The 144,179-nt window shown below is 44.0% G+C and overlaps 7 protein-coding genes and 2 pseudogenes across 8 annotated transcripts; 5 read left to right on the top strand and 4 right to left on the bottom strand.

The window, feature by feature from the left end:
- The first annotated feature begins 24,603 nt into the window (after positions 1–24,603).
- Positions 24,604–75,631, top strand: LOC139233789 (ras-related protein Rab-5C). 2 transcript variants are annotated; one of them, XM_070864316.1, is made up of 7 exons: positions 24,604–24,807; positions 25,664–25,776; positions 59,700–59,970; positions 67,085–67,236; positions 68,988–69,110; positions 69,273–69,366; positions 74,654–75,631. In XM_070864316.1, the coding sequence occupies exons 3-7, from the start codon at positions 59,805–59,807 to the stop codon at positions 74,767–74,769; spliced, it is 651 nt and encodes a 216-aa protein (XP_070720417.1). In that variant the 5' UTR covers positions 24,604–24,807; positions 25,664–25,776; positions 59,700–59,804; the 3' UTR covers positions 74,770–75,631. The 2 variants fall into 2 exon arrangements, with proteins under 2 accessions (XP_070720417.1, XP_070720416.1); XM_070864315.1 differs by lacking the exon at positions 25,664–25,776.
- Positions 48,970–49,306, bottom strand: LOC139233594 (mitochondrial import inner membrane translocase subunit TIM14 pseudogene; annotated as a pseudogene).
- A 6,256-nt stretch (positions 75,632–81,887) lies between the features above and the next one.
- On the top strand, positions 81,888–82,100 carry LOC139234220 (U2 spliceosomal RNA; annotated as a pseudogene).
- Positions 82,101–104,472: 22,372 nt separating this feature from the next.
- On the top strand, positions 104,473–105,350 carry LOC139233788 (heat shock protein 30C-like). The gene has a single exon (XM_070864314.1). It carries the CDS (start codon positions 104,552–104,554, stop codon positions 105,143–105,145), a length of 594 nt encoding a protein of 197 aa, XP_070720415.1. The 5' UTR covers positions 104,473–104,551; the 3' UTR covers positions 105,146–105,350.
- A 2,834-nt stretch (positions 105,351–108,184) lies between these two features.
- On the bottom strand, positions 108,185–109,242 carry LOC139233787 (heat shock protein 30C-like). The gene has a single exon (XM_070864313.1). It carries the CDS (start codon positions 109,157–109,159, stop codon positions 108,497–108,499), a length of 663 nt encoding a protein of 220 aa, XP_070720414.1. The 5' UTR covers positions 109,160–109,242; the 3' UTR covers positions 108,185–108,496.
- Positions 109,243–116,484: 7,242 nt separating this feature from the next.
- Positions 116,485–118,802, bottom strand: LOC139234041 (heat shock protein 30C-like). The gene is made up of 2 exons (XM_070864896.1): positions 118,590–118,802; positions 116,485–116,937 (listed from the first exon to the last, which is right to left on the bottom strand). Exons 1-2 carry the CDS (start codon positions 118,800–118,802, stop codon positions 116,491–116,493), a joined length of 660 nt encoding a protein of 219 aa, XP_070720997.1. The 3' UTR covers positions 116,485–116,490.
- A 6,995-nt stretch (positions 118,803–125,797) lies between these two features.
- On the top strand, positions 125,798–126,854 carry LOC139233593 (heat shock protein 30C-like). Its single transcript, XM_070863996.1, has one exon. It carries the CDS (start codon positions 125,879–125,881, stop codon positions 126,539–126,541), a length of 663 nt encoding a protein of 220 aa, XP_070720097.1. The 5' UTR covers positions 125,798–125,878; the 3' UTR covers positions 126,542–126,854.
- A 5,177-nt stretch (positions 126,855–132,031) lies between these two features.
- Positions 132,032–134,354, bottom strand: LOC139234039 (heat shock protein 30C-like). Its single transcript, XM_070864895.1, has 2 exons — positions 134,142–134,354; positions 132,032–132,484 (listed from the first exon to the last, which is right to left on the bottom strand). Exons 1-2 carry the CDS (start codon positions 134,352–134,354, stop codon positions 132,038–132,040), a joined length of 660 nt encoding a protein of 219 aa, XP_070720996.1. The 3' UTR covers positions 132,032–132,037.
- Positions 134,355–141,344: 6,990 nt separating this feature from the next.
- On the top strand, positions 141,345–142,404 carry LOC139233592 (heat shock protein 30C-like). The gene has a single exon (XM_070863994.1). It carries the CDS (start codon positions 141,429–141,431, stop codon positions 142,089–142,091), a length of 663 nt encoding a protein of 220 aa, XP_070720095.1. The 5' UTR covers positions 141,345–141,428; the 3' UTR covers positions 142,092–142,404.
- The last annotated feature ends 1,775 nt before the right edge of the window (positions 142,405–144,179 follow it).

The raw sequence follows: 144,179 nt of genomic DNA, 5'->3' as shown, positions 1-144,179 counted from the left end.
TAGTGCAAACAATGACAAATGTATTTGAAACAGTGATCAGTGAGTAGTGCAAACCTGTCACAGAGCCTGGGTCCGCTGGGGCTGTGCATTCGCTGTATCGCTATTGAAGACTTCTCAACAGCTACACGCACGGTCGTGCTTTGGAGAGGCCGGTGGTCGTCCAAAATCGCTCCGTGTGCGTCAATGTGGCGTTGCAGGCACATTGACGTCGCGCTCTTGATCATTAAAATATTTGAGGCGAGCGCAGGCAACAGCAGCGCTGCCGACCTGCCCAATATGGCGTCCGCCGCAGGTTCCGCGTGGGCGGAAGCGAGGCGGCCGTCATTTTATTTCTAAACCGGCCGTAACAGCCGGCGCTATGGTTTCCAATTTCTGGGCCTCAGTGTTTGGAAGGTGCAGTGTCACAATTGTGTTTGTACATGGGTCCAGATAGATGAGGGTTGGAATTGAAAGGACAGTGTTCTTATAAGGACTGCATTTTAATTATTGTTTTCATTTTCTACATTCTTGTTTCTGAAGTTTTTTTTTGCTTAATTGCGAAGCCTTGTTTCAATAAAACATTTCAAATAGTTCACTTTTTATATTTTTGTGCTTTCTCTGGTCCTTGGGTACTATCAAGTGCTGATCTTGAAGTCTGCAATTTTCACTCTCATGTCTTTTAAATGTCAATTAAGACGGGTAGATGTTCCATGGCGTGAATCGTGGGCAGCCCAATACCTGGAGCATAGACTATATTTACCGTGCTCCTGCTGCAGGCGAAACACACCATTAATTCATCCATCACTTTAATACAACACATTTAGTGAAGCAATACATTGCAGGATAGAGTTTTATTTCCATTAAATAGTATTCATTGATGCATTTAAGAATGCAATCTGTTGCAATTTTATTAATGCAGCTGAAATTGAGCTTATCACTAAAAATATGCAGTTTGAATAAGGCTGTCAGTCCTCCACTTGTGAGCAACCTGATTTAAAATCACTGAAAATGACTTTAAAAGACTTAATGGAACCATTTAATAGATTCATTGAACACAAGTAAATTAAATATTTTGTGACATGAAAAAACTTTTAAAACATGCCTGTGCAGCTAAGAAAATGAACGCAATTTGAAGAGCCTCCCCTAGCCAGAGGAGTCTCGCAATGTCTACCTGGGGGTGCGACCAGTTTTGTGGCTGGGTAAACTGAATCTTGAACCAATGTAAAAGATTGCGGGAAACAGGAGCACAATATGCTTTCGGTGTAACTTGCGTTTAAAATCCCTCCGGTCTTTTGTGCTGGTTGGGCCAATTCCAACCGGAACTAGCGGAAACATGACTGATTTAAGGGAAATGTTTTACATATACTGAAAAGTCCAAGCTACACAGATACAATATCTGTGATAATGGGAACCTACCACGTTATCAAGATTTGGTTCTGAAAGAAAAAATACTTGCATTTATATAGCGCCTTTCACGACCTCAGGACGTCCTAAAACGTCTACAACAGCTGGAGATTTCCAACCTTCGAATACAGGTGATATTTTCAACTCGAAGTCTAAGGTCCAGAAAGAAAGGCAGGGCTGATGCTGAGGCAAAAGTCTTGCGGGCATTTTCTAACTTATTTTATTATTAAGTTTAGTGACTGTTTTCAGAATTGTGGATTTTTTCATGCGTTTATTTGTGGCTGTGTGGAATCAATTGAGTGAAGAAGAGAACTGGAGGGGGAAAACAGTGTAAAATAAATCGTTTCAGCAATTTGCACTGCAGTTTTTATTGTACTGTGTCAGCTTAGCTCAGTGTGAGCACCTCTCGCATCTGTGTTCGAAGGTTGTGGGTTCGAGCTGCAGTCCATAAATTGAGCACATCATCTAGGCTGGCATCTCAGTGTGTTACCAAGGCAGTGCTGCATCATCAGATTTGCCATCTTTCAGATGAGATGTTAAGCAGATGTCTGCCCTCTCAGGTGGACATAAATGATCCCATGACACGATTGCAAAAAGAGTAGAGACGTTCTCTCGGTGGTCCGACCAGCATGTGTCCCTCAATCACCATCACCAAAAACAGATTCTCTGCTCATTTATCTCAGTGCTCGAACTTTGCTGTGTGCTAATTGGCAGCTGCGTTTGCAGACATAACAACAATGATTGCGCTTCAAAAGCAATTCATGGGCTGTGAAGCACTTTGGAGTGTCCTGAGGTTGTTGTATAAATACAAGTTATTTTTTCTTTATCTGCTAGTTGAAAAAAATGAGCGATTTGAACGCTTTATTTTCTGCTGGCTAGTTGTACCTTATTGATACAGTTTGCTATTTGCTTTCTTCATGTTTAGTCAATCAGATATTTAATTGCTAACTTAAATAAGTGTTTTCAGCCAATTACCAGCTTTTGTCAGTGTGACATGTAAAGTGCATCTGACAAGTTTGTTATACGAGACACCACACACATACACACACTAACAGATCTCCCATGACATTGTACATGGTGAGTCAGAGAATACACTAACAATCACCATCATCATCATAGGCAGTCCCTCGAAATCAAGGAAGACTTGCTTCCACTCAAAGTGAGTTCTTAGGTGACTGAACAGTCTAATTTGGGAATTACAGTCTCTGTCACAGGTGGGACAGACAGTCGTTGAAGGAAAGGGTGGGTGGGATAGGTTTGCCGCACGCTCTTTCGGCTGCCTGCGCTTGTTTTCTGCATGCTCTCAGCGATGAGATTCGAGGTGCTCAGCACCCTCCCGGATGCTCTTCCTCCACTTCCTCCAGCGGTCTTTGGCCAGGGACTCCCAGGTGTTGGCGGGGATGTTGCATTTTATCAAGGAGGCTTTGAGGGTGTCCTTGAAATGTTTCCTCTGCCCACCTGGGACTCGCTTGCCGTGTAGGAGTTCCAAGTAAAGCGCTTGCTTTGGGAGTCTTGTGTCAGGCATGCAAACAATGTGGCCCGCTCAACAGAGCTGGTCGAGTGTGGTCAGTGCATCGATGCTGGGAATGTTGGCCTGATCGAGGACACTAACGTTGGTGCGTCTGTCCTCCCAGGGGATTTACAGGATCTTGCGGAGACATCATTGGTGATATTTCTCCAGTGATTTGAGGTGTCTATTGTATATGGTCCATGTCTCTGAGCCATACAGGAGTCTGGGTATCACTGCAGTCCTGTAGACCATGAGCTTGAGGGCCTGTTCTTTGAAAATTCACTTCCTCAGACAGCCGAAGGCTGCGCTGGCGCACTGGAGGCGGTGTTGAACCTTGTCGTCAATGTCTGCCCTTACTGATAATAGGCTCATGAGGTATGGAAAGTGGTCCACGTTTTCCAGGGCCGTGTCGTGGCTCTTGATGACTGGGGGGGCAGTGCTGTGTGGCGGGGACAGGTTGGTGGAGGACCTTTGTCTTACGGATGTTTAGTGTAAGGCCCATGCTTTCGTCTCTTTGACCTTCGTTGTCTCCAGGCCAGATCCAAGACCGTCCCATCCTCTGTTATCGAGCTACAGTACATGGATGACGCTTGCGTCTGCGCACATTCAGAGACTGAACTCCAAGTCACAGTCAACATCTTCACTGAGGTGTACGAAAGCATGGGCCTTACAGTAAACTAACAGTAGGGGTATTATCAACAGAGTGTGACAAGGACAGTAAAAGATCACACACTGGAATGTAAAATAACAGTCAATATCTAGTCATGGCCATTGGTCTCAGGCTTCCCAGGAAAAATGGGTGGAATCATAGAATGCGATCCCCATGCACTCACGGAATCCCATTTAATTAAAACAAATGCACTTTTTCGGCCATCGTAAACCAGTGACCCTGCTTACAATCCATTTGTTCACACCTGCAATTTAGAATCATAGAATGGTTACAGCACAGAAGGAGGCCATTCGGCCCATCGAGCCTGTGCCGGCTCTCTGCAAGAGCACTTCAGCTATTTCCACTCCCCCACCCTTTCCCCATAGCCCTGCAAATGATTATTCCTTCAGGCACTCGTCCAATTCCCTTTTGAAAGCCACAATTGAATTTGCCTCCACCACCCTTTCATCAAAATAATGATCACTTAGAAATAGCAGCCCCAGGACATATTTTCATATCAAATATAAGAGAGTGGATAAAAAGGCTGTAACCTAATCTTGGAGATCAATGATAAACTGCTTGAACTTTGCTTTTATTATTTTTCAAAAGGTCTGAGTCCATCACTCAGATTACAGCCTTGTGACTTGCACCTAGGTGTCTGAAGATATGGTTGTTATTGCGCTTTCCGAGAAACTATTGAGTGTACATCCTTTACAGCTATAGCTGGTATTTATCTACATTTATTAAATCTGAAACATGAGCAATCAATGGCCTGATGTACAAAGAGAGCCTGTTGATTTGGATTCAATCTGCACTAATTACCAATTCAATTAAACCCGGTACCATTCCACTGCTGCGTGTACTGTAGTGCAATTTACATTTAAATCTTCAGTACACATTCCAGCTATTAGATTGAAAGTGAGTTAAACCAGTTTCATTATCCACGGGAGATGATGTTCCCTCACCGCATTTCAAGGAATGTGCATTAAAAGAAAATCTTTTTTGCCCATTTGAATACAAGAAAAACCAAACATTTTGGACAGAAAAATACATAAATTGGCACGGATCGAACCGAAATCTCCTTGGAGCTGCTCCTACTTCGCTGCCGGAACTTTTGAAATATATTCATATTGATGAAAATTGAGTGCTCGGGCAGTAAATATAGGGCATCAAGAGAATGTTTATTTCCTATGTTCTCTATCTCTCTGCCACCCCCCTCCCCCACATAAAGGTGCTCTCGACTCAGCATCCCAACCGAGAGCCCTGAGACCAGCCCAAAATTGGGCTTCAGGCCTCATTCACTTTTTACGCCCGAGCTGCTAGTGCCTGTTGTGCTTCCACAAGCACCTCGCACATTGAAGGTGCCGAATGCTGAGCTGCTTGCCTCCTGGCAATGGGCTGAAGAGAAGTTCTAGGAGGGGTTTTGGTGTAGGTAATGGTAGAGGGAAGGGGAGGTGGGGATAGGGGGGCGGGGGGGAGGGATCATGATGACTGTGGACTACTGCTCCTGTTGGCTCCACAGGAAGGTTTCTGCAAAGAATTAGAATCGAGGAAATTTAAAGAAAGAAAGACTTGTATTTATATAGCGCCTTTCACGACCACCAGACATCTCAAAGCACTTTACATCCAATGAAGCACTTTTGGAGTGTAATCACTGTTGTAATGAACATAAGAACATAAGAATTAGGAATAGGAGTAGGCCATCTAGCCCCTCGAGCCTGCTCCGCCATTCAACAAGATCATGGCTGATCTGGCCGTGGACTCAGCTCCACTTACCCGCCCGCTCCCTGTAACCCTTAATTCCCTTGAGGGAATGGAGGAAACACGGCAGCCAACTTGCGCAGAGTAACCTTCCACAAGCAGCAATGTGATAATGACCAGATAATCTCTTTTTGTTATGTTGATTGAGGGATAAATATTGGCCAGGACACTGGGGATAACTCCCTTGCTCTTCTTTGAAATAGCGCCATGGGATCTTTTATGTACATCTGAGAGAGCAGACAGGGTCTCGGTTTAATATCGCATCCAAAAGACGGCACCTCCGCCAGTGCAGCACTCCCTCAGCATTGCACTCGAGCGTCCGCCTAGATTTTCTTATGTGTTTGAGTTCCTGGAGTGGGACTTGAACCCACAACCTTCAGATTCGGAGGTGAGTGTGCTACCCACTGAGCCACAGCTGACACTTTTACTTTTAGTTGGTGGCCACAGTAGCCACCAAAGACTCCTGAGTGGAGTAGGCCTGATGCCTGCCTTGCTCGTCATTGCCCAATTTCACAGAGGGGGCCTAAAACAGGCCTTAGGCCCCTCATTTACATACTCAAGGGACCTAATGCCAGTTTTCTGGCCCCAACCATCTCTTTTTCACTATGGACGTCCAATCCCTCTACACCTACATCCCCAACCAGGATGGCCTGAGGGCGCTCTGGTTCTTCCTTGAACAGAGGCCCAACCTGTCCCCATCCCCCCTCCTCTGCTTGGCTGAACTTGTTCTCACATTGAATAACTTCTCCTTTGACTCTACTCACTTCCTCCAAATGAAAGGTGTTGCTCGGGGAATCTGCATGGTCCCGAGCTATGCCTGCCTTTTGGTGGGATATGTGGAACATTCTTTGATCCAGTCCTACTCAGGTCCCCTCCGTCTCCTCCTTTTCCGGTACTTTGACTATCAGTGCCATTTCCTGCTCTCGCCCTGAACTTGAAAATTTCATTCACTTTGCTTCCAATTTCCACCTTTCCCTCACCTTCACATGATCCCTCTCCGATTCTTCCCTTCATTTCCTCAACTTCACTGTCTCTATTTCTGGGGATAGGCTATGGACTAACATCCACAATAAGCTCACTGACTCCCAAATCTACCTGAACTACACTTCCTTCCATCCCGCTTCCTGTAAGGACTCTATTCCATTCTCCCAGTTTCTCCGTCTTCATCTCCATCTCCGTCGCATCTGTTCTGACAATGCCACCTTCCATACCAGTGCCTCCGATGTGTCTTCCTTTCCCTCAATTGAGGTTTCTCCTCTAGCTTGGTTGTCTGACCCTCGACCGTGTTCGATCCATTTCCCGTACTTCTGCTCTCACCCCTTCCCCTCCCTCCCAGAACCACGACAGGGTTCCCCTGTCCTCACCTTTCACCTCACCAGCCTCCACATTCAACGGATCATCCTCCGCCATTTCCGCCACCTCCAGTGTAATACCACCCCCACCCAACACATCTTCCCTCCCCTCCCCTTTCACCATTCCGAAGAGACCGCTCCCTGGTCCACTCTTCAATCACCCCAACACCCCCTCCCCTTCCCAAGGTACTTTCCCGTGCAAGTGCAGGAGATACAACACCTGCCCTTTTACCCCCTCCCTTTCTACTGTCCAGAGCCCTAAATACTCCTTCCAGGTGAAACAGTGATTTACTTGTACTTCTCGCAATTTAGTATACTGTATTCGCTGCACACAATGCGGTCTGCTCTACATTGGGGAGACCAAAGAAATATTGGGTGACCGCTTTGCGGTACATGTCCATTCAGTCCATAAGCGTGATCCCAAACTTCCGGTCGCCTGTCACTTTAATTCTCCACTCCACTCCCACCCTGATCTCTCCATCCTCAGCCTCTTACACTGTTCCAACGAAGCTCAACGTAAGCTCGAGGAACAGCAACTCATCTTTCGATTAGGCACTTTACAGCCTTCTGGACTCAACGTCGAGTTCAACAATTTCAGACCAGAACATCTGCTCCTATTTTTTCAGATGGCAGCTGTTAATAATTCTGCCATTGCCACTTACACTTCTTCTTGACTCATCTTTTAGTCCTTTACTTGTCCCATCTGCTTTTGCTTTGTACTAACATACCTTTTGTCATTTAATCACTCCTGCCTTCAATCCTACCACAGATCTTCCCTTTGGTTCTTTCCTCTCCTGCCCCCTTTCCCTGCCCTTGCACTTGCTTAAAATCTGTCACAGCTCTAACTTTTTCCAGTTCTGACGAAAGGTCATCAACCTGAAACATTAACTCTGGTTCTCTTTCCAAAGATGCTGCCTGACCTGTTGAGTATTTCCAGCATTTTCTGTTTTCAGATCAGATATTTTGCTTTTGTTCAATTCAATTTCAGGCTGGACATTTTTCAGGCGTCCTTAGGGCATTGGTGGTAGGTGGAGCTCATTTCACATGTGATTCACAGTCCAGATACCTTTATTTTGTACATTAAACTCTGGCACAGTCATCCCTCAGCATAATAATAAGTAAAACAGTGAAAGAGGAGCAGAATGTGCTCCTGAATGTTCACACCAGTTATGTATCTGTTGGTAAACAGCACCAAGGCAACCAAATCTCTCAGGCACATGCAGTGAACTGTTGCTTCAAATTTATTCCGTTTCCCTTTGCACTTCAGTGTGGAGAAAAGGTACTGATGAAATTAGGGCTTATTTGGAAATCTGCTTTTTTTTTAGCAAAAATTTACATCAAATCCAGACCATTTTATTCCATTATTATAAATCTTTGGGCAGCTGGAGTACTGCATTCATTAAACTGATCTGCTACTTTATTAATGATAATAGAGGTAAGTGTTGCAATTTGGGCTGCAATTACAATATTCCATGTGTACAATATTGAGAAAGGGATACATTAGCACCCAGAGATGACAACAACATAATAATAAGATAATAAAGGATGAAGGCCATCAGTAAGTGCCTTGATACCAGTTGATTTGTTTAGACTGTGATGGCTCCTGTGAAGAAGTTGAACAGAATTCTATTCAGAAGAGGCACTGAGGAAGATTGTCCAACAGGACCATTTCCCTAACGCGCTCCTCTCTCTCCTTCCAAAAACATTGACGAGTTTTCTACGCCTGCATTTAGCAGCCCATGCGTTTCTGCCCATTGTGACCCATTGCCTCCATTTGCCCATTGTGACCCATTGCCTCCAAATGGTTCCATTTGGCACCGGTCACCCTCTGCTCTCCTGCCCTTGTGGCTATTCTTTATGTTGAAAAGGTGAGCTTTAATGGTGAGTGCTGTTGTGCTATTCAAGTGTGATAAATATAAGAACATATGAAATAGGAACAGGAGTAGGCCATACAGCCCCTCGAGCCTGCTCCGCCATTCAATAAGATCATGGCTGATCTGGTCATGGAATCAGCTCCACTTCCCTGCCCGCTCCGCATAACCCCTTATCCCCTTATCATTTAAGAAACTGTCTATTTCTGTCTTAAATTTATTCAATGTCCCAGCTTCCACAGCTCTCTGAGGCAGCGAATTCCACAGATTTACAACCCTCAGAGAAGAAATTTCAACTCTGTTTTAAATGGGCGGCCCCTTATTCTAAGATCGTGCCCTCTAGTTCTAGTCTCCCCCATCAGTGGAAACATCCTCTTTGCATCCACCTTGTCAAGCCCCCTCATAATCTTATATGTTTCGATAAGATCACCTCTCATTCTTCTGAATTCCAATGAGTAGAGGCCCAACCTACTCAACCTTTCCTCATAAGTCAACCTCCACATCCCCAGAATCAACCTAGTGAACCTTCTCTGAACTGCCTCCAAAGCAAGTATATCCTTTCGTAAATATGGAAACCAAAACTGCACACAGTATTTCAGGTGTGGACTCACCAATACCTTATATAGCTGTAGCAAGACTTCCCTGCTTTTATACTCCATCCCCTTTGCAATAAAGGCCAAGATACCATTGGTCTTCCTGATCGCTTGCTGTACCTGCATACTACCCTTTTGCGTTTCATGCACAAGTATCCCGAGTTCCCGCTGTACTGCAGCACTTTGCAATCTTTCATTTCAATAATAACTTGCTCTTTGATTTTTTTTCTGCTAAAGTGCATGACCTCACACTTTCCAACATTCTACTCCATCTGCCAAATTTTTGCCCACTCATTTAGCCTGTCCATGTCCTTTTGCAGATTTTTTGTGTCCTCCTCACACATTGCTTTTCCTCCCATCTTTGTGTCATCAGCAAACATGGCTACGTTACACTCAGTCCCTTCTTCCAAGTCATTAATATAGATTGTAAATAGTTGGGGTCCCAGCACTGATCCCTGTGGCACCCCACTAGTTACTGGTTGCCAACCAGAGAATGAACCATTTATCCCGACTCTCTGTTTTCTGTTAGTTAGCCAATCCTCTATCCAGGCTAATATATTACCCCCAACCCCGTGAACTTTTATCTTGTATAGTAATCTACTGCCTCCTCGAGCCTGCTCTGCCTTTCAATGACATCATGGATGATCTTCAACCTCAACTCCACCTTCCCGCCTGATCCCCATATCCCTTGATTCATCTAGAGTCCAAAAATCTATCTATCTCAGCCTTGAATATACTCAACGATTCAGCATCCACAGCTCTTTGGTGTAGAAAATTCTGAAGATTCACAACTCTCTGTGTGAGGAAAATCTTCCTGATCTCAGTATTAAATGACTGAGCTTTTGGGAGGGTGGGGGGGATGCTGAGCACATCCTGTCACTACAGCTGAGATCGGTAGCTCAGCACAGAATCAGAAATAAATCTGTCCCAGTTGCACACTGCATTGATCAACGGAGCCATTGGAGGAACTAACAGATATTTCAGAGTAGCTTTGTTGGAGCTTGGGAGTAAGTTACCCCACCCTCCTCTGCCCCTGCCTGTCATACTCTGGATGCAAAGTCCTCCCATTCTCCCTCTCTCCTCCGGCCCTGCCCATCATACGCTGGGAACAGCTTCACCCCATCCCCCCTCCCTCCTCCGCATCTGTCCTCATACTGTGAGAGCAACCTCCTCCAACACTGTCCTCATACTGTGAGAGCAAGTTCCTCCACCTCTGCCTTGATATACAGGCTAACTGGGATAAATGCAAAAAAACGGGAATGGGGCGAAAGGACATTTAAAAATGTGGGAATCTCAGGGTCAAAAATTAAAATAGTTTTATCTAAGTTTGGAATAAAAACAGAAAATGCTGGAAACACACAGCAGGTCAATCAAGATCTATGAAGAGAAAAGACAGATTATGACATTTTGGGCGTGTACCCATCATCAGAATTGAGGGATAATTATTTCAGATTTCAAGTATCTGCAGGTTTTGTTTCTTGTTATTTATCTGCTTTTTCTGCAAAAAATATGTTTGGATCACAGTTTGTGATGTGACTGTATTTTTGGTACAAAAAAATTGATATATTCTTCCCTGCCACCATTTCCATTGACACGGGCGAATGGAAAGAGAGAGGTGAGTACATCACTCACACAGTGTTCAGAGCTGCTGACTGAACTCTGTTATTTAAGGTTCTTAAAGTGACAAACTCACGACAACGCAGCAATTGAATGCAGCAAATATGCTTTTAAACAAATGGTTTTTTTAATGACATATGAGTGGGTTGATTATTCAGCTGTAATCGCATTATTGTTGTTTCCTCCTGTTTAAATTCTTGCAGCCCTTGGTTTACCAGTATGGATACCTCGAGACATCCTGCTCCCTCTCACCATTGCACAGGTCAAAAGTTCACAGGCTGTGGATACTTTTTTTTTTAAAGAGCGTTTAGGGCTAGAAATTGCATAGCGCCCCGTTTGGGGCCATCATTTTTGCAGGTGATTGTGGCATTAGGGTTTACCCTAGGCCACTAACCTGCAAGACAAATTCGCGGGTGTTGGTACTCTCGCCACGCCCGGTCGCAGAGCCGATAGCGCCCCGTTAGCACCTCCCGGAGGTGTAAAGGAGGCCAATTTCTCCCCCTAACACTTCATTGCTGCACCTGATGGAACAGTAGGAAGAGTTGTAGTGAGACATCGTAAGGCACAATACATTGTCATCCCAACTAAATAGAAACTGCTTCAGTTAAGGCCCAGTTTCGCTGCTACTTTTTGCAACAGTGTAAAGTATCCAAAGTGTATAAAGTGACAACTGAGCCCATTTCCTGCAGCCCCATTATGGGCTCAAACACATGAGCGGGCAGCTAGGTTTTGTTAAAATATTTTTTTGTGCAATGCTGTTTTAAGTTGTCAGTACAAGTGTTTCAAGTATAAGTTGCAGCTGCATTTTGCGTCCTGTCACTGTATGAGCATGTAAGGAATTAAAGGTATTCTAAGTATTACTTGGGACAGCAGTCACATTGCAATAGAGTGAGAGGAAGCATTTTGTGGCATATATACTTTATCTATTTGGTATAAATTACTGATGGTAGCCTTATCTTGGCTGATATTTTCAAGTCCACACACTTCCTCCATACTTAGTGTAAGGTCCTCTGGGTGTTGCACACATCTCCCCGGGCACCCTGGATTGCTATCCTGTGGATAGGATGCCCTGCAGAGCCAAACGGAACAACCTTCCTTTCCCCTGCTGCTTGTAGGAATGCTCCAACTGCGGCACCTGCAAACCTGGGACTGTTATTATTTCCTCATGTTACAATATGACAGTAGAAAATGCAGAAGAACTTTTGCAAACTATTTTGACTGCAAAAATGCCCCTCACTTCATACGACTGCTGCTGCAGCCCTTCAAATGCCCACAGCAGTACCAGATAGTCTGCCCATAAATCTTTAAGCACCATGACTGCAGCTGGCAGCTCAATGAGAATTGGTAATTAGGGCTAACCCAGGAATATTGGCCTGGTTTTGTAGAAAGTGCATTCTACAGACAAAGTTCGTACTGCAATGTTCCTGACACATCTGTGCTCATTACCGGCATTTCTATGCCATAATCTTCAAACTCCCCAAAGCCCTCACTGCCCGATTGCCGCCTAGAAAAGACCGCTAAGCTTCATCAATTAACGCCAGCAAAACTTTCCATTAATGGGGTACGTAAAACCGCCCGGCGAGAAAATGGTTCTTACACCAAGATTCTCGGTGGGTTTTGGGTGGTTACAGCTGAAACTAGAGAGAACGGGCAGTTCTTAAAACATTTTTAAAAATTTAGTCCGAGGCTGCGGTTGGACCTCGGGAGGGGAGAAAACTTTAAAAGTATTTTTTCACTTAAAAAATAAGTTAAAAAACATTCCCAAGACAGTTTTAAAGCTAATCACCATTTTACAATTTAATAAAAGTATAAAGAACCTTTAACTTACCTTTCATTGCAGAACACTCACCTACCCGCCCTGTTTCAGGCTGCTTCCTGTGGGCGGTTCCCTCGGCGATCTGGACAGGCTTCCATTGAGACCAAACTTACGCCCTGGCACTTCTCTCGGCGGTGCGCGTCGGCGGTTTTGCTCCTAGCGGTCATTTCGCGATGTGGGCGGTCCCATTCAAAAGGCAAACGGGTATCTTTCGTCGGGCAGTTGCTCTCAGAAAAACAGCTGTACTGCTGAGAAAACCGCCGAAAATGAAAGTAAAAGTCTCCCCCAATGTGTTCTAAACTTAGAATATTCCTTACTTCTGAAAAACAATCATCAGATTGTGGAAGGGGATAGTTCTTTTTGTTAGGACGTTTTATTATATTAAAGGCGTTATATAAGTTGTTGTTGTTCTGTTTTCCATGGGTTGCATTACAATGGCTAACAGCACCCTCTACAGGAAGTGAGGGTGATTCTGCTGTTGATGAATTACTATTAACCAGAAGTAAACTGGGTATCATTTAATTGTGTGTCAGAGCAGGCTGCTCTCAAATCCTTATTCACCATATCCAAGTGAATGTTATTTTATCTACAATCTCATTTTGCCTGGCCAAATAAATGCAGAACTCATAAATTATTTGAATGAGATGAGATTGCATCTGATACCCAGGAATGAAATCTCAGTCCTTACACAATTCAGCAAGGTGTGTCTGTTTTGTTTTTAGTTGTGTTTCAAGAGTTGGAAAGTCTTATCAAAAGTGTCCACTGGTATAAATATATAGACACCAAAGATTTTCCAAGTCCCTTATTTTCTTCCCCAATTATCTCTCCCAAAGGTGCTGGTGCTCACTGGTGTATAATTCTAGAGATGCAACCAACTCCCTGGTGCCTCAGCCAAGCACCCATTCTTTATGTGTGAGCCTAGACAGTGAGTGTTGGCAGACCATTCAATCATAGACACCATTAGAATCGATCCTGATCCCGTCTTCACTCGATGGCCACACACCTGCACTTTTAAGCATGGGTCAACAGTGGGAAACCTGGCTGATTTTCTCCCCACCCTAGCTCAAGGGGCACTGAGGTTGATATAAGCCCTGCCGGAGATCAACTAATTGGATAGAACACGAACAGAATGGGGATAGAAGCAGACCTTCTCCGGCTTGTACTCCACATGGATGGTATAATGCCATTAGGGGAGCTCCTTTAGCCATTTTCAAGAAGTGTCTTTATGTTGGGCTAAGGCCTGTGTTTACCAGGTTTTTATGCCCACCGACCTGAGAAAATTCACAGCAAGTTTACTTTTGGGTTGTAACTGGTTGCATGGGACCTGCTTGTTTGGCACTGATTCCACTAACATGGGTTTTGCACAACTACAAAAACAATTTTAAAAACATAAATGATATTATGATGCCAAACGTCCACTATTCACATTTGAATAATGCATGCAGGGTTCCCAGATATCACAAAATTAAATCTTGTTTAATATTTGCTCTGTACCATCGCTGGTCCCATTCAGTACTCCTTCAACAGATCCCAAACCACCAACTTATTAGAACTGGCCTCAATAAGAAGCGTGCTATACCTTCCAATTTAAATTAATTGTGAATAATAATTTGCTGCAAAAGATGCAGCAATTCCTTGTTACATAGTTACCATGGGGAAACACATTTGTCCCCTTACTGCCTTCCATTAGCACCAGTTGATGGCACTAATGGGGCACTGGACCAATATCGCCAGGGTGTGGCGAATCCAGCGAATCCAATGAGTGTGCAACACTCACTGACTGCCCGGTTTGCAAACCTGATTCCCGCCACCTGCCTCACCACCTGGGGTAAATACTGACAGGGACAGCTGGCGTGCAGCACCAGGAAGCTGGCTTCAGGGACGTTAATGAGATCATGAGTAACCACTTGCAGCTGTCAGGTTAGTCATCATCATCATAGGCAGTCCCTTGAAATTGAGGAAGACTTGCTTCCACTCTAAAAGTGAGTTATTAGGTGGCTGAACAGTCCAATATGGGAATTACAGTCTCTGTCACAGGTGGGACAGACAGTGGTTGAAGAAAAGGGTGGGTGGGACTGGTTTGCCGCACGCTCCTTCCGCTGCCTGCGCTTGATTTCTGCATGCTCTCAGCGATGAGACTCGAGGTGCTCAGCACTCTCCCGGATGCACTTCCTCCATTTAGGGGGGTCTTTGGCCAGGGACTCCCAGGAGTTGGTGGGGATGTTGCACTTTTATCAAGGAGGCCTTAAGGGTGTCCTTGAAACGTTTCCTCTGCCCACCTGGGGCTCGTTTGCTGTGAAGGAGTTCCAAGTAGAACGCTTGCTTTGGGAGTTTTGTGTCAGGCATGCGAACCATGTGGCCCACCCAACGGAGCAGGTCGAGTGTGGTCAGTGCTTCGATGCTGGGGATCTTGGCCTGATTGAGGATGTTAACTGTTATGTCTTGAATAAAGAGTCAGACTAGATACTGCAAGCTTAAAGTAAAGTGTGACCGCAGTCCTTTATTACAGAGCTCAGAGTGCCTCTCCAGCCTGTGAGGCCTCCTTATATACTGGTGCTCCCAAGGGATTGTGGGATCCCTTGGGACTCCAGGGGATAAGCCCTCTGGTGGTTAGACATGGTATTTACAGGTTTACATACACAACACTAACGTTGGTGCGTCTGTCCTCCCAGGGGATTTGCAGGATCTTGTGGAGATATCGTTGGTGGTATTTCTCCAGCGATTTGAGGTGTCTACTGTATACGGCCAATGTCTCTGAGCCATACCGGAGGGCGGGTATCACTACAGCCCTGTAGACCATGAGCTTGGTGGCAGATTTGAGGGTCCGGTCTTCAAACACTCTTTTCCTCAGGCGGCCGAATCTCGTCGTCGATGACTGCCCTTTCTGATAATAGGTTCCCGAGGTACGGAAAGTGGTCCTCGTTGTACAGGGCTGCGTCAACTTTGTCATCATTCGAGCCAGGGAACGCAAGGATGTGCACATCATCCACGCCATAACAGGAGCTGACAACTGCTGGAGGGACCACCGCCTTCTGTTCCATTATCAATATCAACATAGTCCCAAAGCAGCAATGGCAACAGAAGCAGTGCTGCAAAAAAGTCAATGCCAGGGCACTTAAAGACCCAGCTGAGAGAGTCCTATACAGCCAGCGCCTCACTACTAACCTGGCGACCCTTGATGACCCCGAGACGCAGAATGCCCACAGCGCACGATCTGCGCTCTAGGGAAGCATAACCAATGCCGGCAATGAGAAGCTTGGTCACTCAACCAGGAAACACCAGTTTGATGAGAATGACCAGGAAATCCAAGAGCTAATAAATCAGAAGCGCAGGACATTCCTGAACCTAAAACAACCCAATTCGGGAGCAGCAAAGTAGTATTACAGATGGCTTAAAGCCGGGGTCCAACAAAAAACCCGCGACCTAAAGAATAGATGGTGGGTGGAGTAAGCACAGGAGAGTCAGGTTAGTGCAGTTTCAGTGGTTTCTTGTTAGTTTCACCCACTGCAACAGTTTCATTCAGTAATTTCAAGGTTCTTTTGTATCAGGAGTCTTCTGACAACTAAAAAGTAGCTACATTTATTCTTCAAAGATTCAGTCTGCTACAGTTGGTAACATTAATTGCATCACTGGCATGCTACCTCACCCTCTAGGATCTACAGCAGAGGGAACGTAGGCAGCGAGAAAGATAGGCATATGTGCGCAGAGGGAGGAGGAGGGCCATCAGGACTCTCAACAGGAGGCCTTACCCTCCAAGAGCACTTCTCCTACCTCCAATTAAGCGAGGAGCAGTGTGTTAGAAGATTTTGCTTCACCAAGGAGTTGGTCACAGAACTCTGCCACCTCCTGCGACTAGACCTCCAGCCTCAGACCAGGGTGACCACAGCTCTCTCCCAGTGGCAGTCAAGGTCACTGTGGCCCTCAATTTCTTTGCCAGCTGATCCTTCCAGTCTGCAACAGGAGACATAGCTAACATCTCACAGTTCGCCATCCATCGCTGCGTGCAAGAGGTGACTGAGGCAATCTACAGCAGGAGAAGGGACTACATTGGCTTCCCAATCACTAGAGAGAAGCAGCAAGAGCATGCATGTGGCTTTGCCAGAATAGCGGGCTTCTGCATGGTGCAGGGCATCATCAACTGCACCCATGTGGCTTTGCAGGCACCACTTAACAATCCTGAGATCTTCCATAACCACAAAGGCTACCACTCACTTAATGGGCAGTTGTTGTATGACCACAGACAGTGAATCCTTAATGTCAGTGTCTGCTATCCTGGCAGCAACCATGGTGTCTTCATCCTGTGCCAGTACTCTTCCAGCCACCACATTAAGCTCGAGGGTGGCTGCTCGGAGCTAAGGGCTCTCCACCTGGCTCGTGACTCCCCTCTGCAACACCACCACTCGTGCCCAGCACACATATAATGAGAGGCATGCTGCCACCAGTAACATTATCAAGAAGACTGTCAGCTTATTGAAGCAATGGTTCCGCTGCCTTGACCGCTTGGGAGGAGCCCTCCAGTACTCGCCAGAGCGGGTGTTCCATTTTGTGGTGGTCTGCTGGATGCTCCACAACTTGGCCATCATGAGGGTGCAGCCCTTGCCAGAAGAGATTGTGGGACCACCTCAGGAGGAGGACAAGGCAGATGAGGATGAGGAAGTGGATGAGGAGAAGGAGCAAGAGGAGGGAGGAGGCAGCAAGACAATTAACTTTGTGGATGGGCTGTCTGTGACCAGTTCATCAGACTCCAATTCACATGAATTAAAACCCAGATCCTTGTAGCTTTCCATATGCCCATCATACAATCCCAGTCTCATAGCATATCACAGTGTCTTCTTGGGTGTAAAGATGAAATGAGAGAGACCACAAAATATTTCAAATGCCATTAATAAATGTATCTACAAACATATCACATGAACTTTAATAACTAATAACCCTTGTGCCTGCTATAGTTGAACAGCTTGTGTGAACAGTGTGAGGGTTGCGAGGTAGAGATTGTTGGTGGGTGAGTGCTGAGGATGTGGTGCTTTGGGCAGTGTGTGAAGATCACAGTACAGATGCTGGTATGCAGCATTTGTTGAAGCATCATTCACTCTGATTACCCAAGTGAGGTCATTAAATTTCTTCCTGCACTGTGTGTGGGTTCGGAGCACCACAGTGCTGTCCGAGACGTGAGGTGCTACCTCCCTCCACATGGTGTGGAAGACTTGTGGCAAGGACCTCCAATGCTTCATTAGAGAATCTCAAGGCTCCCTCCCTGGGGCGTGAACCTGCCATGAACACACCTGATTCAGTCCTACAGCTCTTTCTCATTGTTCTGCCTCTGTTTGCTGAGGCACCTGCACAGCCAGCAATGCTTAGAACAAGGTGTTTCAGCATCAGTGAACCTCCCCTTTAAGTAGTGAAAAAGGCCTGTGGCAATGATGAGTTGTGATTAGATTGCACTCAATATTGGTCCACCCTTTAAGTCTAACGCCAATGAGCTTGGGTTTTAAGACTTGATTTAGGATTCCAATCATTTTATTGTGCAGTGAGGATGAATTTTTTGTGCAATGTAAAGCATTTGCGCCTTGTGCTAATTCTCCAATTTTTCTACTGACACCGGCCATTCCTTGGCTATAACGGATTTCTAGACAATAGTATTTACAGCACAGAAACAGGCCATTCGGACCAACAGAGCCATGCCAGTGTTTATGCTCCACATTTACTTGATAAAATAGCACTGTGGTTGAAACATTTCTAGACTCTTTTAGACTATGTTTCATTATGACTGTACACAGGAAAGCGGGCAGGAAGATTTTTAAAGCTACACAGGAAAACTCAATTGAAAGATGAATGAGGAACTGGGAGGCCCAATCATGGGACCCGATCCCACTGCCCCTTCACACCCAGCCTGTAAGCTCTGGAAAGCAAAAGCAAATATAACCATTAACTCAAAAAGCAGTCAAAAAGAATAAGTATTTTTTTCTTCTTTTCACGTGAATATTGCTCTCTTTTGTTTCTGCTAACAACCTGGTCATTGAAGGCCATTACTGCTGAGATTGTCAGCTTTAACATTCTCCCATACCCCTCCCCCCTCAGCACAAACACACACTGTCTGTCCTGCACATCAGATTATATCGTCATGTGCCCAGCCTCACTGGATGGGCCCACATTTCTGAGGATCACTCAAACACCAAAACTTGTATTTTCCTATTTTAGTCCTTTTTGCTATATGTTTGGAAAGATGCCAGAAAGCTCCTTCCTGCTCCCGTATGCACACTAATGAGACATGTCAGTTTGAATCACAGCAGAAACATGTAAAGATAAGTTAATCAGACAATTACATTAAATAAAGACTTGTATTTATATAGCACCTTTCACGATGTTCCAAGACGCTTTACAGCTATGAAGTATTTTTGAGGTGTAGTCACTGTTGTAATGTAGGAAATGCAGCAGCCAATTTGTGCACAGCAAGCTCCCATAAACAATAATTAAATAAATGACCAGATAATCTGTTTTTGATGTTATTCGTTGAGGGAATAATGTTGGCCAGGACATTGGGAAGTCCTTTGCTCTTCTTCAAAAAGTGCCGTGGGATCTTTTACACCAACTTGAGAGTGCAGACAGGGACTCTGCATCTGAAAGATGACACTTCTGGCAGTGCAGCACTCCTTCAGTACTGCACTGAAATGAAAAAGTAAAAGAGTTATACAATTACATATTTGTGCAACCAACTTTCTTCAGCTGTGAAAACATGTTAGTCTGACACTAGGCTTCTCCTCGGAAAACAGGATTGTAAAGCAATAAAACTATTCAAAACATATTGGAGCTCCATGTGAACAAGGAGACCTGCTGAAGTTTTTAAATGATTGCCTGCACATAGGATCTGTGCCGCATGTCTAGTCCTCGCCACTTTGTAGTCCCAGAACTATTGTCAGGATCTAATGGATCCATTCATCCTTCATAATTGCAAAAGCTTGGCAGACAAGCAGAAAGTGGGCCTCGCTTTAATCATGCTCAGGGCGTCTTGGGCAGAGTTTCATTTAAAAAAAGACTTGGATTTCTATAGCGCCATTCACGACCTCAGGACGCCCCAAAGCACTTTACAGCCAATTTTCTTTTATGTGTAGTCACTGTAGGAAACGCGGCAGCCAATTTGCGTGCAGCAAGCTCCCACAAACAGCAATGTGATAATGATCAAATAATCTTTTGGTGATGTTGATTGATGGATAAATACTGGCCAATACACTGGGGAAAACTCCCCTGCTCTTCTTCGAAATAATGCCATGGGATCTTTTACGCCACCTGAGAGAGCAGTCGGGGCCTCGGTTTAACGTCTCCCTCAGTACTGCACTAGAGTGTCAGCCTAGATTTTTGTGTTCAAGTCTTTGGAGTTACCAACTGAGCCACGGTTGACACGGTCTACATGTACAAATTGATACAGTCTGTGTGCTTAAACTCTATCAATCGTACACTGAGTATTGTAAACAAAGGAAACAAAAAGCTTAAAAACGTATCTGTCATGACTTCCAGGATAAGCGAGCAGATAGCAAGGAAAGCACTCAGAGCAAGTAGGTGTGGGAGCATGTCCTTACACAGGAACATGACATGTTGAAAGGATTTGACAAAAATACATGAAGCAGAAAATGAGAGATGTTTCTTTTCCAACTCAGACAAGGAAAACATCGCAATCCTGTTTAAAATTGCTGCTTAGGACCAATTAGTGCTGATTTGTGCGGGACATTCGTAGCCATATGTTAGTGAAATTTTCATTGAAACGTTTCCATGAAAAACACACCTTTACAGCCAAATTTTATCACAAAACCTGTGGCACAGTTACATGCCCTGCTTGATACTCCTGAGCTTGTTGTGTTGTGCACATATGAATGTCTAGTTTCAAAGCACGAAATCCACTTGAACTCATAATTACTTTAATAATAGCATTTATTAAAAAAAATATGTAAAGCTTTGCAACACTTTCTGGCAGTGGCATGTACTGAGTTTATTTATTCCAACACTAAGGTTCCAATAGACCCATTGCATTACAACAAAGGATGTAATGTAGAAAATCCAATTCTAAATGGCATGGAGTCTAATTATTCTAAGGAGAAACATTACTGTAATGTAGAGGTAGTGCTTTCAATAAACTATTGTTTCCAACTCCTGCCTGGGATGCTTCCCAATAAGAATCAGGACCAGTTGAAATGCCAGTCAGTGGGATTCACTGTGGAAATGCTTACTGATGTGCCTTGTCAATGATGACTGTAGAATTACTCTGCGTTGTAGAGATACAACATTAAGTGTGGTAAAAGCACTGTGAAAATAGGAATATCGCCTAGAAGGAGGACTTTTTGCACAGCTTGAGCATCTAAATTGGTGCCAGAAGCTCTTAGGTTCCAATCCCAGCAGTGTTTCACTCAACAGGTACTCATTTTATCCTTCCTAGGTGGATAAACCGAGTACTACATCTTAACATCTGGGGAGAAAATAGGAGACTATTGAGTTGAACTTGCCGAACTGTTGCAGCATTTCCTGGCTGTTTCTATTTGGAAACCGGGATTAGAACCCAATAGATGCAATGTTAATGGGGATTGACCCCTGGAACAGCCTCTCTCTCCTTAGTGATTAATATTGAAAATACTTCCCACTAAAATAATAGTCTCCTTTTAAAATTTGTGTAAAATTCCAAAATAGCTTACAATATAGTCTTCCGTGTAGCAGTGTGTTGATAATTTTTCAAAGGGTGCATTTTAGTGGAGGGGCTATTCAAGAATGACTCATAGTTGGAGGAGACAATATGGCAGAATGCAAGTAAGCCAATAAAGGCACAGTAACACTGTGTATCTATTTTACCCCAGAATCAGGCCAAGGGAATTTCTGTGAGAAATGCCACGTTTAGAGAGTGAATTAGACACAGGAAGCACTGATTGACCAGAGAGGGTTTACTAAACTTTGTATACAGTAACAGCAACTGGTACGCAAGAGTATAATGCCACCAAAACACTTAATTTTAGTCCCCACAACAACAGTACCAACTTCAAATCCATAGTCACTTTTACACAGACTTACTACAATATATAGAGGCATGGAAATGATATTTTAAGTCTTTGGGATGTATCCATGCAATCCTCCAGCAAGCACCATATACAAAGTATACAATGGCTTCATAAAATTTAGATGAAAATGTATATAGATGTTTGAATAAAATAGATGTATGAATATACAGTACATCTAAATCTATAATGCCTTCATAAAATATATGTAAATATATACACCTATTTGTACCATGACTTCATAAAATATATGTGAATATACTTCCTTGAGAATCCAAATAAAAAAAATGAAAAAGGAAAAAATATTTATAAAGGATGTTTTGGCACAGAAGTTAATCACAGCAGTTTGTTCAACACGGAGAGGACACGACTCCTGGCTAAAGCCTTTCTGAAATCTTTGCACAGGTCAACGATTGACTATATTAAGACAAATCCTATAGCTCTAATTAGAATATGAATAGGGCTTCAGGATGCCCAGAATAATCAGTTTTCTCCTCTTGACAGCAGACTCATGAGGTCCTTCTGTCATACAGTGATTATGGCATTTTATACTCCAGAGTATTGTTGATGATTGACTAGACATACTGGCTCACTGGTGGAAACTGAGGGTTGGATCCCACTCAGCTCCAGGAGTTCACAAATATTATAGGTCTTCCAAAAGTCAAAATCGACCCCACTGGGTTTTATCTCAAGAGGTGTAGAATATAAAAGTTGAAATGTAAGGATGAATCTCAATAAAATCTTAGTAAGACCATAGTTGAAGAACTGTGCAGTTTTGGACTCTACACTATAGGATGTTGATGCAACAAAGAGGGTATAGTGCAGATTCATTAGGATGCTGCTCATATGGGGGAGAACAAATACGAAGAAAGACTTGAAAAATTGGGGCTGTTTTCATTAGAACAGAGGTGACTTGTTTAAAATTATAAAGGGATGGGACAGGGCAATAGAAACAGCTGTTTCAAGTGGTTGAGGGTCGAGAACAAGGGGGCATAGATATAAGACGAAATGTGAGAGAATTAGTTGATTGTGAGACTGTGGGGTATCACTACTTGTGAGGAGGAAATACAGCACTATTGACTGGTTGGGAAGAACAGCGTGTTTCTGTGTTATAAATTCTATGTAATTCTATATATTTTACTTGGCTTGCTTTAGCTATATCAAAGCTCTCTACACTTAAGTAAATGGGGTGTCCCGATGGGGAAATAGCATGCACCAACATCGGTCAAACAGAAATGTTACCTGTGTGGATCAGTTTGGAGACTATTAAGCATAGTGAGGAGTTTCTGTACATGTCAGACACTCAGATGATCACAAAACATTTCCCAATTTTACCATCTTTATGTGAGCTGTTGCATGAATATTAGGAGCAAATAGATTGCAAGCGCAGGGCATTTCTGAGCCTTAATTAATTCACCAGACTGATTCCTGGGATGGTTGGACTGACATATGAGGAGAGACTGCATCAACTGGGCCTTTATATATAGGATAAGGGGTAGGCCATTTAGGACTGAGATGAGGAGAAACTTCTTCATTCAGAGAGTTGTTAGCCTGTGGAATTCCCTGCCGCAGAGAGTTGTTGATACCAGATCATTGGATATATTCAAGAGGGAGTTAGATATGACCTTTACGGCTAAGGGGATCAAGGGGTATGGAGAGAAAGCAGGAAAGGGGTACTGAAGGAATGATCAGCCATGATCTTATTGAATGGTGGTGCAAGCTCGAAGGAGTGAATGGCCTACTCCTCCAACTATTTTCTATGTTTCTATTAAACAACAACCCAACTCGGGAGCAGCAAAGCAGCATTACAGATGGCTCAAGGCTAAAGTTCAACAAAAAACCCAGGACCTAAAGAACAGTTGGTGGATGGAGAAAGCACAGGAGGTACAGCAGCTGGCCAACAGCCATGATGTGCGAGGATTCTTCATCGCAGTCAAGGCCACCTACAGTTCAAACAACCAAGAACCCACCCCACTGCTGGCCCTGAACGGGGAAACGCTCTTCAAGGACACCGAGGCAGTCAGGGCCCGCTGGAAGGAGCACTTCGAAGATCTCCTCAATCGAGACACTGCCTTTGACTCGAGTGTTCCATTCCGCAGCATGCTACCCGCCACCACCTCAGTGAGACCCCAACGTTGCACGAGGTAGAAAAAGCCGTAAGACAGCTTAAAAACTACAAGGCCACGGGAGCGGATGGAATCCCCGCTGAGGCACTGAAATATGGCGGAGAGGCTCTGCTGGCGTGAATACATGACCTCATCTCTCTCATCTGGAGGGAGGGACAGCATGCCGGGAGATCTCAGCGATGCAGTGATCGTGACCATCTTTTAAAAAAGTGGACAAGTCCGACTGCGGCAACGACAGAGGAATCTCCCTGCTATCAGCCACTGGCAAAGTCTAGGAGTAAAATTTATCCAAACCTGTGGGGCAGACCAGAATCATTTGAACACTTGAGGCTGTATTCTTTTTTTAACAGTGTGATGCAACAAAATAGACTTTATTCTTAAAGGGGAATGAGATCAGACCCAGTGAATGAGCTTTGACAGGTCTTCAAAAGACCCAATTGAAATATGTTGCCACAAAGCACAACTGCCTGGAATTCCAGTGTATATACTTCAGTGATACAAATGCAATTCTATAAAATCAGCCCACGACTCTGCATTCTTGGCACAGAGTGCCCCAGCCCACAGGGGATGCCTCTGTCAATCAATCCTCACTCCCCCAAGGAGCTTCAGGGGCCCCGTTCCGCTGTGACCTCTGGGTAATGTAGTGTTTGCACCGCCGGGGACCCGTCCGCACAAAGTCACCTTGGCGGGACTACAACTCCCGACATGCTCGGGCGCCGCTGCCATTGGGCCCGTCTCCAAATCGTGCGGCCACGCAATTGGCTGCCGAGCGTCACCCTACCGCTCGCGCTGGGCGGCCGCCCGGCCTGCCGATTGGCGGGCGGCGATGTCAATCAGCCCAGGAAGCAGCGCCGCCCCCTCCTCCCCTCACTCCCGCCCCCCCCCCGCCCCCCCGCGCAGTTCCGGACGGGAATGGGAGGGGCGGGGCGCTGCGAAAGCGGAAAGGCGGAAGTGGAGGCCGAGGCTTGGGCCTGGAGTTTTTTTTAAAAAAAGATCTGAAGTGGAAGCGGAGAGGAGAGGGGAAGTGGTTCCAGAGTTGGAGGGAAGAGCGGCCTCGCCCCATTGCCGCCGCCGCGTGAGGAGCTGCGCCTGTTGAGGTAAAGGCCCGCCGTTTGGTTCGGGCCTGTCCGCTGCCCAGAGCAGGGCCAAGTTCAGCTGGCAGCCAGGGGGAGGGGGTCGGGCATTCCCCACCCCTGTTAAACCCGGTGCACTCCCAGCCCCCTCCCCCTTCCCCCACCTCCCTCCCCCTTCCCCCACCCCCCTCCCCCCCTCTCCCTTCCCCCCTCTCCCTCTCCCCCCTGCTCTCTCCCCTCCTCCCGCTCCCCCCTCTCCCTCCTCCCGCTCCCCCCCCCGCTCCCCCCTCTCCCCCCCCCTGCTCCCTCCCCACCCCCCCGCTCCCTCCCGCTCCCCCCCCTCTCTCCCCCCCTCTCTCCCCCCCTCTCTCCCCCCCTCCTCCCCCCCTCCTCCCCCCCTCTCCCACCCTCTCCCCCCCCCTCTCCCACCCTCTCCCCCCCCCCCCCCCTCCTCTTCCCCCCCCCCTCCCCTCCTCTTCCCCCCCCCCCTCCCCTCCTCTTCCCCCCCCCCCCCCTCCTCTCCCCCCACTCCCCTCCTCTCCCCCCCCCCTCCCCTCCTCTCCCCCCCCCCTCCCTCCTCTCCCCCCCCCCCCTCCCCTCCTCTCCCCCCCCCCTCCCCTCCTCTCCCTCCCCCCCCCCCCTCCCCTCCTCTCTCCCGCTCCCCTCCCGCCCCGCTCCCCCTCCCCTCGCTGATGTTGCTCAGAACTTTAAATAGTGCAAATAAAACCCTTGTTGGTGGAGGAGAACTTTCACAACATTCCAGGGAGGGATTGGGTGCAACTTGGTGCCCAATATAAAATGGTACATTGTTCCTGATTTTTTTTTTTCAAAAACATTGACGTTGGATGTGTTTTTTAAACTATATTTTTTTTTAAAAAAGATTGTATACAAAAGCTTCGAATGAGTCCCAGTGAATCATAGTTTCTGCACCGAGTCAGCTGCTTTACAAGAGTTTATTGCGAAACAAATCCGGGGCACAGTACAAAGCTTCAGGTGAATGTTAACTTTTTTTGTTGTTGTTGCAGTCAGAAATAATAAACTCCCATTGAATCCAGTTGCTAGTTAGCCTCCCATCCGGCTTTCCTTTTTTTTTTCCCCCCCTGTTATCTTTTTTTAATATATTAATTAGTATGCTTTAATCACAGGTCACTTTTTTTTGGATTTGACTTTTTTAATGTTGTGAACTTTGTGTTTTTGTAATGCGTATCCCTTTAAAGACACATTCGTCGCTCGTATTGTTGTCACTTGGCTCAGAGCAAATAACAATTTTAGCAACTTTTATAAAAGGGGTAACTGCTCCAGTACAGTGTGTATGTATATAGCTCACTTTTGGTGGATGAAGCAGGATACAAGTGCAGAATTGAAGCTTTTCACATTGAAGGATCGAATATCTGGATGTAGGATGGGGCAATGTGCTTTTTTAAGTAAAACTGCACAGATGTATCTCCACACATTTGGTATAATAGTTTAAAATGTAGAGTGAAGCTCTTGCAGGGAGATTTGAGTTTGTAGATGTAGAGATCCTTTTTGAACCTTGTTTTGTAATTCTGTATTGGTGGGTCTATTGGTCTGTAATTCCAGCTAAAACGTTCCCCTTCTGTTGTAGAATTACACATTTCTCCATTTCCAGGGTATTTGCACTTGTGTAGTCCATTTTGAGTGAGCAAAGAACCACTATTCTGCAATTCCCTTTCCAGCCTGCAAAATGAAACACAAACAAGGAAGTACAGCAGTGCATTCTATAAGTATGTTCATGAGTAGATTGAGTCTAAGGTTCTGTTGCAAATACTGCAGTCTGATCTAGTTGTCAGAGTTGTTCATTGAATAGTCCTAGGCATATTGGAAGAGACCACAGCTACTATCGATTGTTAAACATCCCATTTGTTGCTGTGTATCATGCAATTAAGTACATAGGCCTGCAAAGATCTCAAAAGTACCAGTGGATTCTTTCAAATCCTAAAAATAGTAGTGTACCAATCTCAAATGATTTTGAAAGACTCTATTTTTAGCAGTTTTTAATCCTTCCAGTGTAGAATGTTTTTGTGTTGGAGCTAAACCCCTAAGATTAGGTTCTGCAGCGCTAGAGTGTGCAGATATGAGCTGGTAATTTTGTTACTTACTGTACAGTGTGAATATTTGTAAACTTGTTAAATGGTAGTTGACGGGCTAAAATCAGAAGCAGTGGGATGGTATTGGTCAAATTCTGCATATAAGAGGGATGTATGGCAAATGTATTCCCTTCAGATTGGTCTGAGGCTACATCAGTGCCTCATCTATACACCATTGTATTTCTTCCTGCTTAGTTAATAGAAATATATATGTCCTATATATCTGAATTTCTGTGCTTCTGCATCCCTAGTGCCTCTCTTTTATTTACAAAGTGTTTGAGACACAATTGTTGTAAAAAAGGTATGTCACTAGTTTGGAATTGGACAAATAATAATGTGAGGGTTCAAAAAAGTGAAGTCTGCCCACAGGTGTGACTGCTAATCTATAGCAGAGATACATGACCATGCTAATTTTGCACGTTTTTTAAAAAAAAAATTACAAACTGGATCTAATAGACATTTGCAAGGATGAGGAGCTTGTCCATATAGTAAGTTTTTGTTTTGTAGGTTGCAGGAAGTAATCTTCAGACCAGCAAATATAAATATTTTTGTCCACTAGCCTTAAAAGTAAGGCAGGTTGATTAACATAAGAAATGGGAGCAGGAGTAGGCCATTTGTCTCAAAGCCTGCTCCACCATTCAGTGAGATCATGGTTGATCATCTACTTCAACTCCACTTGCCGGCACTATCCCCACATCTCTTGATTCCCTTAATATCCTAAAATTTATCAATCTGTCTTGAATATGCTCAATGGCTCAGTTTCCACAGCCCTCTGGGGTAGGATAATGCCAAAGATTCACAACCCTCTGAGTGAAGAAATATTTCCTCGCCTCGGTCCTAAAATGGCTGACCCCTTATTCTGAGACTGTGACCCCTGGTTCTAGATTCCCCTTCCTGCATCTACTCTGTTAAGCCCTGTAAGAAATTGGTATGTTTCAATGAGAACCCCCCTCATTCTTCTAAACTCGAATATAGACCGAGTCTACTCACTCTTTCCTCCGAGGACAATTTCTTCCCTCCCCCCATCCCAGCAATCAGTCTGGTGAACCTTTGTTGCACTTCCTCTAGGGCAAGTACAGGTATATCCTTCCTTGGGTAAGGAGACCAAAACTTTGCACAATATTCCAGGTGTGGTCTCTCAAAAGCCCTGTATAATTGCAGTAAGACGTCTTTACTCTTGTGCTCGATCCTCTTGTAATAAAGGCCAACATACCATTTGCTCTCAATTGCTTGCTGTGCCTGCATGTTAACTTTGTGATTTTGTGTACAAGGACACTGAGGTCCCTCTGAACACCAACATTTCCCAATCTCACCATTTAAAAAAAAATACTCTGCTTTTCTATTTTCCCTACCAAAGTGGATAACTTCACATTTCTCCACATTATATTCTGTTTGCCACATTCTTGCCCACTCAGCCTGTGTATATCCCCTTGAAGCCTCTTTGCATACACCTCACAATTTACATTCCCACCCAGATTTGTATCAGCAAACTTGGATATATTACATTTGGTCCCCTCATCCAAATCATTGATATAGATTGTGGATAGCTGAGGCCCAAGCACTGATCCTTGCGGTATCCCACTAGTTACACCCTGCCAACCTCAAAATGACCCGTTTATTCCTACTCTGTTTTCTGTCTGTTAACTAATCCTCAATCCATGCTAGTATTTTACCCCCAATCCTATGAGCCCTAATTTTCTTTAATAACCTCTTGTGTGGCACCTTATCGAATGCCTTCTGAAAATCCAAAAACACATCATTCACTGGTTCCCCCTTATCTATTCTGCTAGTTACAGCCTGAAAAAACTTTTAGATTTGTCAAACATGATTTCCCTTTTATAAATCTGTTTTGGCTCTGTCCGATCGTATTCGTATTTTCTAAGTGCCCTAAGTGTCCTTAATAGATTCTAGTATTTTCGCTACTACTGATGTCCAGCTACCTGTTCTGTAGTTCCCTGTTTTCTCTCTCCCTTCTTTAAATAGTGGGGTTATATTTGCTATCTTCCAATCCATGGGAACCTTTTTCAGAATCAATGTAATTTTGGAAGATGACAACCAATGCATCCACTATCTCTATAACCACTCAGTTCTTCACTCTGCTCTGGGTATAGTGCACCTGTTATTTTCTTACCTTTTCAGTTTAAGGGTATATGCTGTGCAAGGAGAAATGAGTTGAACAGGGAACCCTGTCTTCAGGCTGCATTTCAGAATGGTACCAGGAATGAGGGTCCTCATTTATATGGAGAGACTGAGGAAGTGGGGATTGTTCTGGTTGGAGCAGAGAAGGTTAAAGGGAGATTTGATAGAGGTGTTCAAAATGATGAGGGGTTTTGATGAAGTAAATGAGGAGAAACTGTTCCCACTGACAGGAGGGTCAGAGACCGCAGTGGGGGGGAGACAGGACCGGTGGGGAGACACTTTTTTTTCAAGTGTGTTATGATGATCTGGAACCTGCCTGAAAGGTTGGTGGAAGCAGATTCAATTCTAACTTTCAAAAGAGAATTGGATATATACTTTAAAAGGAAAAAAAAAAATGCAGGCTTATGGGGAAAGAGCAGGGGAGTCATTGGATGACTTTTTCAAAGAGCTGGCACAGGCATGATAGGCCAAAAGGCCACCTCCTGTGCTGTATGAGTATAATTCCCAATGTTGCTTTGTCAGTAGCTGCTGAAGTCATACTGGAGATTGAGGGTTGATGTTTTTCCTGCCCTAACCCTGGGTATAATGTCCCTTTCACCCAGCTTTGTCCGATAGAGAACAGAGAATGAATCTAAAGTGCTTCCCTTTTATTTTAACTTGGTGTCTGGATATTTGCAACTACTGCATGAATATAAAGTGGTAATGATTGCGCATGTATAGGTGTGCATAGCTCGGGTGCTGCTTTTTAGAAATATGCACGTGTTGTGAATGTGGCAGGATGGGGAGAGGGGGAATTCCCAAAACCAAGAGCAGAAGAAAAAGCACATCTCTTTTTATTTTTTAAATTTAAGCAGTACTTCAATTTCATTCTTGAATGGAAATGTGAACCACTCAATGTTCAACAGAAAATCTGACCCGTTTTATATTTGTAGTAACTCAAGATTTTCATTCTTGTTACTACTGCATTAGTCCTAAGCACATGACTAATTTTTGCATTAACTATATCTTTGATACTTGCAGTGCAGTATTTTTGTGAAGTATCTTTGACACAATTTCCCTTCTTTGGAAGCAATGTTACTGGGGCACAAGTACAAATTTATTGGTGTTGAAAGTGGTGAGGAAGGGTGAGTGAAAATTCTGCTGTCTTTAGACTACCATTGGAGTACAACTTTTGAAAGGCCTACAGTTAACTTGAGGTTTATTGGATCTTGGGGTTTTCCAGTGGCACATGCCATGCTCCTTTTTTTTTTAAAGAGTCAATTTATCAACATTTTTAGATTTTACTTCCATCAATAGTTCACACAATCTGTGATCTTACAAATTTGATCTTTTTATCACGGCGTATTTTGAAGTAAAATTGAGCAATAAGACGCAAGGTTTCAAGTGGGTTGGAAGGGACAGTCTTTGCAAGGTTTTGGCTTTTCAGTTTTAATATCACATACTTGGTCTCAGCGCCCCTTCGAGTTTGCATCTAGCATCCTTGCTTTCATCATGGATTTTCTTTCAAGTTTGATCTGTGGATAAACTAGGTCTTAATTTCTCCACTTTGTATCTGGGATGTAGAAGGTATCCCTGGCTATTTCACAGGATTCATCCAGATACTAGTGCAGTTCAGTTCCTTTGCCGTTCTTCTACATCTGTTTGGGTGTTGTCTTTCTTGCTGAAATTAAGTTGACTGATAAATGAGACTTTTTCAAAATATAACTCTTACCAGGAGGTGTCAATAGTGAGCATGTACTAGGTATGGCTTGAGGGTAGGGAGGAATGTGATTCTCATTTAACTGATCTGCCTAATTTCTTTATGCATTCCTTGACCTGATCAAACTTGATTTTGAAGATGCAGGGATCGGTTTATGGCTCTTGTTTGAAGTATATATAGATTGATTTTGCATGACAAAATTTGCTTAGTCAGAAGTAATGTTATTCATTGAGTGAACAGACTTCATGTATGCATGACTTGGGATGAACATTTCCAGGATTCTTAACTTGTCCCTCCATGCCTTTTACACAGCTTCCATTTTAATAGTGATCGACATCGTTTCTATTCTGTAACAAATGCTGTGTAGTAAGCTTAGTTTTTTTTAACCTCTTGCAAACCCCCACCCCCCACCCAATCTTTTTATAAGCTTAGAGGTGAGAGATGTTAGTACAGGGGTATATAACATTTGCCCTTTCAGACACGGTGTCACCATTAAGCACTCCCAGGCACAATATTGGCAGATAGACTAAAGCTCCCTTTGCTCTGACACAATCTGAGCAGAGGTCCCTACTGTGTATAGATTTTATTTCCCACATCAGTCTCCCATGGCATGAGTGGAATTGCCATTTGGGACCAATTCTGTGCTGTTGACTCAAGTGTATTAAAAATTAAAAAAGGGCCTAAACCAACTTCAGAGGGTATTTACAGCCAGAAAACTGGAGACATTTCCCATCAGTGGGCTAGATTTGAATCCAAATCCAAGAGATGCAAGGCCCTTGTGTTACAAAAATTCCACAACATGTTTAAATGTCTGAAGGTACTGAATCATAGTGGTATAGATTCATGGATCCTGGCAATCCTCCAGCGCCTTGCATAAGTGGTCAGTCTTCGTGTTTGTCAGTCCTGTGCTCGCTGACCTACATTAGGTCCAGATTGCCTCGATTTTAAAATTGTCACCCTTGTTTTCAAATTCCTCCATGGCCTCACCCCTCCCTACCTCAGCCCCATAATCCTCCGATATCTGCACTCCTCTAATTCTGACCTCTGAAATCGGGAATGCCCAAATCACTCCACCGTTGGTGGCCGTGCCCCCAGCTGCCAGGGCCCTTAAGCTCTGGAATTTCCTTCCTAAACCGCTCCGCCTCTCCCTTTCTTTCCTCCTTTTTAAGATGTTCCTTAAAACCTACCTTTTTTATCTGCCCTAATATCTCATGTGGCTTGGTGTCAAATTATGTTTGATAAAGCCCCTGTGAAGTGCCTTTGCATGCTTTATGTTCAACACGCTGTGGGAGTTAGCAGTAGTCGCCAATGCCCATCATAATCCAGGTGTATCCTGTTCGTGTGCACTTTACAACAGGAGTAACTGGATAACAGTGGGACATGGCACCCCAGTTCTCCTACCTCTCCCCTTTTCCAGAGGTCCTGAGGCAAACCTGTAGTATGATCTGCTAATAACATGGATTGAAAATTTAGATTTTTAGTAGAAATGATTTTTTTTCTCTTCAGCCTGCCTAACTTTCCATATTTAACTGCTAATATTGCCTTTTAAGTGTTCACATGAATCTATGTTCTATGGATCTGCAATACTTCTGGAAAAAAATGCCCCTTTCATCCATTCACAAGTTAGCTTGAGCCCAATCACCATTTTGCTTGCAGTTTCTATTGTGAGCAAGGAACTGAAAGTTCTGTAACTTAAAGTTGTTGTACCGAGTGATTATAGAACCATCTTTGACATTGTCCATTTCCTTTTTTGTATTTTGCTAAAAGCTGGGAGACTCTGGCAAAGGCTGATACCAGAACCATTTGCATTCTACACTACCCACCCACCTCTAACTATCTGATTTCAGTCTGTATGAGCTTTGATAAATGGGTGGTGTTCTGTATGGGATATTTTAAATGAAATCTATGGCTTCCATCAGCTGCTGTTACAAATATTCTTCCCTGCCCCCAGCCAAAAAAGCTTTGGGTTCTGAATTTAAAAAAATTAGAACTTGCAGTTCTAACAAAATGAAATCAGTGGTGGACCCTGCAGTATACATATAGAAAATGTCCCAAATTTAGTGGACTGGGTTTGACAGAATTGGATTGCTGTGCTGTTTGGTAGAGAGGAGCATGTGATTGTATAGTTCGGGTGGCCAGTTGTTTTGAAAATTGGATTTAACAGTGAATGTGACTTGCAATGTAATCTTCATGTGGACACTTGCAGCAGCCAGGAAATGCAGTGTAAAAGGTAGTTGAGCAGAGCAGTTTTTGTGCAGCCACATACAAATTACCTCCAGACCGTTGAATCTCATCAAATGTGTACAGAAAGACTTGCAGCATAGTTGACCTCATATGAAGCAAGCTTAACTGCAGATATTGCTGTGGTTAAATGGATGCATCTCCTGCACAAATCATTTCTTGAATTTGAGCCAAATGGGCTAGCAGTTTTAGTTCTTGGACTGTTAACAGCAGGTGGAGCTATTTTTTGACATCTTGGGTCAGAAGAGAGACAAACTGATTTAGGCTATTGTTTGGACCTCTGGATAAGGGCACTGCTGGCAAGGCCACATTTATTGTCCATCCCTAGTTGTCCTAAGATGATGGTGATAGAAAGCAATGGTTTACACACTTAAGAAGCATCAAGAGTTAACCATGTAATATGAACTAGTGTAAGTCAGACTAGGTAGCATTGGCAGGTTCCCTTTCCTGAGGACATTAGTAAACCAGTTGAGTTTTATGTCAGTCTGGCCACTTTTGGGTTTTATTTCTTACAGATTACCAGATTTGTTATCAAATCTGTATTTGTGGCCTCTGGTTGCTAGACTGGCACCATGATCACTGCACTACTCCAGTTGTAGCTACGTGTGGAATAGAATTGCTGCCAGAAACTGTGGAGGACTCTGACTCATTTTGTTTTATTTTCACCCAAAAGGGAAATGGGAGATTGAAGAAGTGGTTTAAAGATATTAATGGTGGTTTCGTGGTTAGCTCACTGGAGTGCGAGGATGCTGTGCCATGGAGGAGGAAGTGGTATTGCATCTTCAAACATTCAGTTGCCAGTCTATAGTTAGCATAACAATGGTACTGGTGCTAACTTCCTTGTGTATGGAAGACTTGAGTGTGCTTCTACCTACCATGTTTCTGCATCTCCCAACATTTGGGGTTTGAGGGCAGCATTGGTTTAGAGAGGGTGTCTTGACCTCTTGGGCTGTAGATGGTGTAGGTGCAGATTTGTACAAAATCAGAGCAAATTACTGAGCAGTTAATGCAGAAATTCTTGATTTGAAGGTGTTCAGTGTAGGATAATTGACACGTGCAGCTTCTCACTGCTGGTTACAAAGCATCAGGAAGGATAGAATAAAAGGAAAAGGAGGTGGGGTAGCATTGCTGGTTAAAGAGGAGATTAATGCAATAGTTAGGAAGGACATTAGCTTGGATGATGTGGAATCTATGGGCCCAAGTTTCCACATAATTTGCGCCTGATTTTTTAGGAGCAACTGGTGGAGAACGGACTATCTTAGAAATCGCAATTCTCCACTTTTTTTTCTGCAGTTCTAGTCAGTTAGAACAGTTCTGCTTTGGAACAGAATTTTTTTCTTCAAAAGGGGGCGTGTCTGGCCACTGACGCCTGATTTCAAAGTTTCCACAGTGAAAACGTACTCCAAACTAAGTTAGAATGGAGCAAGTGAAGATTTTTGTAGAACTGAAAAAACCTGTTCTACACATTAAAAAATCAGGCGCAGGTTACAAATTAGGCGTCCAGAACGAGGTGGGGGGGGGGGGGAGGGAAGTTATTAAATTCTACAATAAATCCTTATTTATACTTGTACAAATATTATACAAATAAATCCAACCTGAATAAACATTTATAAGCAAAGAAAAAATTAAATAAACCATCTTCCTACCTGTGTGTGTGAGTGCTTCAGCCAGCCTCACAAGTTCGTTCGTTCGTTCCCGACGGCAGGGAGAGGAAGTCGTTCCCGAGGGAGGGAGTGCGGGCCCGCCCGCTCGAACGCAGCGGGGGGTGGGTGGGAGGAAGCCGTTCCCGACGGCGGGAGGGAGGGAGTGCGGGCCTGCCCGCCCGAACGCAGCGGGGGGGGGGAAAGAAGACGTTCCAGATGGCGGGAGGGAGTGCAGGCCCGCCTGCCCAAATGCAGCGGGGAGGAGAGGAGAAGCTGTTCCAGACGGCGGGCGGGAAGGAGACAGTGAGAAGGCTGCAGGAAGCCTCAGTGCTGATGGCAATGTGCTTTTATTAAAAAATGTTCAAAAAGTAAACAGCTACAAAGAACTACAAAAATGGCCGAGTGCCAATGTTTCCTTCACACTGCGCATGCGCGAACGCTCAACGCGCACGCGCAGGGTTGCCGGCAGGAAAAAACTAATTTAAATAGTACCCGCCCCCTCACACGTACAAAATCAGCGCAAGTGTAGGCTCCGCCCCCCTGGACGCCGCGCCAAACAGACAAGGAGCTGCAGGACTCTCCAGAATCGAGTTTTTTTTCCGGTGCCGTTTTAGGCACCGAAAAACGGGCGCCCAGCTCGGTGGGGCGCCCGTTTTTTATCGTGTGGAAACTTGGGCCCGATATGGGTAGAGCTGCAGAATACCAAAGGGCAAAAAACGTTAGTGGCAATTGTGTACAGACCTCCAAACAGTAGTAATGATGTTGGGGAGGGCATCAATCAGGAAATTAGGGGTGCATGCAATAAAGGTGCAGCAGTTATCATGGGTGACTTTAATATGCATATAGATTGGGCTAACCAAACTGGAAACAATACGGTGGAGGAGGATTTCATGGAGTACATAAGGGATGGTTTTCTAGACCAATATGTCAAGGAACCAACTAGGGGGGAAGCCATCTTAGACTGGGTGTTATGTAATGAGAGAGGATTAATTAGCAATCTCGTTGTGCGAGGCCCCTTGGGAAAGAGTGACCATAATATAGCGGAATTCTACATTAGGATGGAGAATGAAACAGTTACTTCAGAGACCATGGTCCAGAACTTAAAGAAGGGTAACTTTGAAGGTATGAGGTGTGAATTGGCTGGGATAGATTGGCGAATGATACTTAAGGGGTTGACTGTGGATGGGCAATGGCAGACATTTAGAAACCGCATGGATGAACTACAACAATTGTACATCCCTGTCTGGCGTAAAAATAAAAAAGGGAAGGTGGCTCAACCGTGGCTATCAAGGGAAATCAGGGATAGTATTAAAGCCAAGGAAGTGGCATACAAATTGGCCAGAAATAGCAGTGAACCCGGGGACTGGGAGAAATTTAGAACTCAGCAGAGGAGGACAAAGGGTTTGATTTAGGGCAGGGAAAATAGAGTACGAGAGGAAGCTTGCAGGGAACATTAAAATAGACTGCAAAAGTTTGTATAGCTATGTAAAGAGAAAAAGGTTAGTAAATAACAAACGTAGGTCCTCTGCAGTCAGAATCAGGGGAAGTCATAACAGAGAACAAAGAAATGGCAGACCAATTGAACAAGTACTTTGGTTCTGTATTCACTAAAGAGGACACAAACAACCTTCCGGATATAAAAGGGGTCAGAGGGTCTAGTATGAAGGAGGAACTGAGGGAAATCCTTATTAGTCGGGAAATTGTGTTGGGGAAATTGATGGGATTGAAGGCAGATAAAACCCCAGGGCCTGATGGACTGCATCCCAGAGTAGGTGGCCTTGGAAATAGCGGATGCATTGACAGTCATTTTCCAACATTCCATAGACTCTGGATCAGTTCCTATCGAGTGGAGGGTAGCCAATGTAACCCCACTTTTTTAAAAAAGGAGGGAAAGAGAAAACGGAATTATAGAACGGTCAGCCTGACATCAGTAGTGGGTAAAATGATGGAATCAATTATTAAGGATGTCATAGCAGCGCATTTGGAAAGAGGTGACATGATAGGTCCAAGTCAGCATGGATTTGTGAAGGGGAAATCATGCTTGACAAATCTTCTGGAATTTTTTGAGGATGTTTCCAGTAGAGTGGATAAGGGCGAACCAGTTGATGTGGTCAGCTGGTCACAGTTTCATGTCACGTGATTCCATGGATTGAAATTTTATAATGAGTCCTTCTTCTCCTCCAAAGTAAAACCCAATAACCCAAGGTAATTGAACACCATCATCATCATCATAGATTGTCCCTCAGACTTTCAGAAGGCTTTCGACAAGATCCCACACAAGAGATTAATATGCAAAGTTAAAGCACATGGGATTGTGGTAGTATGTTGACGTGGATTGAGAACTGGTTGGCAGACAGAAAGCAAAGAGTAGGAGTAAATGAGTACTTTTCAGAATGGCAGGCAGTGACTAGTGGGGTACCGCAAGGTTCTGTGCTGGGCCCCAGCTGTTTACATTGTACATTAATGACTTAGATGAGGGGATTAAATATAGTATCTCCAAATTTGCGGATGACACTAAGTTGGGTGGCAGTGTGAGCTGCGAGGAGGATGCTATGAGGCTGCAGAGTGACTTGGATAGGTTAGGTGAGTGGGCAAATGCATGTCAGATGAAGTATAATGTGGATAAATGTGAGGTTATCCACTTTGGTGGCAAAAACAGACAGACTATTATCTGAATGGTGACAGATTAGGAAAAGGGGAGGTGCAACGAGACCTGGGTGTCATGGTACATCAGTCATTGAAGGTTGGCATGCAGGTACAGCAGGCGGTTAAGAAAGCAAATGGCATGTTGGCCTTCATAGCGAGGGGATTTGAGTACAGGGGCAGGGAGGTGTTACTACAGTTGTACAGTGCCTTGGTGAGGTCACACCTGGAGTATTGTGTACAGTTTTGGTCTCCTAACTTGAGGAAGGACATTCTTGCTATTGAGGGAGTGCAGCGAAGGTTCACCAGACTGATTCCTGGGATGTCAGGACTGACATATCAAAGACTGGGTCAACTGGGCTTGTATTCACTGGAGTTCAGACAAATGAGAGGGGACCTCATAGAAACGTTTAAAATTCTGACGGGTTTGGACAGGTTAGATGCTGGAAGAATGTTCCCAATGTTGGGGAAATCCAGAACCAGGGGTCACATTGTTACGATAAGGGGTAAGCCATTTAGGACTGAGATGAGGAGAAACTTCTTCACCCAGAGAGTGGTGAACCTGTGGAATTCTCTACCACAGAAAGTTGTGGAGGCCAATTCACTAAATATATTCAAAAAGGAGTTAGATGTCGTCCTTGCTATTGGGGGATCAAGGGGTGTGGCGAGAAAGCAGGAATGGGGTACTGAAGTTGAGTGTTCAGCCATGAACTCATTGAATGGCGGTGCAGACTCGAAGGGCTGAATGGCCTACTCCTGCACCTATTTTCTATGTTTCTATCATTGGAAGTGTAGGATTAATCCCCTTTAGTTGTGCAATGGTATATATTACAGCTAGCCAAACACACACAATTGAAAGCTTTTGAGAAAATGTCACTGTAAACTCCTTTCTTTCTCCTGCTGTGCCCCAGGCCACACATTGCGTGAACGTCCTGAGGGCAACTTGTTTTCTAATGTCACAGGAATGGCATTGGGGAGGCCAGAACTTCACTGCCCAGAGCCTGAGGCTGGATCAAACTACAGGTTGTATCTCTCTAGTCCGGGACTCTTTCATGTGGAAACATCCGTAGTTCGGCATTAGTTGGGCCTGCGGAAGAGGAAGGGTTTTTTTTTAAGTTTCGATTGGCTGATTAGCCAGTGTGTTCGGCGATCAGCTGGGAGCGTCTGTCTGTCAGTCAGTGTGTGTGCACGAGTACTGAGGGAGCTGTGCACAGGCTGCCACGGCAGGCACTCTCATACAGGAGCCCGGGTGCTGTCCACCGGTCAGCAAGATCTCCTGTGGTTTGGGAAATTCTCTGTTCAGGCACCGACCGGTCAGGTCCTGAGGTGGCCGGACTGGAGAGGTACAACTGTATTGCTGTGCTGCAAACTGACACTACATATACATTAAAACAGATGAACACCAAGGACAGGAAAAGACCAGCATGTCCCAGTATAACTCCTGTACACTATGCCCCACCCCCCACCCACCGGAGGAGCAAAACAAAATTGAAAGGACCATGGACCAATTTGGGTAATTAACCGCTGGGAAATTCTTCTCTGGTCTCTAAAGGCAATCAAACAAGTTCCCGATACCTTGTACGCATTCAGAAACTCTCCCAACTCCCTTTTGAATGCTTGCAGCAAACCCACACGCTCTTGTACCAGCAACTTGTCTGAGGTCACTGTGCAGAGACATTCCTCCAGATAGCTAACCTAGTTCTATGCTTAAGTAATGTATCCTCATGCCCTCTGGTCCTTCCTAACCAATTTAGCTTGACTCCCCTGTCCACATAGACCAACATTACAGACTAAACTAAAACTGCATCCCCCAGCATGCATTTAATGATTTAGGGCTAAATAAATAACTAGCTTCGGGGATGGGAGAGAAGCTGAAAATAGTTTTGTTCCGTTAGTTGCCCTGGCTGCATATCTGAAATCCTCTTGCTTGTTATTCCAGCTGATTGGAGAAAGTAAATTGTCTATGTGCAGGTTTGTCTTCCTGCCTTTCTCTTCCCTTCTCATTTTGATTTATTCAGCTTGCTCTGATTTTTCTTCAAAGCAGAAAAATTGTCTTTTTTCAAAAAAAAAATCTTTTTTCTTTACCCCAAACAGCAAAAAGATTTTATATATATTCTATATAAATAGCAAGCTGCAAAATTTGTTTTTCTTTTTCACCCACCTGTAAAACACTCATGTTTAGGCTAATAATTTATGAAAGATTAAGCCCGTGTCCAGAATGGATTTTTTTTTAAATGAAATGTTATGGGGATGGTGTTTGATGAGTTGTGGGTTCAAGTCCCACTCCAGAGACTTGAGCGCACAAATCTGGGCTGACTCTCCAGTGCGGTGCTGCACTGTCAGAGGTGCTGTCTTTCGGATGTAACGTTAAACTGAGACCATGTCTGCTCTGAGGTGGGTGTAAAAAATCCTATGGTGCTATTTTGAAGCAGTGCAGGGAAGTTATTCCTGATGTCCTGGGGCCAATATTTATCCCTCAATCAGCATCACAAAAAATAGATTCTGGTCATTATCACATTGCTGTTTGCAGGAGCTTGCTGTGTGCAAATTGGCTGCTGTGTTTACTACTTTACAAGAGTGACTACACTTCAGAAGTACTTCACTAAAGCACTTTGGGACATCCTGAGGTCATGAAAGGCACTATATAAATGCAAGTCTCTTTAGTACCAAAATATGAGCTCGCCATCACTTGGGGAAGCTGGGCCAAACATTAGCTTCTTTGCTTTCCCTTGGTTTTTAGTTTTTTTTTCTAACGATGCTGGGGTTTGTACTTTAGCAGGAATTCAGTAACTATAACATGAAAAGTCAGTTCAGTGGTGCCAGGAAGAGATGGCATGGTTAATTAGTCTTCACACTGAGGGCACTCTTCTTCCTGTTGTGTAGTACTACCACTGTGTTAAATGGGATAGATTCAGAATAGATCTAGCAGCTCAAAACTGCGCATCCATGAGGCATTATGGGTCAGTAGCAGAATTGTATGCCACCACAATCTGTAATTGCTCATTCTACCATTACCATCAAGCCAGAGGACCAACCCTGGTTCAATGAAGCATGCAGAAGAGCATACCAGAAGCAGCAGCAGGCATAGCTAAAAATGAGGTGCAGCTACAGTACAGGACTACATGCATACTAAACAGCAGAAGCAACATGCTATAGACAGAGTTAAGTGAGTCCACAACCAAAGCTCTGCAGTTCTGCCACATCCAGCTGTGAATGGTGGTGGACAATTAAAGAACTAACAGGAGAAGAACTAACATGAACATCCCCATCCTCAATGATGGTGGAGCTGAGCACGTGAGTGCAAAAGATGAGGCTAAAACATTTCCAGCCATCTTCAGCCAGAAGTGCTGAGTGGATGATCCATCTCTACCTCCTCCTGAGGTTCCCATCATCACACAAGCCAGTCTTTAGCCAATTCGATTCACTCCACGTGATATCAAGAAACGACGGGACACACTGGATACAGCAAAGGCTATGGGCCCCTGCTGCAGTGCTCCAGGGATATTCAACATTCAGGAAGGATAGACAGAAAGGAAAAGGAGGTGGGGTAGCATTGCTGGTTAAAGAGGAAATTAATGCAATAGTAAGAAAGGACATTAGCTTGGATGATGTGGAATCTGTATGGTTAGAGCTGCAGAATACCAAAGGGCAGAAAACGCTAGTGGGAGTTGTGTACAGCCCTCCAAACAGTAGTAATGAGGTTGGAGACAGCATCAAACAAGAAATAAGGGATGTGTGCAATAAGGGTACAGCAGTTATCATGGGTAACTTTAATCTACATATATAGATTGGGCTAACCAAACTGGTAGCAATACAGTGGAAGAGGATTTCCTGGAGTGTATTAGGAATGGTTTTCTAGACCAATGTCGAGGAACCAACTAGAGGGCTGGCCATCCTAGACTGGGTGATGTGTAATGAGAAAAGACTAATTAGCAATCTTGTTGTGAGGCCCCTTAGGGAAGAGTGACCATAATATGGTAGAATTCTTTATTAAGATGGAGAGTGACAGTTAATTCAGAGACTAGGGTCCTGAACTTAGGGAAAGGTAACTTTGATGGTATGAGATGTGAATTGGTTTGAATAAATTGGCGAATGATACTTAAAGGGTTGATGGTGGATAGACAATGGCAAACATTTAAAGATCACATGGATGGACTTCAACAATTGTACATCCTGTCTGAAGTAAAAATAAAACGGGGAAGGTGGCTCAACCGTGGCTAACAAGGGAAATTAAGGATAGTGTTAAATCCAAGGAAGAGGCATATAAATTGGCCAGAAAAAGCAGCAAACCTGATGACTAGGAGAAATTTATAATTCAGCAGTGGAGAACAAAGAGTTTAATTAGGAAGAGAACAATAGAGTATGAGAGGAAGCTTGCTGGGAACATAAAAACTGACTGCAAAAGCTTCTATGGATATGTGAAGAGGAAAAGATTAGTGAAGACAAACGTAGGTCCCTTGCAGTCAGATTCAGGTGAATTTATAATGGGGACAAAGAAATGGCAGACCAGTTGAACAAATACTTTGGTTCTGTCTTCACGAAGGAAGACACAAATAACCTTCTGGAAATACTAGGGGACCGAGGGTCTAATGAGAAGGAGGAACTGAAGGAAATCCTTATTAGGTGGAGAATTGTGTTAGGGAAATTGATGGGATTGAAGGCCAATAAATCCCCAGGGCCTGATGGTCTGTATCCCAGATTAGTTAAGGAAGTGGCCCTAGAAATAGTGGATGCATTCCAACAGTCTATCGACTCTGGATCAGTTCCTATGGACTAGAGGGTAGCTAATGTAACACCACTTTTATAAGAGGCAGAGAGAAAACGGGTAATTTATAGACCAGTTAGCCTGACATCAGTAGTGGGGAAAATGTTGTAATCAATTGTTAAAGATGAAATAGCGCATTTGGAAAGCAGTGACCGGATCGGTCCAAGTCAGCAAGGGTTTATGAAGGGGAAATCATGCTCAACAAATCTTCTGGAATTTTTTGAGGATGTAACTGGTAGAGTGGACAAGGGAGAACCAGTGGATGTGGTGCATTTGGACTTTCAAAAGGCCTTTGACAAGGTCCCGCACAAGAGATTGGTGTGCAAAATCAAAGCACATTGGGGATAATGTACTGACGTGGATAGAGAACTGGTTGACAGGAAGCAGAGAGTCGAGATAAACGGATTCTTTTCAGAATGGCAGACTGTGACTAGTGGGGTGCCGCAGGGCTCAGTGCTGGGACCCCAGCTATTTACAATATACATCAATGATTTAGATGAGGGAATTGAATGTAATATCTTCAAGTTTGCAGATGACACTAAGCTGAGTGGTGGTGTGAGCTGTGAGGAGGATGCTAAGAGGCTGCAGAGTGACTTGGACAGGTTAGGTGAGTGGGCAACTGCATGGCAGATGCAGTATAATTGGATAAATGTGAGGTTATCCACTTTGGTGGCAAAAACACGAAGGCAGAATATTATCTGAATGGCGGCAGATTAGGAAAAGGGGAGATGCAACGAGACCTGGGTGTCATGGTACATCAGTCATTGAAAGTTGGCATGCAGATACAGCAGGTGGTGAAGAAGGCAAATGGTATGTTGGCCTTCATAGCTAGGGAATTTGAGTATAGGAGCAGGGAGGTCTTACTGCAGTTGTACAGGGCCTTGGTGAGGCCTCACCTGGAATATTGTGTTCAGTTTTGGTCTCCTAATCTGAGGAAGGGCGTTCTTGCTATTGAGGGAGTGCAGCGAAGGTTCACCAGACTGATTCCTGGGATGGCAGGACTGAAATGTGAGGGGAGACTGGTTCGATTGGGCCTGTATTCACTGGAGTTTTGAAGGATGAGAGGGGTTCTCATAGAAACGTATAAAATTCTGATGGGACTGGACAAGTTAGATGCAGGAAGAATGTTCCCAATGTTGGGGGATGTCCAGAACCAGGGGACAGTCTGAGGACAAAGGGTAAGCCATTTAGGACTATGGTGAGGAGAAACTTCTTCACTCAGTGGTTAAGCTATGGAATTCTCTACCGCAGACAGTTGTTGATGCCAGTTCATTGGATATATTCAAGAGGGAGTTCGATATGGCTCTTACGGCTAAATGGATCAAGGGGTATGGAGAGAAAGCAGGAAAGGGGTACTGAGGTGAATGATCAGCCATGATCTTATTGAATGGTGGTGCAGGCTCGAAAGCCTACTCCTGCAGCTATTTTCTATGTTTCCAGAACTAGCCACGCCTCTAATCCAGCTTGTTCCAGTACAGCTACAACACTGGTATCTACCCAACAATGTGGAATAGATATGTCCTGTTCACAAAAATTCAAAAGGATATTTGGAATGCTGAGAGCATGAGAAATTCTTGGCAAGTAAAATTAAGGAAAACCCAAAGATGTTCTATAAATATATTAAGAGCAAGAGGATCATTAAAGAAAGGGTAGGGCCTATTGGAGACCATGAGGGTAGTCTCTGTGGAGGTAGATGATGTTGGTATGGTTCTTAAATACTTTGCGTCAGTTTTCACAAAGGAAAGGGGCAATGTGGATATTGCTATCGAGGAGGAGAGTGTATTTCATCCAGAATTTCATAGTGCGAGGGGAGTTATTAAGGGATTTAACAGCTTTGAAAGTAGATCCCCAGGTCCAGATGAAATGCATCCCAGGCTGTTAAGTGAAGTAAAAGAGGAAATAACCGAGGCGACCATCATTTTTCAGTCCTCTCTGGATTTGGCCATGGTACTAGAGGACTGCTAATGTGGTACCCTTTTTTAAGAAGGGATAGACGGAGTAATTACAGACCTGTCAGCCTAACCGCTGGTGGGAAAATTATTGGAAAAAATCCTGAAAGACAGGATAAATCTACATTTAGAAAGACCAGGATTAATTAGGGACAGTCGGCATGGATTTGTTAAGGGAAGATTAACCTGATTGAATTTTTCGAGGAGGTAACCAGGAGGGTCAGTGAGGGTAGTGTGTACAATGTAGTGTATATGGACTTTAGCAAAGCTTTTGATGTCCCACATGGCAGGCTGGACACTAAGGTTAAAGCCCACGGGATTCAGGGAAAGTGGCAAGTTGGATCCAAAATTGGCTTAGCGGTAAGAAGCAAAGGGTAATGGTTGATGGATGTTTTTGTGACTGGAAGGATGTTTCCAGTGAGGTTCCGCAGGGCTCAGTACTGGGTCCCTTGCTTTTTGTGGCATACATCAATGATCTAGATTTGAATATAAGGGATATGATTAAGAAGTTTGCAGATGACACTAAAGTTGGCTGTGTGGTTGATAATGAAGAGGAAAGTCATGAACTGCAGGAGGATATCAATCTACTCGTCAGGTGGGCAGAGCAGCGGCAAATGGAATTTAATTTGGAGAAGTGTGAGGTAATGCACTTGGGGCAGGCTAATAAGGAAAGGCATTAAACGGTAGGCCACTTAATAGTGTAGATGAACAAAGGGACCTTGGAGTGCTTGTCCACAGATCCCTGAAAGTAGCAGGCCAGGTGGATAAGATGGCTAAGAAGGCATATGGAATGCTTGCCTTTATTGGCTGAGGCATAGAATACAAGAGCAGGGAGATTATGCTTAAATTGTACAATACTCTGGTTAGGCCACAGTTCTGGTCGCCTTATTCTAGGAAGGATATGATTGCATGAGAGAGGGTGCAGAGGAGATTTACTAGAATGCTGCCTGGAATGGAGAATCTTAGCTATGAGGACAGATTGGATAGGCTGGGTTTGTTCTCCTTGGAGGCTGAGGAGAGACCTCAATAAGGTGTTTAAAATTTTGAGGGGCCTGGATATAGTGGATAGCAAGGGTGTATTTCCCTTGGTGGAGTGGTCAATTACGAGGGGGCATGGTTTTCGGGTGGTTGGCGGAAGGTTCAGAGGGGATTTGAGGGGAAGCTTCACGCAGAGGTTGGGGAGGTCTGAAACTCACTGCCTGGAAGGGTGGTGTATGCAGAAACCTTCACATTTAAAAGCTGCTTGGATGGGCACTTGAAGTGCCGTAACCTGCAGGGTTACGGACCTAGAGCTGGTAAGTGGGATTAGACTGGATAATTCTTGTTGGCTGGCGCAGATACGATGGTAAGTACTGCAGGGAATTGAATATAGCCAAGGTGATTGATCTGGACTAGTTTCGATCGCCTGGATGGGTCAGAGGAATTTTTCCAGATTTTTTTTTTTCCCAAATTGGCCTGGGTTTTTATCTTTTTTTTTTTCCCGCCTCCATGGAGATCACATGGCTCCGGTTGGGGTGGAGTGTAGAATGTTGTGGTGCAAGGAGTGTCGTAGTTGTGTGGGGCGGACTGGTTGGGCTGGGTGCTCTTTACCTTTCCACCATTGTTCATTGGTTTATATGTAACCTTCAGGGCTACTGACCGAGGACCGAGTGGCTTTATCGGCCGCCGTGGACACGATGGGCAGAAATGGCGGCCTCCTGCGCTGTAGATTTTAAAATTCAATCCGGCCAATTACTGCCCCATCAGTCTACTCAATCAGCAGCAATGTGATGGAAGGTGCCATCGACAATGCTATCAAGTGGCTCTTGCTCACTAATAACCTGCTCACCAATGCGCAGTTTGGGTTCTGCCAGGACCACTCTGCTCCAGACCTCGGAGCACAATGACAAACTGCAACTTCAGGATTTCCACATTGGGCTATACGCATGCGCTAAACTCAAGTTGTAGACAGTTTTAAAGGCAAAATGATGGTGAACGCTGCTGGATGGTCATCAGGGCTGCAAATTCTAGGCCAGTGAAGCAGTCCGTGCCCACAGGCAGCAAGATCTGGATGACTTTCAGGCTTGGGCTGATGAGCAGCAAGTAACATTTGCACCACACGTGCCTATCTCCAATAAGAGGGAGTCTAACCACCGCACCATGACATTCAATGGTCTTACTATTGCTGAATCTGGGCTATCCACATAAATATTGTGGCTACAAGAGCAGGTCAGAAGCTGGGTATTCTGCGGTGTGTCTCACCTCCTGACTCCCCAAAGCGTTTCCACCATCTACAAAGCACAAGTCTGGAGTGTGATGGAATACTCTCCACTTGCCTGGATGAGTGCAGCAGCTCCAACAACACTCAAAGCTTGACACCATCCAGAACAAAACAGCCTGCTTGATTGCCACCCCGTCCACCACCTTATACATTTATTCCCTCCACCACTGGTGCACGGTGGCCTCGCATTGTACCATTTACAAGATGCACTGCAGCAACCCACCAAGGCTGCTTCGACAAACAAAAGGCAGGTAACTATAGGCCGGTTAGTTTAACATCTGTAGTGAGGAAAATGCTTGAAGCAATCATTAAGGAAGAAATAGCGGGACATCTAGATAGGAATAGTGCAATCAAGCAGACGCAACATGGATTCATGAAAGGGAAATCATGTGTAACTAATTTACTGGAATTCTTTGAGGATATAACGAGCATGGTGGATAGAGGTATATCGATGGATGTGGTGTATTTAGATTTCCAAAAGGCATTCGATAAGGTGCCACACAAAAGGTTATTGCAGAAGATAAAGGTACGCGGAGTCAGAGGAAATGTATTCGCACGAATAGAGAATTGGCTGGCTAACAGAAAGCAGAGAGTCGGGATAAATGGGTCCATTTTCGGGTTGGAAATCGGTGGTTATTGGTGTGCCACAGGGATTGGTGCTGGGACCACAACTGTTTACAATATACATGGATGACCTGGAAGAGGGGACAGAGTGTAGTGTAACAAAATTTGCAGATGACACTAAGATTAGTGGGAAAGCGGGTTGTGTAGAGGACACCGAGAGGCTGCAAAGAGATTTAGATAGGTTAGGTGAATGGGCTAAGGTTTGGCAGATGGAATACAATGTTGGAAAATGTGAGGTCATCCACCTTGGGGGGTGGGGGGGGAGAAACAGTAAAAGGAAATATTATTTGAATGGGGAGAAATTACAACATGCTGTGGTGTAGAGGGACCTGGGGGTCCTTGTGCATGAATCCAAAAAATGAGTTTGCAGGTGCAGCAGGTAATCAGGAAGGCGAATGGAATGTTGGCCTTCATTGCGAGAGGGATGGAGTACAAAAGCAGGGAGGTCCTGCTGCAACTGTACAGGGTGTTGGTGAGGCCGCACCTGGAGTACTGCGTGCAGTTTTGGTCACCTTACTTAAGGAAGGATATACTAGCTTTGGAGGGGGTACAGAGACGATTCACTAGACTGATTCTGGAGATGAGGGGGTTACCTTATGATGATAGATTGAGTAGACTGGGTCTTTACGCGTTGGAGTTCAGAAGGATGAGGGGTGATTTTATAGAAACATTTAAAATAATGAAAGGGATAGACAGGATAGAGGCAGAGAGGTTGTTTCCACTGGTCGGGGAGACTAGAACTAGGGGGCACAGCCTCAAAATACGAGAGAACCAATTTAAAACCGAGTTGAGAAGGAATTTCTTCTCCCAGAGGGTTGTGAATCTGTGGAATTCTCTGCCCAAGGAAGCAGTTGAGGCTAGCTCATTGAGTGTATTCAAATCACAGATAGATAGATTTTTAACCAATAAGGGAATTGAGGGTTATGGAGAGCGGGCGGGTAAGTGGAGCTGAGTCCACGGCCAGATCAGCCACGATCTTGTTGAATGGCGGAGCAGGCTCGAGGGGCTAGATGGCCTACTCCTGTTCCTAATTCTTATATTCTTATGACGGCACCTCCCAAACTCACGACCTCTACCACCTAGAAGGACAAAGGCAGCAGCCGCATGGGAACACCGTCCCCTCCAAGTTACGCACCATCCTGACTTGGAAATATCTCGCCATTCCTTTGTCACCGGGTCAAAATCCTGGAACTCCCTAGCTAACAGCTCTGGGAGTATCGTCAGAGACTGCAGCGGCTCAAGAAAGTGGTTCACCGCTGCCTTCAAGGGCAATTACAGTTGGGCAATAAATGTTGGCCTTGCCAGCGATGCCCACATCCCATGAATAAAGTGTCATGCAGTGTCGGTAACTGACCTCTGTACTGTGGCATATGGTATCCTTCTGTACAGTATTAATCCAGGTGGTGGTTGGAATGTGTAAAATTACAGAATTGTACAACATCTGGTTTTGGTGGATGATTAATAGATTCAATAATATGTTCATGACTGTTGGCCAAAATATTTTGCTGTTTCTTTGGGCAGGAACCTGCCCAGTCATTGGATGAAGTATTGATATCTCTGGGAGATTGTAGTAGAAACTGTTCCAATATTCTGGTCAGTTTCTTAAGTACTCTGCTGAAGGTTTCTAGATTTGCCAGCTGGTGCTATTGATGCTGCAGTGTTAACATCAATGAAATGAGTATCATTGATCAGTTAAACTGTGCTTTTAGCTGTTTGTTAAGCCTCTCTTAAAACCTGTATTTTATTCTTGCCATTTATTTAACTTGCATTACTATTTGGCCAGTATATTTTCTTTTAAAATTATAATTCTGCATCACATGATTGATTTTGAATTTATAATAGGCCTGGAGTTGCAGAAAAGTGTACTTATTTAGAGAAAATGGTTTGAAAATACTGTTTGGTGTCTGACTTGTATTTCTTTGCTTTTGACCTGCATGTCTTGATGCATCATTAGCACCATTGTGAGCAGTCTATTTTTTTTGAACATCAGATGATTTATTTAAAGTACACTTACTTGATTACATGATTAAATAAACCTATTAGCATAACATAAACCATAATATATTCTCATATACAAGTGGTTATGGTTCACCCGCCTACCTCCAAGCTTACTTTTTATTGAGAATCCAGTAAATCTTTAGCTTCGTTGATTTTGGATGCAAGGTAAGGAGATCCACCTTTGGGTGGTTAAGCACCATGATCCATCCTCCTGTGTGCCTCCCAGATCTTAACCTTATTAGCTGTAGGGCTCACTCCCAAAATAAGAGCTGCCTCTCTCTTGGTCATTTTAGCCTCAAATCCACCCCTGTAGTATCCACTGAAAGCTGACTTGGGCAGGTTTTGAATGGTTTGTTTCAAAGCTGGTTCCATATGCTTCATAGCTTGGAACAACATACCGGCCTGCAAATGCAGCAGCAACTGTCAGGCCAACCACTGCCATCGTGCTAGCCATTTTTAATGAAAGGCGGATTATCTTTAAAAATATATCTACAAACTGTGCCTTAATATCCCATCACCCCCACATCTTGACCACCTCTTCGCAGTCGTGTTGTCACAGATGTAACCAATACTAAATTTAGATATTTTGATACAAGTTAGAAGTGATCAGAGGTGGCTTGACACTCCAGAGCTGAGTGCTAGATATCTGTTGTGGCCTTCACCGAATGGAGATTGGTGGTTTTTCCTCCACGGGATGGTTGAGGGTCTGAAATTGGGACATGTATAACTGGACCACTTCTGTCCATCCACTTGCTGGCTGACAGTTGCCAGAGAGGCAAACGGGCGATTCTATTTTCACAATGGACAAACGTGCATGGCACAGGAGAACATACGTCCCCGGAAGGTGGGAAAGTGGACATCAGAATAGGCGCTAGATTTTTGGATTTTGGCAAACGGTAGTTTTTTGCCAAAATTACCATTTTGCTGCACTACCCTTTTTAGGTATTTACAGCGCATCGGTGTAAAGTCGAGGATTCACGGCGCAAACCACGTGAGTTTTGGCAACTTTAGTCCGGGACCAGTAGCGCTGCGAGAGAGTCCTTGGGAGGGGGAAAATACATAAAAACATTCACAAAACCCTTATCTACTAAATCGCTGAAAGAATTAAAAAATACAAACTTTAACTTGCCTTTATTTGCAGGTCTTCATACTTACTGCTGCTGGCAGGGTTGCACTGACAGGTTTGACCCTGTCGGTATTCTGGGTGCAGAGTACAGATCCGGAGAGAGACAAAAGCACGACGGTAATGCAATCCGTGGCGTTGCACATAGTTTCATGTCGGCGGCGCTCTCCCTGGCGGGACATGAAAGCGCCGCCACAAAAAGGTGCCCGAAGATCCCGCCAACCGAGTTTTCACCGCAGAGGATCAAATTGTGGCAAAAAATCCGGTCGCAAAGTCAGACACAATCCAGCCCCAAATGTCTCATCTGAGAAATGCAAAAGAAATTTCAACAAGGACCACTTGAGCATTTCTTTTAGACACTATGTACAAATGAGTTCTGTTTTGAATGCTGTCAGACTGTTAAAGCACTCCTGCAATTGTTTGTCAATTTATACAGCATTGGAGAATTTGTACTGAGCTGAAGCTCAGATTTACATTTTAACATTTTAATTGTAAGCTTCTGTACCCAGAGAAAAATCTACGACCAGGGTTACATTCCTGATGAGAGCAGTTTTGGCTGCAATGTTACTTAAAATGTATTTTTCTTCAAGATGAAGTTTGAATATTTTTCCCCTGTTTAAGCCCATGTTTCAGTAATGTGTTTTGATTCCCTCTCTGGCTCTCCTCTTGAAGGTGCCGATTTTTGCTAGGCTATCTTGCCATAAGCATTGGCAACTCTGGTACCTTACTCTTTTTTTTTTTTCCCCATGTGGTTTGAGGTGGTGTGCGCCTTTTTCAAATACGGGGAAGTACCATCACTACCGATCCTGGAGCATTGACTACTCTGATCAGGGTCACAGGATAGTGACGAGCAAGAACCCTGGCTGTTTCTCTCTCCTACTTTCTTTGCTTTACTCTTCTTGACCCTTTCTTCCTCGCCCCCAGCCACCTGTAGCATTCCACTGTTATGTGGATTAATCTAATTCAGCACAGTCCTGGGATTAACTTGGGGACTTTTTCTGATCTGTTTAGCTCAGTATTTTGCAAAATAATTGCAGGTAAATTTTAAACTTTTCAGTTTACATTTCTAAGTGGATTAAGGTTGAAATTGATGGTGACTTAGTGGCACAATGCTGCTCTCCAAGGTTATGCACTAGAATTTGATGGCGAGCTTTTCTACTGGAATAGATCATAGTTGTCATTTATCTGAGCAAGTTTTTCAAATGCAGATGCATTTCTAAAACAACTAATATACAATGGATATTGTTACATGTTACATTGTTACATAAATGGTAACTTCCTCGATTAGTTATAAACAGCAGTTGCCTGCGAACTCCTTTCAAAAAGCAGGTTTCTTTTTTTTTAAACTATGCGAGCTGATTCCTTGTGGCATTGCTTAATTGATGTGGTGTTTTACAATGGCTACGGTGATGTATTGTCAGGTACAATATTACCTGGAAGTCATGACATTGGTGACTTAATGGCGTAAGTTAAATCATTGTGCTCACTGACCCTCCAGTGGTGATTTGCACCACAAATTGCTGGAAAATTAATTGGAATTTGCCGCAGCAAGCATAATGATTGATCGGGAGCAGTGTCACCAATGGCAAAAGCACATTGTGATGTGATGCTACTCTGGTCCAGAAGTGTTTAAAATAGATGTTTTGACAGTTGAACTGATGGGCAGAAACAAGCACTAATTCAAATGATAGAGCTGATTTGCCTTAAGGAATTGTATCTGTCTGATTCGCTCATTGGCTGGGACAATGACCCCCCCCACCCCTTTCCCATTCAGGTTGTTCAAACAACATAAAAACTAGGGACTTCAGTTACTCAAGCAGTCTGTAATCCCTATGCTATTTCTGATTTGCAGCGTGGATTTTAATATGGTATAAGTCTATTTGCAACACCCGATTTCTGATTGGACCCCTTGGAGGATAAGACCAGATTTTTGATGGGTATGTCTTGTCCTCCAAAGGGACCAAACCATTTGGAATGTGTACTTTGATTCTGCCTGGTGTAGACTGGGTCTTTACTCGTTGGAGTTTAGAAGGATGAGGGGTGATCTTATAGAAACATTTAAAATCATGAAAGGGATAGAGGCAGAGAGGTTGTTTCCACTGGTAGGGGAGACTAGAACTAGGGGGCACAGCCTCAAAATACGGGGGAGCCAATTTAAAACCAAGTTGAGAAGGAATTTCTTCCAGAGGGTTGTGAATCTGGAATTCTCTGCCCAAAGAAGCAGTTGAGGCTAGCTCATTGAATGTATTCAAGTCACAGATAGATTTTTAACCATTAAGGGTTACTGGGAGAGGGCGGGTAAGTGGAGCTGAGTCCACGGCCAGATCAGCCATGATCTTATTGAATGGCGGAGCAGGCTCGGGGCTAGATGGCCTACTCCTGTTTCTAATTCTTATGTTCTTATGACAACCCTGCAAAGTGTAATTTAATCCAGTCTTGCCAGACTACAGAATGTAGAAGTATAATTAGTTTTGTGACGATCTTCCAATCCAAACAAATGAGATTTGTTTAAAATCTCTGGATAACCTCCCTTTTTGGCTCATTTGCAGTCCCCACATGTCTGATCAATGGGCAACCATGGTGTGTGGCAGAGTGCACTGAAACACTTTGTAAACTGGGAGGTCCAGGGGCATCCCTTCCAGAACCAAGAGTTGTGTCCAATTGAAGTGAAAGAGTGTAATTTAGGTGGGTGGAAAAAGTTAGTTTCCCAAAGGCATTAAACCAGCTTAGGCGTTACCATCTCAATTTACGATTTTTTTTTTAATTTGAAGGGTAGATGAGGTGTGCGTTTTTGATAAACTGGCATTTAGTGACTCCAGTTTGGTTATGAATCCCACTGGAAATGCAGCTCAATGGAAAGCCCTTTAACTTTAACTTTATTTTTCACTCGCTCCCCTCCTCTCGGTCCTCAGCCCGTGGACAGATTGAACTGTTTGAGGAGAACCTGTAAAACAAACTTGATCCCCGTTTTAGATTTAAACTTTAATTGCTCCTTTCCCTGTGTCCGTGGCAAAGTAACTAACACTAAAGCGAATCCTAGCACCCAACCGAGTCCTCAGCGAGTGAGCAGGTTAAATACGGAGATGAAATCTCCATCCCAGGCCATCTTGGCATGGTGGCTCTGAGCTACCAAGTTTTACTTCAACTTTTTGCTGGGGTTCCCAGAGCCCAGCACTTCACCCTCCTTTTGGTACCCACTGTGGTTCGGGCGTTGGCGTCTTTTCCTGGGGGCCCAGTTATTGGGATAGTGCAGACCCAGAGGGCTAGCGGTTGTGTCGTTGCCTCAGCCCATCAGTCTCTCAGTTCCTGTCGCAGAGGATTTCGGGCCTATAGCGAGGCCTAAAACCTACAACCAGCACTTCTATTTTTAATGTGACTGACACTGTGGCCTCTGCTCCTGGAGCTGTGTAAGATGAAGGGCATAGGAGGAGGGAGAAGGCTTTTGGACACGTTGACCAGGGCCTAACCCCAACCTGAGCTCTTGGTTGGGAATTTTAATCGGTGGGGTTCTGGTTCAGGCCTGGTCCCAATGTTCAGTCCTTGTTAATGGGGCCTGGAGATGCATCGCACAAACATTCTGATTCCCAACCCCGCCAAAAAGGCTTTTGGTGGTTCGGAGCTTGTCGGCTGGTGTGGCTTCACTGTTGGTGCCTTTCTAAATATGTTCAGTATCGACTTATCCGTCGGATGCGCATTGGCGGTACCATAAGGGTCTTCAGGCTCCCCAAATGGGGGCACATGCGCAGAGGAACTTGGAACACTGAAAATAATCACTCCCATAAATGGCTATATTGTGATCACTAACGACCAGATTCCCAATGCATGGGATTAACCATCTGAATGACACAAAAAAGTCACATTTTGAAAGTTTAAGATTGGGCACCAGCGACTCTGTCGCCCCAGATGCATAACTTCTATTGTTTCTGACCAGAGACATTGAAAGAATTGCACCACTGAATAATAAAGGCACCTAATGAGGGCAACAGTTATTTCTAAATTCAAACAATAAACTGATTCCTGTGATTGCTCCAAACACACTGTGCAGCAGGGACAAAGTCCCAGCAAATTATAGTGTGGCTTCCATAATGCCATAAGTCACTCGCTCTAATACTTGTGTACATCGAAGATGTGCTGTTGCTATAATAATTTTCAGCAATTTTGGGCCACAATATATTCTGGACTGTCCCTTTCTGGTCATTTGGAGTTTCACTTGTTTGGGCAGGCAGTTTGTAGACAATAATGTGCAGGTTAAAAGCAACCAGCGTTCGGATTGTTTTAACCGTGTGATGTCTGGAGTGTGTATATCTGCATAAGCTGGAACTCTTCGGGTGGGCGGGGACTGCGCGGCAGGGAAATCTGCTGCACCTTTTATAGAGGAAAAATTTCCAGTAATTGCTTTCTTTCCCACCTTGCCTTTCTAAACGTCTTCAGTTGTAATCTATTAAAATCATGTTCAAATAAAATCTACTGGATCCTGTTATGTAGAGTCGACAGGCTTCTGTGTAAATATCTGTGTAACCTGGCAGCAGTAAGGTTTTGGACTGCTTTTAATTGATGCCATGCCAGCATACCCTTGCGGAAAGTGGTTCCACATACAGGTAATTAGTCTCATCAGGACCACTTAGAAATGTCAAGCCAATTAAGTTAGTTAATCACAATTAAATGTTATATTTACCTTATTTTTGTAAATGTGTGTGGGGTTTACAACATCAGCCATGCGTGCTGATGTTGTAATAACTTGCTGTAGGGGATGCTTAGCCTGGCTGGATGAGTGTGTTAAACTAACATCTTAGTCTTCAGTGTCTTTCAGGAAGGAACAGTGGTTAATCACACTTTTCTCCCTGCCCTAAGAACACATTTGGTCTTTGAGAGCAGATTCTGTGAGCAGGCTCATGGCCTTTATTGCAAAGGGGATGGAGTATAAAAGCAGGGAAGTTTGCTACAGCTATACAAGGTATTGATGAGGCCACATCTGGAATACTGTGTGCAGTTTTGGTTTCCATATTTCCGACAGGATGTACTTGCTTTGGAGGCAGTTCAAAGAAGGTTCACTAGGTTGATTCTGGGGATGAGGGGTTTGAATTGAGGAAAGGTTGAGTAGGTTGGAGTTCAGAAGAATGAGGGGTGATCTTATTGAAATGTATAAGATTGAGGGGGCTTGACGAGGTGGATGCAGAGAGGATGGGTTCCAGTATCGGACTCCCGCTAGAACGGCGCACATCGGAAAGGCCCGCCTAATTTGTAGAATTAATTGTGCCGAATATTTACTTCGCGATTCTCTGATAGCTGTAGGCCCGTTTCTAGCTCGGCGTGGCGCAGCAGGAGCTGCTGGGGGCGGAGCTACAGCCCTGCGCCAAAAATTGTGCCGGCAGCTGCACGCGTGCGCGGTAGCTCCCGGCCCTCCCAGTGTGTCCCGTCTCTCGGGCGACGACCCTATCCCTGGGTGCAGGGACATCGCCCTTATCCCGGGCTGCGTGGCCTGACTCATCTTGCCTCATCGGCGGGGCCTGCCCGCCCGGCATCTCGCTGGGGGAGGGCCCCGCCCGAAGCGTCGTCTGTGTCTTGTGCGGGCCCCTTCCCGAAGTCCTCGGTGGGGCCCGGCTTCCTCTTCTCCTTGTCCTCGTCCTCTTTGTTGTCTTTGTTTTTTGGGAGTGACTTTTTCTTAATCTCCACTCCCCTTCCCCACCCACCTTCCCAACCTAAAACTTGCCAGTTTGGGACTTCACTCACCTACAGCTGCTTTAATGCTATGTGCTATGTTTGTGTGTCTTGGCTCAAAGTTTGCCTACATGTCAATTCGGAGACATTGGAGGCAGCAAGCTCTTACCAGCTGAGTGTGCGTGTGTTCAACCTCTGAATGACCCTCCTTCACCTGATGACATTTTAATCTATCTATCTCCTTCAGGCCCCTAATGCTGTCCAAAGGTTTCAGAAACTGTGTACTGCTTCAGTATGCTAGGATATCATTATTTTTTTTCCCCCGAGTGGTGACTTAAAAAATAAATTCTTTACTCCATCCTTTTGAAATAGGCCTTTTCAAATTGAATTGCCATCAAGGGATACCATTAAACTGTTCGGAGTCAGAACAGTTGAGCTGACACGGAATTTAAAATGGTACACTTGCATATCCCTGAATAACATCTTTGCAGTATGACCAAACAGATTAGCACTGACTACAGGGTAAAATCCAACCATATGCTCCCAATGGTTTTGGCAGATTGAATTTAGTACTTTTATTTACAATTATTTTAAATGGGGTTGTCTCATTGTAAAAGGGATTTGTAATTGTAAAATTTCCAGCACGTAAATTGCTATGGAAAATGGTGACCATCTTCAGGTTGGGTTTAAAATAATTGAAATTCCTAAATCACTGAATCCAACCTGCAAGAATATTAGGAAATGTCTAACTTTAGTATTCTGGTACCATGTGGAGTATCCATTTGGGTATGAGCACCGAAAAGACAAACTTAAATGGAGTAGAAACCAGCCACAAGTGCAAATTAAATTATTTCAAATGTTTGTCTTTTAAAAAAAAAAAAAAAAATCACACTTCAATTCCCATTAGTTGCTTTAAACTGCACACGAGTGATATGGCAGCACCTTGCAACATGTGAATCGGGAACATTTAGTGGCAGATTAGCAGTCAGCAACTTTTGGGTGCAACTATGATACTGCACTATATAACCTGACATTAGCCAAAGAAACATTCAGATACTGCAATTTTAGATTGCTCATGTGTTTGTGTTGGATTGGTAGTGATTTTCTGTATAAGGAGAGGTGAGGAAATAAATTGCTATGATTTGGGAGTACATTTGCTTCTGTTTTAAGTGCTATAAATTATCGATAAGGGAGTGAAGGGTTCTGGGGAGCGGGCAGGAAAGTGGAGTTGAGCCCAGGATCAGATCAGCCATGATCTTATTAAATGACGGAGCAGGTGCGAGTGGCCAAATGGCCTACTGCTCCTATTTCTTATGTTCTTTGCTGTGAATTGCATGGGGAGCTGTAAAGGAATCTTGCTGATGGTGCTGACTGATCGGGAAATGCTTACTTGTTGACTTGTACAAAACTTCTACCCAACATGCACTGATTTGCTCCTACTCGATTGTTTTTATCGATGGGGAACAATGAATTCGACTCATTGTGCGACTGGATGGATAATTTCTTGTTTATGCATACATCATAGTCCCTACATACATCTAGGACACAAGATGTTCTGTGTATTCTTAAGTCTTTATATAGGAAGATTTTTTGCTGGATTATGATAAATTTCAACTGTAGTTGGGGCATAGGTTCAAAAACTATACACAAGTTTCCATATTTGTTCTGCAAACTGCACTCTGAATCCTGTTTCAGGTGTTCTTAGTGTTTGGCGGGGGGTGGATATCAATTTCTTAATTAGTACTACCTGTGTTTTAATTGCCAATAACCCAATGTGTAGCCTCTGGGTGCTATGTTCTTGTCTCTTTATTCTGTTTCCCTTATCTGTCTCTTGATTCAACAGTTGAGATCCATATAATTATGCCAGCAATGCTACTTTTACTGTTCAAGAGTGAAGCTGCTTTATAATAGTAGTAGATTATTAACTGACTTCCGTTCTAACCTTTTGCCTACTCCTGTTTGTTCCGATGTAACCATTCGGCCTCATTGAGCCTCTTCTGTCATTCAATTAGATCATCATGGTGGCTCTGTACCTCGACTCCATTTAACCATCTTTGCTCCATGTCCTTTGATACACTTGCCTAACCAATCTATCCTTTTTTAATACCTTGATTAGATCACAGCTCAGCCTTCTAAACGCAAGCGGTTCTTGATTTTGAAGAGCTTTATGGTCTTAATTTCCACAGTGGATACATCTATAATCTTCTAATCGCACCTCCTTTGTTGCAATAGCCACCTTTTGCTTAGTTCCTCCTTGAAGCCGACCACTTGTTCCCTTAACCCTTTTCCGTTTCTGCTCCAGCACTGGAAACTGACCTTTGAGTCGTTGGGCTTCTGGAGCTCTCTTCGAAAACTCTTGCAACACCTTTTTCCTGCCTCCTAAAAAAAAATATATATATATATTATATATATATATATATACCTCTCCCTCACCATGGGCCCAAGTTTCCACATGATTCGCGCCTGATTTTTAGGAGCAACTGGTGGAGAACGGACTATTTTAGAAATCGCAATTCTCCACATTTTTTTTCTGCAGTTCTAGTCACGTAGAACAGTTCTAGTTTAGAACAGAATCTTTTCTTCAAAAGGGGGCGTGTCCGGCCACTGACTCCTGATTTGAAAGTTTCCACAGTGAAAATGTACTCCATACTAAAGTAGAATGGAGCCAGTGAAGATTTTTGTAGAACTGAGAACCTGTTCTACACATTTAAAAAAAAATCAGGCGCAGGTTACAAATTAGGCGTCCAGAATGAGGTGGGGGGAGAAAGGGAACTCATTAAATTCGACAATAAATCCTTATTTATACTTCTACAAATATTATACAAATAAATCCAACCTGAATAAACATTTATAAGCCAAGAAAAGATTAAATAAACCATCTTCCTACCTGTGTGAAAGTGCTTCAGCCAGGGAGAATTCTGCAGCCGTTCATGCCGCTGAGCGGGCGGGAGGGAGTCGGGTCGGGGAACAGGAGCGGGGGGGGGGGGGGGGGGGCGGGGAGGAGGGAGAGGGTGTCGGGTCTGGTCGAGCGGGGAGCAGGAGCTGGCCGTGGGAGGAGCCTCATTCACGCAGCCCCAGTGAGGCCATTCAGCCAGGGCTAGGGGCTGTGTGCTTCGGGCCCCTCCCACACAGTTTGCCGCCTGGAGCTACTGCACTTGCGTGCCGACTGTAGCGCGCATGTGCAGAGGTCCCGGCACTGTGTTCAGCGCCGGGACCTGGCTCCGCCCCCCCACAGCTCGTGCTGGCTGCGCCGAGGGCCAGAGGACCTGTAAGTAGGTGGAGAATACCGAGGATTTTTTTAGGCGCCGTTTCAGGCGCGAAAAATGGGCGTCCAGCTCGGAGGGGCGCCCGTTTTTTTTCTTGTGGAAGCTTGGGCCCCATGTGTGCATATATTACTTTCCCCTGCAACCCAATTCTTTTCAATGTACAGTGTCTACATCTCTCCCTTGGAAAGTCCCAAGATCATCTTGTAAATGACATGTTCCATTGTCATGGCAGTGCTGTGTCGTGCATCTACTCCTACTGGTCACAACAGATTTCCCCCAACCCTGACTAATATTGACGAAAACATATTGAATCTGAAGTACTTAATGGCCCTCATGATTTAGTGTCAACTGGAGAGGCAGTGGGATTTCCAGTCACCAACTGTGTGGGTGCAGTTTTATTTCACAAAATTCAAACTGAGAAGTATGCAACATTCAAAATTCAATGTTTTGTCAAGGTTGTAAATAAATATCAATTCAGACCAGAAAATATGGGGTGGGGATACTAATCTAATATTGAGTAACAAATTAGATTTACCCCAGAGTACAAAACCATCTTTTTTTTTTTAAAACTTGCACTCTATAATGTCTCAACATTTCTCAGCAAATTGCTTTGAAGCATCGTGGGCAGTAGATTCCAGAAACAATATGTGACTAGCTTTTGATTTGTATCATCCTCAAATTTATTTTTCTGTACACGCAGCTAGCTGCCTGTTGTATAGCCACTCTTTCTCAAATTGCAATATAACAAATGTTTTACCTGTGATGTAAACTTAATATTGATTTTTTTTTTTTTTTTGCAGTTCTGAACTTGGTGATCGCTGTCTCTTTGGAGTCTGCACATTGACACCACGCTGTTTCTGTTGTTGAAGCTTGGAACAGTTCTGAGAGTCTCTGCACTTTAGGCCATGACGGGTCGAGGAGGAGCGGCTCGATCCAATGGACCAGCCGCTGGAAACAAAATCTGTCAGTTTAAATTGGTTCTCCTGGGTGAGTCAGCAGTGGGTAAATCCAGCCTCGTATTGCGCTTTGTGAAAGGACAGTTTCATGAATTCCAGGAAAGCACTATTGGAGGTAAGTGAAAGTTGACGATAATATTTTGAATCTTAGTAAAGCAGATATGCAGTTTTAATTAATATTGGACAGCAGGATAGTCAGCAGCTCTGTGGTTTACTAACGTGAGACTGGTAGCTACAATTTGGGTTCCAGCCCTGATTACATTGCTTGGTATCTGCTTAGCTGGAACGACAACGCGAGACAGTTCTGTGCATACCAGAATACATGCATGGGCAAAGCTGTCTCCCCAAGTTATAGATTTACATGTATGTTGAGCAAGGTGGGAAGTATTTCTGCTGTCCGCATTCAAATTAAGGCCTGGTATGTTTACAAAGTCCAGCAGCGCCCCTCAATGACATAAACCAGATTTGATGCCACACTGGATTTATACTCTTTGCAGCGTCAAATCAAAGTGGTGTGAAACTATCCATTACGGGGCGCCCCTCTGCTTTGGAGTTGTTCGGCCCTGATTCTAAATTTGCATTGCCAGTTTAATGTTGTTTGCTTCATATTGATAAACTTCAGTGCAAATGCACCTTAAATGATCAATTTACCTCACAAACATTTGGAAATAGGTTCTAAAACACCAGCACCAGCAGCATCTTGCATGTGGGAGAACAGTCCAGTGAGCATGTGCTTGTAGTAAATGCATTAAGAATGTAAGAAATAGGAGCAGGAGCAGGCCATACGGCCCCTCGAGCCTGCTCTGCCATTTAATAAGATCAAGGCTGATCTGATCTTGACCTCAACTCCACTTTCCTGCCTGTTCCCTATAACCCTTGACTCCCTTTTTATAGTTCAAGAATTTGTCTATCTCAGTCTTGAATATATTCAATGACTCGGCCTCCACAGCTCTCCGGGAAAGGATTCCAAAGATTCACGACCCTCAGAAGAAATTCCTTCTTATCTCTGTCTTAAATGGGTGACCCTTTATTCTAAGATTATGCCCCCTAGTTCTAGTCTCTCTGAAAGGGAAAACATACTCTCAACATCAAGCCCCCTCAGAATCTTGTGTTTTCAATAAGATCACCTCTCATTCTTTTAAATTCCAATAAGTACAGGCCCAACCTTTCCTCATAAGACAAACCCCTTCATCCCAGGTATCAACCTAGTGAACCTTCTTTGAACTGTCTCCAATGCAAGTATATCCCTCCTTAAATAAGGAGACCAAAACTGTACACAGTACTCTAGGTGTGTTCTCACCAATGCCCTGTACAGTTGTAGCAAAACTTCCCTACTTTTATACTCCAGCCCCCTTGCAATAAAGGCCAAAATTCTATTTGTCTTCCTAATTACTTCCTGTACCTACATGTTAACTTTGTGTATCATGTATGAGGACATCCAGATCCCTCTGTGCCACAGTATTCTGTAGTCTCTCTCCATTTAAATATTTTGCTTTTCTAATCTTCCTATCAAAGTGGATAACCTCATATTTTCCCACATTATACTCCATCTGCCAAATTTTTCCCCACTCGCTTAACCTATCTATATCCCTTTGCAGACTCTGTCCTCCTCACAACTTGCTTTCCACCCATCTTTGTATCATCAGTAAATTTGGATACAATACACTCGGTCCCTTCATCCAAGTCATTAATATAGATTGTACATAGTTGAGGCCCCAGCACTGATCCCTGTGGCACCCCACTAGTTACATTTTGCCAACCTGAAAATGACACATTTATCGCAACACTTTTTTTTTCTGATGGTTAGCCAATCCTCAACTATGCTAATGTACTACCCTCAACAGCATGAGCTCTTGTCCTATATAGTAACCTTTTATGTGACACCTTATCGAATGTCTTTTGGAAATCCAAACACACTACATCTACTAGTTCCCCCTTGATCCACCCTGCTCATTACATCCTCAAAGAACTCAAATAAATTTGTTTCACACTATTTCCCTTTCATAAAACCATGTTTACTCTGCTTGATTGAATTATGATTTTGTAAATATCCTACTACTACCTTAATAATGGATTCCAGCATTTTCCCAATGACATGCTAGGCTAACTGGCCTATAGTTTCCTGCTTTCTGTCTCCCTCCTTTCTTGAATTTGCGGTTTTCCAATCTGCTGGGACCTTTCTAGAATCTAGGGAATTTTGGAAGATTGCATCCACTATCTCTGCAGTCACTTCTTTTAAGACCCTGGGATGCAGGCCATCAGGTCCAGGGGACTTGTCAGCATTTAGTCCCATTAGTTTGCCTAGTACTTTCTCTAGTGGTGGTTGTTTTAATTTCCTCCCTCCCTTTTGCCCCCTGATTTTCTACTATTATTGGGATGCTTTTTGTCTCTTCTACCATGATGACTGATCCAAAATATTTGTTCAAAGTCTCTGTCATTTCCTTGTCTCATCCTCTAAGGAACCAACATTTACTTTAGCTACTCTTCCTTTTTAAATACTTGTAGAAGTTCTTGCGGTCTGTTTTTTATATTTCTTGCTATTTTCTCCCTCTTTTTTTTATTTTTTTAGTCATCCTTTGCTGGTTTCTAAAATGTTCCCAATCTTCTGGCCTACCACTAATCTTAACATTGTATCCTTTTCTTTCAATTTGATTCCATCCTTAATTTCCTTAGTTAGCCACGGATGGTTCAACCTTCTTGGAGAGTCCTTTTTTCTCAATGGAATATATCTTTGTTGAGAATTATGAAATATCTCCTTAAATGTCTGCCACTGCTTATCTACTGTCTTACCTTTTAATCTATTTTCCCAGTCCACTTTAGCCAACACTATTGTCATACCTTTGTAATTGCCTTTATTTAGGTTTAAGACACTAGTTTTAGACCCAGGTTTCTCTCCCTCAAACTGAGTGAAATTTTAACATGTTATGATCACTCTTCCTAGAGGATCCTTTACTATGAGATTATTACTGAATCCTGTGTTATTACACCTTACCAGATTTAAAATAGCCTATTTCCTGGTTGGTTCTACAGCGTATTGTTCTAAGATACTGTCCCGAATGCATTCTTTATGAACTCATCCTCAAGGCTACCTTTGCCAATTTGATTTATCCAATTTATATGAAGATTAAAGTCACCCATGATTATTGCAATACCTTTTAGTTGCGCTAGTTTTGCTTCCATTGTGCAAAATGAAAATTTTGTCATTAGGGCAGAGAAGTGTTTTGATTTACACACCAATAGATCAAGATCTAGTGGATTTCAAGTTCCAAGAATTTCTATTGTGAACTTGTAGTGGGGCCAATGTGCTAAACATTTTACATCTGTATTCTGAAGTTTCCTTTTGTCTTGGCCGAGTAAATTATCTGGGGGCTTCATGTGTTAAAGGTAACAAATTCCTAATGGCTGGGCCATCAGAACAAGCTCTGTTTTACAAAAATTGATGGGATCCATGTTGATTGGTATTTCTTGGGTATACAGATGTGTAAACATCAACAAAATTGCTGTTCAGCTTTCAGCTTGGCTCATTTAGTAGCACGCTCTCCTGAGTCAGATGGTTGCAAGTTTAAGCCCACCCCCGCTCCAGGACTTCTCTGCTGATTTCAGTACCGTACTATGCAGTGATGTATTTATTGTCGGAGGTACTGTCCTTCAGATGAACCATTAAATGGAGGCCCCTTCTGTCTGTCGAGCTGTGTGTAAAAGATCCCATGGCATGATTTGAAAGAGCAGGAAGATATCCTGATTTCCTGGCCAGCATTCCTCCCTCCATGAAAGCCACTAGGACAGATTAACTGTTCGTTCATCTCACTGGTTAGTAGGACTGCGAAATAGTTCACTGGTAAGTCAATTAGATTCCATATAATTTCTCTGAAGTAACTTGGGTCTTGACTTTCTAGTGAGTGCAGTTTTAAGCCACTTTTTCTGGTTGTGGAACATTGAAGTGTGGATGAATGTCAAATGATAGATCTCGTCTAGCGCAGTACTTTTTGAGTACTTAACTGCTCCGGGTTTATTTTTGTGTGAATTGGATCGTAGTCACTGTCAGTACAATTCTTGTGTTGGGGAGATTCCCCATTGATTCAGATTGATCTATTTGTAACAGTGGAGTGGCTCAGCAGATTAGTTTAAGGTATTGAAAATCAACAGAATATGCTCTGGACCCAAACGGACCTGAATCTAAAATGCACACCTCAAAAGTTGCTTTTGATTCATTCTGAGTATAGCTTATTTTGTTTCAAAGGGATGTTACTGTGAAGCACAGTGGCTGTTACTGTTCCCAAATCACACAGGTCCTGTATGTTGTAATAGAGGAATGTGTGTGTGTTGTCCATTAAGATGCTGGTTGCAGCAGACTTTGTTGCACATCACATTTTACAGTAGAGTGTCAGATTCCAAATGCTGTTCCATTGACATTTTAATGGATGGGCTTGAGTGCTGTAGTTAGTGAGGGACTTGTCAGCAGCTGGGGCCAGATATATTTATGAACAAACTCCGACTGGTGGGAGCAATCAGATCAGATTAATAATTTGCTTTGAAAAATAATTTGAGATGACCAAAGGAGTTATGACAGATGTCCTGTGGCATTGCTCACGGTAAATGGGCTGTTATACCATATAGCGTGCAATATATTTGGTTAACATTAGAACTGTTTTTAAGCTGGTGTATCCCTTTAAGACCACCATCAAGTTTCCGTAAGTAAGCACAAGATTGAGGTCAATTAGTTTAATTGTTTGAGGGAAGATTGCAGATAGCAAGTGCTAGTTCTGGGTCAGAAGGATGCAGTATGAAACAGCTGCTTTACTTTTGACAAGAGCTTGTAAATTACCAGCTCCAGTATGGAATGACTACTGTTACTTTTTCTTAGAGTGCTGTCATTCCCAAGCCTTGATTTAGAATCCAACAGTAATGCAAGTTTGTTTCTCTTTTGTGCAAACTGTAAATATCATTTGGAGCTATGATATTTAGCACAGAACCAGAAAGACACATGTCCTAGAGCATGTGTTTTAATGTAGGGGCTGCTCTCCTGAGTCATGGTTTCTGGAAAATATAATGTCTGTACTGTTAAAACCATCCATTGGCAGTGTGATTACTTCAGCTTTACACAGAGCAGAACAGAGTCCAAAAACATACCTGTTATGTGAATGTGCAAAGTTTGATCTTTGGTTTTTATGCATGAAATGGCAGTACGCCGACTAATAACAGAAGAAGCTTAGAACACAGACTTGAGGCAGGCACACTGGGAGAGATTGTACTAAAATTAGGATTGAAGAGAATTTGAAAGAACAAACTTGCATGTGCCTTTCACAACTCTCCGAAGTCCCCAAGCACTTTGCAGCCATTGAAGTACTTTTTGAAGTGTAGCCAATGTTGGCAAATTTGGCAGCCACTCTGTACATGAGCAGTATTGAGATAAATGACCCGATAATCTGTTTGTGATATTGGTTGAGGGATAAATGTTGGCCAGGACAATGGGAGAACTCCTCTTCAAATAGTGCTACGGGATCTTTTACATAGCCCCTCTGACTGCTGGACCCTCAGTACTACACCTATGTGTCAGCCTAGATTATGTTCTGAAGTCTCTGGAGTGGGGCTTAAACCCATGACTTTGAGTCAGTTAAGCATTTTTGAATAGAGCTGACACTTTCAATCCCAAACTCTACAAAATGTACAATAGTTGGCATGAGACTATTTATTAAAAAAAATAGATATTTGTACTCTTGTGTTCCTGGATGGCTTTTTTCCTGACAAAATTGGCAACTATGCAGCTTGGTGTTTTCCTGCAAGGCTGCCAGGATTCTGTTGACTTTTCTTTTTACATCCCTTTGCCAAGATTGAAATAAGCCTAGTTCATGAACTATGCTCCTTCATTATTCCTGTGCATGTTATGCAGACCCTAAGCTGAGATCCTGTTGTATCTTGACTAGTTTCTTGTATAAAGCTGCGCCATCACTTCAGTTCACCGGAGTACAGAACTTTAAAACCGCAGGTGCCTTTAGAATGCAATGGGGCCTGGACCAGTGGCTTTGATGGTTCAGGAAAATGTACATTATTAACTTCCTAGAACTTGACCTTTTTACAAATAAAATGTTGCAGCATAATGAAAGAAAACAGATTTAGAAAACACTAGCTTATTAATTGGAGTACATTTGAAGTAATCAGAGCTCCTTTAGACCATTTTTATAAACTATTTCAATGATGCTGTAATTCCCAGTTGAATGAATTTTAGGAGTCTCAAGTTGAAAATGAACCAACAAAGATCTTTGATGTTTTAGTTAATACTGGGTAGTTAGATCAGTACATAACATTGAACTTAGAAAATGAAGGCAATGAAATGATGGAAGTTCTTTGGAAAAATGGGCTTTATTCAGTTACTTTGCTATAGAACTGCAAAAAATATTGCACCTTGTAGCTTTCAATAAATTGTGAAATCATTGTTGTTTTAAAATGAGGTCAATGTTCCTGCAGTTTGTCATTTTTTGCCCCTTCCAAATAAAATCAAATTGAATTTTGATTCTTGGCTGTTGACAAACAATATCCTGAGACACTACTGCAGTAAAATTGCTGGCATTACCCAATTTCAAAGACTAAGCATTTTAGTCTTTGAAGTTGGGTAATGTCAGCAATTTTACTGCAGTAGTGTCTCAGGATATTGTTTGTCAACAGCTAAGAATCAAAATTCAAATTTGATTTTATTTGGAAGGGGCAACAAGTGCTGGGTGTATATATCCACAGCCTAGGATATGATATAAAAAGTTTGCTTTTGAGTAATTATCAAGATTTGTTTTTGCAGAAAAATAAATGGAACGAGATTCCAAATCACCTAGTCTTTTTTTTTTTAAATTGACAATCTGTTGCCAAAGACCATAGACCTCCATACAAAAGGATGGAATCGCAAGTATTTGCTCATTGAGTTGACCACTATTGTAGTTCCAATTTTTTTTTTTTTTACATTCAATAAGGGTCATCAGTAGCAATCAGTGGGACCCCTGCTCTTGAGTAGCACCAGAACTCCTGAGGTTTCGATCATCCAACTCTGCAAAGCCCAGGAATACAACCTGGCCAGTCCCTGATGGACCAGTAGCATGCCACTGCTGGCTTATTAATTGTTCTAATTGTAACTGTGGGCACGAGGCCAAACCAACAAGATATATAATATACATATTGAGGAATTTTTAATTTTCCTTTTCTCATTACCTGAAGTGAGTACCTGTATCAAATTTTATTTCCAGCTGCCTTTCTAACGCAGACTGTCTGTTTGGATGATACGACGGTTAAATTTGAGATCTGGGACACTGCTGGACAAGAGAGATATCACAGCTTGGCACCAATGTACTACAGAGGGGCGCAGGCTGCTATTGTGGTCTACGATATAACCAACACAGTAAGTAACTCTTATTGCTTCCCTTTTTTTTTCTCTTTCCCTTCCTTTCCAACCCAAAAGAGCGGCCTCCCAGTGTATTGAGGCAAACACAGATGTGCATAGTCTCCTCGGATGAAATTGTAAATTTCCACTGACTTATGACACTAAATAAATACCTTTGCCCATAGTGCTTTCTGTTCATTTTAACATGGCTGAAAGCATTGACTTTAGATATCTTCCACAACTTCTGTTATATTCCTCATGTCCATCAAAGAAACCAAGGGCTTTAATATACAAAAATGACAGATAGGAAAAGACCTACTGATCTATCTAGTTTGTCCCTCTTGATGCCTTCGATATTACAATACATACTCTCTCCCATCTGGAATCATGTCATCTCCTTTTGTACAATACCCTTGTGTAGCTTGGCAGAAAACTGATGAAACTCAGAATTTATATTGGGTGTTGGTGCTTGCTAGGTCTCAAAAGCCATAGTAGGAATCTAAGTCAGATTTTGTAACCAGCTTGTCCAGTTGACTTTTCCTTAAAATATTCTAGTTGTGTGTGTCTCTAGGCACTAAACCTTCAAAGCCAAATTGTTTCTGCATGATTAGTCTCATATCCATTTGCACAGTAGGCATGAACAGGTTAATTTGACTTAAGTTTGGGGAAGAGTTAAAAAGGTATTTTAATACTACATCGATGAACACAATTCTCAACTCAATAACAAAGGGACAGTTCTTCAATATGAATGGGCATACCTGTTACCATCTTAAATACTTCCTGAAAATCAAGTTTTATAACCTAAATTACTTCAGTCTTGCCTAATTGTTAGTTTCTTGGTGAATTCCACTAAACTTTAAAAAAATAATGAGCAGGCACTATCCCAGTTTGTAGATCTGTAATATCTGATGGTTTCCCCCTCTGACATTTAACCTTCACTTGGAGATGTTCCCAAATGTGCAAGTATTTTATTTTCATTATTGTCTCCATTTCAAATTGACACACTAGGAATCCAGACTGGGATGTTTGTAAGTCTTCTATACTTGACCATTAACTTCAAAGCTTCATAAGATTTTTGGTTTGTGTTTACTATTGCTTACTGCTTGGTGAGAACTTTCTAGTTGTGACTAAAACACGTGGCTCTATCTAAGTGAGCATATGTGGGTGACAGTCGAGCTATCTTGTGACATTTTGATCTGGTTGTGATGACCCCTAACCCCACTTGTTCTGCATGAGCAATTAAGAATCTTGGCACTTTTTACTTTGAATGTATGATTTTTTTTTTTGTTTGTTTAAAACTTACTGTATGATCAACAGTGTCAGCACCCATGCCTGTAAATGTTCTAGTGTTGCCCCAGAGCAATTGAATACGTTGCTCATTTGTTCAGTCATGAGCTTTTATGGAACTAGTTTAATAATGCTGTGTATTTATTTTGTCTTTTTATCTAGCAAAAATATCTTCCCAATTGGGTATGGGTTTTTTCTTTCGCCTGAGTCATTTATTTAACCACTTTTAGTTTCCTACACTTACTTTACGTCTCAAGCAGTTGGGTATCAGATAACTTAAAACCCTGCAGTAAGAGATTGTAAACTACATGGCTCTTTAAAATTAGACTCTGTTCCATTTACTGTCCAAATTGACTAGTATGATTTTCCTAATATACCACTTCCTAACCAGCCAATGGGAGTTGTATGCTGGATAATTGGATGTAATCTGTTAGGGATCTGCCACTCTGTTCCAATGATGAATTTAATGTTTTTATTTAAAGGACACTTTTGCACGAGCCAAGAACTGGGTAAAAGAACTGCAGCGACAAGCCAGCCCGAATATAGTGATTGCATTAGCTGGTAACAAGGCTGACCTTGCAAATAAGAGAGCTGTGGAATTCCAGGTGAGTTATTGTACAAAATTGCTAAGCATTTGTGTGTGTCAGTTTTCCTCCCATTGTTGTATAAAATATGGTTCATACAGCCCTTGTATATTTTGTATTTAGATGTGTGGTTACTTTACATTTGGGTGCGCAGTTTAGAATTCAGGTTGCTTTGTCTTGCAGGAAGCACAAGCATATGCAGAAGACAACAGCTTGCTGTTCATGGAGACATCAGCAAAGACTGCAATGAATGTGAATGAAATATTTATGGCCATAGGTATGTTATTATTGATGTACACAGCCAGATTCTCGTGTTTTCTGATCAACTGTCATTATTGGTTTTGCCTTTTGACAATTGCATTTATGTTGTCTTCTCTGGAACTGCTTTTTCTGCGACATGGGTTAGTTTAGCCCTTTTGTAGCCCTGGTGATTCATGGCAGAGAGTTGGGCATTGATTTATTTAAGGTGCTTAGTGTAACTTTTGTAATGCACTTAATGTTCATCCATTTATCCTCCACATACATTGAGATAGCAATCATTAAAGGTAAATCACTAGCCAGTATCTCTGCAGAGATTTTCCACTATCTGACGTTGCATCATCCTCTTATTAACAGGATCTTGCTGTTGCTGTCCCTCAGGAGAAATACTGAATCACTTCTTTAGATAAGCTAATTTCAAGTAAAATCTTTTGTGGTAGCATTGTGCATTTATGCTAGACTAGTAAAAGCTACTTCAAAACTGCTCCAATTATAATCCGATAACCTGTGAACACAAATAGAAACATAGAAAATAGGTGCGGGAGTAGGCCCTTCGAGTCTGCACCACCATTCAATAAGATCATGGCTGATCATTCACCTCCGTACCCCTTTCCTGCTTTCTCTCCATACCCCTTGATCCCTTTAGCCGTAAGGGCCATATCTAACTCTCTCTTGAATATATCCAATGAACTGGCCTCAACATCACTCTGCGGTAGGGAATTCCACAGGTTAACAACTGAGTGAAGAAGTTTCTCCTCATCTCAATCCTAAACCCCTTATCCTTAGACTGTCTCCTGGTTCTGGACTTCCCCAACATCAGGAACATTATTCCTGCATCTAACCTGTCCAGTCCCGTCAGAATCTTTTATGCTTCTATGAGATCCCCTCTCATCCTTCTAAACTGCAGTGAATACATGCCCAGTCGATCCAGTCTCTCCTCATGTGTCAATCCTGCCGTCCCCAGAATCAGTCTGGTGAACCTTCGCTGCACTCCCTCAATAGCAAGAACGTCCTTCCTTAGATTAGGAGACCAAAACTGAACACAATATTCCAGATGAGGCCTCACCAAGGCCCTGTACAACTGCAGTAAGACCTCCCTGCTCCTATACTCAAATCCCCTAGCTATGAAGGCCAACATACCATTTGCCTCCTTCACCACCTGCTGAACCTGCATGCCTGTCTCAACATCTGTTGGTACTACACCTCACATCCTTTGCTTGTATTGAAGAAAAGAGAAAATCTTACATATATGAAAGCCTGAAGGGAAATACAAATTTGAATAGAGTTTATATTATTTCACCCCCAACCTGGAAATGTTGATTTTTGATTTTATAGTTGGTAAATTTTGCAGTATTTTGGAATTACAAAAGACTTACTTTTTTCCATCAAAAATTCAAGGATAAAGAAATGTGCTGAGTTTTATTGAAAACTGCTTGTCGTTTGGGTATGAATTGAGTGCATTCCTGCAAACTTATACATTTCTAGGCGGTTCTTGTGAAAAGTTAGAATTTTTACATTCTAGGGCCCCAAGTTTCCACACGCTACAAAACGGGCGCCCCTCCGAGCTGGGCGCCCGTTTTTCGCGCCGAAAACAGCACCGGAAAAAAAAGCGCGATTCTGGAGCGCCCTGCAGCTCCATGTCTGCTTGGCGCGGCGCCCAGGGGGGCGGAGCCTACCACTCGCGCCGATTTTGTAAGTGGGAGGGGGCGGGTATCATTTAAGTTAGTTTTTTTCCTGCCGGCAACCCTGCGCGTCGGAGCGTTTGCGCACGCGCAGTGTGAAGGAAACATTGGCACTCGGCCATTTTTGTAGTTCTTTGTAGCTGTTTAATTTTTGAACATTTTTTTAATAAAAGCACATTGCCATCAGCACTGAGGCTTCCTGCAGCAGTGAGAAGGCTGCAGGAAGGCTCAAAGTTGAGGCAGTCGTTTCCCGGCTTCCTCCCCCCCCCCCCCCCCCCCCCCCCCCGCGGGAACGGCTGCCTCAACTTGTGAGGCTTCCTGCAGCATTCTCCCTGGCTGAAGCACTTTCACACAGGTAGGAAGATGGTTTATTTAATCTTTTCTTTCCTTATAAATTTTTATTCAGGTTGGATTTATTTGTAGAAGTATAAATAAGGATTTATTATAGAATTTAATGACTTCTCTTTTTCCCCCCCCCCCGCCCCCCCCCCACCTCGTTCTGGACGCCTAATTTGTAACCTGCGCCTAATTTTTTTTAATGTGTAGAACAGGTTTTTTCAGTTCTACAAAAATCTTCACTTGCTCCATTCTAAGTTAGTTTGGAGTACATTTTCACTGTGGAATCTTTGAAATCAGGCGTCAGTGGCCGGACACGCCCCCTTTTGAAGAAAAAATTCTGTTCCAAAGTGAAACTGTTCTAACTGACTAGAACTGCAGAAAAAAAAATGTGGAGAATTGCGATTTCTAAGATAGTTCATTCTCCACTAGTTGCTCCTAAAAAATCAGGTGCAAATCATGTGGAAACTTGGGGCCTAGGTGTTAATTTTCAACATTTAGGCTTCAGCATTGATACTTTTTTAATTGTAAACACAAATGTAATTAGATTTTTTAACAAACAATTGATTTGAATTGAACTTGGCACTCTACTGCCCTCCAATCCAGCTCAAGTTGAGACTCTTCAATTCAAACTGGTCCTTCCTCGCCCCCCCCCCCCCCCCCCCCAAAACCACCTCCATCTTCGATTAACGCTGGCTCTTTGCTTCCGCTCCCATCCAAAGTGCTGCTAACTTTTTTCCGCTTCTTCCTCTGACTAGAATGCTGTTTGATTGCAGAACCGCTATCCAGTTTTGGGTAGAAAGCAATGAATGAATTGCTCTTTGGAAAAAGCCAGCACAGACTCGATGGGCCAAATGGCCTCCTGTGCTGTACTATTCTATGACAAAAACCAATGATCAAAACAAAAATACAATTTGCAGTGCTGACAGCTATTTAAAAAATGTTTATGTAGTGCCTCGGAGTTGGACTAACCTAGAAATTTAAGACTTTTTTTTTGTTGCAACCTGATGTTCAATGTAAATGCCACGTGTTTTAATCTAATCCAAAATCGTGAAACTGGATGGAATTCCCACCTATTTCCATGAACAATGTTAATGAGTGCAAGCTCTGATTCTTCAAATATTCCCACTAGGGCTTCAGAACCTAAATATCCTTCAAAATCTCTAAGCTAAGCAGAATTTGTTCCACTTATGAAGCTTTGGTTCCTGGGTAGTTTAAAGCTGTATATCAAGACCTCCAGCTCTTCCTCAAAACTGGGCGGATTATCATAAAATGAGTATTCTATCAAAATAGTTCCCTTCAAAACCTTCCACGGATAGCTCTGTTTTTGAGCAAAAGGCCAACTGAAGCTCGGTCTTATGTAATAGATGCATTCTTGTATCTAGAAAAATGTACTCACATTTTAAAAGAACATAGGGAAGAGTTAGCAGAGGCATTACTACACCTATTTAATAATTCATTAGAAAAAGGTGTAGTGCCAGAGGACTGGTGGATAGTTAGTGTAATACCTATATTTAAGAAGTGGGATAAAACATGTCAAAGGAATTATAGACCAGTCAGCTTAACATTGGTGGTAGGAAAAATAATGGAATCCCTACTAAAGGAGAAAATAGAGGACCATCTAAAAATCAAAAAATCTAATAACGAATAGTCAGCACAGATTTCAAAAGGGAAATTCTTGCTTGACCAACCTCGTTGAATTTTTTTGAAGATGTAACAGTAGACAATGGGAATGCAATAGATGTCACTTAGTACTTGGAGGGTGCGAGTCTAGGTTGGGTAGAGGAACAAAATTATGAGTACAAATACACATCACTTAAAATTGCAACACAGGTTAGCAAGGCCATGAAAAAGCAAACCAAGCACTAGGGTTTATTTCTAGAGGTATAGAATTGAAAAGTAGGGAAGTTATGCTAAACCTCTATCGAACCTTGGTTGCACCACACATTGAGTACAGTGTACAGTTCTGGTCGCCATATTATAAAAAGGATTATAGAGGCACTGGAGAGGTTGCAGAGATGATTTACAAGGATGATACCAGAAATGCAAGGGTAACCATTCAAAGGGTGAACAGGCTGGGTCTCCTTAAAAAAACTGAAGGCTGAGGGGTGACCAAATAGAGGTATTAAAACCTTTTATATAATTTTAAATAGAGTGGATACAGAGAATGTTTCCGCTTATGGCAAGAGCATAACTAGAGGCCATCAATATATGATAGTCACCAAGAAATCCAAGAGAATTCAGAAGAAACTTCTTTACCCAGAGTGTGGTGAGAATGTGGATCTTGCTACCACAGGGAGTGGTTGAAGCGAATAGTCTAGATGCATTTAAGGGGAGGCTAGACAAGCGTATGAGGAGATGGGACTAGAGGGTTATGCTGATGGATTTAGTTGAGGAAAGACTGGAGGAGGCTGAAGTGGAGCATAAATGCAGGCATGGACTGGTTTGGCCGAATGGCCTGTTTCTGTGTCATATATTCAATGTAACTCTAAAGGCATGTAATATCAGGTAGAAGATCCTCAGGCACCTAAAACTTGGCTGTATTCTTTATATATTCCATGAGAGAGCACACACACTCATGTTGAGGTTTAGCAGTAATCTCTGAGCAGGCCTTTTACTCCAAGCTTTCAACACTTGTGCCATCTTTGTCTGAACTTCATCGCTGAGGCTTTGTATCTTCCACCCTGCCCCACCCCCTCGATGGGTAGATGTATGTAAACCATGCGTCTATATTTCCTGCCATTTGTACTCTTCAAACACTGGACACCGAAGCTGCCTGTTGGGGCCCCAGTGATTAAAGGTTAGTGGGGCTAGCCTTGGCAAAGAAAAGTATTCTGAACATAGCAGTGAACAGACACCATCACATTTTCTTGGAGGGGGGTTTTAACTCCCTTTTGTGGCCTGCTGCCACAAGTCTAGACTGGTGTGACTTTCTGGTAGAGGCCTGTGTGCTGGCTTCCTGCATGTAAATGTACTTGGGGCTAGAAAAACAACCAGAGTTGGGAGGGGGCATCTCCAGGTTGGGTGGAAATCCAAAGATGTTCCTCAATCTGTGTGGAAACAAAGTGCACTGTCATAGGTCTATCTTGCAGCCTTCAGGCCATCACCTTGGCCTTAACTTCCATACCAGAGTTGAAATGTCTGTCTTTTACTGGGAAGCTGTCATCTGAAAGCTGTATCTCTCATTTCTCAATAGTTTGTGCATGACTGAATTTTTTTTTTTTGTGTGAAAGTAGAGGAAGGTCTGGGATAACTTATTACGTCTTTTTCTAACCCTTTTTTAAACAGCCAAAAAGCTGCCGAAGAATGAACCTCAGAACGCAGGTGGAACCTCGGGCCGAACCAGGGGCGTGGACCTCCAGGAGACCAGTCCACAGAGTCGGAGCCAGTGCTGCAGTAATTAAATTGTAACTGGCAGGTGTCTTCTCACAACCCCGAACGGAATCCCCTTTCCCACTCGCACTTACCGCAAGAGCGGCCACAGGTCGCTGCATTGATTCTTCACACCACTCCGATCAGACTGGAGGAAATCCGCCAATACGTTTTCCATATGAAATAAATTTTAAAAGTCTTAAATCACTTTTTTAATATGAATCTTTGCTCTTCCCTTCAAATTCCGGTGGCGGATGCATGTACCAGTTATTTTGACCCAACTTTATCTGGGCGACTCCTTCATTTTCAGACTCTACAATCTTGTATAATATTCTGGAGAGAAGATTAAAAAAAAATAGATTAGGTGTCTTTGTGAAAATCTGCCTAAAGAACTACTTACATAGTACACAGCCCATCCAATAAATGTAACAAATATTAATTTAACATGGGCATCAGCGGTTAAATGCTCGTGGTTTTGACCAAATTGCAATTATGAATTTTGAAAAGGATTTCTCTCTGTATTTGTAATGTAAGTTTTCTTTACCATGTATTCAATCAGTAAACCATTATGTCCATACAGCACCTTCCAATATACCTATTTTGCTCTTCCTCTTTGTGTTCAGAAAGCATGGAGTTTTCTTTTTGGTTTCTAGTGTAATGCACTATTCTGTTCAGATTTTTGCAATATCTTGTAAATTTTGATGTCCTTGGAGGTGATGTGATGTCACGAATGCCCGTAATTACGATCTCACACGATGCTCAGATTTGTGGAGCGTGTTCAGTCACACTGTGACTGTTGGCAGTGAAAAGAGCGAGCTTGCCTGTGAGCAATACCATTCTGTAATACGAAAATCTGTAATTTGACAAATAAAAATAGAGGGAGGTATCAATTAATTCCAGTTTGTATTTGTTCTGTAATAAGAGTATCTCTAACTTTTTAATTACTGACTCCCTTGCGGTTGCAATACTTGTAGTAATACAAGTGACAATTAACCAACGGTATCTTATGTATTGAAGTATTAATTTCACAACTTTGCAAATGCATATGGTAGAACTAATATAACAATTTGGTATAAAGTATGCTTCAAGTACAGTATTGCACACTGGAAGTGTTAATTGCATCTTAAGACGTTGCTGCCAGCTAGCTTGAGATAAAATGAGCTAATGTGACGAGGATTTAGAATGTAAAAGGTTGAGAGTGACTTTTTAAATCGGTAGTGATTAATGAAACTCCATTTCGTTCTCCCCAGTGAGTAACTTCATTTTCACTAACTTCAGTAAGTTGTCCTAGGTTGACTTGTGCGGAATACAATGCTCACAGGGCTCATCCTGTAACTGGTACCTTGCAGTATCTCAATCTGTAGTTTCCATACGAGTGTATCCTACTGGTATCAAATGTGGACTTGGACACACTATTGTGCAACAGCCCTTAACATTCTGGAACTGAGGCACATTTTGATAGCCAAGCACGAGTGGTTTAGTATCCCACAGATGAGTGCTAATTACTTCTAATAAACTAATCAACTTCAAAAAATGGTTGTATCTAGCTTCCTTTTGGTAACATTGTGAACTTGCAACAAACACAACCACCCCGGTTCAAAGTGAGGTGCGGTGGTTTCCTGAAATAAAACCTAGGTGGATTAAACGTACAGAGGACGTTGATCTATGAACTCTGAATTGTTCGTGCAAAAAGCTTGAAGAAACACTTGACAGAATAACCATGACATGCTATCACTTTCAGCACCTGGCTTGAAATCAGCAACCTAATGGGTTTGGATCAGAGATCAAGTTAGAAACCTAGCATTGTGTGACACGAGCTGGATGAGAGTGCAGGATCTTCAGGGCAATGCTTATGTTCATTCTTCCCATCTGAGCCATATAGATCGACTGTTTCTTCCTCTCCTCCCACCACACCTTCGCTCACCTCACACTCACTCACTCCACCTGTGTACAACAGGGAATGAGCTCTTTATGGAGTAAAGGGGGAATATTGCTAAATAATTTTATTAACTACATAAGTTAGTGTTGACCTCTGATGACTTCACTAGCATCTCTAACTTTATTTTACCCTTTCCCATTCAGTGTAACTGGGTGACTGGTCTTTAGGAATGGAATATTTTAGAGTGGAAAAGCTCATTGAGAGAAATGCAGAACATTTCATTATAGCTTTTTGACTACATTATAGTAAATGACCAGATACTAATTCCTAATGTAAAGTGAAATCTGTCATGGTCCTTGTACTCCATGTCTTGATTTACAAGGGCCAGTTTTGAATGCAGAAAAATAACTAGAAAAGTTCTCCAATTTAGTTGAGAGGTTGACCACAAGATATTTACAGATGGGAAAGACCATTCAACCCATCTTTAATCCATCCAGAAAAAATGTAGTTACCCTATTGCAGTGTCAGACTGTTTAAATTATTCCAGGACTTCACTCCCACCACTCCGAGTGCATTGTTAGAAGAATTTTCACTATCATTTCTAAATCTGCCTTTTATTGGTTTGAATCTGTGGCCTCTGGTTCTAGGCTGACAATTTAAAATAATTTTCCTGATTTTACCTGTGCCGTATGGTTATCTTGTACCTCTAAGATCACCTCCATGGTTTCTTTTGAAGACTGAAAAGCCCAGGCTTCTCCAAGCCTCCCTCATAACTCTAACTTTGACAGCAGGGATCAGCTGCGTGGGTTTCTCTGGATTGTCTCCAATGTTTAACTTGCTCCATGTCGGTGATCAGAACTAAACGGTGTCATCTGACCAGAGTTTGTGACATCCTCTGACTTGTACTCTAATTCAACACTTTGTTTGACACATTGCTTGAATATGTTCAGTATTGACTAAGATTCCTGGGTCATCTTTTGTTGTTTCATTCTTCGAATAAGTATCAACCAATTTTCTTTTTGTGCACTTACCCCTGACACCATTAAATTTCATGTGCCCATATTCTGTTGAGTTGCATATTTTGTTCAACTTGTTTTATAATTTGAGCTGCCTTCAACAGTTCCATTGCCCTGCCTCGTTTGGTGGAGAGAAAGGAGGTCCTGTTGCAGCTAGCATGTGTGGGGGTGGATTTACTCATATCTACAGTCATGGTTCAAATTCCTTTAATCCTTTTGCTCCAAAACTTGATTGTTTTCTAATCCCGATTTAAAAAAAAATGTTTTAATGTATGTGTGGGAGTAACTAAGTTTGATTAAAGGGGTAATGGATGAGCTACTGAAATTAGAAAACTGGATTTGTTGCAATGAAACCAGATTATCAGGTTTAAAATGTAAATATGGTGGTTCAGAATCCAATGGATTAAAATAGTACATTGCCAGAAGGCCAGTTTGCCCAACTCTCCTAACATTCTCATTGAAGCATTCAGCTGCATTTTCAAAACAATTTGGTCAGTTGCCTCACCTGGCAGATTATTCCGAGGGCCGCATAGCCCTCAGTACGTCAGCAAGTTCGATTTCTGGATAAACATTACTCTATTGGAGTTTGGTAAAATTGAGTGTCATTTCAAAATGCTGATGGGGATTCTGGCATTTGCAATTTTCTGTGCAGTCTAGATGTACAAGCACTGATCTTTTAAAACAGGTCATGATGTATCACTGGTAAAAGTAATCACTGTTACAAAATATTGCATAATATATAGTTTGCTAAATGTGCTATTAGCAATAAATGCATTGACAGATTTTGTAATTTTATATTGTATGGAAAAGCATTTATAGTGCAGAAGGCTGACACTTTGATATCGGGAATCTCTTCTATGATTGCAGTTTTTTGGGGGGTGTCAAAATGGTAGTTTAAAGAAAAATGTATCTACTTTTCTCATGCTGGGCTGAGAAGCCAGCTGAGAAATCTTGCTCAGAATTACAAGTATTCCCATATTGTAGCTTGTATTTTTCTGCTCTGTGCCTCTTAGATTGTAGAATGACTACCTTTTAAATCTGGCAGCAGAAAGAGAGGAGGAGAATGAATTAAATGCAACTAAAAATTTTCTTGGGTGTGAAGTTTCATTTTTCATTTCTTATTTGTAAGAGATTCACCCCACTCTGGAATGTATTCCTATTTTGTTGGGATTCATTGCATGTACACAGTTTATCAAATTTTGCTGAGTGTTTTTGTCATTGACCCATTTAACTTCTTTTGAGCTACAGTTTTGGCAAGAGGAGTGTTTCATTCATTGTGCAACATTTCAATGCCTCAGTGTGTAGGTAATAGCTAAGTAATTGAGCTATTTGTAAGAAAGGAGTTACATTGGTTAGCACCTTGTCTTCTGGTGTCGTGTTAAAACCTACTGTAATGTAGATGGATACTATTGTCTGTGACTGGTCAATGCCAAGTGTTGGATGGCGGATAAGTAACCTGGCCATCTGCAGCAAGGGTAGCGCCTGGAGGAGAATAGTGGGTCCCTTGGTGGAAGAAATGTCATCAAATATCTGATCAGCTAATCCTTAAATTAGCCAACGATGTCCCCAACCTGTAAGCCATGATACAGTTGCAGTACACAAGTCAATGAAAGAGCAACCATGGACAGTCTGAAACACAACACCAGAGTTCATGTACTTGCCTTAAAATGGTGTGGAGGGCAGTCACAGGAGCTCTGACGGTAGCCAACCAATAATGATTTCATATCCTCTGGCTATCCCAAAGCTCTTCACAACCAATTAATAACTGTTGAAGTGTAGTCAGTTGTGTAGGCAAACATGGCAGTCACTTTGTGGACCGTACACTCTCGCTGATGGCAATATATGACCAGTTCATTTATTGGCAGTTAATTCAAGGATGAATGTTAGCTATGACACCAGGAGAACTGATTAGTGCTATTGAATCTTTTAATTTCATCTGAAGAGGCAAACAGCTCCTCAGTTTAACATCTCATCAGAAAGGCAACACTTGACAATGCAGTACTCCATTGGCATCAAATGTGAACCTAAATTGTATTGAAGTCCTGCAGTGAGGCTTGAACCCATGACCACTTGACACGAGTGAGAGCCAAGGTAATACTTGTAGCTCTACAGCATAAACTGTTCATACTCATTACCAGCATTTTCTTCTGTGTGCTTTTACTGTTGGTATTGGGGCAAATACTTTATTTAATGCCGAAGCAAACCACCTGACTATCTATCACCAGTCTCCACCTCCTGCTAAAAAAGATGATACAATCTTAACCTGCCTTGTTTTAAAAAAAAAAAACCTCCAAAATCAGTCAATAATCTAGAAATACCATGCCATTTCCTCAACACTTGATTAGTGACAGTGTGGTCAGTTTTCTTGTTTGACTCAAGGTGCTAAGTGCTGCAGGTGACAGCTGATGAGATGTCTTGCTTTCTGTCCACTTTTCGGATTACCATTGCACCTTTTGAAAACTTGCAGGACTTTGCCCTATCTGATTGTGTTCTGTAAATCACTCAGCAGCTATTGCAGCTTGTACACTCACCACGGTTCAATACCTGCCCAGCATTTTCCATCGTTTTGTCAGCTGTCATATGAGTGATAAATAATATCTCGGCTTTGTTTGAAAATTTTATGCACTAACATTAGGAATTGTACTGGAGATGAGGTGTCGACTGATGGATGTGTGGAGCAAGCCAAAAGTAACTGTTGGCTTAAGAGGTGGCGCCAAGCTCCTACAAGACCACGTGAATGAAGACTAATTTCTACAATGTACCATTAGTGCTCTAACTTTCACCTTTTTTAATTTAATTTAAAAAGTTGTAGTTAGATTTCATTTAGCTATCAAAAAAAACTTTGAAAGAACATTGTATATTAACATGCAGTAGTGATTGAGTCTTGAGTATTTTAAATTCTCTAAATTAGTGGCTTGACTTGATTTATTCTGGAGTTTATTCAATCTGTCTATGCACTAATGTACAGTGATAGCAGCAATGTAACTATAAACTTAACAACCATTGCAAAAACCAGGAAGCTGAGAGGGCACATTAGTCAGTCATGATCGTGGCTATGCAGGTGGTATGCACCAGTTCTGAATCAACTTGGATAAATATCACCCAGGTCACTTTGGGAAAAGTTAGTATGACCCATGACCTTTTATAGAAGAACCAGTTCTGTCAGCATATAAATCTGAATAAGCTGTGAATGGTAAACAGACCTGACTAAACTATGCCGAGAAACCTGAGTGACCAGCACATATTTATGTTATGCATGCTGGTTACTATAAAAGTTCTGGGAAAAGGAAGGCGGCCAAATTCTTCAGCCGGAGAGCTGAAGAGAAAGTCAAGGAAGTTGGTGGGGGTCTGTGTATTGCTACGATTACTCTGCGATGAATCGTCTTGCTTTCTACCCTATCAGACCCTCCCTTTTGTGCTTCTCTCCCCTCCCTTTTTCTCTGCCTCTACTTGCTTAAAACCTGTTACATCTCTAACTATTTCTAGTTCTGACAAAAGGTCATACAGTCTGTTTCTCTCTCCACAGATGCTGCCTGACCTCCGGAATGTTTCCAGCATTTTCTCTCTTTATTTCTGCGCGGTTAACCTAGTAAACTGTGATCGGTCAGCAAGCACTGGGGTGATGGGTAAACAGAACTTGGTATGAGTTGCAATATGGGCTCACTTGGAATCTGGATGAGCTCAAGGTCATGGAAGGCACAAATTCAAAGTTGTAAGTAATGTTCCCTTGAATGTTTTTTGAGGGTGCACAGCCCTTTCAAAATACTGTGCCGCAGCGAGCTAAATTCACTAGACCCCCCCCCCCGGCCTGTGTTTGGGCTCATTCGAAAGGAAATTTAATTTGGGACTATCTACCGAAAAGTTTGCAACTCTAAAGTGCTTATGGAAGAAACTACGAACTTTAATAGAGTTATGAACTTTTACAAAACAAATTCAAGCCTGTGGGCGGACTTAGGGAACAAAGGAAGCCCACTTGATTATTGGAACTGTCTGGGTGTGAGGACTGAGGTAACCTGTCTGGAAGAATGAATATTTGGAACTCTTCCTCCACAAGAGACATTACCATCACAGTATCACCCAGAGATAGCTCCCCATCAACATGGGTCTGGACAAACCATTTTCAACATATGCATCACAAAGAGGCCCAATCCAGCCTGTATCCAAAAAAACTAAACACAAAAAGACATTGCAATTACCAAACTAACATTTCCATCAGGAAACAGTTTTTCGACGATCAACCCATCCAAGACATATCATCGCTTCTCGGCCTTTTGGCTAAGATCATGCGTAACTGACCTGACAGGGGAGTAACCATGACCAGAAAGTGATTCTCCCTGGATCAGGAAGGTGGTTCTCCTATGCTTTTTGGAAATAGGAGGTGGGTGGGGTGGTTTGGGTGGGGGGGCACACACCCACCTCCATGGCACGAACCTGGTATTGCAGTACTTCCAGGAACGGTGCAGTGGCTCTAGGCCTTTTGGCTAAGAGCATTGGCGCAGAGTGATCCTTGACAGGTGCAGGGTGAGCTCTGGCGTTTGTGATTTGACAAAGAATTGGAAAGATTGGCAACGAATAAATAAATTAAAAAATCCAACGAGCCCGACAAAATATTACAAAGAAGAACCAAGCCCGCCAAAATTATACAAAGGATTGTGAAGAGATTTGGTGGCAAGATTAGAACACTGAAATCGTATAACTGGCCACTGTTTTCAACAGAGAAGAGAGAGGGGAGAGACTCTCCAGCCTTGAAGTCCTGAAGGACATGGAGCACCATGATCTGTAAACACCTATGTAGTGCCATGTACAATGCAAGGTCTGTTGCGAAATGCATGTTGAAAAGAAAAATGTAAATATACCGTCACCCATTCAGTCTACTGTATAGTGACACATGAAATGTAATTTGTTTGAATGTACTACAAGGTATCCCGTATTGGACCGAATTGCACTTGAACTGGAAAACAAGGAAATGTAACGAACGGAACTGCCGTCAGCACCCAAATAATAGTGTATGGGATTGCTGACCGGAGCTAAATGTATTGAAATGCCTTTGAATGTACTGTACAGATTTTTTTATGAATAAAGTATATTTTGAAATTTAAAAAAAGAAGTCTTGAAGTCCTGAAGGAAGGAAGAACATCACCATCTACCATTAGCTATCAAAAAGAGTGGTAAGCATAATTCCCTGCCCTGGAGTCTAACCTAGCTAGAATTAGGTATTGGGAGGTGGGGGGTATAATTTTACTGCAACCCCCTTTGAATGTGTAGTGTATGGTACTTTATTAGAGTGATTGTAAGTTTGACTTTGTACCTTTCCTTGTCTTGTTCTTTATTAGAGTGATTGTAAGTTTGGCTGTGTATTTTCTTACTGAGTAATAAGCCTGTATTACTTTGACTGTAATAAAACCAAAGTTATTTGCATCAAACCAGTGTCCTCTGCACTTTTGTCACACCCCCCAAATAAATCCAGAGTACAGAACCCAAGGGAGGGGGAGCGATTCGAACCGCTCAAGTTTGTCAGAAGGGAACCTGACCCCCTCACAGAAACCACAACACACCCCAAACACCACCCCCCATCCCACCTTCCCTTACAGTGCATGCGCATTTTTTCCGATTTAAAAGCTGCTGAGCACTGTGTGGCCATGCAGCTTAGAAGCATAGAATCAGAAATTTTAAGCATGAGAGGAGGCCATTTCGGCCCATTGTGTCCGCGCCGGCCGACCAAGAGCTATCCAGCCTAATTCCACTTTCCAGCTCTTGGTCTGTAACCCTGTAGTTTACGGCACTTCAAGTGCATATCCAAGTATCTTTTAAACGTGGTGAAGGCTTCTACTACCCTTTCAGGCAATGAGTTCCAGACCCTCACCACGGGTGACAAAATCTCGCATCTCTTCTAAACCTCCCCCTAATTACTTTAAATCTATGCCCTCTGGTTGTTGACCCCTCTGCCAAGGGAAATAGGCCCTTCCTATCCACTCTGTTCAGGCCCCTCATATCAGGTCTCCCCTTAGCTTAAAGGGAACATTGGGTGTAAGAATAAATTACTGTTGCTTTTATTAAAAAAACGTGTGCTAAAATCAAAGCTTTTCCCTCTTGAATCAAAACCTCTGTCCTTGTGTCCTGTTACTTTTTTTAAATTAAGTTTGACAACCTTGGGATGTACCAAAATGCTTTAGTCAATGAAGTACTTTTGAAGTGTAGTCACTATGGTAATGTAGGAAATGTGACAGCCAATTTATACATAGCAAGGACCCAAAAAGAGCAATGAAATAAATGTCCAGATAATATCTAGTGTAGTGATGTTGTTTGAGGGATAAATATTGGCCAGGACACTGGGTGAACACTGAAAATAGTACGGCAGGATCTTTAACACCCACCTGAAAGGTTTAATGCCTCATCCAACAGTGCAGCACACTCTCAGTACTGCACTGAGGTATACACCTCGATTATGTGCACAAGTCTCTGGAGTGGAACTTGAACTTAGGGCCTTCCGACTCTGAGGCGAGGCTGACAGACTAATTATTTATGTTGGGTTTTATTCAGAATATTTTTATTTCCATCTACAAATCCATTTTGTAAACATAACATTTCACCCCTAATTTGGAGGTTGTAGATATAACTAAGTTTACATTCAAACTTTTCATTAAAAAAAAGTCATATCATATCACAGACTGTTAATTCCAGTTGTCTCTCATTCCATCTGAGATCCAATGAGAAATGTAATATGTGACTCCTTTTGCTTAATCAGACCTATAACCTCTAGCTTATGTACATTTGGCTTTGCCATGGAACTGATGTGATCCACTTACTTTCTTAAGAAAGGCTTTTAGTTGCTGGCAGAGTTTCCAGAAATATTCCTGACACTTGAAGCTACTGGGGGGGTGGGGCACTCCAGACACCCCTGCGCCTTGAGTGACTCACTTGGAAGCACTGCCTTCAGTAGAGCACTTGACATCTATTCTCAGAACTTTGTAAACCAATTGCGAACCAGACACTTGGGATGTTTTTAAAAGGTACAGGATGTGATGCAAGCTTTTTTTTAAATGCGACTATTCATGTAAGGGATGGGGAAGTTTTATCTGAGGCTTTTGTACTTTTTTGTCTGGTTTTACGGTCACCATCTATATTAACCAATTTACTTCTACATTTTAAAGAACTGTATCTTATGTCATTCTCTTAGCTCTTGCTCCCCCCCCCCCCCCCATGTAAACTGGTTCAGTACAATGAGTCAGGGTTGCACCATGTACAATGAGTCAGGGATGCACCATGCACATGATTCAATGAGCCAGCAGGGCAGCTACCAGCTATCATTTTTAGGGTTGACGTCACAATGAGTAATCAAAATGTGGTGCAGACACTGTATTTAAGGAGTTCCTAATAAGAGCTATATCCATTTCCTTAATGCCAAGGTGGATAGCCTTTAATCTAGATGTCCTGTAAAACATCTGATGCCTGACTGCTCTCTAACCTGTAGAGTCAACAAACCATTGGGATCTGTAATTTGTAAAAATGTGTGTGAAGACTAGTCAAATTAATTAAAACATATAAATTAGGTTGTGTGCCAATAGTTCAGGTGGATGTTAAAGATCTTACGGCACTATTTGAAGAAAAATATGGGGTTCTCTAGGTCAACATTCCTCTCTCAACCAACACCAGTAGAAAACAAATTAACTAAGCACTCATGTCATCATTATTTGTGAGTTGTTAACCTAGAATGGCTGCTACATTTGCCTACACAACCGTCACTGAACTTCAGACTGATTCCCGGGATGACAGGACTGACATATCAAGAAAGACTGGATCAACTGGGCTTGTATTCACTGGAGTTCAGAAGAATGAGAGGGGATCTCATAGAAACGTTTAAAATTCTGATGGGTTTAGACAGGAAGTCCAGAACCAGGGGTCACAGTCTAAGGATAAGGGGTAAACCATTTAGGACCGAGATGAGGAGGAACTTCTTCACCCAGAGAGTGGTGAACCTGTGGAATTCTCTACCACAGGAAGTTGTTGAGGCCAATTCACTAAATATATTCAAAAAGGAGTTAGATGAAGTCCTTACTACTAGGGGGATCAAGGGGTATGGCGAGAAAACAGGAATGGGTACTGAAGTTGCATGTTCAGCCATGAACTCATTGAATGGCGGTGCAGGCTCGAAGGGCCGAATGGCCTACTCCTGCACCTATTTTTTATGTTTCTATGTTTCAACAGTAAATCATTGTGTAAAATGCTATGTGCAAATTGGCTGCCCTTGTGAAAGGCGCTATATAAATGCAAGCTTTTTCTACTACTTGATCTTCAATCATATTTTCCTTAAGTCCTCTTTGGCCTATACTAAATGTCCTTAGATTAGCAGCAATGAGACTCATTATATTTGCCTTTATTTCCGTATGTGCAATTACTGTATGACGGGGTGCAAGGAATTTGTTTCAGAACTTAAATAATTTTAATTATTCCAGTGAAACCTACCTGATTAATATACACTTAAGAACAAACAGTCTAACTAATAATTAACCATTGTTGACTTGATTGCAAAGTATAAATACAGCATGATAATGTCTTACTGTGACCATTTCTTTGGCCTTTCCTGACTATCGGCTCATCTCGGCATTATTTGTTGTTCTGGGTCCCTCTCCCCTGCTGCCAGTGCTCTCTTCATACTGTCCTGGGTGAGCAGAGAGAAATACATTGAAGTGGAAAGAGAAACTACAAAATACCAAACGTAGGAGAGATAAAACCCAATAGCTGAGGGAGCGTTGCTGATTCAGTGGTTTCAGTTGGATTCGTACAGATGTTTTATCAGGAATTGTAAACTCACCATTACGTTGGGTTTAAAGTTTATACTTCATTTTTCAGTATTTCATTTCAAAAACTATGCTTTAAGAAACTGCACAAGGATAATGCAAAAAGCTGCAATTATATAATTTGTAGTATGCTTTAAGCTCCAAGTCTGATCCCTTGATGGACTGAAAGGAAAATTATTACCATCTTGATGAAGGACTTTCAACTGCTTGGGGTTGGCATGTTGCTGGAAGAGACCGATATCTTCCTCAACTATAATTTGAAGTCACGCAAACAACGCAGTGTGAATTATATCAAGACATCAATGGATATCCAAGGCAATGCCCATGATTTGCCAGCAAAGTTGAAGCCCTTGGAATAAAAGGGACAGTGGCAACATGGATATGAAATTGGCGAAGTGACAGCAAACAGAGAGTAGTGGTGAATGGTTGTTTTACGGACTGGAGGAAGGTGTTAGTGAAAATAAATTCACATAGACTCTAGTAAAGTAAGAGAGACAACTTTGTTGCGAACAGCTCTGGGAGAAGAGTTGAGGCCCCGTGACCTGCGAAGCACCTTCTCCCCGAGTGCCTGGTGCCGTGGGGTTATAAGCAGTTTACAGGGGGCGGAATACAATCATTTAAATTCATTTACATACAACCAATCAATCCATATGGCAACGCAATTCATTTACATACAACTTTTTAGTCCCAGTGAAACCTGATAGCATGGCGCGAGTTTGGGGGCCCTTCCTCTGTATCTTCTTTTGTGGTTAGTTTTTCTGTTGCAAAGCTTTCTATGAAACAGTGGCCTGCACCTGGCCAGGAGTCACTTGTTGCTGCAGAGTTCATATCAGGGACAGCAGATAGGCTTCTTGGTACAAAGTTCATTTAATGGAAAGGCAGATAGTTGGCTTACCCCATCATGCTTTGCTATGTCCGAAAATCCACTCCAACAAAGGTATACAGTGGTGTTGGTACTGGGACCACTGCTTTTCTTGATATATATTAATGACTTAAACTTGGGTGTACAGAGCACAATTTCAAAATTTGAAGATGACACAAAACCTGGAAGTATAGTGAACAGTGAGGAGGATAGTGATAGACTTCAAGAGGACATAGACAGGCTGGTGGAATGGGCGGACACGTGGCAGATGAAATTTAAAGCAGAAAAGTGAGAAGTGATACATTTTGGTAGGAAGAACAAGGAGAGGCAATATAAACTGAAGGGTATAATTCTAAAGGGGGTGCATGAACAGAGAGACCTGGGGGTATATGTGCACAAATCGTTGAAGGTGGCAGGGCAGGTTAAGAAAGCGGTCAACAAAGCATCCGGGATCTTGGGCTTCATAAATAGAGACATAGAGTACAAAAGCAAGGAAGTTATGATGAACTTTAATAAAACGCTGGTTTAGCCTAAACTCAAGTATTGTGTCTAATTCTGGGCATCGCACTTTAGGAAGGATGTGAAGGCCTTAGAGAGGGTGCAGAAAACATTTACAAGAATGGTTTCAGGGATGAGGGACTTCAGTTACATGGATAGACTGGAGAAGCTGGGGCTGTTCTCCTTGGAGCAGAGAAGGTTAAGAGGAGATTTGATCGAGCTGTTCAAAATCATGAGGGGTCTAGACAGAGTAGATAGAGAGAAACTGCTCCCATTGGTGGAAGGGTCATGAACCAGAGGACACAGATTTAAGGTGATTGGCAAAAGAAGCAAAGGCAACGTGAGGAAAAGCTTTTCTACGTAGCGAGTGGTTATGATCTGGAATACATTACCTGAAAGGGTGGTGGAGACAGACTTCAATCATGGCTTTCAAAAGGGAGTTGAATAAGTACCCGAAGGAAAAATTTGCAGGGCTATGGGGAAAGGGCGGGGGAGTGGGACTAGCTGACCTGCTCTGGCAGAGAGCTGACACAGGCTTGATGGGCTTCCTTCTGTTCTGTAACTATTCCATGATTCTATGACTTTTAGAATAGCAACAATACCTCTTTAAAATTGCAGCGTAATTTATTATTTTATCATAATTCACATGAATTGACTCTGGTGGAATGCCCTGCACACCTCCCATCTACTGGCTGAATAATAATAGGTCTCAGTATACTCTACACTGAAATTGCACTGAATACTTTCACAGATCTCGGACATTTGTAATTATAATTTACATTTATGGAATTCTGAGATGCTCAATTTTTTAAAAAAGTAGCTGATCACTTTTAAGTAAAAACGCTACCTGTTTAGAAGTTTAATCTGTAGTGAATACCATGGCTGCCTGTTAATTTGGGTTTATTTGATTAGTCTAACATTATTTATTGAATGGAATGTTATCCAAAAAGGTGCAAGATGTGAATCCAAGCAACAATCAGAGAGACATGTCAGTGAACCCAAACGCCAATCCGAGACGTCAGTGAACTCAAGCACCAATCAGAGATGGCTGTGGACCCAAGCCCCAATCAGTGAGAGGTGTCGGTGAACCCAAACACCAATAAGTGAGCGGTGTCCGCGAACCCAAGCACCAATCGGTGAGAGGTGTCCGTGAACCCAAGCACCAATCAGTGAGAGGTGTCAGTGAACCCAAGCCCCAATCAGTGAGAGGTGTCAGTGATCCCAAGCACCAATCAGTGAGAGGTGTCAGTGATCCCAAGCACCAATCAGAGAGGTGTCAGTGAACCCAAATACCAATCAGTGAGAGGTGTCAGTGATCCCAAGCCCCAATCAGTGAGAGGTGTCAGTGAACCCAAGCCCCAATCAGTGAGAGGTGTCAGTGATCCCAAGCACCAATCAGAGAGGTGTCAGTGAACCCAAACACCAATCAGTGAGAGGTGTCAGTGATCCCAAGCCCCAATCAGTGAGAGGTGTCAGTGATCCCAAGCACCAATCAGAGAGGTGTCAGTGAACCCAAACACCAATCAGTGAGCGGTGTCAGTGATCCCAAGCCCCAATCAGTGAGAGGTGTCAGTGAACCCAAGCCCCAATCAGTGAGAGGTGTCAGTGAACCCAAGCACCAATGACATGTTACAATTTCCAATCAATTGCAGGGCTACGGGGAAAGGGCAGGGGAGTAGGACTAGCTGAGAGTTGGCACGGGTTCGACGGGCCAAATGGCCGCCTTCCGTGCTGTAACCATTCTATGATTCTATTCTATGATTCTATAATTGAAATTATAGCTATGAAAATTAGAAATTTTCTCCTCGGTATTTGTTGCTGTAATATGTCACGCCTGTACTATGCTGGAATGCTTCGCTTCCTGGGCTCCACCTACGTTCTGACTCACCTGCCTTCAGCTAGTGCTCTGTGCTCAGGCCTGGGCCTTGCCCCCACACTGCTCCCCCATGAAGCAGGTGTTTCTGTATGATTGCATTCTCTTGTTATCTTATGCTGCAGTCCACCAGAAGTCCCTTTATCTGACAGCTCATGTCTCACCTGATGCTTGGTGAACATTCTGACCAGCTCCTTTGGTGCCCCCTACTGAATGTAAAACCACTAACTGAAAATAAATCAGCATCTTTGTGGAGCAAAGGCTGTCACATGAGACGTGCAAACCAAAGACAGGAACTGCGATTTTTTTTTAATGCATTTGAATAGTCACAGGCATTTCACGCTCGCTCGTTCTTTGCTGCACACTGAATGTGCAACCTCTAATTTGGTGCTTAATGGATATCATTTTATTCGCAAATATTGTAAAATACACACAAATCCAGTAAGTAAATAAATAGAATACATTTCCCAGATGTAGCAAACGATTTGTAGGAATCTAATTCTTGTGACACATCATGTAAGAAATTGGGACTCAGTGTAAAATTATTTTGTTTTGTATTTATTCTAATGTTTAGTAATATTCTGAATGAATCTAGGTTGATTCCTTTATTGGCCTACAATGGCTCCTGGTCCTGCAACAGTTCAATTTTAAAATTCTCACCCTTGTTTTCAGATTCCTCCATGGTCTCGTCCCTCCCTATCCCCGTAACCTCCTTTAGCCTTACAACCGGCAGGATATGTGTGCACCTCCACTTCTAGCCTCTTGTGAATCCCCCGATTTTCATCGCTCCACCATTGGCAACAGTGCCTTCAGCTGGCTGGGCCCTAAGCTCTGAAATTCCCTCGCTAAACCTCTCCGCCTCGCTATGTCTCTCTTCTCCTTTAAGACGCTCCTTAAAACCTAGCTCTATGACCAAGCTTTTGGTCACTTGTCCTAATATCTCCTTATGTGGCTCGGTGTTAAATTTTGTTTGATAACTGTCATGTATGTAGACCGTGTATACTAACTGTATAGTCACATAAGGTGTGCCACCAGAGGGCACTGCGGTGGGAGACCTGAGGGTCACCTGCATAGGTGTGCAGGGCCCAGTATAAAATGCTTATGCCTCACTCTGGAGTTACAATAAATGGGACTAAGGTCACAACAGCTCAAGTACAATACCAGGACCTCATTCATAAGAGTATTAAAGACATAACAATAACACTCCTGTGAAGCGCCTTGAGACATCTTACTACATTAAAGCCACTATATCAATGCAAGTTGTTGTTTTTCATTTCTGTGTGTCCCTTTTCCTTTCTGTTACTTACACTGTTCCATTTGACCCCTTGTGCCAGCGTTTGAGAAGCAATTTACTGCAGACATAAAACTGTACATTCTGAGATATAGAACAATGAAGCATATAACTAGGGATATGCAAAGTGAATTTCTTTATTATCCATACGTAATTAGATTTTTGTGTAACATTTACTCAGATTCAGGACTGTGGGAATAGGACAATGTGTGGGATTAATCAGTTCCAGTTGTCCTCTTCCATTTCTCCTGTTCCTCTCATTAACTTCACTGCTGCAGTTCTTTTGTCCCTACTTCTCTGTGCTAACTTCTGACTGGAGAGTAACAGTTGTATCAGAGGTGATGTTGATGGGGACGGTTCGTCCATTCACAGCTGGCAGTGCCAGGCGTGGGGCTTGAACCTTTAACCGACCGTCCTGTGACAAACAGCAGTTAACAGCTTGAGCATCAAATCTTCTAGCAGCTGAAATTCTCTCCTGAACTCTTCATATTTGTAGCTGTAAGAGCCGCTCCCATCATCACTTTTCTTCTCGTGTTTTCCTGTCACCAGCACTTTTCTTCCAAGTACTTTCACCTTCAGTTCTTCTGGGGAGAACCGCTGGACATCCAGGGACAGAGAAAAGCCATCTCCATCCTTGCCCTCTGATTGGCTTTTACCGTCTTCATTGTCATCAGGTCTGGTTTCCTGATTTCCTCATTTTTGCTCCAAAAATCTTTGCAAGAGCTGCTCGAGCTCTTCCTCTCTTCTGCCATCTGTTTCCGCACGTTGTGCCCAAGCTGCTTAAAGGCGGTGTGCGGAATAGTCCTCGGTGTTTACACAGTCTGCTGGCACAGGCATCAAGAGTGGGAAATGTGACCACACTGCATTTTCTCTGCCTCTCATGACTCTTAGCAGTTCTCAGAAAGCCTTGGCAGCTGGAAACTCCCAATCTTCAGTCTCTGAGTGTTCAGAACGCACGGCTTGTAATCTGAGAAGTGCATAACCTTGCAGAATGAACTGAAGTTTAATGCGTGTGACACGTGAGCAGTAATTGATTGTGATATCTCAGTCTTGCTTTGAACAGGAATTACTGCTGCCAGTGACAGGCAGGCACGGTTCTGGAATGTGCTCGCTCATTGACGTCAAAAATAAGAGGAGCTTGTCTGGAGCACTTTCTCTGATGACTCTTTTCGATTTTGCAAATGTACCAGACCCTCATACTTCAAAAATTGTTTATATAAAAAAAAAAATCAGTTTTTGTATAAAATGGCTCAGTTTAATTCCCACAGTCTGTGAGTGGGCCAAACAGGAAGTGAAATCATTTATGGCTTTGTGCTGCCTTTCACACCAGGATATCTCAGGAGTTCAGTGCAGTTTTCAAACTTAAGCAGTTAAAATTCAATTTACTACTTTAGTGCAGAAAATCAGATGCACAGCTTGGAAATTAGTCAAAACTTCCAGAAACTGAGGTCAGTTAAATCATTGATTTAAAAGTTTAATTCTGTGGCCCTGTTGTTTAAGAAAATGGATGTTTGTGTCATTAACACTCTTGCAGAAAATGAAGACCTTGAAAAAGGTTTTAAATTGCATAAGGAAGGCTAAGTGTGTTTGTATTTATTTTTAAGTTTTTGAAAAAATTAATACATCAGAAATACAGATAAAACCAGGCACCCTAACAAAGCATTATACTGAATAATGGGACTCCTTGCAAACAGAAAACTAGGGTATTGGTCTGTCAGTGACATTGCTGAATTAAGTCTGCTGATTCCTGCGATAACTCGAAAGCTATTGTCTCGGGTGGGACAGGAATTGGAGCGCCAGGAATGTTTGCAGAACTCCGGGATTGGAAAGGAAAACTCAGCAAAGTTTTCCACTCTTGCTTGCTATAGGGTGGACCCCTGATGGAAGTGTTGATGTATAGACATTGGGCACGGATTTGATTGGTCTTCAATGTTGCAGTCTTCCAACAATCACTGTTTAGCTACCATTTGAATACTGGCTACTTGAGCAGGAACCTTCTGCCCTCTGTGGGAAGATAGCTGGTATATGTTGACTGTATCTGAGACAGGGAGCTCCGCAATGCAGGTAACTCCAATTTATCATCCAGCCCTTAATTAATTCAGATCTTAATCTCGTTGTTGTAGGCATTAGGCACCTGCTGAATATATCAAAACACTAGGCATTAGGCACCTGCTAAATATATCTAAACTCATATAGGTTTAAAGTGGCCACATATAAAATGGCTGCCCAAGCATGATGGGAACTCAGTTAGTCAAGCAATGAACTGTTGACTGAGGCTGACCGAGTAATGACCCTGTGAGGCCCACTGCCGGGAATGCCTTGGAGCATCCGCTTGAGACAAGATAACTATAACGAACCATTATAGTACCTGGTATGGAATGTCCTTAATCAAGGACTTCACACAGCAGAGCCTCGAGGAACAGAGATGAGGGGGGCCCACCTCACATAACGAGGTCATTAATCAGCCCGAGCTGACAAAAAAGGAACATACAGCCCCTGAGGTATCAGGGGAATTCTATTGGGTTAAAGAAACCTATATGTAATCTATAATCGTTATGATTGGATTGTGTCCAGCCGAAGTGGGCTGAGTAACTGTAATGAACTATTGTAAAACATATAAATATCGATGAATTTCTTTGTTCAGTGGAGTGGAGTGCCTGGAGTTGGACCAGAGGCTCTCTCCCCGCCGGTGTAATAAAAGCCGTTTTGGCGTTGGAACCGACCCAGAGTGTCGAGTGATTCTTGCAGGAAAACATTCGCGCTAACACTCGTCCAATAGGATTAACCTGTCTTTTAGATGATTTTCTGTTGTTAAAACAATACAAAGTGTGAAATGTGATGGGACAAGGTTAAACATTTTTAAACGGTCTGATTTCTGCAAGCACAGTGGCCCAGACATTACGGCAGCCAGTAGACGGCGCCCGCTGTTACTTAGACGTGCCCTTGCCCATTTAATATCGGCCATATTTTGCCCTTAAAGTTGCTGGAAGTGGGAGGTGGAAACGATATGGGCCCCTCTACAGGGATCTGGGATCTGAGTGAACAGAGCAAGGGACTGTGTATATCTCCTTCACCAATCAGATTGAAAGATTCTGAAATTAACAGTACAGAGACTGTCAAGGAAGTTTAATTTAAAATGGGTGAATTCAATATCAAGTCAGATACAGAAAGAGAAATAAAGAGGGAAAGAAAGATTAGATTAACTGAGAAAAAAGAGAGCGATAGATAAAGTTTAAAAAAAACAAATCTCCAACAATAATTAAAACCTGAAGGAATGAGACTTTGCAAATATAATAGTTAATTTTCAGTGCAAGAGACGTTGGCTGGCAGTAATTAACATTTATCATGTTAAAAGGATACTTAGACTTGAAATGAAATTACTTAACTTGTGGCGAGTTTACTTTGTATCTACTTTATAAGTACAGGACCTTTACGCCGCTCAATGCATTTGAATGGGGAGATACCGTTTTCACAAAGTTAACAGCGGAGCGGCGCATTTCAGACTTTTCAATTTCCCCGTTTAAACATAGAAACATAGAAACATAGAAAATAGGTGCAGGAGTAGGCCATTCGGCCCTTCGAGCCTGCACCGCCATTCAATGAGTTCATGGCTGAACATGAAACTTCAGTACTCCATTCCTGCTTTCTCGCCATACCCCTTGATCCCCCTAGTAGTAAGGACTACATCTAACTCCTTTTTGAATATATTTAGTGAATTGGCCTCAACAACTTTCTGTGGTAGAGAATTCCACAGGTTCACCACTCTCTGGGTGAAGAAGTTTCTCCTCATCTCGGTCCTAAATGGCTTACCCCTTATCCTTAGATTGTGACCCATGGTTCTGAACTTCCCCAACATTGCATCTAACCTGTCTAAACCCGTCAGAATTTTAAACGTTTCTATGAGGTCCCTTCTCATTCTTCTGAACTCCAGTGAATACAAGCCCAGTTGATCCAGTCTTTCTTGATAGGTCAGTCCCGCCATCCCGGGAATCAGTCTGGTGAACCTTCGCTGCACTCCCTCAATAGCAAGAATGTCCTTCCTCAGGTTAGGAGACCAAAACTGTACACAATACTCCAGGTGTGGCCTCACCAAGGCCCTGTACAACTGTAGCAACACCTTCCTGCCCCTGTACTCAAATCCCCTCGCTATGAAGGCCAACATGCCATTTGCTTTCTTAACCGCCTGCTGTACCTGCATGCCAACCTTCAATGACTGATGTACCATGACACCCAGGTCTCATTGCACCTCCCTTTTTCCTAATCTGTCACCATTCAGATAATAGTCTGTCTCTCTGTTTTTACCACCAAAGTGAATAACCTCACATTTATCCACATTATACTTCATCTGCCATGCATTTGCCCACTCACCTAACCTATCCAAGTCGCTCTGCAGCCTCATAGTATCCTCCTCACAGCTCACACTGCCACCCAACTTAGTGTCATCCGCAAATTTGGAGATACTACATTTAATCCCCTCGTCCAAATCATTAATGTACAATGTAAACAGCTGGGGCCCCAGCACAGAACCTTGCGGTACCCCACTAGTCACTGCCTGCCATTCTGAAAAGTACCCATTTACTCCTACTCTTTGCTTCCTGTCTGACAACCAGTTCTCAATACACGTCAGCACACTACCCCCAATCCCATGTGCTTTAACTTTGCACATTAATCTCTTGTGTGGGATCTTGTCGAAAGCCTTCTGAAAGTCCAAATATACCACATCAACTGGTTCTCTCTTGTCCACTCTACTGGAAACATCCTCAAAAAATTCCAGAAGATCTGTCAAGCATGATTTCCCTTTCACAAATCCATGCTGACTTGGACCTATCATGTCACCTCTTTCCAAATGCACTGCTATGACATCCTTAATAATTGATTCCATCATTTTACCCACTACCAATGTCAGACTGACCGGTCTATAATTTCCTGTTTTCTCTCTCCCTCCTTTTTTAAAAAGTGGGATTACATTGGCTACCCTCCACTCGATAGGAACTGATCCAGAGTCAATGGAATGTTGGAAAATGATTGTCAATGCATCCGCTATTTCGAAGGCCACCTCCTTAAATACTCTGGGATGCAGTCCATCAGGCCCTGGGGATTTATCGGCCTTCAATCCCATCAATTTCCCCAACACAATTTCCCGACTAATAAGGATTTCCCTCAGTTCCTCCCCCTTACTAGACCCTCTGACCCCTTTTATATCCGGAAGGTTGTTAGTGTCCTCCTTAGTGAATACCGAACCAAAGTACTTGTTCAGTTGGTCTGCCATTTCTTTGTTCCCCGTTATGACTTTCCCTGATTCTGACTGCAGGGGACCTACGTTTGTCTTTACTAACCTTTTTCTTTTTACATATCTATAGAAACTTTTGCAATCTGTCTTAATGTTCCTTGCAAGCTTCTTCTCGTACTCCATTTTCCCTGCCCTAATCAAACCCTTTGTCCTCCTCTGCTGAGTTCTAAATTTCTCCCAGTCTCCGGATTCGCTGCTATTTCTGGCCAATTTGTATGCCACTTCCTTGGCTTTAATACTATTCCTGATTTCCCTTGATAGCCACGGTTGAGCCACCTTCCCTTTTTTATTTTTACGCCAGACAGGAATGTACAATTGTTGTATTTCATCCATGCGGTCTCTAAATGTCTGCCATTGCCCATCCACAGTCAACCCCTTAAGTATCATTCGCCAATCTATCTTAGCCAATTCATGCCTCATACCTTCAAAGTTACCCTTCTTTAAGTTCTGGACCATGGTCTCTGAATTAACTGTTTCATTCTCCATCCTAATGTAGAATTCCACCATATTATGGTCACTCTTCCCCAAGGGGCCTCGCACAACGAGATTGCTAATTAATCCTCTCTCGTTACACAACACCCAGTCTAAGATGGCTTCCCCCCTAGTTGGTTCCTCGACATATTGGTCTAGAAAACCATCCCTTATGCACTCCAGGAAATCCTCCTCCACCGTATTGCTTCCAGTTTGGTTAGCCCAATCTATGTGCATATTAAAGTCACCCATTATAACTGCTGCACCCTTATTGCATGTACCCCTAATTTCCTGTTTGATGCCCTCCCCAACATCACTACTACTGTTTGGAGGTCTGTACACAACTCCCACTAACGTTTTTTGCCCTTTGGTGTTCTGCAGCTCTACCCATATAGATTCCACATCATCCAAGCTAATGTCCTTCCTAACTATTGCATTAATCTCCTCTTTAACCAGCAATGCTACCCCATCTCCTTTTCCTTTTATTCTATCCTTCCTGAATGTTGAATACCCCTGGATGTTGAGTTCCCAGCCCTGATCATCCTGGAGCCACGTCTCCGTAATCCCAATCACATCATATTTGTTGACATCTATTTGCACAGTTAATTCATCCACCTTATTATGGATACTCCTTGCATTAAGACACAAAGCCTTCAGGCTTGTTTTTTTAACACCCTTTGTCCTTTTAGAATTTTGCTGTACAGTGGCCCTTTTTGTTCTTTGACTTGGGTTTCTCTGCCCTCCACTTTTCCTCATCTCCTTTCTGTCTTTTGCTTTTGTCTCCTTTTTGTTTCCCTCTGTCTTCCTGCATTGGTTCCCATCCCCCTGCCATATTAGTTTAACTCCTCCCCAACATCACTAGCAAACACTCCCCCTAGGACATTGGTTCCGGTCCTGCCCAGGTGCAGACCGTCCGGTTTGTACTGGTCCCACCTCCCCCAGAACCGGTTCCAATGCCCCAGGAATTTGAATCCCTCCCTGCTGCACCACTGCTCAAGCCACGTATTCATCTGCGCTATCCTGCGATTCCTACTCTGACTCGCACGTGGCACTGGTAGCAATCCCGAGATTACTACTTTTGAGGTCCTACTTTTTAATTTAGCTCCTAGCTCCTTAATCACGCATCTGCCCTCGCCTGAAGTTCTTGTGGCATTTACTCTCTCTCTCTCACTCTTAGGTAGTCCCTCGGAGTCGATGATGACATGCTTCCACACTAATATGAGTTCTCAGTTGACTGATGAGTCACAGAAAACTCGTGACCGAAAGAGGAGATCCAGCAGCTAGTCGACAGACATGGCGTGCGTGAATTCTTTAGCGGAGTCAAGACCACCTACGGCCCTACCCCACTGAGGGCCAAGAACGGAGAGCTGCTCATCAAGGGCAGAGAGAGAGTCAGGGCCCGCTGGAAGGAGCACTTCGAAGATCTCCTTAATCGAGACTCTGCCTTTGACACCAGTGTCCTCGACTCCATCCCGCAGCATGCTACCCGCCACCATCTCAGCACAACCCCAGCCCGGCACAAGGTTGAAAAGGATCATCCGACAATTGAAGAACAACAAGGCCTCAGGAGCAGTTGGAATCCCCACCGAAGCACTAAAGCAGAGCAGTGAAGCACTATTGCCGCAAATTCATGAACTCATTTTTCTTATTTGGAAGGAGGAGAGCATGCTGGGTGACCACAGAGACGCTGTAATCATAACCATCTTCAAGAACGGCATTTACACATAAATAATGGTGAGCGCTATTCGCCTCACCTTTACTTAGGCAGCAATTTTGGGCCATTATTGTCTGTTGAATATTTCCTCCCTCCCTGTCCCCAGTTTATTACAAGGACAGGAATGAGAAAGGAACTTATTTTTTAATCCTGTAACTGCTGCTCTTTCCACTAGGTGGCAGTGTTCCATAAATTAATGATTAATCGACAAATGAGCTGAGTTTGGTGATTTCTTTAGGTTATAATGGTGTATTCTGATTCTGCACAACATAATTCTCCACATCCACCTCATCAATTCCCTTTTATTATTTTTAAATATTCAAAACATTTTGAAAGGGGTATATATTTAGTGATTGTTTATTGCTCCGGGATCTTTGTTGCCCTTCCCCAAACCCTTTACACAATCTCTACATCTATAATATATTTGAGTGTCTTGTGTATCGTGCAAAGTTCCTGTAAATATCACCCTTCCTACAGCAGCTGCCCCCTCACACTTCACTGATAAACATATGTATCCTCCAACTCACTGTGGGCGAAACCACTGGGGTGTTGCTAGTCTCCTCATGCAGACAGTGACCACTAATTAACACTATACTTCCTGCACTGTACAAAACACCCTTTAAAGTTTGTAAACAATATCAAAGTCACAGTTCAGTGACAGTGTATGCAGAGGAGACCACTGACATGGGAAAGAACACAGAGTTTTGATACAAGATTGTAGAACTGGACAATAATGGGTCATCACTGCAGTGAATTACAGACACAAACCGAGGGAATTAATGACTCTGTATGGGATAGAATTACAATATTTATGTATTTCACATCGAACTGGTCGGAATATCACTTTCTGATCACAAGTCCACTGCAGCTCATAATTACATCAAATTATTTTCTTTACAATGATGGCACAAAAAGCAGATCAAAACTGACTGAATGTTCTCAACCTGGACAGCTTATATTTGCTATTGGTTAATGTCATGTATTCAACTGTCATTGTAACCCATGGTATAAGCTGACCTAAGTTGTATACCTTGAGAACACTGACCACAGGGGGGCGAACTTGTGGGAGACACTCCTAACCTGGACTTTCCGGCATAAAAGGGGAAGCTCCACCCACCGTCTGCCTCTTGAGGTCTTGGTAATAAAGGTAACTGATCACAGAGTGACCTTCTCTCAAATATGGGCCTCGTGTGCATTTATACTGTATAGTAAGGACATATTATTGGCGACGAGAAACTGGGATTTAAACCACGCGAGCATGGCCACTAGCAGCACAGAAGAGAGGTACTGTGTTGGTGATGATTGGGACGACTTTATTGAGAGACTACTGCAAAGTTTTGTCATGAAGGAATAGTTGGGACAGGATTCGACCGACAAACGCAGGGCTCATCTCCTGACGGTTTGTGGATCCAGAATGTACTCCCTGATGAAGGACCTTCGAGCACCAGAAAAGCCGCGGACAAGACGTTCGAAGAGCTCAGTAAGTTGATCGGAGAACACCTTAAACCGAGGAGCAGCATGCACATGGCGAGACACCGGTTTTACACGCACTGGCGGCAAGAAGGGCAAAGCGTTCCAGACTTTGTGGCAGATCTCCGGCGACTGGCGAGACTATGTAAGTTCCCAGGCGCATGCAGAGCGGAGATGCTGCGAGACTTTTTTATTGAGGGCATCGGGCACACTGGGGTTTTCAGGAAACTGATTGAGACCAAAGACTTGACCTTGGAAGCGGCGGCTCTGATAGCCCAGACAACTATCTCAGGGGAGGAAGAGATCAGAATGATGCATGACAAAAATCTTGGCTCAAATACAGCAAACGACCAGGGAGTCAACATTGTTAATGCGGCACACAGTTCTCGAGGCAGACAGGGGCAATCGGACATGCCCCAGCATGCAGTCGAACCCAAAGGGGGAATTCAACAGAGACAATGGCTAGCTGAACGGCGATTCATGCATCGCAATGGACAATGCGGTCAGTAATGGGGCCATCAACACCTGTTAATGGTGCGTTTTAGGACAGTCACAGAAACAGTAAGAGACGATCGACTGGTAATGGACCTTTTGTTTCCAACAATGGGGCCTCCAGTTCATGCTGGAGGTGTGGAGGCAAACACCCAGCCAGAGCTTGCAGATATCAGCAATATGTCAGCAATATACCTGCAGAAACTGCAACGTCAGTGGTCACTTGGCGCGTATGTGCAGGAAGCCTGCAGCCAGGTTGATGTACGAGGAGGACGGGCCCGATGTAAGCCCTACGAGGCCAAATGGACACTGGGGGAAATCGCTGGAAGCTGAAGTTCAGCGAGTTCATGTGGAGCACGTGTACAGTTCATACACCAGGACCCCACCGATAATGATGAAAGTGCTCCTCAATGGCATCCCAGTATTAATGGAGCTAGACACAGGGGCCAGCCAATCCCTGATGAATATCAAACAGTTTGAAAGGTTGTGGGTGTCCAAGGCCAGGAGGCCAAAATTATTGCCGATTGACGAACTGCTACGGACATATACAAAGGAGATAATTCCGGTGCTAGGCAGTGCCACGGTAGTTGTGACCCACAAAGATTCGGAGAACAGGTTGCCACTCTGTATTGTCCCGGGGGATGGTCCCGCACTACTGGGGAGGAGTTGGCTTGCTGTCATGTACTGGAAATGGGGCGATGTCAATGCAATTTCTTCTGTCGAGCGAGTATCATGCTCACAGGTCCTGGACAAATTTGACTCATTATTTCAACCCGGCATCGGCACTTTCATGGGGGCCAAGGTAGTGATTCACATAAACCCGGACGCCAGGCCAGTACACCACAAGGCCAGAACGGTGCCGTACATGATGCGGGAAAAGATAGAATGCAAATTGGACCGCTTGCTGAGGGAAGGCATCATCTCACCAGTTGAATTCAGTGACTGGGCGAGCCCGATTGTGCCGGTGCTCAAGGCGGATGGCTCGGTCAGAATATGTGGCGATTACAAGGCCACCATCAATCGGGTGTCACTCCAAGACCAGTACCCGCTACCGAGAGCAGAGGACCTCTTTGCAACACCATCCGGTGGCAAACTTTTTCAAAATTGGACCTGACCTCAGCTTACATGACCCAGGAGCTGGCGAGTGAGTCGAAGAAGCTGACCACCATCACGACACACAAGGGGTTGTTTGAGTACAACAGATGTCCGTTCGGGATTCGCTCGGCCGCCGCGATCTTTCAGCAAAATATGGAAAGCCTCCTCAAGTCGATTCCAAGGACGGTGGTTTTTCAAGACGACATCCTCATCACGGGTCGCGATACTGAAGAACACCTCCACAACCTGGAGGAGGTGCTACGCAGACTGGACCGGATAGGGCTGCGACTGAAAAAGGCGAAGTGCGTCTTCTTAGCCCCAGAGTTAGAATTCCTGGGGAGGAGGGTAGCAGCAGGCGGGATCAGATCTACTGCATCCAAAATGGAAGCGATCCAGAGAGCACACAGTCCCCGTAACACGATGGAGCTGCGTTCGTTCCTGTGGCTTCTGAACTATTTTGGCAACTTTCTTCGTAAATTGAACACGCTGTTAGAGCCGCTACACGTGCTCCTACACAAAGGTCGCGATTGGGTCTGGGGGGACAGCCAGGAAAGGGCTTTAGATAGAGCACGCAATTTGTTATGCTGCAACAAACTGTTAACGTTATATGACCTGTGTAAGAAACTAGTTTTAACGTGCGATGCGTCGTCCTATGGGGTCGGGTGTGTGTTGCAGCATGTGAATGTCAAAGGTCAGTTACAGCCGGTAGCTTATGCTCCAGGAGTCTGTCCCAGGCAGAAAGGGGATACAGGATGGTAGAAAAGAAAGTGCTAGCATGTGTATGTGCAGTAAAAAAAATGCACCAGTACCTGTTTGGCAGGAAATTTGAGCTGGAAACAGATCACAAACCCCTAATGTCCCTTTTGGCCGACAACCAGGCCATAAATGCGAATGCATCGGCCCACATACAGAGGTGAGCACTTACGTGAGCCGTCTATGACTACACAATTCGGCACAGACCAGGCACTGAAAACTGTGCCGATGCACTCAGCAGGCTCCCACTAGCCACCACTGAGGGGGCAGCTGAGCATGATGCTGAAATGGTCATGGCTGTTGAAGCTTTCGAAAGCGAAGGCTCACCTGTGACAGCCCGTCAGATTAAAGTCTGGACAAATAAAGACCCGCTACTGTCTTTAGTTAAGAAATGTGTCCTGAATGGGGACTGGGCAGCCACGTATGGGGCATGCCCTGAGGAGTTTAAACCGTTTCATAGGCGCAAGGATGAACTCTCGATTCAGGCCGATTGCCTACTGTAGGGAAACCGAGTAGTCATGCCCCAGAAGGGCAGAGAGGTGTTTATCAGAGAACTCCACAATGAGCACCCGGGCATTGTCATGATGAAGGCAATTGCCAGGTCACACGTTTGGTGGCCAGGGATAGATGCAGACCTGGAACTTTGTGTTCGCAGATGCAACACGTGTGCCCAGCTGGGCAATGCGCCCAGGGAAGCCCCCCTTAGCCTCTGGTCCTGGCCCGCCAAGCCATGGTCACGCATCCATGTGGACTACGCAGGTCCTTTCATGGGAAAAATGTTTTTGATTGTAGTGGACACCTCCTCTAAATGGATTGAGTGTGACATTTTAAATTCAAGCACATCCTCTGCCACGGTAGAAAGTCTACGAGCAATGTTCGCCACCCACGGTCTACCAGATGTCTTGGTCAGCGACAATGGCCCATGCTTCACAAGCACTGAATTCCAGGACTTCATGGCAGGCAATGGTATCAACCATGTCAGAACGGCACTGTTCAAGTCGGCCTCAAACGGCTAGGCAGAACGAGCAGTGCAGATAATCAAACAGGGGATGCTCAGAATCCAAGGGAGTTCCCTACAAAGCCGCTTATCACGCCTCCAGTTGGCCTATAGATCCCGACCACACTCGCTCACAGGGGTTCCACCTGTAGAGCTGCTAATGAAAAGGATGCTCAAAACCAGGTTATCCCTTATACACCCCACCATGAAAGAAATTGTTGAGAGCAGGCGTCAGTCACAATGTGACTACCATGACAGGAATGCGAGGGCACGATGTATTGATGTCAATGACCCTGTTTTTGTCCTTAATTACACTGCAGGGCCCAAATGGCTCGCAGGCACTGTGATTGCCAAAGAGGGGAATAGGATTTTGGTAGTTAAACTTACCAATGGACAAATCTGCCGCAAACACGTGGATCAAACTAAAAGGAGGTATCAGCAGCCCCATAGAAGAAGCAGAGGAAGAACACGATGTAGAGTTCACACCACCACAGGTGACCGAACAACGGAACCAAGTGGAGGAGAGCCCAGTCATTGTGGGCAGTCCGGACAGGCCTGAGGCACCGCAAACAGCAGACACTCAGGCCAGCGCCAAACAACCGGAGCCCCAACTCAGGCGCTCTACAAGGGAGCGTAAACCACCAGAGAGACTCAACCTGTGATCCCAATAAGGCTTTGGGGGGAAGGTGATGTCATGTATTCAACTGTCATTGTAACCCATGTATAAGCTGACCTAAGTTGTATACCTTGAGAACACTGACCACAGGGGGGCGAACTTGTGGGAGACACTCCTAACCTGGACTTACAGATATAAAAGGAGAAGCTCCACCCACCATCTGCCTCTTGAGGTCTTCCTAATAAAGGTAACTGGTCACAGAGTGACCTTCTCTCAAGTATGGGCCTCGTGTGCATTTATACTGTGTAGTAAGGACATATTAGTTAAGTTAAACACTTCTGCTTCTTCACAAACCCCACTTTATCAGACCATCTTATCTTTCTACTTGACTGTCAATCATTTGCCCCTCCCACCTGTGGTGTCACTGGGTGAGTACATTCCACAAGTCTCTGGAATTGCACCAGTGGGTGTCACTGAATCCCAGTCATTCTTGTTTAAAGCAAGGCTGAGATGAGACCTCGGTTATTTTCTGCTCACGTGTCATAACCCCAGCAATGTTGAGCTAATTCTGGAAGTGTCTGGAGTTCTGGGAGTGCAATATATAAGGCGGGTGTTCTGAGTGCTGTAGCAGATCAGAGACTGAAGACCGGGAGTTCACATCAGTCGTGTTTGTGAGAAGTGATAGAAGAGGCAGAGACAATGCTGAGCTGTCGGGCTGTCCACCCTTCACGTCTGTGCCAGCAGCCTGTGTGCACATTGTGGCCTGTCCCACACACAGTCTTTGAGCCGTTTCAATGCAACAGGTGGGAACAGGAGGAAGAAGTGAGAAAGATCATGAACTTCATGAACCGAGTTCTTGGGGAGCTGGCCAAAGAATTCTGGGAGGGAAGACCAAAATATCAGGACAACAGACCTGATGACAATGAAGACGGTAAAAGCCAATCAGAGGGCAAGGATGGAGATGGCTTTTCTCTGTCCCTGGATGTCCAGCGGTTCTCCCCAGAAGAACTGAAGGTGTACAGCTACAAATATGAAGAGTTCAGGAGAGAATTTCAGCTGCCAGAAGATGTCGATGCTCAAGCTCTTAACTGCTGTTTGTCACAGGACGGTCGGTTAAAGGTTCAAGCCCCACGCCTGGCACTGCCAGCTGTGAATGGACGAACCGTCCCCATCAACATCACCTCTGATACAACAACCGCTCCTCGGCTAAACCCAGGCAAAGAGGCACAGAAACAGGACGGTGGAAAGGATGAGAGGAACAAGAAAGAGGCGGAAGCAAAAAAGGATATTTAAGACTCATTTACAATGACGTTTTGTAAGATATAAGAAAGTTTATATGCAGAAATAAGTTAAGACAATGATATGAAGTCATAACAATAAACATTAATTCTTGTTTTCATGTTGTATATCTGAAATTGTTCACTGTGCCAATATTCACATTAGATTGTGTTATGTTTATATATGTGTATTGAGTCAATAAACATTTTGGAACAGTGATGTCCATGATTCACCTTGTTAGTTTGTTAAATAATGATATTACACAATTGAAAAACTAGCCACATACTTCCTTTCACTCTCAATAAAGGCACTTATTTGAATTTGGGTTAACTTAAAAGCAGAAAAAGAATTCAAAAAGTTAGTATGCAGGTACAGCAACTAATCAGGAAAGCAAATGGAATGTTGGTCTTTATTGCAAGGGGGATAGAGTATAAAAGCAGAGAAGTCCTGCTACAACTATACAGGGTATTGGTGAGGCCACACCTGGAGTACTGCGTACAGTTTTGGTCTCCTGATTTAAGGAAGGATATACTTGCATTGGAGGCTGTTCAGAGAGGGTTCAGTAAGTTGATTCCGGAGATGAGGAGGTTGACTTTTGAAGATAGGTTGAGGAGGAGATAGACAGATTTTTGAGCGATAAGGAAATAAAGGGTTATGGGGAGCGGGCAGGGAAGTGGAGCTGTGTCCATGATCAGATCAGCCATGATCTCATTAAATGGCAGAGCAGGCTCAAGGGGCCAGTTGGCCTAATCTTGCCCCTATTTCTCATGTTCTTATATGTAAAGATCTGCCTCAGACTGAACTCAGTCCGGTAAAACGTATGAAAACGCTGCACCGACCCACTGCACCAGTAGCCGAGTACATCTCTGTGCCCAGAGACATTCCTTGCAGCCTCACAATGACCAGCAATAACAGCCCGTCTTCCAACACAGGCACCAGATGGCCCACCATTCATTTAGTGGATGGTCGTAACCCTTTCATTGGTGTTATCTGCTCAATATAAATAACTGGGAGGAAAAGCAAAGTTACTTGCTGTGTAAGCATGTTTCTTAAAGTTTTAGTTAAATAGTGTTACTCATCCTTTGCCCTTGAGGCCTCTATCTTTCAGTATCAGTAAGGTAATAGAATCATAGAATAGTACAGCACAGGAGGACATTTGGCCCATCGAGTCTGTGCTGTCTCTTTTGAAGAGTAATCCAGTTAGTCCCATTCCTGCTCTTCCCCATATCCCTGCAATTTTACCTCCTTCAAATATTTATCTCATTCCCTTTTGAAGGCTACGACTGAATCTCTCTCCATCAGCCTATCAGGCAGTGCGACCCAAATCCTAACCACGCGTCGAGTTAAAAAGGTTTTTCCTCACGTTGCCTCTTGTTCTTTTGCCAATTTCCCTAAATCTGTGCCCTCTCCTGATCGACCCTGTGTAATAATTCTCGCAGTGTCAGTCAGCGGTGAGATTGCTTCAGTAAACTTACTGTTACAGCAACAGACAAACTGCTCGTGTTTAGGCTGCTGCAGGACAACTGGAAACATCAGTAACCGTATCACAGCTCCCAGTGTACACATGAGCAATGCCACAGGAGATTGAGTAGTAAAGTATTAAATGGTGTTCAATCTGTAAACTCTCAATATGAACTTAAGTCAACCCTGGAATATATTTAATTGTTACACTAGCCAAACACAGCAGGGAATAAAGATTCATGTTGCAGTCCATAGGAGACAGGTGTATGTATGGATACAGTCAATGAAACATTTACCAACTTATGATGTTAGGAGTGAGGTTGCCAACTCTCCTTGGAGGCATTCCTGGAGATTTGATCACATGACAGCTGCCCATGTGATGGCAGATCATGTGACCTCTGATCACATGATCCAATATCCATCCCATTCACTTTGAAATGAAGTTTTAGTCACTACCTCAATAGCCACATGTGGTGAAGGATCCCATGGTCCAATAACCCACAGTTCAAGATGCTCCCTCCTCCCTTCCCCCTTGTTTCTTTCAGTGAGAATGTTTGGGTTCCATTCCCTCGTTCCCCATTGCCTTCCAGTGTAATCAATCTTTCACTATTTACCTTCAGTGAAGTCTCCAGGTTTTACGCAGCTCTTTATTGGCTGCTGCTCTCTCAGTGACAAGCTCTGTGGAAGAGGCTGGGAAATGATTCTGATTAAAATTAACACGATTTAACCTCGTGCTGACTCCCAACTCCAGAGTATCCGTCAGTAACTATTCACAGCACCTCACAGTACCTCGCATGGGATAGAACTGACAGCATGAATATAATTGGGTTTACTAATAACATGTCGCAATGGAAGCAGCATTAGGGATAGTAATGCCCGATTCCTGGAAACTCTTGGACATTCCAGGAGGGTTGGGAAGCCTAGCTGGGAGTGTTACAACCACATTAATTGTAGGGCCATCATTGTTGTTCATTTAAGATTATAATTCACTAGAACTTAAAACATAGCTACATGTTATCAGTAAACTCAATTATGTTCATGCTGCCAGTTCTCTCCAATACCGAACAAGTTTATAACATAAATTAGGTGGCAGTCTTGGCTGAGGCATTCTAACCTGAGCCAGAAGGAGTTGGGTTCAAGCCCCAGTCTATCGGACTCAGCACATAATTTAGGCTGACACTTCAGTGAGGGAATGCTGCACTGTAGGAGGTGCCATCTTTCAGATGGGACATTAAACTCAAGCCCCATCTGCCCTCTTGGGTGGAAGTAAAAGATCCCATGACACTATTCAAAGAACAGCTGCAGAATTCTCACAGATTCCTGGCCAACATTGGCCCCTCAACCAAACCCAACAAAAACAGATTATCTGCTCATTTCTCACATTGTGTGAGACTCTGCTCGTTGTAACATGTGCTGCTGCATGTGACTACATTGCAACAATGACCGCACTTCAAAAGGATTTAATCGGATGTGAAGCACTTTGAGATATCCTGAGTGCATGGAAGGTGCTATATCAATGCAAATTCTTGCTTTCTTTATACAGAAATAATATATTTTTAAACATAAATTCGTGGAAAATAAAGCTGCGATGAGTTTAGAAAGAAATTATATATTTTGTTATGAGATTCGCAAATACAACAAAAATATAATAAAATTCTCATGAATATAGAATCATACAGCATAGATGGATTCCATTCAGAGATTTGTACTTTAGTCCCACAATATGCAACTTAAAATATAACGCTCGTAATCAAGAAAAGATATCGTTAACAGAAAGCATTTTTCAGACATACAGAAAGAACAGAATGAATCACTTTCTCAGTTTTACACAAATTCACTTGAATCTCATTTCCCCAGTATAAAATTTCTCTGTGATGTGCGGCACAAGTTCACTGTAAATGAGTATCAACAGTCCTCATTCCTTTCAGCCTGTGTCTTGTTCTCAACAACCAGGCCCCTGTCCTGTTTCTGTGCCTCTTTGCCTGGGTTTAGTCGGGGAGCGGTTGTTGTATCAGAGGTGATGTTGATGGGGACGGTTCGTCCATTCACAGCTGGCAGTGCCAGGCGTGGGGCTTGAACCTTTAACCGACCGTCCTGTGACAAACAGCAGTTAAGAGCTTGAGCATCGACATCTTCTGGCAGCTGCAATTCTCTCCTGAACTCTTCATATTTGTAGCTGTAAGAGCCGCTCCCATCATCACTTTTCTTCTCGTGTTTTCCTGTCACCAGCACTTTTCTTCCAAGTACTTTCACCTTCAGTTCTTCTGGGGAGAACTGCTGGACATCCAGGGACAGAGAAAAGCCATCTCCATCCTTGCCCTCTGATTGGCTTTTACCGTCTTCATTGTCATCAGGTCTGGTTTCCTGATATTTTGGTCTTCCCTCCCAGAATTCTTTGGCCAGCTCCCCAAGAACTCGGTTCATGAAGTTCATGCTGTTTCTCACTTCTTCCTCCTGTTCCCACCTGTTGCATTCAAACGTCTCAAAGACTGTGTGTGGGACAGGCCACAATGTGCACACAGGCTGCTGGCACAGACGTGAAGGGTGGACAGCCCGACAGCTCAGCATTGTCTCTGCCTCTTCTATCACTTCTCACAAACACGACTGATGTGAACTCCCGGTCTTCAGTCTCTGATCTGCTACAGCACTCAGAACACCCGCCTTATATATTGCACTCCCAGAACTCCAGACACTTCCAGAATTAGCTCAACATTGCTGGGGTTATGACACGTGAGCAGAAAATAACCGAGGTCTCATCTCAGCCTTGCTTTAAACAAGAATGACTGGGATTCAGTGACACCCACTGGTGCAATTCCAGAGACTTGTGGAATGTACTCACCCAGTGACAGCACAGGTGGGAGGGGCAAATGATTGACAGCCCAGTACAAGGCAGACTGTGTGGTAAAGGGGTGTTTGCTGAGAAGTGGATGTGTTCAACTTAGTGAACGATCAACTAACATTGTGAGATAATGAAGAGTCGGTCAGTGACTTTCTAGCTTGCTATTTTCAGTCATGTTCAAGATATTAAAGTGACATTTAACCACAGCAGAGCAGAGTGATCAGAAAGAATGAAATTCAGATCAGTTTGGTTTAAATTAAGTGGTGTTCTGATTCTGCCCAATAGAGGGCCATTAATTCCCTTGTAATTTGATTAATTTGTGTGAGACTTATCTTCAGTTTACAGAGTTCAGTCTTGTGGAACCGACAATTCAAAAGAGACGGATATAATGTTTATCCTCACGGGGTAATCCTAACTAAAGAACAATAACACTGGTACAAGTAACAGTAATAGTATGGCTAACAGTTTATCTACTTTACATTCAAGCAATTTTAAGCAAAAACCCACGTGTAGCTAATACCAACGGTGGTCAGGTTCTCAGTGATCTACTCGGTGGCTCTCCACAGCCCCGTATCACTTTCTTCACAGCGCAAGTACATCATCATTATCATCATCAGAGGCAGTCCCTTGAAATCGAGGAAGCCTTGCTTTCACTCTAAAAGTGAGTTCTCAGGTGACTGAGGAGTCCAAGGTGGGAATCACAGTCTCTGTCGCAGGTGGGACAGACAATCGGAGGAGGAAAGGGTGGGTGGGGAGTCTGGTTTGCTGCACGCTCCTTCCGCTGCCTGCGCTTGTTTTCTGCATGTTCTCGGCGATGTTCCCTCCTGCATGTTCTCGGCGATGTTCCCTCCTGGATGCTCTTCCACCACTTTGGCCAGGGTCTCCCAGATGTCAGTGGGGATGTCGCACTTTATCAGGGAGGCTTTGAGGGTGACCTTGAAATGTTTCCTCTGCCCACCTGGGGCTTGCTTGCTGTGTAGGAGTTCCGAATAGAGCACTTGCTTTGGGAGTCTTGTTTCAGGCATGCGAACAATGTGGCCCACCCAACGGAGCTGGTCGCGTGTGGTCAGTGCTTCGATGCTAGAGATGTTATCCTGATCGAGAACACTGACGTTGGTGCGTCTATCCTCCCAGGGGATTTGCAAGATCTTGCGGAGACATCGTTGGTGGTATTTCTCCAGTGACTTCAGGTGTCTACTGTATATGGTCCATGTCTCCGAGCCACACAGGAGGGTGGGTATCACTACAGCCCTGTAGACCATAAGCTTGGTGCCACTCGCTGCTTGCACTCACCACCTTGCTGCTGTTGCTCCCACTCTGTGGCAAATGCTGGTCCCATCCCCACCCCACTCTCCCTTTCTATCCCCCAAACCCCATTCCCCTGTCTTGATCACTCTCCCCGATCACCCATTCCCCATTCTCCTTCTCTTTCCCTGAGCCCCCATTCCCCTTTCTGTATGTTTTTACCCCCACTCTCAATTCCCGACTCTCCCCGGCCAGTTGGGAATCTCTGCCTGAGCTGGCACTGAGCAGCACCCAGTGACAAGCTCCATGGAACGCCGGCAAATGATTCTCATTAAAATTAACACGGTTTAAGATCATTCTGACTCCCATCTCCAGGCTAACAGTCGGTAACTACTCACAGCACCTCACATGTGTGTCGGCAAGGGATAAAACTGACAGCATGAAAATAATTGGATTCACTGATGACAAGTAGCAATAGAAGCAGCGCTTGGGAGAGGAATACCCGATTCCTGGAAACTCCTGGTCATTCCAGGAAGGTTGGGAAGCCGAGTTGGGAGTGTTACAACCACATTAATTGTAGGGCCACCATTGCTGTTCATTTAATATCACAATTCACTAGATACTTAAAACATTGCAATGTTTTATCAATAAACTCAATTATATTCATGCTTTTAGTTCTGTCCAATGCCGAACAAGTTTATTACCTAAATTAGGTGGCAGTCTTGGTTGAAGCACCCGCCCCTGAGCCAGAAGGAGTTGGGTTCAAGCCCCAGTCTAGTGCAAAGGGTTTTCAAGCCACATGCAGCAGCACATGTTACAACGAGCAGAGTCTCACACACACAATGTGAGAAATGAGCAGATAATCTGTTTTTGTTGGGTTTGGTTGAGGGGCCAATGTTGCCCAGGAATCTGTGAGAATTCTGCAGTTGTTCTTTGAATAGTGTAATGGGATCTTTTATTTCCACCCAAGAGGGCAGATGGGGCTTGAGTTTAATGTCCCATCTGAAAGATGGCACCTCCTACAGTGCAGCATTCCCTCACTGAAGTGTCAGCCTAAATCATGTGCTGAGTCCGATAGACTGGGGCTTGAACCCAACTCCTTCTGGCTCAGGTGCGAGTGGAGTGATGGTCAGATTATGTCTGCAATTACCATCGAATAACTCCACGAGGCCTTGTACCGTGAGAGCTGTGTGACTTCAGTTCATTTTATCTGACTCCAAAGTGAGGGGCAGCATGGCTGGCTGCCTTGTCTCTGCCCCTGCACACCAAGGCAGGAAACCCCTGGTGCCTCCAACAGCAGCACCCTCAATGGTACATCGTACATAGTTACATAGTGAGTACAAAGAATTTACATACACAGAAATATAGAAACATAGAAAATAGGTGCAGGAGTAGGCCATTCGGCCCTTCGAGCCTGCACCACCATTCAATAAGATCATGGCTGATCATTCACCTCAGTACACCTTTCCTGCTTTCTCTCCATACCCCTTGATCTCTTTAGCCGTAAGGGCCATATCTAACTCCCTCTTGAATACATCTAACGAACTGGCCTCAACAACTCTCTGTGGCAGGAATTCCAAAGGTTAACAACTCTCTGAGTGAAGAAGTTTATCCTCATCTCAGTCCTAAATGGCTTACCACTTATCCTTCGACTGTGTCCCCTGGTTCTGGACTTCCCCAACATCGGGAACATTCTTCCTGCATCTAACCTGTCCAGTCCCGTCAGAATTTCATATGTTTCTATGAGATCCCCTCTCAACCTTCTAAACTCCAGTGAATACAGGACCAGTCGATCCAGTCTCTCCTCATATATCAGTCCAGCCAACCCAGGAATCAGTCTGGTGAATCTTCGCTGCACTCCCTCAATAGCAAGAACATCCTTCCTCAGATTAGGAGACCAAAACTGAACACAATATTCCAGGTGAGGCCTCACCAAGGCCCTGTACAACTGCAGTAAGACCTCCCTGCTCCTATACTCAAATCCCCTAGCTATGAAGGCCAACATACCATTTGCCTTCTTCACCGCTTGCTGTACCTGCATGCCAACTTTCAATGACTGATGTACCATGACACCCAGGTCTCGGTGCATCTCCCCTTTTCCTAATCTGCCGCCAGTCAGATAATTTCTGCCTTTGTGTTTTTGCCCCCGAAGTGGATAACCTCACATTTATCCACATTATACCGCATCTGCCATGCATTTGCCCACTCACCTAACCTGTCCAAGTCACCCTGCAGCCTCTTAGCGTCCTCCTCACAGCTCACACCGCCACCCAGCTTAGTGTCATCTGCAAACTTTAAGATATCACACTCAATTTCTTTATCCAAATCATTAATGTAGATTGTAAATAGCTGAGTTCCCAGCACTGAGCCCTGCGACACCCCACTAGTCACTGCCTGCCATTCTGAAAAAGATCCATTTATCCCGACTCTCTGCTTCCTGTCTGCCAACCAGTTCTCTATCCACGTCAGTATATTACCCCAATACCATGTGCTTTAATTTTGCACACCAATCCCTTGTGTGGGACCTTGTCAAAAGCCTTCTGAAAATCCAAATACACCACATTCACTGGTTCTCCCTTGTCCACTCTACTAGTTACATCCTCAAAAAATTCCAGATGATTTGTCAAGCTGATTTCCCTTTCATAAATCCATGTTGACTTGGACCGATCCTGTCACTGCTTTTCAAATGTGCTGTTATTTCATCTTTAATAACTGATTCCAACATTTTCCCCACTACTGATGTCAGGGTAACAGGCCTATAATTACTTGTTTTCTCTCACCCTCCTTTTTTAAAAAGTGGTGTTACATTAGCTACCCTCCAGTCTATAGGAACAGATCCAGAGTCAATAGACTGTTAGAAAAGGATCACCAATGCATCCAATATTTCTCGAGCCACTTCCTTAAATAGCCTGGGATGCAGACTATCAGGCCCCCGGGGATTTATTGGCCTTCAATCCCATCAATTTCCCGAACACAATTTCCCGCATAATAAGGTTATCCTTCTGTTCCTGCTTCTCACTAGACCCTCGGTCCCCTAATGCTTCCAGAAGGTTATTTGTGTCTTCCTTCGTGAAAACAGAACCTAAGTATTTGTTCAACTAGTCTGCCATTTCTTTGTTCCCCATTATACATGGCAGGTGGGGACCAGCATTTGCCGCAGAGCGGGAGCAACAGCAGCAAGGTGATGAGTGCGAGCGGCATTGAGAGAGCAGCAGCCAATAAAGGGCTGCGTGAAACCTGGAGACTTCACTGTAGGTAAATAGTGAGAGGTTGATTACACTGGTAGGCAAATGGGGAATTTAGGAACGGAAACCAAAAGTTCGCACTGAAAGAAACAAGGTGGAAGGGAGGAGGGAGCTTCTTCAACTGACGGCTATTGGGCCGTGGGATCCTTCACCACATGTGGCTATTGAGGTAGTGACTAAAACTACATTTCAAAGTGAATGGGATAGACATTGGATCATGTGATCAGATGACACATGATCCGGCATCACATGCTCAGATGTCATGTGATCAGAATGTGACATGATCAAATCTCCAGGAATGACTGCAAGGAGAGTTGGTAACCCCACTCCCAACACCATAACTTGGTAACTGGTTCGTTGACTGTATCCATACACACACCCGTCTCCTATGGACTGCAACATGAATCTTTATTCCTTGCTGTGTTTGGCTAGTGTAACAATTAAATATATTCCAGGGTTGACTTAAGTTCATATTCTGAGTTTACAGATTGTACACCATTTAATACTTTACTACTCGATCTCCTGTGGCATTGCTCATGTGTACTCTGGGAGCTGTGATACGGTTACTGATGTTTCCAGCTGTCCTGCAGCAGCCTAAACACGAGCAGTTTGTCTGTTGCTGTAACAGTAAATTTACTGAAGCAATCTCACCGCTGACTGACACTGCGAGAATTATTACACAGGGTCGATCAGGAGAGGGCACAGATTTAAGGAAATTATCAAAAGAACAAGAGGCAACGTGAGGAAAAACCGTTTTAACTCGACGCGTGGTTAGGATTTGGGTCGCACTGCCTGATAGGCTGATGGAGAGAGATTCAGTCGTAGCCTTCAAAAGGGAATGGGATAAATATTTGAAGGAGGTAAAATTGCAGGTGTTTCTAGGTAAACTTGTATTTACTCTGTACAGCCACCAGAGGGCTCATCTCCTGGAGTCCCAAGGGATCCCATAATCCCTTGGGAGCACAGGTATTTAAGGAGGCTTCACAGGTTGGAGAGGCACTCTGGAGACCTGCAGTAAAAGATGAAGGTAACACTTTACTTTGAGCTCACAGTGTTCAGTCTGACTCTTTCTCCATATACAACAGCAGGGATATGGGGAAAGAGCAAGAATGGGACTAACTAGATTACTCTTCAAAAGAGACAGCACAGACACGATGGGCCAAATGTCCTTCTGTGCTGTACTATTGCATGGTTTTATGATCTCATTGATACTTAAAGATAGAGGGTTGAAGGGTGAAGGATTGGTAATACTATTTAACTTAAACTTTAAGAAACATGCTTACACAGCAAGTAACTTTGCTTTTCCTCCCAGTTATTTATATTGAGCAGATAACGCCAATGAAAGGGTTACGACCATGCACTAAATGAATGGTGGGCCGTCTGGTGCCTGTGTTGGAAGACGGGCTGTTATTGCTGGTCATTGTGAGGCTGCAGGGAATGTCTCTGGGCACAGAGATGTACTCAGCTATTGGTGCAGTGGGTCTGTTCAATGTTTTCACACGTTTTACTGGACTGAGTTCAGTCTGAGGCAGATCTTTACATATAAGAACATGAGAAATAGGAGCAGGAGTAGGCCATCTGGCCCCTTGAGCCTGCTCTGCCATTTAATAAGATCATGGCTGATCTGATCATGGACTCAGCTCCACTTCCCTGCCCGCTCCCCATAACCCTTTATTCCCTTATCACTCAAAAATCTGTCTATCTCAGCCTCAAATATATTCAATGACACAGCCTCAACACCTCTCTGGGCAGAGAATTCCATAGATTTACAACCCTCTGAGAAGAAATTCCTTCTCATCTCAGTTTGAAATGAGCGGCCCTTTATTCTGAGACTATGTCCCTAGTTTTAGTTTCCCCTATGAGTGGAAATACCCTCTCTGTATCCACCTTGTCGGGCCCCATCATTATCTGATATGTTTCGAGAAGATCATCTCTCATTCTTCTAAACTGCAATGAGTATAAGCCCAACCTACTCAACCTAGCTTCAAAAGTCAACCCCCTCATCCCCGGAATCAACCGACTGAACCTTCCCTGAACAGCCTCCAATGCAAGTATATCCTTCCTTAAATACGGAGACCAAAACTGTACGCAGTACTCCAGGTGTGGTCTCACCAATACCCTGTACAGTTGTAGCAGGACTTCTCTGCTTTTATACTCTATCCCCCTTGCAATAAAGACCAACATTCCATTTGCCTTCCCGATTACTTGCTCTATCTGCATACTAACTTTTTGAATCCTGTTTCTGTTTCTAAGTTAAGCCAAATTCAAATGAGTGCCTTTACTGAGAGTGAAAGGAAGTAAGTGGCTAGTTTTTGAATTGTGTAATATTATCTATTTAACAAGTTAACAAGGTGAATCATGGACATCACTGTTCCAAAATATTTATTGGCTCAATACACATATATAATTATAATACCGTCTAATGTGAATAATGGCATAGTGAACAATTTCAGAAATACAAGATAAAAACAAGAATTAATGTTTAGCATTGTGACTTCATATCATTGTCTTAAACTAATTTCTGCATATATTGTTTCTTATATATGAGAAAATATTAATGTAAATGAGTCTTAAATGTCCTTTTTTCCTTCCGCCTCTTCCTTGTTCCCCTCATCCTTTCCACCGTCCTGTTTCTGTGCCTCTTTGCCTGGGTTTAGCCGGGGAGCGGTTGTTGTATCAGAGGTGATGTTGATGGGGACGGTTCGTCCATTCACAGCTGGCAGTGCCAGGCGTGGGGCTTGAACCTTTAACCGACCGTCCTGTGACAAACAGCAGTTAAGAGCTTGAGCATCGACATCTTCTGGCAGCTGAAATTCTCTCCTGAACTCTTCATATTTGTAGCTGTAAGAGCCGCTCCCATCATCACTTTTCTTCTCGTGTTTTCCTGTCACCAGCACTTTTCTTCCAAATACTTTCACCTTCAGTTCTTCTGGGGAGAGCCGCTGGACATCCAGGGACAGAGAAAAGCCATCTCCATCCTTGCCCTCTGATTGGCTTTTACCGTCTTCATTGACCGTCTTCATAAGGAGGAACTGAAAGCAATCCTTATTAGTCGGGAAATTGTGTTGCGAAATTGTTGGGATTGAAGGACGATAAATCCCCAGGGCCTGATGGACTGCATCCCAGAGTACTTAAGGAGTTGACCTTGGAAATAGCGGATGCATTGACAGTCATTTTCCAACATTCCATAGACTCTGGATTAGTTCCTATGGAGTGGAGGGTAGCCAATGTAACCCCACTTTTTAAAAAAGGAGGGAGAGAAAACAGGGAATTATAGACCGGTCAGCCTGACATCAGTAGTGGGTAAAATGATGGAATCAATTATTAAGGATGTCATAGCAGCACATTTGGAAAGAGGTGACATGATAGGTCCAAGTCAGCATGGATTTGTGAAAGGCAAATCATGCTTGACAAATCTTGTGGAATTTTTTGAGGATGTTTCCAGTAGAGTGGACAAGGGAGAACCAGCTGATGTGGTATATTTGGACTTTCAGAAGGCTTTCGACAAGGTCCCACACAAGAGATTAATGCACATGGGATTGGGGGTAGCGTGTTGACGTGGATTGAGAACTGGTTGGCAGACAGGAAGCAAAGAGTAGGAGTAAATGGGTACTATTCAGAATGGCAGGCAGTGACTAGTGGGGTACCGCAAGGTTCTGTGCTGGGGCCCCAGCTGTTTACATTGTACATTAATGATTTAGACGAGGGGATTAAATGTATCTCCAAATTTGCGGATGATACTAAGTTGGGTGGCAGTGTGAGCTGCGAGGAGGATGCTATTAGGCTGCAGAGTGACTTGGCTAGGTTAGGTGAGTGGGCAAATGTATGGTAGATGAAGTATAATGTGGATAAATGTGAGGTTATCCACTTTGGTGGTAAAAACAGAGAGACAGACTATTATCTGAATGGTGACAGATTAGGAAAAGGGGAGGTGCAACGAGACCTGGGTGTCATGGTACATCAGTCATTGAAGGTTGGCATGCAGGTACAGCAGGCGGTTAAGAAAGCAAATGGCATGTTGGCCTTCATAGCGAGGGGATTTGAGTACAGGGGCAGGGAGGTGTTACTACAGTTGTACAGGGCCTTGGTGAGGCCACACCTGGAGTATTGTGTACAGTTTTGGTCTCCTAACTTGAGGAAGGACAGTCTTGCTATTGAGGGAGTGCAGCGAAGGTTCACCAGACTGATTCCCGGGATGGCGGGACTGACATATCAAGAAAGACTGGATCAACTGGGCTTGTATTCACTGGAGTTCAGAAGAATGAGAGGGGATCTCATAGAAACGTTTAAAATTCTGATGGGTATCGACAGGTTAGATGCAGGAAGAATGTTCCCAATGTTGGGGAAGTCCAGAACCAGGGGTCACAGTCTAAGGATAAGGGGTAAGCCATTTAGGACCGAGATGAGGAGAAACTTCTTCACCCAGAGAGTAGTGAACCTGTGGAATTCTCTACCACAGAAAGTTGTTGAGGCCAATTCACTAAATATATTCAAAAAGGAGTTAGATGTAGTCCTTACTACTAGGGGGATCAAGGGGTATGGCGAGAAAGCAGGAATGGGGTACTGAAGTTGCATGTTCAGCCATGAACTCATTGAATGGCGGTGCAGGCTCGAAGGGCTGAATGGCCTACTCCTGCACCTATTTTCTATGTTTCTATGTTTCTATGACATCAGTACCATTGTCCTGATATTTTGATCTTAGCTCCGACAATCCTTTTGCCAGCAGCTCATGAAGCCAATACATGGTCTTCCTTGCTTCCACCACTGCTTTCGGCCTGTTGTGTTCGAGCTGTTCAAAGACACTGTGTGGGAGCAGCCTCAGAGTGACTGCAGGCTGCTGGCTCACATGTGAAGACTGGGACGCCTGAAAGCTCAGCACCATGGCTGTTTGTTCTAAGTATCACTTCTCTCAAACCCGAATCCTGTCGACTCCAAGTCTTCAGTCTCTGATCTGCTGCAGAACTCAGAACACCCGCCTTATATATTGCACTCCCAGCAATCCACACACTTCCACAATGAAGATTGCTGGGTTCATGTCAGGTGAGCAGGAAAGAATGACTTCACCCAATGACATTGTGGCACAATTCCAGAGACTTCTGGCATGTCCTGACTGAGTGACATCACAGGTGGGAGGGGCCTACCTGGAGCTCTGCCTCAGATGATTTTGTGTTTATACAATAAATGCAATCGAGGATCTTTTGTCTCCCAGAATTCTTAGTTTGTGACAATGGCTCAGTTGAATTCTCAGTATCTTTGCCTCCCAGTAAAGAAGCAGGGAGTGACTTAAACAGGAGGTTATTCAGCCATGGGGTTCACTATTGTCCTCATCACCAGTTCTCATCGGAAACCTGTTTAAGAAAATGTGCATTTATGTTGTTAACGGATTTTAGGATACTGAATAACAAAAGGGAATCATGATATAATTTTACTTATTTATGAAAAACTAATTTCAGGATTAGGGACGGGCATGGAGGAAACAAGAATAGAGATATAGCAACAAATTTCAAGCTCGCTACGGCACAAAGAATTACACTGGGAGATAGTTTGGGATCAATCGGGGATTAGGTTCACTGAAAGCTGCCTGAGATAGGGAACTCAGTGGGCTGGGCCATCCATTGAGTGGGGTATCCCTTGGAATATAAATATCCTCATGCTCACATCTGGTGAAACGTTAGTCTGTCCGGCAGTCAGTGTTTGGCTGAATTTTCTGTAACTACCAAACTATTTATTATGATAGACTTATAAACATTATCAAACCGTGTAATTTCTGGCTACAAAACAATGTCCATGGAACATCTCCTCCAGACTGTAGGAATGTGAAAGCCATCACTCCATCATCTCGGAAAACTGGTCAGCAAAACATTCCCATAGCAAAGCACCTGAGCAAATGTAAGACTACAGCATTTTCTTTTGCTGTAAATTATGTCTTTGGATGCTCTGATAATGACTCCATGAGGCAATGTATTGCACTTGAACTGTAGTGACCTTCGTCCATTTAATATAACTCCTGAGTGAAGATCACACATGGTGGCCTGCCTTTTATACTAGGCCAGGCACACCTGTACAGGTAACCTACAAGTCTCCCACTGAAGTGCCCTCTGGTGGCACACCTTAGTGACCTTACAGCTGGTGTACAAGTTTCCCATAGTAGTGCCCTCCGGTGGCACATCATATGTAATAGTACAAGCAGTACACATGTCTAGATACATGACATCACTCTCGCCTAAGTCCTTGTTGCAAATCGCCTTCATACATCGACTGTGCTCTGGGCTTAGCTCTATCTGATTGACGCTTGGAGGGTCGTTTCCATCTTGGGTGAGTAGGTGGTGTTTCGTTGGCAGTAGAGGTGCTGGTGGTTTCTGTTTGTGAGTCCATGACCATTCCATTCTCTCCACCCCCGCCCCACATATAGATTATGCCGGTGGCTAGTTACATTCATATACATTCAAGTCCAGAAAAAAATTAATTTGCATTTACATCATTACATTTGTGGTACAGTTGTGAGGCAAGTACACTTGACTGGTGAGATACATTCTTGATACATAGTTGGACTCAGTACTGGTGTCAGCACCGGTGCGTGAGGACAAGCTAGTACCAAAACTGCTGGATGGTGTCCAGGTAGTCTGGTGGTGGCGCAGTGCCCAGTGCTGGCAGTGGGGGCCCGGGTGGCTCAAGTTGCCTGCTCTCTGGGCCTATGCTGTTGCTCCTAGCATAGGGCAAGTTCACAGATGCCTGTGATCTCCCTGTTCTTTCCTTCTGCCCCGGGTCGTTGCTGCTCCCTGAGGGGCAGTCATCTAGCAGTGCGCAGGGAACTGCTGACCGAGAAATAGTGGATGCATTGGTGGTCATTTTCCAACATTCTCTCGACTCTGGATCAGTTCCTATGGACTGGAGGGTAGCTAACGTAACCCCACTTTTTAAAAAAGGAGGGAGAGAGAAAACAGGGAATTATAGACTGGTTAGCCTTACATCGGTAGTGGGTAAAATGTTGGAATCAATTATTAAAGATGTAATAGCAGCACATTTGGAAAGCAGTGACAGGATCGGTTCAAGTCAGCATGGAAATCATGCTTGACAAACCTTCTAAAATTTTTTGTGGATGTAACTAGTAGAGTGGACAAGGGAGAACCAGTGGATGTGGTGTATTTGGACTTTCAAAGGGCTTTTGATAAGGTCCCACATAAGAGATTAGTGTGCAAAATTAAAGCACATGGTACTGGGGGTTATGTATTGACGTGAATAGAGAACTGGTTGGCAGACAGGAAGCAAAGAGTAGGAATAAACGAGTCCTTTTCAGAATGGCAGGCAGTGACTAGTGAGGTACCGCAAGGTTCAGTGCTGGGACCCCAGCTCTTTACAATATACATTAATGATTTAGACGAAGGAATTGAATGTAATATCTCCAAGTTTGCAGATGACACAAAGCTGGGTGGCAGTGTGAGCTGTGAGGAGGATGCTAAGAGGCTGCAGGGTGACTTGGACAGGTTAGATGAGTAGGAAAATGTTTGGCAAATGCAGTATAATGTAGATAAATGTGAGGTTATCCACTTTGGTGGCAAAAACAGGAAGGCAGAATATTATCTGAATGGTGACAGATTAGGAAAAGGGGAGGTGCAATGAGACCTGGGTGTCGTGGTACATCAGTCATTGAAAGTTGGCATGCAGGTACAGCAGGCGGTGAAGAAGGCAAATGGCATGTTGGCCTTCATAGCAAGAGGATTTGAGTATTGGAACATGGAGGTCTTACTGCAGTTGTACAGGGCCTTGGTGAGGCCACATCTGGAATATTGTGTTCAGTTTTGGTCTCCTAATCTGAGGAAGGTCATTCTTGCTATTCAGGAAGTGCAGCGAAGGTTCACCAGACTGATTCCTGGGATGGCAGGACTGATATATGAAGAAAGACTGGATCGACTAGGCTTATATTCACTGGAATTTAGCAGAATGAGAGGTGATCTCATAGAAACATATAAAATTCTGACGGGATTGGACAGGTTAAATGCAGGAAGAATGTTCCCGATGTTGGGGAAGTGCAGGGGTTACCGTCTAAGGATAAAGGGTAAGCAATTTAGGACTGAGATGAGGAGAAACTTCTTCACTCAGAGAATTGTGAACCTGTGGAGTTCTCTACCACAGAAAGTTGTTGAGGCCAGTTTGTTAGATATATTCAAAATGGAGTTAGTAGTGGCCCTTACGGCTAAAAGGATCAAGGGGTATGGAGAGAAAGCAGGAATGGGGTACTGAAGTTGCATGTTCAGCCATGATCATATTGAATGGTGGTGCAGGCTTGAAGGGCTGACTAGCCTACTCCTGCACCTACTTTCAATGTTTCTATGATTCGCTTGCCTGGGCGTTACTTGGTTTGGGATGCTGGCTGGTCCCGGTCCCATTTGGGAGAACCATTGCAGGTGTAGCCTTGGAGGCAATAGGGTCTGGGGACTGCGCCTTAGCGCAGTTTGCTCTTTCAGGCTCGTGGCGGTTGGTGCCATCGGGTGCCTGAGACGTGGAGCCGATCAGGGGCAGGGTATCGATACCGGTGCCATTGCCCTCCTGAGATCGCGTGCTCTGCAGCTTGTCTATATTAGCCGCTTTTGGCCACACTCCGTGGTGCATCACTCTGGTCCCAGGGACACAGGCAACAGCATTGGTTAGCCCGCTGAACTTGTGTGCTCCCGATGGGTGTTTGCCCGCTACATTATCTGAATACTGTTGAAATCCTACATCGCACAGCGTTTCATTACTTATTGTAGATAAACTGTAGCTCCGATCGCAATCACATGACTTTTCTTTGCTTATTACACGTATAAAACTCTGATCATCAATTACAAGCTTTACATTGAATTCACAGTTACTATTACATTGATTGAGACTGTAGACTGTCCCTTTAAGTGTGGTGGTTTGCTGGGGCCTCCTTTATGGGAGCCTTGCTATCTTTACCCCAATCCTCTTCTTCGCTTGGTACCACGTGTTGCTCCATCAGCGCTGCACCTCGTGGTCTGGCTGCCGCTATCTTTTTCTTCAGCGATTCACCTCGTGGTTTGGGCGCCATCTTTCTTCCATCCACGATGCCGACTGCTGTGATCCTCTTCTTCCCGGGTTCTGCCACCGATGCTGGGAAGTCGCCTTTGGATCCGGTTTTCTTCCTCCGGAGTCCTGCCACTGGAGCCCGGAAGGTGCGTTTGGGTTGTCTCAGCTGGATCATCTCCACGCAGTCGTGCTGAGCGCTCTGTGCCTCGGGTGCTGTGCTGGTACTTGCCGGGTTTGAGTCCTGAGGATGAGTCATCTGCCTAAAGCCGCAGGTCGAGGTCATGAATGTCTGGCTCACGGAGATGGCCTTCTGCAGTGTGACTGTGGTATCCGCCGACAGTAGCCTGTGAAGAAGGCCCTCGTGGCCGATTCCGATGACAAAGATATCCCACAGCGCTTCGGTGAGGTGTCCGCCGAAATCATACGTTGCCGTCAGCCTCCTGAGGTCTGCAGCATGTTTTGCGATTTCCTGGCCTTCGGGCCGTCGGTGGGTATAAAACCGGTGTCTGGCTGTGAGGATGCTCACTTTGGGCTTGAGTTGTTCTTGGATCAGAGTTACGAGCACCTCGTACGTCTTGGTCGTTGTCTTCGCTGGTGCCAGCAAGTCCCTGACGAGGCCATAGACGGTGGGCCCACAACTGGTGAGCAGCCAGTGTGTCCAAATTATCGTCTGCCAGGTCGTTTGTTGTGAAGGAATGGTCGTGCCTCTCCACAAAGGCATCCCAATTGTCACCATCGGCGAACTGCTGCAACGTACCAAGGGTAGCCATTTTCGCGTGAAAGTCCATAATCTCGTCGCCAATTGTTATATCTTTAGATGCTCTGATAATGACTCCACGAGGCAATGTATTGCACCTGAACTGTAGTGACCTAAGTCCATTTAATATAACTCCTGAGTGAAGATCATACATGGCGGCCTGCCTTTTATACTAGGCCAGGCACACCTGTACAGGTAACCTACAAGTCTCCCACTGCAGTGCCCTCTGGTGGCACACCTTAGTGACCATACAGCTGCTGTACAAGTTTCCCATAGTAGTGCCCTCTGGTGGCACATCACATGTCTCGATATATGACAGTCACTGTGCTTTAAAATGGCCGAAATTAAAAGCTGACCAAATTCTGATAACCCAGTATACCTGGCGAGGCCAGGTGAGAAATATTGCAGCTGCAAGACCGCTTTTCAGAAAGGAGACCTTGGGAAGTGTCTGTGAGAAAAGGAAAGCTATTCAACCAACCGTTCTTCAGACTATTCTCACCACTTGGGTCCCGATAAAGCTGAGTGAAAACAACCTTTTCTCAGACATTACTTTTTCTTTTAATGAAAGGACTATTGATAATCAGAAAATGAAGAAAAACACACGCACGTAGTGGGCCAGTTGCCAAGTTTTAGCAGTACTTGCATTTATCAGCAAGTGCAGACATTGGCGACGAGGTTCAACACTGCCTCCAGTGCAACAGCGCAGCCTTCGGTCACCTCAAATCTGGCACCAAGCTTATGGTCAAATCGCTCGGGAAATACCACCAACGGTGTCTCCGCAAGAGCCTACAAATCCCCTGGGATGACAGACGCACCAACGTCAGTGTTCTCGATCAGGCCAACGTCAGAAGCACTGACCACACTCGACAAGCTCTGTTGGGCGGGCCATATTGTTCGTATGCCCGACACAAGACTCCAACGCAAGCGTTCTACTTGGAACTCCCAGCTGGGCAAAGGAAACGTTTCAAGGACACCCCCGAAGCCTCCTTGATATTGTGCAACATGCCGACCGACACCTGGGAGACGCTGGCCAAAGACCGCCATAAGTGGAGGAATAGCATCCGGGAGGGCGCTGAGCACCTCGAATCCCGGCGGTGAGAGCAGGCAGAAAATAAGTGCAGGCAGCGGAAGGAGTGTGCGGCAAACCAGACTCACCACCCACCCTTTCTTTCAACCATTGTCTGTCCCACCTGCGACAGAGACTGTAATTCCCGCCTTGGACTCCTCAGTCACCTGAGAACTCACTTTTAGAGTGAAAGCAAGGCTTCCTCGATTCCGAGGGACTGCCTCTGATGATGATAATGATGATGCACTTGCGCTGTGAAGAAAGTGATACGGGGCTGTGGAGAGCCACCGAGTAGATCACTGAGAACCTGACCACCGTTGGTATTAGCTACACGTGGGTTTTTGCTTAAAATTGCTTGAATGTAAAGTAGATAAACTGTTAGCCATACTATTACTGTTACTTGTACCAGTGTTATTGTTCTTAAGTAAGGATTACCCCGTGAGGGTAAAAGTTATATCCATCTCTTTTGAATTGTCGGTTTCACAAGACTCAATTCTGTAAACTGAAGATAAGTCTCACACAAATTAATCAAATTACAAGGGAATTAATGGCCCTCTATTGGGCAGAATCAGAACACCACTTAATTTAAACCAAACTGATCTGAATTTCATTCTTTCTGATCACTCTGCTCTGCTGTGGTTAAATATCACTTTAATATCTTGAACATGACTGAAAATAGCAAGCTAGAAAGTCACTGACCGACTCTTCATTATCTCACAAAGTTAGTTTATCATTCACTAAGTTGAACACATCCATTTCTCAGCAAACACCCCTTCACCACACAGTCTGCCTTGTACTGGGCTGTCAATCATTTGCCCCTCCCACCTGTGCTGTCACTGGGTGAGTACATTCCACAAGTCTCTGGAATTGCACCAGTGGGTGTCACTGAATCCCAGTCATTCTTGTTTAAAGCAAGGCTGAGATGAGACCTCGGTTATTTTCTGCTCACGTGTCATAACCCCAGCAATGTTGAGCTAATTCTGGAAGTGTCTGGAGTTCTGGGAGTGCAATATATAAGGCGGGTGTTCTGAGTGCTGTAGCAGATCAGAGACTGAAGACCGGGAGTTCACATCAGTCGTGTTTGTGAGAAGTGATAGAAGAGGCAGAGACAATGCTGAGCTGTCGGGCTGTCCACCCTTCACGTCTGTGCCAGCAGCCTGTGTGCACATTGTGGCCTGTCCCACACACAGTCTTTGAGCCGTTTCAATGCAACAGGTGGGAACAGGAGGAAGAAGTGAGAAAGAGCATGAACTTCATGAACCGAGTTCTTGGGGAGCTGGCCAAAGAATTCTGGGAGGGAAGACCAAAATATCAGGACAACAGACCTGATGACAATAAAGATGGTAAAAGCCAATCAGAGGACAAGGATGGAGATGGCTTTTCTCTGTCCCTGGATGTCCAGCGGTTCTCCCCAGAAGAACTGAAGGTGAAAGTACTTGGAAGAAAAGTGCTGGTCACAGGAAAGCACGAGAAGAAACGTGATGATGGGAGCGGCTCTTACAGCTACAAATATGAAGAGTTCAGGAGAGAATTTCAGCTGCCAGAAGATGTCGATGCTCAAGCTCTTAACTGCTGTTTGTCACAGGACGGTCGGTTAAAGGTTCAAGCCCCACGCCTGGCACTGCCAGCTGTGAATGGACGAACCGTCCCCATCATCATCACCTCTGATACAACAACCGCTCCCCGACTAAACCCAGGCAAAGAGGCACAGAAACAGGACAGGGGCCTGGTTGTTGAGAACAAGACACAGGCTGAAAGGAATGAGGACTGTTGATACTCATTTACAGTGAACTTGTGCCGCACATCACAGAGAAATTTTATACTGGGGGAAATGAGCTTCAAGTGAATTTGTGTAAAACTGAGAAAGTGAATCATTCTGTTCATTCTGTATGTCTGAAAAATGCTTTCTGTTAACAATATCTTTTCTTGATTACGAGCGTTATATTTTAAGTTGCATATTGTGGGACTAAAGTACAAATCTCTGAATGGAATCCATCTATGCTGTATGATTCTATATTCATGAGAATTTTATTATATTTTTGTTGTATTTGCGAATCTCATAACAAAATATATAATTTCTTTCTAAACTCATCGCAGCTTTATTTTCCACGAATTTATGTTTAAAAATATATTATTTCTGTATAAAGAAAGCAAGAATTTGCATTGATATAGCACCTTCCATGCACTCAGGATATCTCAAAGTGCTTCACATCCGATTAGATCCTTTTGAAGTGCGGTCATTGTTGCAATGTAGCCACATGCAGCAGCACATGTTACAACGAGCAGAGTCTCACACACACAATGTGAGAAATGAGCAGATAATCTGTTTTTGTTGGGTTTGGTTGAGGGGCCAATGTTGGCCAGGAATCTGTGAGAATTCTGCAGCTGTTCTTTGAATAGTGTCATGGGATCTTTTACTTCCACCCAAGAGGGCAGATGGGGCTTGAGTTTAATGTCCCATCTGAAAGATGGCGCCTCCAACAGTGCAGCATTCCATCACTGAAGTGTCAGCCTAAATTATGTGCTGAGTCCGATAGACTGGGGCTTGAACCCAACTCCTTCTGGTTCAGGTGCAAGTGGAGTGATGGTCGGATTATGTCTGCAATTACCATCGAATAACTCCACGAGGCCTTGTACCATGAGAGCTGTGTGATTTCAGTCCATTTTATACGACTGCAAAGTGAGGGGCAGCATGGCTGGCTGCCTTGTCTATGCCCCTGCACACCAGGGCAGGAAACCCCTGGGGCCTCCAACAGCAGCGCCCTCAGGTGGTACATCGTACATAGTTACATAGTGAATACAAATAATTTACATACACAGAAATATAGAAACATAGAAAATAGGTGCAGGAGTAGGCCATTCGGCCCTTCGAACCTGCACCACCATTCAATAAGATCATGGCTGATCATTCACCTCAGTATTCCTTTCCTGCTTTCTCTCCATACCCCTTGATCCCTTCAGCTGTAAGGGCCATATCTAACTCCCTCTTGAATATATCTAACGAACTGGCCTCAACCACTCTCTGCGGCAGGAATTCCAAAGGTTACCAACTCTCTGAGTGAAGAAGTTTATCCTCATCTCAGTCCTAAATTGCTTACCCCTTATCCTTAGACTGTGTCCCCTGGTTCTAGACTTCCCCAACATCGGGAACATTCTTCCTGCATCTAACCTGTCCAGTCCCGTCCGAATTTCATATGTTTATATGAGATCCCTGCTCAACCTTCTAAACTCCAGTGAATACAGGCCCAGTCTCTCCTCATATATCAGTCCAGCCATCCCGGGAATAAGTCTGGTGAATCTTTGCTGCACTCCCTCAATAGCAAGAACGTCCTTCCTCAGATTAGGAGACCAAAACTGAACATAATATTCCAGGTGAGGTCTCACCAAGGCCCTGTACAACTGCAGTAAGACCTCCCTGCTCGTATACTCAAATCCCCTAGCTATGAAGGCCAACATACCATTTGCCTTCTTCACCGCTTGCTGTACCTGCATGCCAACTTTCAATGACTGATGTACCATGACACCCAGGTCTCGGAGCACCTCCCCTTTTCCTAGTCTGCCGCCATTCAGATAATATTCTGCCTTTGTGTTTTTGCCCCCGAAGTGGATAACCTCACATTTATCCACATTATACTGCATCTGCCATGCGTTTGCCCACTCACCTAACCTGTCCAAGTCACCCTGCAGCCTCTTAGCATCCCCCTCACAGCTCACACCGCCACCCAGCTTAGTGTCATCTGCACACTTTAAGATATCACACTCAATTTCTTTATCCAAATCATTAATGTATATTGTAAATAGCTGAGTTCCCAGCTCTGAGCCCTGCGACACCCCACTAGTCACTGCCTGCCATTCTGAAAAGGACCCGTTTATCCCGACTCTCTGCTCCCTGTCTGCCAACCAGTTCTCTATCCACGTCAGTACATTACCCCAATACCATGTGCTTTAATTTTGCACACCAATCCCTTGTGTGGGACCTTGTCAAAAGCCTTCTGAAAATCCAAATACACCACATTCACTGGTTCTCCCTTGTCCACTCTACTAGTTACATCCTCAAAAAATTCCAGATGATTTGTCAAGCTGATTTCCCTTTCATAAATCCATGTTGACTTGGACCGATCCTGTCACTGCTTTCCAAATGTGCTGTTATTTCATCTTTAATAACTGATTCCAACATTTTCCCCACTACTGATGTCAGGCTAACCGGTCTATAATTACTCGTTTTCTCTCACCCTCCTTTTTTAAAAAGTGGTGTTACATTAGCTACCCTCCAGTCCATAGGAACTGATCCAGAGTCAATAGACTGTTAGAAAAGGATCACCAATGCATCCACTATTTTTAGGGCCACTTCCTTATGTACTGTGGGATGCAGGCTATCAGGCCCCCGGGGATTTATTGGCCTTCAATCCCATCAATTTCCCGAACACAATTTCCCGCATAATAAGGATATCCTTCTGTTCCTGCTTCTCACTAGACCCTCGGTCCCCTAGTGCTTCCAGAAGGTTATTTGTGTCTTCCTTCGTGAAAACAGAACCTAAGTATTTGTTCAATTGGTCTGCCATTTCTTTGTTCCTCATTATACATGGCAGGTGGGGACCAGCATTTTCCGCAGAGCGGGAGCAACAGCAGCAAGGTGATGAGTGCGAGCGGTATTGAGAGAGCAGCAGCCAATAAAGGGCTGCGTGAAACCTGGAGACTTCACTGTAGGTAAATAGTGAGAGGTTGATTACACTGGTAGGCAAATGGGGAATTTAGGAACGGAAACCAAAAGTTCACACTGAAAGAAACAAGGTGGAAGGGAGGAGGGAGCTTCTTCAACTGACGGCTATTGGACCGTGGGATCCTTCACCACATGTGGCTATTGAGGTAGTGACTAAAACTACATTTCAAAGTGAATGGGATAGACATTGGATCATGTGATCAGATGACACATGATCCGGCATCACATGCTCAGATGTCATGTGATCAGAATGTGACATGATCAAATCTCCAGGAATGCCTTCAAGGAGAGTTGGTAACCCCACTCCCAACACCATAACTTGGTAAATGGTTCCTTGACTGTATCCATACACAAACCCGTCTCCTATGGACTGCAACATGAATCTTTATTCCTTGCTGTGTTTGGCTAGTGTAACAATTAAATATATTCCAGGGTTGACTTAAGTTCATATTCTGAGTTTACAGACTGTACACCATTTAATACTTTACTTCTTGACCTCCTGTGGCATTGCTCATGTGTACTCTGGGAGCTGTGATACGGTTACTGATGTTTCCAGCTGTCCTGCAGCAGCCTAAACACGAGCAGTTTGTCCGATGCTGTAACACAGTAAATTTACCGAAGCAATCTCACCGCTGACTGACACTGCGAGAATTATTACACAGGGTCGATCAGGAGAGGGCACAGATTTAAGAAAATTATCAAAAGAACAAGAGGCAACGTGAGGAAAAACCGTTTTAACTCGACGCCTGGTTAGGATTTGGGTCGCACTGCCTGATAGGCTGATGGAGAGAGATTCAGTCGTAGCCTTCAAAAGTGAATGGGATAAATGTTTGAAGGAGGTAAAATTGCAGGTGTTATATAGGTAAACTTGCATCTACTCTGTACAGCCACCAGAGGGCTCATCTCCTGGAGTCCCAAGGGATCCCATAATCCCTTGGGAGCACAGGTATTGAAGGAGGCTTCACAGGTAGGAGAGGTACTCTGGAGACCTGCAGTAAAAGACGAAGGTAACACTTTACTTTGAGCTCACAGTGTTCAGTTTGACTCTTTCTCCATATACAACAGCAGGGATATGGGGAAAGAGCAAGAAAGGGACTAACTAGATTACTCTTCAAAAGAGACAGCACAGACACGATGGGCCAAATGTCCTTCTGTGCTGTACTATTGCATGGTTTTATGATCTCATTGATACTTAAAGATAGAGGGCTGAAGGGTGAAGGATTGGTAATACTATTTAACTTAAACTTTAAGAAACATGCTTACACAGCAAGTAACTTTGCTTTTCCTCCCAGTTATTTATATTGAGCAGATAACGCCAATGAAAGGGTTACGACCATGCACTAAATGAATGGTGGGCCGTCTGGTGCCTGTGTTGGAAGATGGGCTGTTATTGCTGGTCATTGTGAGGCTGCAGTGAATGTCTCTGGGCACAGAGATGTACTCAGCTATTGGTGCAGTGGGTCTGTACAATGTTTTCACACGTTTTACCGGACTGAGTTCAGTCTGAGGCAGATCTTTACATATAAGAACATGAGAAATAGAAGCAGGAGTAGGCCATCTGGCCCCTTGAGCCTGCTCTGCCATTTAATAAGATCATGGCTGATCTGATCATGGACTCAGCTCCAATTCCCTGCCCTCTCCCCATAACCCTTTATTCCCTTATCACTCAAAAATCTGTCTATCTCAGCCTCAAATATATTCAATGACACAGCCTCAACACCTCTCTGGGCAGAGAATTCCATAGATTTACAACCCTCTGAGAAGAAATTCCTTCTCATCTCAGTTTGAAATGAGCGGCCCTTTATTCTGAGACTATGTCCCTAGTATTAGTTTCCCCTATGAGTGGAAATACCCTCTCTGTATCCACCTTGTCGGGCCCCATCATTATCTGATATGTTTCGAGAAGATCATCTCTCATTCTTCTAAACTGCAATGAGTATAAGCCCAACCTACTCAACCTAGCTTCAAAAGTCAACCCCCTCATCCCCGGAATCAACCGACTGAACCTTCCCTGAACAGCCTCCAATGCAAGTATATCCTTCCTTAAATACGGAGACCAAAACTGTACGCAGTACTCCAGGTGTGGCCTCACCAATACCCTGTACAGTTGTAGCAGGACTTCTCTGCTTTTATACTCTATCCCCCTTGCAATAAAGACCAACATTCCATTTGCCTTCCTGATTACTTGCTCTATCTGCATACTAACTTTTTGAATCCTGTTTCTGTTTCTAAGTTAAGCCAAATTCAAATGAGTGCCTTTACTGAGAGTGAAAGGAAGTAAGTGGCTAGTTTTTGAATTGTGTAATATTATCTATTTAACAAGTTAACAAGGTGAATCATGGACATCACTGTTCCAAAATATTTATTGGCTCAATACACATATATAATTATAATACCGTCTAATGTGAATAATGGCATAGTGAACAATTTGAGAAATACAAGATAAAAACAAGAATTAATGTTTATCATTGTGACTTCATATCATTGTCTTAAACTAATTTCTGCATATATTGTTTCTTATATATGAGAAAATATTAATGTAAATGAGTCTTAAATGTCCTTTTTTCCTTCCGCCTCTTCCTTGTTCCCCTCATCCTTTCCACCGTCCTGTTTCTGTGCCTCTTTGCCTGGGTTTAGTCGGGGAGCGGTTGTTGTATCAGAGGTGATGTTGATGGGGACGGTTCGTCCATTCACAGCTGGCAGTGCCAGGCGTGGGGCTTGAACCTTTAACCGACCGTCCTGTGACAAACAGCAGTTAAGAGCTTGAGCATCGACATCTTCTGGCAGCTGAAATTCTCTCCTGAACTCTTCATATTTGTAGCTGTAAGAGCCGCTCCCATCATCACTTTTCTTCTCGTGTTTTCCTGTCACCAGCACTTTTCTTCCAAGTACTTTCACCTTCAGTTCTTCTGGGGAGAGCCGCTGAACATCCAGGGACAGAGAAAAGCCATCTCCATCCTTGCCCTCTGATTGGCTTTTACCGTCTTCATTGACCGTCTTCATAAGGAGGAACTGAAAGCAATCCTTATTAGTCGGGAAATTGTGTTGCGAAATTGTTTGGATTGAAGGACGATAAATCCCCAGGGCCTGATGGACTGCATCCCAGAGTACTTAAGGAGTTGACCTTGGAAATAGCGGATGCATTGACAGTCATTTTCCAACATTCCATTGACTCTGGATTAGTTCCTATGGAATGGAGGGTAGCCAATGTAACCCCACTTTTTAAAAAAGGAGGGAGAGAAAACAGGGAATTATAGACCGGTCAGCCTGACATCAGTAGTGGGTAAAATGATGGAATCAATTATTAAGGATGTCATAGCAGCGCATTTGGAAAGAGGTGACATGATAGGTCCAAGTCAGCATGGATTTGTGAAAGGGAAATCATGCTTGACAAATCTTGTGGAATTTTTTGAGGATGTTTCCAGTAGAGTGGACAAGGGAGAACCAGCTGATGTGGTGTATTTGGACTTTCAGAAGGCTTTCGACAAGGTCCCACACAAGAGATTAATGTGCAAAGTTAAAGCACATGGGATTGGGGGTAGCGTGTTGACGTGGATTGAGAACTGGTTGGCAGACAGGAAGCAAAGAGTAGGAGTAAATGGGTACTATTCAGAATGGCAGGCAGTGACTAGTGGGGTACCGGAAGGTTCTGTGCTGGGGCCCCAGCTGTTTACAAATGATTTAGACGAGGGGATTAAATGTATCTCCAAATTTGCGGATGATACTAAGTTGGGTGGCAGTGTGAGCTGCGAGGAGGATGCTATTAGGCTGCAGAGTGACTTGGCTAGGTTAGGTGAGTGGGCAAATGTATGGTAGATGAAGTATAATGTGGATAAATGTGAGGTTATCCACTTTGGTGGTAAAAACAGAGAGACAGACTATTATCTGAATGGTGACAGATTAGGAAAAGGGGAGGTGCAACGAGACCTGGGTGTCATGGTACATCAGTCATTGAAGGTTGGCATGCAGGTACAGCAGGCGGTTAAGAAAGCAAATGGCATGTTGGCCTTCATAGCGAGGGGATTTGAGTACAGGGGCAGGGAGGTGTTACTACAGTTGTACAGGGCCTTGGTGAGGCCACACCTGGAGTATTGTGTACAGTTTTGGTGTCCTAACTTGAGGAAGGACAGTCTTGCTATTGAGGGAGTGCAGCGAAGGTTCACCAGACTGATTCCCGGGATGGCGGGATTGACATATCAAGAAAGACTGGATCAACTGGGCTTGTATTCACTGGAGTTCAGAAGAATGAGAGGGGATCTCATAGAAACGTTTAAAATTCTGATGGGTATAGACAGGTTAGATGCAGGAAGAATGTTCCCAATGTTGGGGAAGTCCAGAACCAGGGGTCACAGTCTAAGGATAAGGGGTAAGCCATTTAGGACCGAGATGAGGAGAAACTTCTTCACCCAGAGAGTGGTGAACCTGTGGAATTCTCTATCACAGAAAGTTGTTGAGGCAAATTCACTAAATATATTCAAAAAAGGAGTTAGATGTAGTCCTTACTACTCGGGGGATCAAGGGGTATGGCGAGAAAGCAGGAATGGGGTACTGAAGTTGCATGTTCAGCCATGAACTCATTGAATGGCGGTGCAGGCTCGAAGGGCTGAATGGCCTACTCCTGCACCTATTTTCTATGTTTCTATGTTTCTATGACATCAGTACCATTGTCCTGATATTTTGATCTTAGCTCCGACAATCCTTTTGCCAGCAGCTCATGAAGCCAATACATGGTCTTCCTTGCTTCCACCACTGCTTTCGGCCTGTTGTGTTCGAGCTGTTCAAAGACACTGTGTGGGAGCAGCCTCAGAGTGACTGCAGGCTGCTGGCTCACATGTGAAGACTGGGACGCCTGAAAGCTCAGCACCATGGCTGTTTGTTCTAAGTATCACTTCTCTCAAACCCGAATCCTGTCGACTCCAAGTCTTCAGTCTCTGATCTGCTGCAGAACTCAGAACACCCGCCTTATATATTGCACTCCCAGCAATCCACACACTTCCACAATGAAGATTGCTGGGTTCATGTCAGGTGAGCAGGAAAGAATGACTTCACCCAATGACATTGTGGCACAATTCCAGAGACTTCTGGCATGTCCTGACTGAGTGACATCACAGGTGGGAGGGGCCTACCTGGAGCTCTGCCTCAGATGATTTTGTGTTTATACAATAAATGCAATCGAGGATCTTTTGTCTCCCAGAATTCTTAGTTTGTGACAATGGCTCAGTTGAATTCTCAGTATCTTTGCCTCCCAGTAAAGAAGCAGGGAGTGACTTAAACAGGAGGTTATTCAGCCATGGGGTTCACTATTGTCCTCATCACCAGTTCTCATCGGAAACCTGTTTAAGAAAATGTGCATTTATGTTGTTAACGGATTTTAGGATACTGAATAACAAAAGGGAATCATGATATAATTTTACTTATTTATGAAAAACTAATTTCAGGATTAGGGACGGGCATGGAGGAAACAAGAATAGAGATATAGCAACAAATTTCAAGCTCGCTACGGCACAAAGAATTACACTGGGAGATAGTTTGGGATCAATCGGGGATTAGGTTCACTGAAAGCTGCCTGAGATAGGGAACTCAGTGGGCTGGGCCATCCATTGAGTGGGGTATCCCTTGGAATATAAATATCCTCATGCTCACATCTGGTGAAACGTTAGTCTGTCCGGCAGTCAGTGTTTGGCTGAATTTTCTGTAACTACCAAACTATTTATTATGATAGACTTATAAACATTATCAAACCGTGTAATTTCTGGCTACAAAACAATGTCCATGGAACATCTCCTCCAGACTGTAGGAATGTGAAAGCCATCACTCCATCATCTCGGAAAACTGGTCAGCAAAACATTCCCATAGCAAAGCACCTGAGCAAATGTAAGACTACAGCATTTTCTTTTGCTGTAAATTATGTCTTTGGATGCTCTGATAATGACTCCATGAGGCAATGTATTGCACTTGAACTGTAGTGACCTTCGTCCATTTAATATAACTCCTGAGTGAAGATCACACATGGTGGCCTGCCTTTTATACTAGGCCAGGCATACCTGTACAGGTAACCTACAAGTCTCCCACTGAAGTGCCCTCTGGTGGCACACCTTAGTGACCTTACAGCTGGTGTACAAGTTTCCCATAGTAGTGCCCTCCGGTGGCACATCATATGTAATAGTACAAGCAGTACACATGTCTAGATACATGACATCACTCTCGCCTAAGTCCTTGTTGCAAATCGCCTTCATACATCGACTGTGCTCTGGGCTTAGCTCTATCTGATTGACGCTTGGAGGGTCGTTTCCATCTTGGGTGAGTAGGTGGTGTTTCGTTGGCAGTAGAGGTGCTGGTGGTTTCTGTTTGTGAGTCCATGACCATTCCATTCTCTCCACCCCCGCCCCACATATAGATTATGCTGGTGGCTAGTTACATTCATATACATTCAAGTCCAGAAAAAAATTAATTTGCATTTACATCATTACATTTGTGGTACAGTTGTGAGGCAAGTACACTTGACTGGTGAGATACATTCTTGATACATAGTTGGACTCAGTACTGGTGTCAGCACCGGTGCGTGAGGACAAGCTAGTACCAGAACTGCTGGATGGTGTCCAGGTAGTCTGGTGGTGGCGCAGTGCCCAGTGCTGGCAGTGGGGGCCCGGGTGGCTCAAGTTGCCTGCTCTCTGGGCCTATGCTGTTGCTCCTAGCATAGGGCAAGTTCACAGATGCCTGTGATCTCCCTGTTTTTTCCTTCTGCCCCGGGTCGTTGCTGCTCCCTGAGGGGCAGTCATCTAGCAGTGCGCAGGGAACTGCTGACCGAGAAATAGTGGATGCATTGGTGGTCATTTTCCAACATTCTCTCGACTCTGGATCAGTTCCTATGGACTGGAGGGTAGCTAACGTAACCCCACTTTTTAAAAAAGGAGGGAGAGAGAAAACAGGGAATTATAGACTGGTTAGCCTTACATCGGTAGTGGGTAAAATGTTGGAATCAATTATTAAAGATGTAATAGCAGCACATTTGGAAAGCAGTGACAGGATCGGTTCAAGTCAGCATGGAAATCATGCTTGACAAACCTTCTAAAATTTTTTGTGGATGTAACTAGTAGAGTGGACAAGGGAGAACCAGTGGATGTGGTGTATTTGGACTTTCAAAGGGCTTTTGATAAGGTCCCACATAAGAGATTAGTGTGCAAAATTAAAGCACATGGTACTGGGGGTTATGTATTGACGTGAATAGAGAACTGGTTGGCAGACAGGAAGCAAAGAGTAGGAATAAACGAGTCCTTTTCAGAATGGCAGGCAGTGACTAGTGAGGTACCGCAAGGTTCAGTGCTGGGACCCCAGCTCTTTACAATATACATTAATGATTTAGACGAAGGAATTGAATGTAATATCTCCAAGTTTGCAGATGACACAAAGCTGGGTGGCAGTATGAGCTGTGAGGAGGATGCTAAGAGGCTGCAGGGTGACTTGGACAGGTTAGATGAGTAGGAAAATGTTTGGCAAATGCAGTATAATGTAGATAAATGTGAGGTTATCCACTTTGGTGGCAAAAACAGGAAGGCAGAATATTATCTGAATGGTGACAGATTAGGAAAAGGGGAGGTGCAATGAGACCTGGGTGTCGTGGTACATCAGTCATTGAAAGTTGGCATGCAGGTACAGCAGGCGGTGAAGAAGGCAAATGGCATGTTGGCCTTCATAGCAAGAGGATTTGAGTATTGGAACATGGAGGTCTTACTGCAGTTGTACAGGGCCTTGGTGAGGCCACATCTGGAATATTGTGTTCAGTTTTGGTCTCCTAATCTGAGGAAGGTCATTCTTGCTATTCAGGAAGTGCAGCGAAGGTTCACCAGACTGATTCCTGGGATGGCAGGACTGATATATGAAGAAAGACTGGATCGACTAGGCTTATATTCACTGGAATTTAGCAGAATGAGAGGTGATCTCATAGAAACATATAAAATTCTGACGGGATTGGACAGGTTAAATGCAGGAAGAATGTTCCCGATGTTGGGGAAGTGCAGGGGTTACCGTCTAAGGATAAAGGGTAAGCAATTTAGGACTGAGATGAGGAGAAACTTCTTCACTCAGAGAATTGTGAACCTGTGGAGTTCTCTACCACAGAAAGTTGTTGAGGCCAGTTTGTTAGATATATTCAAAATGGAGTTAGTAGTGGCCCTTACGGCTAAAAGGATCAAGGGGTATGGAGAGAAAGCAGGAATGGGGTACTGAAGTTGCATGTTCAGCCATGATCATATTGAATGGTGGTGCAGGCTTGAAGGGCTGACTAGCCTACTCCTGCACCTACTTTCAATGTTTCTATGATTCGCTTGCCTGGGCGTTACTTGGTTTGGGATGCTGGCTGGTCCCGGTCCCATTTGGGAGAACCATTGCAGGTGTAGCCTTGGAGGCAATAGGGTCTGGGGACTGCGCCTTAGCGCAGTTTGCTCTTTCAGGCTCGTGGCGGTTGGTGCCATCGGGTGCCTGAGACGTGGAGCCGATCAGGGGCAGGGTATCGATACCGGTGCCATTGCCCTCCTGAGATCGCGTGCTCTGCAGCTTGTCTATATTAGCCGCTTTTGGCCACACTCCGTGGTGCATCACTCTGGTCCCAGGGACACAGGCAACAGCATTGGTTAGCCCGCTGAACTTGTGTGCTCCCGATGGGTGTTTGCCCGCTACATTATCTGAATACTGTTGAAATCCTACATCGCACAGCGTTTCATTACTTATTGTCGATAAACTGTAGCTCCGATCGCAATCACATGACTTTTCTTTGCTTATTACACGTATAAAACTCTGATCATCAATTACAAGCTTTACATTGAATTCACAGTTACTATTACATTGATTGAGACTGTAGACTGTCCCTTTAAGTGTGGTGGTTTGCTGGCCTCCTTTATGGGAGCCTTGCTATCTTTATCCCAATCCTTTTCTTCGCTTGGTACCATGTGTTGCTCCATCAGCGCTGCACCTCGTGGTCTGGCTGCCGCTATCTTTTTCTTCAGCGATTCACCTCGTGGTTTGGGCGCCATCTTTCTTCCATCCACGATGCCGACTGCTGTGATCCTCTTCTTCCCGGGTTCTGCCACCGATGCTGGGAAGTCGCCTTTGGATCCGGTTTTCTTCCTCCGGAGTCCTGCCACTGGAGCCATGAAGGTGCGTTTGGGTTGTCTCAGCTGGATCATCTCCACGCAGTCGTGCTGAGCGCTCTGTGCCTCGGGTGCTGTGCTGGTACTTGCCGGGTTTGAGTCCTGAGGATGAGTCATCTGCCTAAAGCCGCAGGTCGAGGTCATGAATGCCTGGCTCACGGAGATGGCCTTCTGCAGTGTGACTGTGGTATCCGCCGACAGTAGCCTGTGAAGAAGGCCCTCGTGGCCGATTCCGATGACAAAGATATCCCACAGCGCTTCGGTGAGGTGTCCGCCGAAATCATACGTTGCCGTCAGCCTCCTGAGGTCTGCAGCATGTTTTGCGATTTCCTGGCCTTCGGGCCGTCGGTGGGTATAAAACCGGTGTCTGGCTGTGAGGATGCTCACCTTGGGCTTGAGTTGTTCTTGGATCAGAGTTACGAGCACCTCGTATGTCTTGGTCGTTGTCTTCGCTGGTGCCAGCAAGTCCCTGACGAGGCCATAGACGGTGGGCCCACAACTGGTGAGCAGCCAGTGTGTCCAAATTATCGTCTGCCAGGTCGTTTGTTGTGAAGGAATGGTCGTGCCTCTCCACAAAGGCATCCCAATTGTCACCATCGGCGAACTGCTGCAACGTACCAAGGGTAGCCATTTTCGCGTGATAGTCCGTAATCTCGTCGCCAATTGTTATGTCTTTAGATGCTCTGATAATGACTCCACGAGGCAATGTATTGCACCTGAACTGTAGTGACCTAAGTCCATTTAATATAACTCCTGAGTGAAGATCATACATGGCGGCCTGCCTTTTATACTAGGCCAGGCACACCTGTACAGGTAACCTACAAGTCTCCCACTGCAGTGCCCTCTGGTGGCACACCTCAGTGACCATACAGCTGCTGTACAAGTTTCCCATAGTAGTGCCCTCTGGTGGCACATCACATGTCTCGATATATGACAGTCACTGTGCTTTAAAATGGCCGAAATTAAAAGCTGACCAAATTCTGATAACCCAGTATACCTGGCGAGGCCAGGTGAGAAATATTGCAGCTGCAAGACCGCTTTTCAGAAAGGAGACCTTGGGAAGTGTCTGTGAGAAAAGGAAAGCTATTCAACCGACCGTTCTTCAGACTATTCTCACCACTTGGGCCCCGATAAAGCTGTGTGAAAACAACCTTTTCTCAGACATTACTTTTTCTTTTAATGAAAGGACTATTGATAATCAGAAAATGAAGAAAAACACACGCATGCAGTGGGCCAGTTGCCAAGTTTTAGCAGTACTTGCATTTATCAGTAAGTGCAGACATTGGCGACGAGGTTCAACACTGCCTCCAGTGCACCAGCGCAGCCTTCGGTCACCTCAAATCTGGCACCAAGCTTATGGTCAAATCGCTCGGGAAATACCACCAACGGTGTCTCCGCAAGATCCTGCAAATCCCCTGGGATGACAGACGCACCAACGTCAGTGTTCTCGATCAGGCCAACGTCAGAAGCACTGACCACACTCGACAAGCTCCGTTGGGCGGGCCATATTGTTCGTATGCCCGACACAAGACTCCAACGCAAGCGTTCTACTTGGAACTCCCAGCTGGGCAAAGGAAACGTTTCAAGGACACCCCCGAAGCCTCCTTGATATTGTGCAACATGCCGACCGACACCTGGGAGACGCTGGCCAAAGACCACCATAAGTGGAGGAATAGCATCCGGGAGGGCGCTGAGCACCTCGAATCCCGGCGGTGAGAGCAGGCAGAAAATAAGTGCAGGCAGCGGAAGGAGTGTGCGGCAAACCAGACTCACCACCCACCCTTTCTTTCAACCATTGTCTGTCCCACCTGCGACAGAGACTGTGATTCCCGCCTTGGACTCCTCAGTCACCTGAGAACTCACTTTTAGAGTGGAAGCAAGGCTTCCTCGATTCCGAGGGACTGCCTCTGATGATGATAATGATGATGTACTTGCGCTGTGAAGAAAGCGATACGGTGCTGTGGAGAGCCACCGAGTAGATCACTGAGAACCTGACCACCGTTGGTATTAGCTACACGTGGGTTTTTGCTCAAAATTGCTTGAATGCAAAGTAGATAAACTGTAAGACATGCTATTATTGTTACTTGTACCCGTGTTATTGTTCTAAAGTAAGGATTACCCCGTGAGGATAAACATTATATCCATCTCTTTTGAATTGTCGGTTCCACAAGACTCAACTCTGTAAACTGAAGATAAGTCTCACACAAATTAATCAAATTACAAGGGAATTAATGACCCTCTATTGGGCAGAATCAGAACACCACTTAATTTAAACCAAACTGATCTGAATTTCATTCTTTCTGATCACTCTGCTCTGCTGTGGTTAAATGTCACTTTAATATCTTGAACATGACTGAAAATAGCAAGCTAGAAAGTCACTGACCGACTCTTCATTATCTCACAATGTTAGTTGATCATTCACTAAGTTGAACACATCCACTTCTCAGCAAACACCCCTTTACCACACAGTCTGCCTTGTACTGGGCTGTCAATCATTTGCCCCTCCCACCTGTGCTGTCACTGGGTGAGTACATTCCACAAGTCTCTGGAATTGCACCAGTGGGTGTCACTGAATCCCAGTCATTCTTGTTTAAAGCAAGGCTGAGATGAGACCTCGGTTATTTTCTGCTCACGTGTCATAACCCCAGCAATGTTGAGCTAATTCTGGAAGTGTCTGGAGTTCTGGGAGTGCAATATATAAGGCGGGTGTTCTGAGTGCTGTAGCAGATCAGAGACTGAAGACCGGGAGTTCACATCAGTCGTGTTTGTGAGAAGTGATAGAAGAGGCAGAGACAATGCTGAGCTGTCGGGCTGTCCACCCTTCACGTCTGTGCCAGCAGCCTGTGTGCACATTGTGGCCTGTCCCACACACAGTCTTTGAGACGTTTGAATGCAACAGGTGGGAACAGGAGGAAGAAGTGAGAAACAGCATGAACTTCATGAACCGAGTTCTTGGGGAGCTGGCCAAAGAATTCTGGGAGGGAAGACCAAAATATCAGGACAACAGACCTGATGACAATAAAGATGGTAAAAGCCAATCAGAGGACAAGGATGGAGATGGCTTTTCTCTGTCCCTGGATGTCCAGCGGTTCTCCCCAGAAGAACTGAAGGTGAAAGTACTTGGAAGAAAAGTGCTGGTCACAGGAAAGCACGAGAAGAAACGTGATGATGGGAGCGGCTCTTACAGCTACAAATATGAAGAGTTCAGGAGAGAATTTCAGCTGCCAGAAGATGTCGATGCTCAAGCTCTTAACTGCTGTTTGTCACAGGACGGTCGGTTAAAGGTTCAAGCCCCACGCCTGGCACTGCCAGCTGTGAATGGACGAACCGTCCCCATCAACATCACCTCTGATACAACAACCGCTCCTCGGCTAAACCCAGGCAAAGAGGCACAGAAACAGGACAGGGGCCTGGTTGTTGAGAACAAGACACAGGCTGAAAGGAATGAGGACTGTTGATACTCATTTACAGTGAACTTGTGCCGCACATCACAGAGAAATTTTATACTGGGGGAAATGAGCTTCAAGTGAATTTGTGTAAAACTGAGAAAGTGAATCATTCTGTTCATTCTGTATGTCTGAAAAATGCTTTCTGTTAACAATATCTTTTCTTGATTACGAGCGTTATATTTTAAGTTGCATATTGTGGGACTAAAGTACAAATCTCTGAATGGAATCCATCTATGCTGTATGATTCTATATTCATGAGAATTTTATTATATTTTTGTTGTATTTGTGAATCTCATAACAAAATATATAATTTCTTTCTAAACTCATCGCAGCTTTATTTTCCACGAATTTATGTTTAAAAATATATTATTTCTGTATAAAGAAAGCAAGAATTTGCATTGATATAGCACCTTCCATGCACTCAGGATATCTCAAAGTGCTTCACATCCGATTAGATCCTGTTGAAGTGCGGTCATTGTTGCAATGTAGCCACATGCAGCAGCACATGTTACAACGAGCAGAGTCTCACACACACAATGTGAGAAATGAGCAGATAATCTGTTTTTGTTGGGTTTGGTTGAGGGGCCAATGTTGGCCAGGAATCTGTGAGAATTCTGCAGCTGTTCTTTGAATAGTGTCATGGGATCTTTTACTTCCACCCAAGAGGGCAGATGGGGCTTGAGTTTAATGTCCCATCTGAAAGATGGCGCCTCCTACAGTGCAGCATTCCATCACTGAAGTGTCAGCCTAAATTATGTGCTGAGTCCGATAGACTGGGGCTTGAACCCAACTCCTTCTGGTTCAGGTGCAAGTGGAGTGATGGTCGGATTATGTCTGCAATTACCATCGAATAACTCCACGAGGCCTTGTACCATGAGAGCTGTGTGATTTCAGTCCATTTTATACGACTGCAAAGTGAGGGGCAGCATGGCTGGCTGCCTTGTCTATGCCCCTGCACACCAGGGCAGGAAACCCCTGGGGCCTCCAACAGCAGCGCCCTCAGGTGGTACATCGTACATAGTTACATAGTGAATACAAATAATTTACATACACAGAAATATAGAAACATAGAAAATAGGTGCAGGAGTAGGCCATTCGGCCCTTCGAACCTGCACCACCATTCAATAAGATCATGGCTGATCATTCACCTCAGTATTCCTTTCCTGCTTTCTCTCCATACCCCTTGATCCCTTCAGCTGTAAGGGCCATATCTAACTCCCTCTTGAATATATCTAACGAACTGGCCTCAACAACTCTCTGCGGCAGGAATTCCAAAGGTTACCAACTCTCTGAGTGAAGAAGTTTATCCTCATCTCAGTCCTAAATTGCTTACCCCTTATCCTTAGACTGTGTCCCCTGGTTCTAGACTTCCCCAACATCGGGAACATTCTTCCTGCATCTAACCTGTCCAGTCCCGTCCGAATTTCATATGTTTATATGAGATCCCTGCTCAACCTTCTAAACTCCAGTGAATACAGGCCCAGTCTCTCCTCATATATCAGTCCAGCCATCCCGGGAATAAGTCTGGTGAATCTTTGCTGCACTCCCTCAATAGCAAGAACGTCCTTCCTCAGATTAGGAGACCAAAACTGAACATAATATTCCAGGTGAGGTCTCACCAAGGCCCTGTACAACTGCAGTAAGACCTCCCTGCTCGTATACTCAAATCCCCTAGCTATGAAGGCCAACATACCATTTGCCTTCTTCACCGCTTGCTGTACCTGCATGCCAACTTTCAATGACTGATGTACCATGACACCCAGGTCTCGGAGCACCTCCCCTTTTCCTAGTCTGCCGCCATTCAGATAATATTCTGCCTTTGTGTTTTTGCCCCCGAAGTGGATAACCTCACATTTATCCACATTATACTCACCTAACCTGTCCAAGTCACCCTGCAGCCTCTTAGCATCCCCCTCACAGCTCACACCGCCACCCAGCTTAGTGTCATCTGCACACTTTAAGATATCACACTCAATTTCTTTATCCAAATCATTAATGTATATTGTAAATAGCTGAGTTCCCAGCTCTGAGCCCTGCGACACCCCACTAGTCACTGCCTGCCATTCTGAAAAGGACCCGTTTATCCCGACTCTCTGC

The sequence above is a fragment of the Pristiophorus japonicus genome, chromosome 21, assembly GCF_044704955.1.
Source record: "Pristiophorus japonicus isolate sPriJap1 chromosome 21, sPriJap1.hap1, whole genome shotgun sequence".
NCBI lineage: Eukaryota > Metazoa > Chordata > Chondrichthyes > Pristiophoridae > Pristiophorus > Pristiophorus japonicus.
This window is presented reverse-complemented; position numbering and strand designations above follow the sequence as displayed.

Coding starts and splice junctions, on each gene's coding strand:
- LOC139233788 (XM_070864314.1), top strand. CDS start 104,552: ATGCTGAGCTGTCGGGCTGTCCACCCTTCACGTCTGTGCCAGCAGCCT.
- LOC139233592 (XM_070863994.1), top strand. CDS start 141,429: ATGCTGAGCTGTCGGGCTGTCCACCCTTCACGTCTGTGCCAGCAGCCT.
- LOC139234041 (XM_070864896.1), bottom strand. CDS start 118,802: ATGGTGCTGAGCTTTCAGGCGTCCCAGTCTTCACATGTGAGCCAGCAG. Junction 116,938..118,589: donor ATCAGGACAATGGTACTGAT/GTCATAGAAACA, acceptor CTCCTTATGAAG/ACGGTCAATGAAGACGGTAA.
- LOC139233789 (XM_070864315.1), top strand. CDS start 59,805: ATGACGGGTCGAGGAGGAGCGGCTCGATCCAATGGACCAGCCGCTGGA. Junction 59,971..67,084: donor CCAGGAAAGCACTATTGGAG/GTAAGTGAAAGT, acceptor TTTTATTTCCAG/CTGCCTTTCTAACGCAGACT. Junction 69,367..74,653: donor TGAAATATTTATGGCCATAG/GTATGTTATTAT, acceptor TTTTTTAAACAG/CCAAAAAGCTGCCGAAGAAT.
- LOC139233593 (XM_070863996.1), top strand. CDS start 125,879: ATGCTGAGCTGTCGGGCTGTCCACCCTTCACGTCTGTGCCAGCAGCCT.
- LOC139233787 (XM_070864313.1), bottom strand. CDS start 109,159: ATGCTGAGCTGTCGGGCTGTCCACCCTTCACGTCTGTGCCAGCAGCCT.
- LOC139234039 (XM_070864895.1), bottom strand. CDS start 134,354: ATGGTGCTGAGCTTTCAGGCGTCCCAGTCTTCACATGTGAGCCAGCAG. Junction 132,485..134,141: donor ATCAGGACAATGGTACTGAT/GTCATAGAAACA, acceptor CTCCTTATGAAG/ACGGTCAATGAAGACGGTAA.